At 42.3% G+C, this 142362-nt stretch overlaps 10 protein-coding genes across 19 annotated transcripts; 4 read left to right on the top strand and 6 right to left on the bottom strand.

Annotated features, from left to right (window-relative positions):
- Nucleotides 1-21302: 21302 nt before the first annotated feature.
- On the bottom strand, nt 21303-27646 carry LOC142937689 (zinc transporter ZIP12-like). Its single transcript, XM_076080737.1, has 11 exons — nt 27413-27646; nt 26492-26815; nt 26202-26409; nt 25432-25583; nt 25110-25281; nt 24617-24789; nt 24344-24499; nt 22804-22876; nt 22509-22667; nt 22220-22407; nt 21303-21431 (listed from the first exon to the last, which is right to left on the bottom strand). The coding sequence occupies exons 1-11, from the start codon at nt 27644-27646 to the stop codon at nt 21303-21305; spliced, it is 1968 nt and encodes a 655-aa protein (XP_075936852.1).
- Nucleotides 27647-30239: 2593 nt separating this feature from the next.
- mrc1a (mannose receptor, C type 1a) lies at nt 30240-41381 on the bottom strand. The gene is given in 31 exon segments (XM_076080515.1): nt 30240-30472; nt 30562-30594; nt 30676-30834; nt 31275-31391; nt 31471-31623; nt 31720-31885; nt 31994-32226; nt 32386-32491; nt 32727-32899; nt 33009-33117; nt 33308-33447; nt 33561-33661; nt 33830-33894; nt 33992-34155; nt 34653-34691; nt 34817-34961; nt 35058-35136; nt 35274-35389; nt 35476-35675; nt 36222-36370; nt 36675-36790; nt 36882-36998; nt 37078-37235; nt 38021-38203; nt 38290-38430; nt 38593-38706; nt 38800-38955; nt 39435-39608; nt 40631-41032; nt 41130-41226; nt 41229-41381. Coding segments are annotated over 31 exon segments (4371 nt in total). The 5' UTR covers nt 41262-41381.
- A 2199-nt stretch (nt 41382-43580) lies between these two features.
- LOC142937303 (transmembrane protein 236) lies at nt 43581-46313 on the bottom strand. The gene is made up of 4 exons (XM_076080150.1): nt 45935-46313; nt 45697-45769; nt 44835-44958; nt 43581-44278 (listed from the first exon to the last, which is right to left on the bottom strand). The coding sequence occupies exons 1-4, from the start codon at nt 46204-46206 to the stop codon at nt 43581-43583; spliced, it is 1167 nt and encodes a 388-aa protein (XP_075936265.1). The 5' UTR covers nt 46207-46313.
- Nucleotides 46314-47301: 988 nt separating this feature from the next.
- On the top strand, nt 47302-53680 carry hacd1 (3-hydroxyacyl-CoA dehydratase 1). Its single transcript, XM_076080661.1, has 7 exons — nt 47302-47420; nt 49256-49373; nt 49465-49483; nt 49600-49688; nt 50055-50176; nt 51669-51847; nt 52612-53680. The coding sequence occupies exons 1-7, from the start codon at nt 47302-47304 to the stop codon at nt 52692-52694; spliced, it is 729 nt and encodes a 242-aa protein (XP_075936776.1). The 3' UTR covers nt 52695-53680.
- Nucleotides 53681-54906: 1226 nt separating this feature from the next.
- On the bottom strand, nt 54907-82470 carry LOC142937786 (collectin-12-like). The gene is given in 11 exon segments (XM_076080874.1): nt 54907-54926; nt 55022-55167; nt 55776-55885; nt 56015-56151; nt 56258-56749; nt 56923-57966; nt 58062-58148; nt 61993-62115; nt 81394-81444; nt 82394-82436; nt 82438-82470. Coding segments are annotated over 11 exon segments (2286 nt in total).
- Nucleotides 82471-86379: 3909 nt separating this feature from the next.
- Nucleotides 86380-89417, top strand: LOC142937419 (clusterin-like protein 1). Its single transcript, XM_076080328.1, has 7 exons — nt 86380-86470; nt 86562-86710; nt 87051-87221; nt 87323-87779; nt 88289-88417; nt 88675-88889; nt 89205-89417. The coding sequence occupies exons 1-7, from the start codon at nt 86380-86382 to the stop codon at nt 89415-89417; spliced, it is 1425 nt and encodes a 474-aa protein (XP_075936443.1).
- A 913-nt stretch (nt 89418-90330) lies between these two features.
- On the top strand, nt 90331-94052 carry tyms (thymidylate synthetase). 5 transcript variants are annotated; one of them, XM_076080330.1, is made up of 8 exons: nt 90331-90458; nt 90993-91208; nt 91777-91850; nt 92070-92244; nt 92541-92642; nt 92720-92895; nt 92981-93052; nt 93133-94052. In XM_076080330.1, exons 1-8 carry the CDS (start codon nt 90350-90352, stop codon nt 93268-93270), a joined length of 1062 nt encoding a protein of 353 aa, XP_075936445.1. In that variant the 5' UTR covers nt 90331-90349; the 3' UTR covers nt 93271-94052. The 5 variants fall into 5 exon arrangements, with proteins under 5 accessions (XP_075936445.1, XP_075936444.1, XP_075936446.1 ...); XM_076080329.1 differs by having other exon boundaries at nt 92720-93052; XM_076080331.1 differs by having other exon boundaries at nt 90331-90498; nt 92720-93052.
- Nucleotides 92504-99164, bottom strand: enosf1 (enolase superfamily member 1). Of its 4 annotated transcripts, none has more exons than XM_076080324.1 (15): nt 99013-99164; nt 98822-98924; nt 97304-97419; nt 96502-96639; nt 96390-96416; nt 96231-96303; nt 96101-96139; nt 95824-95906; nt 95612-95734; nt 95398-95532; nt 94718-94759; nt 94509-94638; nt 94331-94430; nt 94160-94241; nt 92504-93741 (listed from the first exon to the last, which is right to left on the bottom strand). In XM_076080324.1, the coding sequence occupies exons 1-15, from the start codon at nt 99091-99093 to the stop codon at nt 93652-93654; spliced, it is 1362 nt and encodes a 453-aa protein (XP_075936439.1). In that variant the 5' UTR covers nt 99094-99164; the 3' UTR covers nt 92504-93651. The 4 variants fall into 4 exon arrangements, with proteins under 4 accessions (XP_075936439.1, XP_075936440.1, XP_075936441.1 ...); XM_076080325.1 differs by having other exon boundaries at nt 96502-96588; XM_076080326.1 differs by lacking the exon at nt 98822-98924 and having other exon boundaries at nt 99013-99141.
- Nucleotides 99165-99254: 90 nt separating this feature from the next.
- LOC142937417 (tyrosine-protein kinase Yes) lies at nt 99255-117453 on the bottom strand. The gene is made up of 12 exons (XM_076080323.1): nt 117041-117453; nt 109323-109630; nt 107413-107512; nt 106740-106838; nt 105958-106061; nt 105135-105284; nt 104477-104632; nt 103829-104008; nt 103140-103216; nt 102774-102927; nt 101707-101838; nt 99255-100941 (listed from the first exon to the last, which is right to left on the bottom strand). Exons 2-12 carry the CDS (start codon nt 109615-109617, stop codon nt 100733-100735), a joined length of 1656 nt encoding a protein of 551 aa, XP_075936438.1. The 5' UTR covers nt 109618-109630; nt 117041-117453; the 3' UTR covers nt 99255-100732.
- A 5231-nt stretch (nt 117454-122684) lies between these two features.
- adcyap1a (adenylate cyclase activating polypeptide 1a) lies at nt 122685-127419 on the top strand. Of its 3 annotated transcripts, XM_076080483.1 has the most exons (6): nt 122685-122782; nt 123302-123436; nt 124068-124172; nt 124935-125069; nt 125616-125736; nt 127098-127419. In XM_076080483.1, the coding sequence occupies exons 1-6, from the start codon at nt 122685-122687 to the stop codon at nt 127104-127106; spliced, it is 603 nt and encodes a 200-aa protein (XP_075936598.1). In that variant the 3' UTR covers nt 127107-127419. The 3 variants fall into 3 exon arrangements, with proteins under 3 accessions (XP_075936598.1, XP_075936596.1, XP_075936599.1); XM_076080481.1 differs by lacking the exon at nt 127098-127419 and having other exon boundaries at nt 125616-125814; XM_076080484.1 differs by lacking the exons at nt 124068-124172; nt 125616-125736; nt 127098-127419 and having other exon boundaries at nt 124935-125118.
- Nucleotides 127420-142362: the final 14943 nt, after the last annotated feature.

Here is a 142362-nt window from a genome sequence, read left to right as displayed (position 1 = left end):
ACACGTGAAGGCCAATGTTGAAGTCGGAGAAAGCTGGAAAAGTTGATATTTCTTTCCTAAAACTTACAGAGGCTACTTATATGCTTTGGGGAATCTGTGTTGTTTTTTTACTTGATTTAATCATCTGTTTGTAATCTGAGCTTTTCTGTACTTTGTCACGCATGCGAGTCTCTGTTGTGACCCACTGGCTAGCTAATACGACCTCTGCGCTTATACGACCAATATCCCCGATAACGCCGTCCCGACACACGGCATCGTGCTGAAAGCGTAATGCTTTTTTACATTTCCGGCCCTCAGCTGATACAACTCTATGAGCAAAAAGCATCATCAGTATGTTGTTCATCAAGGAACCTGACACACTACAACAACGTGAAAGGGCCAACTAATACGTTATGTCACCAGACATTAAGTTACTTTAAGGTACTCAACTTTCCAGCTCTGTGTGTGTGCAGGAATGATCAGGTTCATCGTGATGGAGCACGAGCTGGGCTGCACAGAGTAGCAGCGACACATATGCGGCATATGGGTGGGTTGAGCAAAAGTGGAGCAGTGTTTCCCTCCGGAGGAAAACACATATGTACATCTCTATTTATGCACACGTGCACACGTAGAATATACTGGACAAAGATACAAAAATGATCGCAGTGTCGAACATGAATGCCCGTTTAGGAGAGCACAGCATATGGTGTATATGGAGGAGAATTAAGCCTCGGGTTTATCACACCATGACTGTGTCACTTGCACCTGACGTACAGTAACACCACCAAGAGAGATTACATAACAAAGAGGCTGAGCTGAGGTAATACAACTGCAGGATCAAGAGAGAGAGAGAAAATGTTTTTAAAAGGTCCACAGAGAGATAGAAGGTAGATTCTCCATCACATCCTCTCCTCCCCACCCCCACCCCCCTTTTTTCCCCCTCCAAGTAGCTGATTTCATCCTCGCAAAGCCACTCTCACTCTAATCTCCCCTGATCCGTCTGCACTGGCAAAGAATCAGATGGCAAACTCACACGCGTTAAAGGAAACCTAGGATAACATGACAGAAAATAACAGTCTACCTATTGTTATTAAGAGTGTAAACAATCAAATATGCATTTTCTTGCAGATTCAGCCTTCAGTTTGTCTACAATTTTAACTCTACATCAGTTGCATTCCTTGTAACTCGGCAGAGTTGGCAGACTGATAACCAGATTTCATAAAGTGGGCATGTAGTAGCTTGTAGTTATGTAATAGCTAAATCTCTAAGCCTCTCTTTGGAATGGCCACTGGGCACAGGAGCATCAAAAACCAATGGCTATATGCTGTAATGGTCTCTACATAATCTGTTAAACCAGAAAATCGTATCAATAGCGATGCGAAAATGTTACATCGCTTTCAGTAGTTTTGAAAAGGAGCACGGCGTAGATAGAAAGAGCCTCCGCATACAGAAGGAGTGAGTAGTTCATGAGTAGAAGAGAAAAACTCCACCAACACACCTCACTTACCCAGGAGACATTCTTATTCTTGGCTTGTTTGATCATGGCAACGAGAGCAGGCCCCGTAACTCGGAGAGAGGAGGCCCCCTCCTCAGCAGATTGCAGCCCCGCGGCCTGTTGTGTGGGCAGGTCCGAGCGGGATCAGGGGTGACGGCCGGGGGCACGTCGCGCTCAGCCATAGGTCATCATCTGCCCTGCAAACCTGCCAACCCAAAACGCCTGCTCTGACTGAACCCGGCATCTGTCAGCGGGGATCTGACCTCACTTCACGCGGAAGACAAACCGATGACAAAGTTTTCTTCACTGGGCAAAAAAAGAAAAAAAAAAAGTCAAGATCACACAAGAATCATCCGGCAAAGTCAGAGAGTCTCTTCCTCCCGACGGCACACAGTGACCTGATGGACTGATTATGTATTCACGCCGAGTATGAATATGAAACATCCCAGCAGGTTTAACCCCGCCCTGCTGAGCCTCAGCGCACGCCCAATCGCGGAGCAGATCTTTGTGGCCGGCTCCCGGGGGGGTGAGCTTATAGAAGCATTAGGGTGAACATACTGACTCTCTGTAGGAGAGGACGGGGCTCTCCGCTGACTGGCAGTGTCACTGACACCTGACGCAAAACAAACAGGAAGTAGCAGAGGGGAAACTTCATGTAATTGACCTCGTCTTCACCTTCTGTAGGTGCCTCCTTCACTTATTATCCTCCCCCCTTTTCCGTTTCATCTGTTCTCCCTTTCCTTCCTCGGCACGCTTCCCTCTCTTTCTCCATCTCCCTCTCAGGGGTACGTGTCCTCGCCCGGCTGGCACCTGTTGTCATGACCTCTTTGCTAAGAGACAAGTGCCGTGACGGATGAAAGATGCTCGGTGAAAGACGGATTCCCTCTCTCCCTCTTTCTCTTTCTCTCATCTCTTCAGTGGTGGCATTGCTTTCTGACCCAAAATTAAATCTACCCTCTTACTCACTTTTGTCTCATCTTCCTCTCTCTGACAGCAGCAGCTCCTCTGTGTCAGCTCCACACTGGTGCCCGTCTGTTCGCACGAGTCGATCCGGATTACTTGTCAAAGATCAGCGGAGGGTTTGTGAGGCTATCCTTGCCGATTTGAGTGGCTGCACTTAAGTGGGATTGAACCACGGAGAAGAAACAGATCTCCAGATCAGCGGTGGTGTGGAAAACACTACAGACATAAACAAGCAGCACAACCTGTGCTTTCACTTGGAATATGAAGGTGCCAGTACGTCAAACCAACAGCCAGCAGCACAAACGACCAACAACGGGGCTGATATTTATAGTAGTTGGTCATTTTCAAACACATAAATACATAATAACTTTACTTGGAACTGCAACTAACTTATTTTCTTGATTCATCGTTTGATCATTTAGTCTGTGAAATGTCGAAAAGCTTTGGAAAATTAGCATTTATAATTTGTCAAAAGCCACAGAAATGTCTTCAATTTGCTTATTTAGTCTCTTTAACGGTCCCGACAGTTAAATATGAGAAAGAAAAACTGCGAATCGTCACATTTAAGAAGCTGGAACTTTGTGTCCTTTCTGCTTGAAAAAGGACTAAAACTATTAATTGTTAAATTTGTACTCGTATATTGCAACCTATAATTCAATCATTGACGACAATGCCACAAATATTAAGCTATTAATATCTTAAGGATCCAGGAGTTCTAAAGCGAGACTTTACACGGCGCCTGATCCATTTTTCGAACGTCTGCCACTCTAATTAATTGTCTCTCGTATCCATATGGGCTGGCAGCCTTCCTCTGGTGCACAAGGTTGTCTGCATCTCTCCGCTGTTAATTGGCCTCAAACAACATCTGCTCTTGTTTTAAGCGATGCTCGGTTTGGCCTGGCTGCCCCCCGTCTGAGGTGCCGTTTTCTTTTCTTTTTTTTGCCCACAGCTCCTTCAGCTCTCTAATGGTCGCATGATTGTCCATTTTGTCTGCAGATTCTTTACCTTCTGTAAGTCGTTACTGGAGACACAGTGGAAAATAAAGATGTGAAAGTACTATATAAAGCAGTCATGGTGTCCAATTGAACCTTAAAATAAACCTTGTCTTATATATCGCAGCAAATAGAAACAGCTCCACCGACAGCAGAGAATCTACTACCGACATATTTCTTCCTAAAGCCATGTGTCGCAGTGTAACGTAACGCTAATAAATGGAATTACTGAATAGATTGTGCCAGAAACTGCAAGCCTCACAGAAATGGATGATGGCACTCCAGGCCTCAAAGCAGCTGCTTTCCACTGATAGCAGTGAAGCAGCCAATATGACGTGTCGGAATAAAATTAACATTCACTGCAGGGAGTAAATTACTTCGCATGTATGGGTCTCATGCGGCAGGTTTTGAAACTTTTCCTACATTTAAGAAAATATACACACACGCATGTACACTACAAAATGTAAATAATTATAAATAATGGGCAACAAAAGCTGGTACAGCCAAGACAAAGCCAACCCAATAAGGCTCATTATTTTTCATTTTCACTGATATTGGACCGCTGATGGTTCAGGCACAGACAGCAAACGATGGAAGAGAAAGAGGGAGAGGGTATGCAATGCAGCAAAGGTCTCTAACTTATATCAAACTGGGTATGTTGCGGATATGTGATATGCATTTTAACAATACAACTACCAAGACGCCCCAAATAAAGGATTTTCAAGCAGTCATACCAGCAGAAAGCCCACCTGTAGAGAATATATTGATTCATCGTTGCATTAACATAATGCAGTATATTTTGTACGGAGTGAAAATCATCTTTTCCCCCCATGAAAGTGAGGCTTTTAAAACAGATTCAGCAAACTCTGTCACTGACATCAGTGTTTCCAGGCTGCAGTGAAGCTATACTCTACATATGCCCTCACAGATATATATATATATATATATATACATCACACTTTCCAGTGCCATAGCGAGCTGATGGATTATGCAAAAGCAATAAAAAAATCCACCTAAATCCGAGACATTCCTCGGGGCCTCTGTGGCCAATTAGCTGCTCAGTTTCAGGGCATTTCCATATTCTCTCGAAAAGTGAAAGAACGCACAACTGCTGCCAAGGAAACCTTGCTCCAGTCTGCGCTGCGCTGGCCCGACACTCCTCTCCGGGCGTGCATCCCAGAGGCTGGAAAACTGGGAATTCCAGGTCACACTTTCACCATGGGAGATTAGCTCACCACCAACATACGAAGCTCAGTATTTTCTGGGAATAATTATAGAGTTTTGTGTAATCAGTATGTGCCATTTTTCGTTCTTTATGGGGTAGTTTTAGCGCCCCCAGCAGGTCAAAGTTTACACTCATCGAATGAAATATATTTATATACACAAATAATTTGGCTGATTCTAGTTATCCATTTTTCTGTCTTTTTTATTTATTTTGAATGTAAATATAATGCTTTTATTTGCCTTCAGTATGTAAAGCACTTTGAATTGCTTTTAGGGAATTATTAAAAAGCCAATGATAATTAAATACATATTTATAAGCCATCTGCAAATTATTATTGATCGTAGGAACTGTACTGTACTGCATCCTGCGCCACATACTTCAAACATAAACTTTTCTGTGCATTTTATTGGTCTCTCTGCTAAGTTCAGAGATAGAAGTGGCTACCACTGCTGCATCATGGCAAGCAGGTAAGTCTGGAGAACAAACGGGGGAATGCAGTAGGGCCTGCTGTCTTCAATTAGCCGAGTTTCCGTGGGGAGGGTCTGGGACCGGCCACTCAGTCTGTCAGACGGAGTCCCATCCGGCCGGGTCTTCGTGCTCCACATTCCAGCCTGAGCAGGAATTACGTTCTGCCCCATTTCAGACGTAAAACGGCGGTTTGGTGCTCCATATTGGAAACATGTGAGAAGAGGAGCGTCATAGAAAGAGCTGCGTCTCACGGCAGATGAGGTCCTCTCAAGGTCAGCACTGGCTATGGTTGCTGGACCGTGAGGCAAAATCTCTGGTTTTAACAGAACTCGTTCATTTTGCATGCTTAGTTTGAGCGCAGTAATTAAAAACACAAACACATGTTGCCAGTTATACTCCAGCACACTGAATGGTTTGTTTTCATGCAAACACCTTACACACGAGGCTTAGACTGTCCGATGCGCAGTATCAACAGCTGGTCCTATACACTAATCCACTCAGTCATATTAAAGCTTACTCGGTATATATTGATTGAGCACAATGCAGCCTGCAAAACCAGATCGTGTTACCAAACTACGGTAGTCGGCACAGGTCCACTAGACGTTTTACTTCTCTGAGATAAAGCTGGCGCATTTCAGAAGCTGGACCCTTCAAAAGGTCCACATTTCTAGACAGAATACGTCATAATGGGCGCAAAAGTCTTGGTCCATTTACAAAGGGTGCTAAAAAGAAAAACAGCCTTCTTTTGGCAGAATTATTATAGTTACACAACCGGTGTATCAGTTGCAGCCCTGAGTATCACAACAGTTGCTCATTCGAACAGTCAGGGGATCCTTGTTAACTCAGGAAACTTTACATGTTGTTTTTCAGCTGGTGTTTGTGACCAGGTAGCAAATGTGTATATTAGGGCTAAAAACAATCAATTAGACAACTCACAGAAAAATATTTGGCAACTATTACATGCAATTTGTATATATACAAATGCAATTTCGTCAGCTGATTTTTAAACTTCTGTAGATCGACTAATTCTTTGAGCTCTGCAGTAGCTGTATTTCATACAAACGTTACTAACGTTTAAGCCGTAAAACAACATAATTATGTCACATTATAGGAGTCTTCACACTATCAAAAGCACACAGACCTTTCTGTACGGACACATGACCTGTTTTAGTCAACCGAAGGCAGATGTGGCTCACTGAGCTCAGAACATTTTGTCCAATGAGCTTCTGTCTTGGATCTGAGGATCATTTCTGAAAATAGACTTTAAAAAAAATTACACCTCATGAAAACTTTATTTCTGAGCCTTGAGGGCGTTCTGCATGGAAATGGTATATTTATGTATCATGAGTGTGTGTGTGTGTGTGTGAGTGTAAAAGTGTAACATGGCCATCTAGTGGTAAAACTAATTTAGGGAAGACCGTCTGAAACTGCAGTACTGGAAAATTGTGTGGATGAGATAAAAAAAACAAATCCATAAATCTTTGCATTGTTCTATTGGTGAACAGTGTAATAGAGACGCTAGAAATCAGAAAATAAGCCTCTTCCTTTTTTTGCTATACACAAGGGAGTCTACAGAAACCACTGCTTAAATGACATTATAAAAAAAAGCACGGATCATCGAATTTCCCATCTCAAGTCATACTTTTTAGAAACCCACATTTTCGTCTGACTGCATTTCATTACAGTGGTCTTATCCTCATAGTACACAGCTTTTAATGCCAGCCACTAAAACACAAAGGACACATGAAATAAACCAGCAAAGCCCAGTAAAGTGGAGCTGTCAACCGAGCATGTGCCTGCAGTGTGAACCCTCTGTATTCAATAACATTACAACCTCGGCGGTGTCCCGGAATAAATATGAAATAAAAGATTCATCGTGTCTGGCGGCAGGAACGGAGCTCTGCAGAAAACTGTCAGGCCGGCGCGGCTGAAATATTTCTGCTAAATCCTGCAGCATTCAGCATTGGGTTCAGGATAGAGATCTAGCAGAGAGCAGTGATCAACATTGAGGGGGGAGAGCTGGCAAGCGTCCACTGATCCATTCAGTCTGGTGCTTTGAAGCAACACTGGCATTTTCAGTGAAGTTATGCATTAAGTGAAACACCGGCACAAATCAATTATTCATACAGCAAAACCCATCGGGAAACAGTCACAATCAAGCACATTTAATCACATCGGTCTCCACATGCCGGCGATTGTCGGCTTCATCGGCTTCTCTTAATCTCTCTCACGCACGCTCTCTCCTCTAACCCTCGTGATGAAATCGGCATCAGAGCCTCGAACTCACATATGGAAGCTGTGCTCTCCGGCGATGGCCCAGCCCACAGCACGGCATGAAGGGGACCAGGGCGGGGAGGAGCGGACGGCCGTCTCACAGACTCCCTGTCAGGCAGCGGCATCCGCTCAGCCTCGGTCCATGCCGGCTCACTCGGCCCCACTGGTGGTTGCAGACCACCAAAAGACGCAGAGGAGACAATGAGGGCAGAGGAGATCCTTTACGGAGGAGTGAGCAGAGGGAGCAGAGGACTGACGTCTCCACACCAGCCCCCTACTTCTGTCCACCCACCCCCCACGTGTACGGCCCCCGACTCAGAAACTCTCAGGATTCATAAAGTTGGATTCCAATGCTCCCCCCCCTCCTCCTCCTCTTCATCTTCGACCCATCTCCGGACTGTTGCGGCAGAGTGTCTACGAGCTCGCAGTGAGATGCAGGTCTGAGCCGAGTGTTTACCCCACCCCTAAATCTGTAACCGCTCCAGCAGATCCTCTGGGCTGCCAAATCCTCTGCAGTGCTGCTGTGCTGTGTGGCAGAGAGGTACAGTTGCAGGCTGGCACGCTGGCACGCTCAACTGCTGGTGGATTTAGACACACTCATCATCACACACACAAGTTCCTTCTCAGCATGTGAAGGAGGTGGAGTTCTGAGTGTCCTTGACTGGCCGCTGTCCCTTGCTTCCTAATGGAAGATGTCGCCTCTAAACTCTCTGCCTCCTTTCATCCAAGGTTCAGTCGGCTTTAAAAGCTTGACACACACACACACACACACACACACACACACACACACACACACACACACACGCACACACACGCACACACACGCACACACACGCACACACACACACACACACACACACACACACACTGGCTTTCCTCTTCACATATTGCCTCCCTTTTTCTTCCTCAGATTTTATTGCCTCATCACTCTCCTCAATTTTTTGCTGAAGAAGAGACTGCACTGTGCTTCATGTCACAGAGAAAATCTGCCTGTGATGCAGAGGGGAAGTATTCGCTGGCACGGTTAAGTCATGCCGAGCGTGAGCGCCGGGCTGGCGTGATCGCTGCTTCCCGTCACACACCTCCGCTCCCACTCTTGCCCTTCCCCACTGCGTTGAGGTGATTGAGTCCAGACTGACAGGCAGCCTTACTGCTGCGTCGCAACTGCTGTGTCAGCTATAGAAGTGCACATAATCTGCCGCTCTGCCTCAGCGTTCGAGAAAAGACACATGTGGCGGGGAGCTGCAGAGGTGATATTCATATACACAGCGTGACTGTGGACGTGTTTTTGAATCTTATCTCGCAACAAGGGCACACAGCATGAGTGATGGACTGAATTGCAATGATTTAAATATGCCCTTTGGCTTTGAAATGTCTTGCAAATGATTAATCAATTTGAGACGTTTGTGAATGCTAGGAATACTAAGATAATAGCAGACATCTCTTGAAATTAAAGGGGTTTGTGATAGACGGTTATCAGCAGTTATTACAGTAAAGCACAGTTGTTATTAAAGGGTTTACTGAAAATGTAAAGTAGTACATTTCATACGGTATTGGAAATAAATGACTCTTGAGATATTAAGATCATTAGGGTTGGTAATCTTCTTCAAAATCATCAGATGAAGAGTCTAAAGCTTGTCTCATCTGCTGCAGCACACACTCAGTGTTGTTCCTCTGTATGAGGTGCCACACAGTGGATGTAGTTTGGCATCAGGAAAATAACAACATGATTTCTGCTGTCGGACAGAGCTGCATCGAGATAAAAACAAACTCAACTATCAGTCTTCACATCGGTCTTGGTGAATACACCAAGCGGATGCACCTTATGGAAGCAAAATACCTGATCATATTGAACTTTTTAATAAATAAAGAAGGCAATGTAAGATTTGAAGGCAGCTAACTTTAGCTACAATTTGGTTCTGGTGGTTTCCTTAAAATTAATTAACTAGGCCAAGAGTCAAATGAATGTCTAATTATTTGAATGTTCAAGTTTAATTTCTAAATCTTAAAGGGGAACTCCACCGATTAGACAAATCAAAGTCTGTTAACAGCTGTTTTGTTGTACGACTTCATATGTGACAATAGTTGTATATTCTGTTTTGTGCCTGCACAAAATGAGATAAATGGCCTTAAGTGATGTCGCTTGAGTCAGTGTTGGTTGCAGCTGAAGCAAGTTTGAAAAAAATAATAATACCAGACCTCTGTAGCTCGTCTCTTTAAGAAAAGGGACAAGTTAATGTTAGTTTAAGTTCGAAATAACTTTTGCTTCTAAAAAGGGATATTTAGACATTTTGAGAAATAGGTATTGTCTTTCTTTCCTGAACCTGTCTTGTCTTTGTATTCACATAACTGCCCTCAGGCGTTTGTATCACCTGCTCCGGTCTGACAGACACTCTGCCCAACATAAATCTGGCACCGCCTTTCATCAACATCGAAGCTTCTTTAGTTCACTGCCGATAATTCACCGGCTGACACGTGTCGGCAGTGATGGAGAGGCATCATTATAAACAGAGGGATGTGCGACGGGAATCCTATCTATCAGGTCATTTGTCAGAGCATGTCTCCCTTTGAGAAGTCATCACTCAGCTGTTGCAGAACAATACTACTACCAACTAAAATACTCTTTCATTAACTTAGATGCACCTTTAAAATGAATTTACTTAAAGAAAACACATCCCTTTTTGCCATCACATCAGATTATGACGTAAACAAAACCATTATTCACAAGCAGATAGAAACCCGCTGTGATGAAGCCAGTCATTCAACAAAGAAAGACAATGACATATACTGTCTATTGTTCTCCTAAGTCTCCATCACTACCCAGAGGACAGTCTCAATCAATCACAGAGGCAGCAGACACCCGATGACGAGCGCAAACCTGCAAGGCGTGAGAATGAGCTAATTAAATGCATCCATCTTATGACTACATTTTAAAAATGCAGTATTGTGAATAACTTAAGAAGGTTTACTTTCCCATACACCGTTTAGGATGTGGTGTGCCATTTGTATTTAATGCATATCTATCGCTAATCGGCAAATATTCTGATAATTGACTAATTGTTAAAGTAATTTTCAAAGCGAAAATGCCACAAATGACCACTTTCCAGCTTCTAAACGTTCTTTGTCTTGGTAATAAACGTAAAATCTTAGATTTTTTGGACTGTTGGCTGGACAAAACAAGCAATTTGAAGACGTCACCTAAGACTTTAAAAAATTGTGACCTAATTGTGACGACCTAAAAATGAATCAAGGAAACAACAGACAGAATAACCAATAACAATATTCAGTTGTAGCCTTATTGATCTCCAGCAGCACTCTTGTGCATTTGATAGCACGGCTTTCAAACTCCAATCACTACTAAAATATGAGTGATAATCTCTAAATAATATATCAAAAGGTGTGAGAATGATCAGCAGCGCTTCTCTGCTCAGTGGTTTAAAAAAGCTCGTTAACATTCTGCATCTATCTTTATAACCTAATAAATGTCCGATGTAGTACTTTAATGGAAATGTATTTAAATGGTAGACTTTGAAGACTTTGAAGACAGCAGCAGGAAGCATTGAACTTGTCCACTAGGGGGGTAGTTAGTACCTCTACATCGTGCCAAATTAATTTAGCCACACAGCAGGGTGGGGCGAGAGTGGAGGCTGAACAACTTGGATTCAGGTCACTGCGAACGTGAGGCATCCACTGCTGAAGTGACTAAGCACAACATTTGCCCTTTTTATGTATTTTTTACATCTTTTTCACATTTGCTTGTTACTCACAATATATATATATATATTTTTTAAACATGTATTAACTTCCTAGGTGGGTTTTAATGTGAAATCTTAGGGACAAATGCCAGAAGTTATAGCTGCTTTACCGTGACCAGGAAATTTAGAGCACAAATACAGATTTTAATACACTGATAATGTAACATATATCAAATTGAATACCGACACTTATTCATTTTGCCACTAGATGGCGGCCTGGTGCTTCTATGAAGTCTGATTGAGCAGCAGTGGTTTCAACATTTACAGTATTTTAACCCCCGTCCATCATTAATGCAGTTTGATGCCAGAAAAACACATACGGCTCTCCAGAAATATCTTGGAAAACTACGACATATGTTGCTCAAAATTCAGGAAAAAGGTCTGCGGGGTTGACGTTACAGCTTCCCCATACCACTACAGTATGGCCCTGGTATCTGTCACTTAAGAAGTCAAGGGTTGCCAGATCTGATAAGTATCAGAGGAGTTTCCTGCCCTCACCACGCCCTCTCAGGCAGCCTTCCATCACCACATGTAATTTCTCCAGCCTGAACGTACAGACGGAGCAGACGCAGAGGGTCGAACTGCAACAATATGACTGTTATATATATATATATATGGAGGTGGAGGCGATCCAGAGCCTGGTGCAACCATTTACATAAACAGTGTGAGTGTGGGAAGCAGGAGGAGGTTAATTATGACATAACACTCTGCGAGTTATGCAAATCGCAGTTTGAACTGCTGTTTAAAAGATCCTCATTGTTACTGTTTATTTTTTCTAATGCAGTAAAAGTCTTATTCAAGTTGTCCTCCCCTGAGCCCCAAAACATCTTTTTTGACAGGAGCTTTGATATCAAATCGGTTCAGGCATTTTTTTTTAACCTGCTTTTCTTTGTTTCCTTCAAAATGTATGCTTTTCTTTACGGGATGCCTGTCAGTTACATAAATGATTTCAGGACTTTGGTGAACACTTTTGAAGCCGGGTGTCTACAACCACATTTTAAATCGAACATCTCCACAAGAGCCAGAGGGCAAACTGACATCCTCAAAAGGGAGCTCATCAGTCTCTCAGCCACGAAGAAGAAGAAAAGAAAAAGTTGATCAAACAATCATTATTAGAGATCCCACTTTTTGGAACAGCCTGACAGAATATATTATGCTTGCAGAGCCCGTGTCTTTTTTTAAATCCACTACTGAGGCCAAGCTTTGGTAGACTTGCTTTCAAGCAAGTCCCCCCCCCCCCCCCCTCTGTGTTCAATTCCGTTGTTTGCTCTTTGTTTCTCACTCTCTATGAAGCACTTTGTAAACTGTGTTTTAGCGAAGCGCTATTTAAAGAAACTGTATTATTATTCAGGGTCATGGGGGGCTGGATCGTTTCCCAGGATGCATTAGGCACAAGGCAGACTCTCCGAACACACTGCCAGTCTACAGATGAACTATCGCTCACATTTACAGATATGGACAGTGTTGTGCACAAGCTGACCCTAACCCTAGTTCAACCACTCATATCTGTCTCATATCTCTCATATCTGAAGCGTATCTCCCCAAAAAAAGTGAGACTTTTCCTTTTATTAATAAGCATGAGGAGGACCAACAGGTGTCAGCTTTCATTTGCTGGATGCTGAAACATCTGGTTTTCTGCCTCACGAGAAATGGGTTGACGTAAACGTCTGGACTGTAAAAGGAGATCCAGGCAGAGTGCTAAAACAATGATCTAGAGTACATGATCCTAATCTTGGTACTACTTATTAGCATCTGTAGCCCCTCGGCATGTGCGCATTCTGCGCACACAGAATGTTGTGAGACCTTCCTTTGCTTGCACTGCAGAACGAATCCACACAGAAAATAAAAGCAAAACATCCACCTGATGTTGAAGTTTTGCTGACAAATCGAAGACAGTTCTGCCCTTCTTCCTTCTCAATGGAGAGCTGAGCTCCAGTTCAAAGCTGACCTCGCTACTCCCACGGCTGAGCAGTTTGGTTCTGGCCTGGACCTCCACCCTTCCCAGCCTCCTCCATACTCCCCCGGGCATCGGGCCACGACCACAGGGAACGTCTCTCATCCTTCCTCTCTCAACCTACTCTCCGTCTGCCCTCTGCCCTCAGCAGCATGAGTAATTCTGTCTTTTAGGAGCCGTTTATATGCACTTACAGGAGAGACGGTTTTTTATGACGCTCGGATCGATCACACAGTGACCTTGACGGGCATTAGCGGTTCTTATGACGCCTACAGGAGTGCACAGGACTATGAAGCACAACAACAACAGGTCAGACATTTGGGAGGGCAAACGATAACAATCAAAATCTTAAATCCAGTCATGCAAACATTCTTTAGAAAACAGCAGCTTCTAATGTTGACTGTGAGGAAGGAAACGATAAAACAAAGAGAAACGAGACCCAACCGAGGGCTTGATGAATAGGCAGTGAGATTACCACACACAGATTAGTTTCATACCTTCCCTTAGTTTAGCCATCTAAATATTATGTCCTCATTCTTCTGTGAAAAGTGAAAATAATCACAGGCAGTATGATTGAGCGTGAGTGTGAGGGGAAAAACGGTGAGATTAAAACTGCTGTTATGATAACGCAAATGAAAAACAGTATTTACGTTGTTATCCAAACAGAGGAGACGTTACTGGAAGGTCTGCTATTCCTGGGGCCCTCTTGCGGCAGATATCTAAAAGCGGGTATTTGTGCTCGGCATGCGAGGGCCTCGCTGACCCTGAAACACATTACTCCTCCACTCTTCACCACATCCCTCTACTGTCTCTTGCTTTAATGGCCTACCATTTCTGTCGGATGTGGTGTTGCAGTGCAGAATGACGCTCAGCCTAATTGAGTTTATCTGCGATGACTCAGGGTGGAAGGGGAACTCCTCATTTGGGGACGGGACTGTGGGAATGGGCATGAGCTCCCACGGAGTGGCGGTCAATTTTTTTTTTTTTTCTTTTTTTTTTTAAAATCAGACAACTTCTCACCAAGCAGCTCCTGCTGAGCTGATGATGAGCAGCTCATTCAGAAGTTCTCCGAAGCCTTTTGAGACGAAGCAGACAGCAGGCCAGGAGGCTCTGATCTCCTCCAGGGTCCCGTTGCTCGAGGCGATGTACGCCTCCTCCAAAAAAGGCAGAAACATTTAAGACAGGGGCGCGCATCCTTAACCCGGCCCGTCCTGTCCCCTTGCAGGTCTGCTTAACAAATACCAGACACGTCGAGTGTGTACCTCGCAGGGTCTGCTTTATAACAGCCCGCTGTGTCACTGCTGAGGATGCAGCACGGAGGAGAGGCCTCCACTTAACATACTGTACCCAACAGTGTTTACAGAGGGCTTTCACTGCAATGCACATCCCATCGCTGATGGATGATGATGACTGAAGCCGGGCTCTTATGCCAGTTTGCGTTTACCGTCAAGGATTAACACACACTCGGGCATGTTGCATTCCTGAAGGAAGCAACTGTATCCAGGAAGTGCTATTGTTCATTATGTTGTTCTTGTATGGTGCAGAGAGTGATCAGATACCATTGGGCCTTGTCAAAAACAGAATTTTTAGAGAGAGAGAGAGAGAGGCTAGAGAGACAGATAGGGAAGATTCCCGTCCGGATTCGACCGAGGGCTTGCGGGTAACCCCTAAGCCACGTCTGCAACCCAAAGTTTAAACGTTTCTTACCTGGCGAACAAGGCTGTTGGTTGTGGTGTCGGAGGAGGTGCTGCCATCTGAACCTTTAAATCGGCCTTTTCTTCGTGCTCCTTTTCCTTGAGACTGCAGAGAGCCAAAAAATGAAAGAGGGAAATTGTGAAAGAAGAGGTCCATGTCCTTTCCAGCGTATCTTAATATATTGTTTTCATGCCAATATGTAGATTAAAACTGTGTTTTGTGGCTGTTAGAGTTCCTCCTGTCAATACTGGTCTCCAAGAGATGTTTTTCTGACACTCATAAGAGAGATAATGGTCAAAAATATATATTTTAGTACAGCTGAAACTAATCTGAGGCTTCAGCAGTCTTAGCCAGAAAAACCAAGTGTGTCTTCCAACTAGGACTGCAACTAACAGTTTACTTTCATTATCAATTAAATAGTTTGGTCTGTCCAAGGTGACGTCTTCAGATGTCTTGTCTGACCAGCAGTCCAAAACCCAAATACATTCAGTTTACAACGAAAACAGAGAACAAGAGGATATTTCGCAATTTTTTGCAAATTAATTGACAACTACAGTATTTCGATAAAGTCATTTTTCAGCAGAAATGCCATGAAATATGGTTGATGCATCTAGAGTCTGATGATTCTATGGGTATCTTTAATATCATGGTAAACTGAATATCTTTGGGTTGTGGACTGTTTGTTGGACAAAATATATTTGATAACACCAGCGAGGATTCTGGGAAAAATGTGATGGCCGTTGTGCAGTCTAAACAGTGAAACTATTTATCAGTAACCCAATAGTAATGCGTTGCATGCGAGTGAAGCCGTCCTCTTGTTGTAAAGAGCCTCACTGTTAGTTCAATTAGCTAAGTACGGCTTTCAGTGTTTTATTTGAAGTGCAACATTATGACAGGTATCATAGAAACAATGGTAATTATGTGGGTGGTCTTTAATATGCAAGCTGATATGATGAGGGTCTGGAAAACGAATGCACTCAGCTCGAGTGTTCATACAGCGCCTGTTGCTAGTGGCAACTGAAAAACAGAAATTCATTTCAAATCCGCCTTTTATTCCAGCCCGTTCCCCCCCGAGGCATGTTAATAACGCATATGAAAGAGATATTCTGAGGATATTATAGGAGCCCATCATGAAACACAGTTTGAGATGCAAAGAACGTCTGGAGAAACAGGATGAGATTCAATTAACCGCAATAAGCCAAATACATGATACACGATGCACGTTGAATAACGTACTTTACTGTATGAGAAAGAGCTCTGTAATATGTTTACCTGAAGCTGTACTTAGTTACATTTACTCAAGTATCATTTTTAAGCACTTTAACTTTTATATTTCATGCTAGTTTATTATTCTACTCTACAACAATATTGGGGAAATATTGCTCTTTTTACCCCACTATCTTTATCGGACCGCTACAGTTACCGATAAAGGTTTTTCATTCAAAACCAGTTATTGAAATATGATATTATGTTCCAATTGAAACCACCCAACACTATATTTGTTGAAATTAGATTTACTTGAGCAGCTACAACATTAAAACGCTGCATACATATCAATAAATGAGTACTTTTGATGTTAGTAAACTTTGCTGACAGGTAGGACACTTGTAAAGATGTATTTTTACATTGTGGTAATCACTACTTTTATATAAGTAAATTATGCAAATACTTCTACCACCGCACCAAAAATATTTGTATCTAGAGATGTAAAAAGTAGAGAAAAAACAAATAAAATGTTAAAACGTTCCTTGTGTTTAAAGTACTAAGATTAAAACGCTACCTGACACCAACCTGTCTTACACCGGCAGCAGTTTCGACGACATTTTTGAATTAAAATCAATCGTTAGAATAAAAAAACAACAACGAGGTGATGTCCTCGGGGCTCACTAACGTTACGTAATTAAAACTTAATTTGAGCAAGCAGCCACCAATGGGAGCGAGGAGGTGGAGAAGTGGACAGGTGAGCTTAAGTTGACCTGCTTCTCTCGCATGCTGAGCTGACTGTGACTGTGACACGTCATTTAAAGGACAAACTTGTCATTTAACATTTGAATTAACTTACTTGTGACATCGGGTGTTCCAGCGAGTCCATGTGTTTGTCCAGAGGTGCTGCTGCTGCTCTTGTTTTGGGAGTATTATTGACGACCATCACACCATTTGATTAAACATTCAACAAAACCTCTCGGTGGGGACAGGTGCAGCAGCGGTGTCCAAAAATGAAAAGTCAACGGCATTTCTCTTTTTTTTTTATCAGTTTGAACGAGAAGACAACGAGGCGCCGCTGCAGCTGAACTGAGCCACCGCCAATCTTCCAAGTTTGGAGACAGGAGGGTTTAAAGGAGGGGCTTGTGCGGAAGAGGGTTTGAGAGAAGCTGTTTTTTCCTCTAGTTCAGATGCTGATGATTTGAATTGTCGGATATTATAGCCTTCAGCACCACAGAGCCTCCTTCATCAGCGCCCTCCTACTGTGCTGAACCCACACTGGCTGCTCCACGCGCCCTCATCCAACGCCAACACCTCTGCCTTCTCTCAGCACTGAAAGGGTGAATAACAGCTTGCAAGCTGAGAATCAGAAACAAATAAATAAAGATGCACAGTTGTTGTTTTTTTACATTAGAGGCACAAAAAAAAAGTGGAGGATATTATTCCCTCTAACACATTTGTTAGAAATAATATATACATGGAAATAGTCATACAGCCAATAACAAAGAGTACATACAAGTAGGTGAGAAAACGATAAAAAGCATCAATAAACAGCAACATGCATGGTCTGTATACAAGTCAAATTATTTCTATAGATTGTAAACAGGAATGTAATTGTCTGCATATTGAATGATTCACAGTTAGGCTACATTATATCCCATATTATACATTAAGTAGGTACATATTCACAGTATATATACATGGCTATTTGCAGTATATACAAAACTAGATTTATATTTGACAATGATGATGGTTTGTTTATGTTAAAAAAAACTGTTAAAAATGTATTATTTATAGCATTTTTTGCCACTTAAAGGAAGATTTTGAGGCTCAAAGCCAGGCTGTTGCCAAATTGTTATTATTAGCTGTGACTGATTGTAGGCTTTGAATTTAAATGACACTGAAGTCAAGGTAGTTTTAGTGAAAACTGTTCTGGGTGAAAAGGAAAGCTTAACGTTGACAACGAGAAGGCAGATCATTGGTGAGAGGAAGGCAGAAGAACATGAATGCTGGAACTTGCTAAGAGTTTTTCGCTGTATGCAAACTGGGACACTTACATTATAAATAGATGAATTAAGGTAGTGAATTCAATTTTGAATTTATTATTTCGTCTATGAAATGTAAAAAAACAAAATATCAGAATCCAAAGCCTTGTTTTATCGGACCAGTAGTCAAAAACCCAATATGCAATTGATATAAAACAGACACAAGCAGCAGATCTTCACATTTGAACAGCTGCAACCAAAGAAATATTTCCCCTTTTTTGCTTGATCAAGCAAGTGTAACAATTAATAAATCACCATTAATCAGCTCATTGTTTCAGCTCTAGATTTAAGTGCTACATTTACAATAGATTTGTATATAAGAAGACATTTACTAAGACAGTACTATGTGTACCTGTTCAGGTGAGTTCCTCACAGAAGTGAACTACTACTTAGAGCCTCTCTGTCATTCGGTTTAATGGAACAGATGTTGTGATGCACATCCCTGTATAAAGTGGCAAATCCACTGAAATGAGACTATTTACACTAAATACTACTGCACCCCTTCTTCAGACAACTTTCTACCACAGACGGCGCTAAAGTTTTGTTATTTATTATTGCCCTCTAGTGGTTTCATGTACGTTTGCATTTTAAAGGGGCACTCCACTGATTTTACTCATCAAAGTCAGACTGCTGGTCATCGTTATTGTACTACTCAGCCTGTGGAAAGAGGTGTATGATGTCTTCTGCGGCACCAGTCTGAAAAATAAACCCCGATGATGTCATACTGTAGTGATGTCATCAGGGTTATCTCGGCGTGGGATTGGAGGAAAATCTTTAACAGAAAGCTGGCGTTACAAATTCCGTGGAGTTTGAAAGATGTGTGTGTTTACTCGGTGCAGAGGGTCAAATGAAATATACTATTGGGTTGCATTATGGGAAATGTAGGATCAAGTGTTTTGGGGACCCAGGATGTCTCAGTCTCGACAGCGGTGATTTTGATTATTTAAAAAAAAAACATATCTCTCTTTTGCAAGTTTCCCCACTTTATGAAAGCACCCTACTAAATTAATGTAGCACCTCTTTAAACAAGCAGTTTTCAGTCGAACTAATTAAGAAACTTTTTAGATTTAAAAAATACTCAAAATGCCACACTATAAGTTGATCCCAGCTGTTTTTGTGTGATAACAATAACAGGTGCAAAATATGATTTCAGCCAGATCCTTTCTAATCAAAGGGAAAACATTTTCATATTTCCTTTTTCTTTGTCTCTCTCTTGGCATTTCCCATCGTTTCTGTGTGTTCTGCTGCCCCGATGACCCCGGAGCTGAACTCCTCTTCTGACAGGTCTCTGATGAGCATGTGAGGATACTCAGCGCTCACACCAACACGGTCCAGATAAAGAGCCCTTCCTTCCTCCATCCCGGCAGCAGTTGCCTTGAAAAGATGCACACATGCCAAAAGAATGCCTCTTTGGTGCAAAGGAGCAGATTCTCACACACACACACACACACACACACACACACACACACACACACACACACATACGCGTGCACACACACATACCAGTAGGCCTGAAGCTTTCCTGGAAATGCCAAAGGGGTTGGCATTTCCAAAATAACAGCAAAATTGCTAGAATAAGAGAAAATGCAACAGACTTCCTGCTATTGTTTGAACATTACTCGGGAAGTCACAATAAATGGTGTCAGCTTTTTTCTGATGCGATAGTCAAATAATCTCATGATACTGTCAACACAACTGACTTTGCACTTTGATAGTAAGCTTGGAATGGCAAATTAACATAATCGCCATGCAAATTGTGAGATGAGACTAATCCCCAACACAAATAAGAAAATGGCTCGACAGCTGTTTGTTTAAATTTGTACAGAAATATGTTGACGCTGAGAGCACCAGAATTTAATCACAGCAAGCTGATTAAAAAACAGCAAAAATCTTCTCTTAAACCCACTCGTTCTTTCAATATCACAAATCCAATTTGATGTACAAATAAGTTGATTTGCTGTGTTTAATTTATCTCATTGTACTGATGCATCCGTCATGTTCTCTTTATCCTCCACCTCCTCCTGCAGGCCCACTCTGGCCGCTAAAGAGCGTGTGCGCTGTGTGGGCCGGATCGCTCCGGAGTTTTTTGTCTTGAACAGCGAGCATTAGTCATCCAGGTTGGTGGATGAAGAGAACAAGTAGCTCAGGTGGGTGGAAGTGCCCTCATATTGGATCACAGAGAGGCCTCACAAACAAAGAACAATGCCTCTGAGACGAGAAGCTCAAAGAGAGCAACGTTTCTCTGAACAGGAATTCAAAAATAAATGTATTTCAGGGCAGCTTATCCCTAACAAAGAGGGGTTAGTCGATTCTTTGCACATAATATGAGAGTTTCTCATCAAGCCAATCGGGTTTTGCATAAAAATTGTATTCGTGTAATTTTCTAATCATTTCTATAGCAATGTAGGAAGTTTCCGGGAAAGCACTATATAGTATATTGGTACATATATGAATGAAAATATGGATTTCCTCAGCATAAATGATTACTTTGCAAGATGTGAATTTATAGGCACAAAGGGTCCAATGAAAGACAAACCTAAACTCTGGATATCCTTTTAAGATGTGTCTTTTGTGAGTCTCTAGGCGGTGGAAGGCCAATACTAAATCACCACGTGTCGATTTAATCAGAATTTATTGATTAACACTTGTCTCCATTTTCCTTATTATTCGTCAAAGTTTCACAGTTCTTTCAAGAAACCTCTTGGCAAATATACTCGGAAATTATGCAGAAATGATGAGCCTGTAAAATAAAGCGTTCATTATATATCCTGAGACACGGCACAAAATCCTGGTCATGGACTCGATGTCTTTTTAACTAGACTTTTCCCAATTCGTATGAAGACACTGATGTCAAATACATGCAAACCAAAACAAGTACATTTACAATACTTTATATTTTGCTTGTGAGGAATGACTTTGATTTGATTCTCTGAGGCAACGTACGTATTTGACAGAACAACAGATGTGCACAATTGTACCTGAATCTGCCAAATATGGTCATTATTAGAGTTTAAACGATTTAGTGTCCAGATACCTAACATACAAAAATAAATCATCAAGTATAAAAAAAAAAAGAGGATTCATACAGCTAACGTACATTTACCATCCAGTGCTGAGACTACAACATCATGAAATACTCACTCGTTGACCAATAATGACTTGTTATAACATCCGGGTTGCGCACACGAGTCAACATTTGTTTTGACTCAACCCTCTGCGAAGAGATTTGCGTCACGACTCCATTAAAACGCCATTTAGAATTTGAGTTCATGTTCAAAGAGCGCGAGGAGCAGAAGACAGGCCCAACCCATCAACAGGCCGAGGTTCTGCAGGAGAAACATGAGGCACGGTCTGTCGGTCTTCACCCGACTCATCTCTGGAAGCTGAAAGAAAGACAGAAATGAAGAGTAAAACTAAAATAATAACAGTTTTGATAGATATATTTGATAGAAAGAGGATTGTTTCTTTAAAGAAGAGGCTGGCATTGTTCTATACTTTTGTTATTGTCAAGGAATCCCATGCAAAGACCAAAACCATGATACGGTAGTTTGTCTTTTTACAATAAAGAAACATGTTAAATAGCAGTAAAATGTGTTTTTGTTGGTGACTGTTATCAGCTGCACATTAGTACACATGCTCTAGTGCAGAGTAAGCATACCAGATATTGACATATTTGATTGGCTCTCGTTATTAAAAGTCAAACCACTGCAGGACAGACACTTTTCTGAAATCTGGCTTTTATCCAATGGCTGTGAAGAATGCAGGGAGGGCTGTCAATCAAACTGCGCACAAGTGGGTCAAGCGCAAGTTAAACTGTCAGTGTCTTTGCAAACAGGGGAAATTGCGAGTCACCTCAAAGTCACAAGCTAAGCAGATTTAGGTATGATGGAAACTACAAAGAACAGGAAATGCAGCTAAAACAAAGACTGAGGGAAAGTACTTTTAACATGAAGCGATACATGTGGGTCTAAACAAGAAGGCAAAGAAGAAGAAACATTATAGCCTATATTCAGCATTGGTGACACTCTTTGTCCCACATTTAGTTTGTTGGGATGGTATAAACTTTATCAGATAATTAATTGTTTATTTTGGTCTTTTTTTAATGGGATTTGTTGACAATAACTGAAATTTGGAGTATCACCAGCCTTATCCTTTAATAAGGCTCCTTTACCATTTCGACCAGTGACAAATAGAGGAAAATCCCAGCAGTAACGGCAAAGATCCACCGCTGCACTTCCATGTCTGAGGAAACAAACAGTCCGATGTAGAGTCCCATGAAGGCCGTCAGAGCGCTGAGAAAGTTCATCAGCACAGCAGTCTTCACGGAGAGTCCAGAGCTCAACAACACTGCAAAGTCCCCTTTGAGACAGAAAGCAGACAAAGAAAAAGAGTCAAGCAAAGTGTTTCCTGGCCAAAATATAACAAAAGTGCTCCCAAAGTGAGGAACCGTGACCTCTCACCCATCTCGTGCGGGATCTCGTGGCACAGGATGGCCACGGTGGTCGCCATGCCGGTCTCGGCCGAGGAAGAGAAGGCCGCCCCGACTACCAGGCCGTCAGCAAAGTTATGAAGGCTGTCTCCCACGATTACCATCATGGCCAGCAGAGGAACGCCTTGTACTGGGAACACAAAAGGGAGTCTGTGATCGCTGAGGCTCATCCTCAGACCGTGACAAACGCTCTGTCATGCCAGGCGACTAATTACAAAGTGCATCACATTCATCTGTGTTGTGCAGCTCAAGTTGAAGGACCTTACTCTGACGTGAAGGTCTCCTAGTGTCAACGTGTTCAGGAGACGCTTCTATACACTCCAAGTCATCCACTGGTCCCTGCAGGATACAGATAATTATTCACAGCAATACTCTCTTTTTTAACCTTTGATTCCAATTAGAGAAATCAAGACTGGTTCGCAAAGAGACAAATTCACCCATACAGGATACTTTTATGTAACAAAGATGGTTGGTGACCCATCTTTGTGTCGAGTTTTCAAGTGTGCATTCAACACGGTGCATGAAGAGCTTTCTGAATGATTCAATACTTCTCATTCTCCAACATCCTACATGCCCTGTTCCTTCACTCCCTCCCACACTACTCTTCGTTGCCTGTTATATAAAAGCAGTGCAGGAAAATTGATTCAAGTGAATTTCAGTCTGTGTTTTGAATTTCAACATGGATTCAATGGATTCATGTTATCCTACGTGTGTTTTACGACTGTTTTATGCTGCTCATGTGTGCAGACTAAACGTTGTGCTGTGACTGAAAGGTTGGTCTCCTATCGACAGTGTCCTCTAGCTAATCTCCACTGTTTATAACAAGTGCATTAGTGCTTCCTTGATGCTTAACTGGAGGAGTAGCGTGGGAGTAAAGAAAATATATTGACTTTAATAACTCCGCAGTGGCACAGCAGAGTAAACACAACATGTAACCATTGTATTTGGGTTGCTGCTGCCACAGCTGCTTCTTGTTTTTTTGGGAGTGAAGGACAGTTTTGTTGCACAAATGGATAACAGTTATGTTCCCTATGATTTTATTTAAAAAAATGTTGTATTATATATACGGTATATACAGTATGTATATACATATATACCAGATACGGTACGCCAACTGCCAGTGACATGCTCTGCACCTGGGCTCAAAATGTTTGAAATTTCACGAAAACAAGTTAGAAAGCAGGCAGAGAATTTGGAAAAGACGGCTAATTGCAACAGATAAATGGTTGAAACATCCTGCTTCTGCCATTCACACTGACAGTAGTGTAGTGTGACAGCAAACTTGATCAAACCAAAGAACAGTGCTCTATCTAAACTTGTGACACAGCACTGGCTTAATCATCTACAATTGCAAGATAACTGTAACAATATAACACCTTACATCTCAGTATTTTTGTTTTTCTCGGCACTTGGCATGAGGCACCATTTTAATATCTTGCTGTTTAACTTCCAATAACCTTGTCATGTTCCCTGCATCTCCTCTAACAAGCACATAACAGGGATGATGACGGGAATCAGGTTTTCCTGCCAAGAACAATGTTTCTGGGTAGTGATGAGACTCACCAGCTGTATGGTGGAGATGGACTTGCCCCTCTGTGACTGGCCATTGCAGTTGAGCTCTAAGGGAAGGTCACCATGACTCTGCAGACAAAAGAAAGACCACGAGACCACTGTTGCTCAACCAATCAGCTCTGCACAAACTTGCTTGTTCATGGAAAACTAAAAGTTCTACCTCTGGCTCGATAAACAAAATCAGCCCCTTCGCCTTCATTAAATTGATAAGGGCTGCAAAAACAAAACGCTTACATGGCCATGAGAAGGAACGAAGAAGGATAAGATTCTTTCAATGAGGAAAAAGCCGTAGATCCCTGCGATTATGCCCAGAATCCTCCACAGATACTCTTTATCGTCCGCAAAGTGTTCGTCATCGTGACTGTGAGTGTCATCGTGGAGGCCAAGGATCTCCAAAGGAGACAGGAAGGAAAACAATTGGACTTTTACTCCACAGTCAACAGAGAGTTTTTTATGGCGCTTGACTCACAGTTACAGAGGGTGATGCAGTGGCTCTGTGTTCTATACCTGCGGTATGAGGTGCAGGAGTGCATCTCCTGAGAGGGTTCCCACTGCCAAGCCCACAAACAGCTGCAGGATGAGTGTGTAGGTTTCCTGGCAGGAGTTGAAGAAGATCAGGCAGATACCGAGCATGGATCCCACCGTGATGAGCAGGACGGCCGCCGTGCTGTAGCCGTACTCTGCAGGGAGCAGAGACACAGTTTTTCCCTGTCCAGATATTAAGATTAAAAATGCTGGCTGATCATATCACAACATGAAATAAAAGAAAACACCACTCTGAAGATCCGTCTTACAAGGACAATATTTGTTGTCTTTTCGTATAGCTGTTATTGAGGAGGACCCTTCGCTTATCGCATGTGTGCATCTGTGAGTGAGTGAGTGTGCACCTCTGTGTCTGTCCATGGCTAATCTCCCATTCGACCTTTAGGGGCAGCTAAGTGATAACACAGCTGAGTGCCTCTCCGACCCCCCCCCCCCCTATATAGGTAAAATCTCTTACTCTCAAGAGCAGTGGGCAGAGATCCTCTTCCTTTCTGCTCTGCAGACTCGCAGGCATTGCCTAGCAACTGCTGAATGATGGCAGGGCACATTTGTCTGAAGTGCTCCTTGGAAATTGGCAAATGAGGATTCAGAGCAAAAATATCCAACAGCTGATTGGCTGAATAACAGACCTGATTAGATTCAAAAGAAGAGACACATTTGTGGATGAGTAGGAGGCTCATTAAATCAAGCCTCACAGTAACTGCATGCAGGTTACAGCAATGCTATCATGCTTCTTGTGATTCTCTGTGCAGGAAATCAATCATTTGCCTCAGCCTCACCTGTGCCCAGTCCCTGCTTATTCCACCAGTTTCATGGTTGCAACCATCCGGCGGAGGCCCGGCCCCTTTCTGTGAACTCCGCCTCTTCCTGTTGTGAGAGTGTGACGCTGCTTCCCGTCCTACTCCCAGCTGATGAAGCAACTCCTCTAAATCTGAGCAGAGACATCACTGCATCATGATACTGTGCACCAGGCGAGATTCAGCAGAATTATTCAGTGTCTTTATGGGACAAAATGGCACTTTATGCAGATGAGATAGAATAATAGAGCTAAAGAAAACCTAACAGTGACACAGATGACTGGTCATTAACCGTTGCATCCAGTATTAAAGTTCATGAACCCACAGAGAATGATCACCTGACAGCTTCTTTTCGCTCATTTTGTGGTTTTTGCAGCAGGCAGCTATTTTTTGAGTGAAAAAGCTCTGATTAACCGACTTAATTGTCAGGTGGCCAGAATTTGACTTGACTCCAAATAAATACCAATGTTGCTCCGTACCTGTTGGATGTTCAATTGCTGGCTAAATGTTTGACAGTGTTGTGTTTATAGCTTGCTCCAGCTGCCCCAAGTGGCAGAAAATTCAGTTATTGTAAGTTTAAATAACACATAGAATGAGAATAAGATCAAATTGCAGCAGTTTTTATGTAGCTGCGATTAAGGAGGAATCTCCTCATACCAGCAGAGGACAACATGATCAATACCTTAGATAAAAAAAAAAAGCAAATGTCAGTTTGAATGTGCATAGCAAGCCAACTGTGCTCTTGAACTTACCTATTGTCTGCAGGTCACTTGTGCAATTTAGGGATTGAAAGATGTAGTCGGTAAAGAAAGCCGGAGACGGGAGGTTCCTTCGTCTAAAACAGTGGCCCTGCAGGATATGGGTGATGATGGCAGCAGCCAGTTTGGGCACAGAGGAAACACCAGCACCTGGATTTTCTTGTACGTTAACCTCCTCAAGGAGGTGAGCGGCATCAATACACTGTGGAATCAAAGGTTACATCATCATATCCGGAGGTGCACCTGTCGACACGGGATAGATTTGTCAGATAAAAATTCCTTACTTGCAAATCAGATAAGGCGTCTTGATTGGAGGAGTCGTAGTGCTGGTTGATGAGCTGCAGAATACTTTCTGTTTCTCTGGATGACAGGAACAGGTTGTCCTCAGCCGGGTGCAGATTGGTCAGGGCCAAAAGGTAGAACTGATAGTTCCCAAATGAAGAGGAGGACGAGGACGAGGAAAGGGAGGCGGCATTTGACACACACAGGTCTTGCAAGTTAATTATGTAGTACAGCAGAACAGTGGAGATCCGGTGGTAGTCCCCCTCAGTGAGGTATGCCTTCCCATCATCCTCCAGCACAGAGAGAGCTATGTCTGGTGTCAGGCACTGTAACAAGAACAGAAGGAAAGAAGAAAAAATACAGGTTTTAAGGATGGAAAGTCACAGAAAGGTCATGTGAGTGTTGATTGAGATGCGAGTGAGCTTAGAAGAGGCGTCCGCTTGATAAACGGCCTATTTTCTTCTGCATACACTGCACTCTGCTTCCCAGATAAATGCTAGCTTTGTGCTACTGTTTGTGCCCAATTAGACCCACACACAAAAATACAGAAGGCTATAAGAGCAAAGCACTATTATTTGTCTGAGGAAGCAGACTGTTCAGCAAGAAATTACAAAAAGTAGAACGTTTCTCTCAAAACCTCACTTTCAAGGCTCGACACGCACATAATCCTATTGTCAGCCCGCCTGCACAAACATGTGAAGTGCCTCTAAATCCAGTTTATTATGTCAAACTGAGGGATGTCTAAAGCCACTCAGCATGAATGCCCCATAGAGTTCAAGGACTTAAGCCTCCACATTCACTCACATTCCAGCCATAACAACCATGTTTCTTGGAACCGGCAGGCAGGAGTGGGATGAACACATAATAAGCACTCAGCATGTGGATGTAACAGTTGTTGTACGGTAACAAGAAGACAGATTTACCTTGCCACAGACATCCTGAGAGGTGCCAGTCCGCTCTGCACAGTGCACATCCTGGAGGAGCTTGGTGATCAGGATACCCGTGTGGTTCTTTTGGAGCTGTGGCTTCTCGTCGGTACCCGGGGGCAGATCCAAGGCCCTGAGAGCCTCCTGCAGGTACCCCAGCTCCTGACCTCTTACCTCCAGCTGACAAAGAAGCAGCAGCAGCAAAGTGGGAGCACTGCCCCTGAAGTGCATGTTCCTACCGGGGCTGTCCGACTCCCTTAAGCTCCCAAGACTGGCTCAGGACTTGAGATGATGAACACAAACAAGTGGCTTGAGAGAGAAATTTGAATCAAGGTGAACGAGAGGAGGGATCTGAAAGCTGTGAGAGGCGTTAATAATAGGCCCGCCTGATTTGGTGGAGGACAGGAGGGCTCGATGGGCTCCTTTCAGCTGAACCAGCCCCTTACAGTGCCGATCGGTCAGCCAAAGCCTGGGCCCCTCAGTCCACAACAAAGGGATTAGTGCAGGCAAGTGAGAGAGCTCAGGGGCATGGAGGGGGAGACTGTGGAGAAAAGTGTATCGAGGAAAACATTGAGCAAAGGAAAAGCTATTATTAACACAAAGTAACGACGTAAAGATCCACATCTGAAAACAACGTTCCCCACTGAAGGTCACTGGAAATGCTGCACCCATGAAAGTCTGAATGTTTTTTAAAACGTTAAAATACTGAACCAGTTTTCATATTCAGCAGCATCAATAGTTAAGGAAGATAACTAACACACAGGTGACGTTCAAATCAAATGGGGTTTTTTTATATTCAAATACTAAATGTGGTTTTATTGGCATGAAAGTTTCAAGAACAATGTTGCCAAAGCACCAAAATACAAGTTGTACAAATATTTAGACAGTATACACATACCAGTAATATGAACATTAACACAACATTTTGTTTTCATTCTCTATGATCTCTGAGTCATCTAAGATCAAACATGCAGAGCTTTCTCGCAAAGCACCTTCCAACATCCTCCCACGCTGTGCACCCTGCAGGTCACACCGACCGAGCAATAAGAGGACTAAAGCTACAGTTACACCTGAGGTAGAATAGATGAAAACGCTTACCAGATGATCCGTTCTCCCCTCTGCTCCTCTCTGCTGCTGTAACTAGGTTTGTCTTCCTCCGCCGACGGGATAAACCGAAGACCCAGAGCTCGTTTGGGGAGAATTCTTGGGCATTGGTGCTGCAAATAAAACCCTCTTATGAGAAGTGAGAGTTGAGTAAATCTCCCGAGGATTAGCTGCGACTGCCTCAGAGGGCTGCAGTTTCCATGGAGAACGCTGCCTCATGTTCAACATTAGGTGATGGGGGGGGGGCAGCTGCTGGTAGGGGGGACTGAATGAAGGACGCCTGACAGAGTAAAACTTAGAGCATTTTAAAGTGAGCATGAATCATTTATAATTTCAAACACAAATCACTTAAAAAGAAAAGAGATTTACAGCTGGAACACTTGGTAGTTTGCTCTAAACTGGGTTAATTATCTTGTACAAAATAACCTTTACACATTTATATTTTCAAAATCATGCATTTTTGGCCATTTTAAATGAGCTTTTACATTTGGCTGACATTTAATAATCTGATCAAACGCCTCACTTTTACCAACAGGAGTTATCTAAATAACCTACAATCATCTGGTATGTATATCAGCAGTAAGGAGACACAAAACCACAGCAAAATACAAACAAGGAAACGTCATTCTTGTGCAGTTTGCAATCAAAAGTGTATACTGCTGTACTGTAGTTGCCTTTATGGAGAAGGGATCTTGTGTGTGAAAAAAGAAACACTGATACTCTGATCCTGTCACATAAGTTTCACCAAACAATAACAATTTCTCAACATTTCCACATAATTGTTGGCAGAAGAAGGCAGGAAGCAAGCATCCCCATCCCACTGTTACCCCTGTAATCATCTCAATAAAGGTGATCCGTCACTTAAATCCAGACTGAAATATCTCAACAACTATTGGATGGATTGCCATAAAATAAAGTTGTACAGAGATTCGTGTTCCTCAGAGGATGAAGCCCACTGACTTTGGCGATCCCCTGACTTTCCATCCAGCACTGCAAAGAGGTTGACTTTTTGGGCTTTAAGCAAAAACTCTCAACAACTATTGGACGCATTGCCATGAAATTTGGTTTACAATATTCATCAAAATATCTTTTTTAAATAAACACTCAGTATTAGTCACTTTTTAAAGTCTTGATGCATTTTATCGCAGCTCTGCAAATCGTGGTTGAAATTTGTTGGCCTGATTTTCAGAAGAAAAAAGTGCGAAAAAAGACAAAAATTAAATTTTGTTTTTTAATTTGTTTTATTGAGCATCTATTTACAAGTTGTCAGGCATAAATAGACTGATGAGCAGCCCACAGAGAATAATAACAAGCATCCCAGTTGAGAAAAATCTGATAATTGTACTAATAAAACATCTTCACCTGTCATGATTCCTAACTGGTGTTTGGTCTTCAAATGCTCTTGATTATCTTGATTGGTAAAAATAAAAAATAAACTATACACATTTAACAAATCACATAATCATGTAATATTTGTTATGGATCATTCACATATTATCTTGTTCCTATAGTTCACTAAGTGCAATGCCAGTGCTTGTATGAATTATTATAAAATAATTACGAATCATTATCCTTGATCCAGAACTCTTTAAATGGAAAACATATTACAGGGTTTGGTTGAGATCCAGTTACTAAACAGTTAGTAAAGTGAACCAAAATTAAGAATGAAACCATAATCATTCATCCTCATAGTGCTGATTACCACTGAGCTCATGTCTTCCTATGCTTGTTCATTCTCCTCTATGTTGGCCACCAGACCCTTGGTGTCTACAAGGGCTCGGATGGGATTGTTGAAGTATAACTTGTTGTCAAAGGTGCTTTCTCCCAGGACGGGGATGGGTATCCGTTTACGGAAGAGGAGGAAGGCACCGAGTCCAACTACGGCGATTACAACGAGCACTACAGCGACAGTGATGCCAGCAGACCCGTGAGAAGCTTCTTTAACGACTTGGGCTGGGGAGGCAAAACATACAGAAGTATTAACAGTGACACAACTGCAGTTTGAAAGATTATATTTGAAATATGATGGTCAAATAACTTACCAACAGATGGTGGCTTTTCTGTAGGTCTAATAACTGAAAAAAGAGGATAAATGCTCAATGTAAGTGACTGATGGGTCAAATTAAAACTATTGTACAACAGTTGATTAAATTTACCTTTGGCTGTTTTGCAGATGTAAGACTTGTATCTGCTGCAGCTGTTTGTGCTCCACTGTCCACTTTCAGAGTTGATGTCCACACACAAATCTGACTTTGGCATCCCTGTTTTCCAGTTGACGTAGTCCACAACATTGTTATCGATCCACATCCACTCACCTGAAACAGGGAAGCTCGTTTACAGTAAACTTCAGCTCATGTGCCTCTTGTCACTTAGTCACAGAGCTAAGCACCCAATTTTCCAACAATATTCATTCCGCTGTACAATAGAAAAGATTTTCAACCCATTTGCTTGGTTGCCACTCTACAGTATTTCCTAACCCAAAAGAAACATGCTTGAAAAAATTTACTTTATCAAAAAGAAGTGTGATTGTATTGAAGTCTATGAGAAAATGACTCTACTTCTCAGTTGATTTGTTACCTCAGTAAACATTATAAACATGAGTTTATGATCTCAATCTCTAGTTTCAAGTCTTCCTCAATACAGCATGATGTTCGTTTAGTAGATCATGATCCCATTTGGAGTAAAATAGACGATAAAGCAGGCTATGCTTTTGGGCGGGGCTACCTTGAAAAAAGGAATTGCAAGACAAGCTCACCTTCATGAGTCTTGTAGAGGCCGATCCAGAAGGACTTGGCACCGTCCTGCAGAAGCTCCAGGTTCTGTTGTATGAACAGACTCTCCTGAGGGTCCTCAATACTCACCAGAGAGGCACCTGATGAACAATAGCACACTGTCAAAATTGCATACACATACAACTTGTAATTTATTAGAAAACATTCTTCATAACGTACGCATTTTCAGACATTCAACTGAAGCATGGGCCCAGTTGTTCACCACTGAGCTCATGAAGGAATAACAATGGCCTCTGAAAGGTATCCAGGTTTTCTGTTTCTTTGGTTCTGGACAGTTGCCGGGGAGTTGTGGGGGCTCAGTGGGTGCTACGACTGAAAAAGAGACGGGACAATGCATTGCTAGGCGTGCCTAGTGTTTGGTAATGTACAGTATATAGTGCAGGAGAACCAACAGAGGGATTGTCTGACCTGGTGACCTCTTGCAAAGGGAATAGTAGGTGTTGCTACATGGTGCAGTCTTCCATGTTTTGTCCACATCCATATACACACAAGCATAGTTGTTTTTAGGCTCATTTGTGCCCCATTTGGTATAAAACAGCAGCCAGTTATCGACCCACTTGAACCGCCCACCAGTCTGTGAAAAAAACAAAAAACAACTTGCATTTAAGTTGAAACAGAGCCAAAATCCTGTTTGACATCCTGTTTGAACTAGTGGTAAACAGCAAGAGGTAGAGCCTTTTACCTCATTGCTGTTGAGGCCGATCCACACAGGCTCATTGTACTTGGAAATCTGCAAGTTGACGTATGCCTGGGTGACGGGGTTCAGGATACTGGTCAGATCTGCATCGTCTGCTTGGCACTGCCTCCTCGCCTCGTCCCATTTCATCTTCTGGGCCACCAGTTTGTAGGAGTCATTGCCAAGCTTATAGAAAGCCTTTGGTAACACAGTTGTGGCTGGGACTGCAATCTGAGAATCTTTGTAAACAGGAAACATCATGAAAAGAAAAAACATCAAGCTGAAACCCAAAACTCTAAATTGATGTTGTGCCCAGTTTGCATTTACAGAATTACGTTTGATAATGAACTATATCACTGTAACTCATGTTGGTGTGGCTTTGCTCACATTTTACTCACCAGTGTTTCTTTTGCAGATGAAGCCATGTTTTGAGTGACAGTCTTCCACCTTCCATAATCCTGTCATTTTGGAGTTTATTCCTACCATGATCACACAGTCAAACGTCTGTCAGGCAAAAAAACATACATCAGTTAGACATTTTAAATGTCTGAAGTCAGGATATACAAGGTTCTTTTGTGACGGTGACAGGCTGTCTAGCGATAGAAGTACATTTTCACGTGTCTTTCATGCTTTTTTCACACTTCTTTGCAACTAATCTACAAGAATATGACCATCACATTGTTGAGATGGACAGTTGGGCAGATACAGTTTTGAATACAGGAGCTGAAGTTGAAATAACCTCATCATTAAATGAATAACGTCCATCAGGCATGGATACTGGATGCCCTTTTGCCCAGTTGGTGTATGAAATGGCTTTGCCATCCGTCCACACAAAGCGCATCTCCCAGTTGACGTCGTTCATGCCGATCCAGAAGTTGTCATTGTATCTCAGCATCTGCATTGTCAGGAATGCTATAAAGGAAGACACAATTCATCTTTAACTCCCTTAAAATTGTGGGTTGATTACGTCCCTGCACAATGAAATGTAACCTTAACAGACAAACACAAAGAAAACGCTCACCTTGCTCTCTCTCCTTCGTGATAGAAACCAGATTTCCTCCATGGTTTATGCAGTGCTTCCTGGCATCCTGCCAGTTCTTATTGTCAACCCCCACAACTATTTTGTAGCACTGTGTAAACAAGATTTGCACTGTGTGTTAGAATAACACGGAAAGGGACAGTAGGCAACCAGTGTGAAACACATTTTACCAGAACAGATTTAAGCACATCTGAGAGTTTAAATCGAATCCTAAAAGTAGGAGTAGGAGATTCAGCATTGTATTGGAGTAATCCGTGTCGTATGCAGTTATATATCATTACCTTTCCTTGGAAAGCGAGCCACTCTGGTGCACATCCTCCCTTAGGAATAGTGGTTGGGGCCATTGTTGCATTGATAAAATTATTGCTTCTTTTGCAAATGGAAGGTAGCTCCATACCACAGTTAATGTCATTCCAGTGCCCTATATGTGCAGAGTTTATAGAGAACAATGAATAAATAATTAAAAGAAATTCATTATTAAGTCGGACTAGCTTTTATTTCTGAAACCACCACAGTATGGAGTGTTAGACTCACCCATGGCCCTGTATAAAGACACACAGTTTTCATCATTATTAGAAAAGTTGGGCTCATTATGTTCCCATGAAGTGTATGTTACAGGTGTCCCATCCACCCAGCTGAAAATGGAGAGGAGACAACGAACAAGACGTCACTAATAAGAAAAAACTCAACATCTTTGCTTATGTTTTGTATCAAATTTCAGACGAGACTTCGACGAATGGTTAACGGGAAGTACCCAGCACACCGACAGTGGTAGTGTGCCTAAACAATGTGGTGTGATTTACCTGAATGATTTATCCAAATTCACGGTCATGCCGATGAAGTATTGTGCTTCATTGCCCTTTACTATCTGTTGGAACATCACAGTGAGAGAAACATTACATTAACGTTAAATCAAAAACAATTGTTACATTGGGGGGGGGGGGGGAGTATTAAGAATTTCTTGCCAGTTTCCAGAGGAACTTCCTCTCACTCTCTCCCGTGATGACCGCAAGATCACCAAAGCTCTTTTTGCAGACAGCTCTAGCAGATTCCATGTCTAGAGTGTCCTTGTTGATGAAATAATGTGTGTCATTGTATAGAAGCCAGCCATCTTCGGTGGTGTTGTACACTGTAAAGAGAACAAAACTGTTATCAGATGTCTTTCAGATACAGTATCAGGGATCGATGGAAAACAAGAGTCTACAGCCATGCTGGCAGTTCTGTGAGACACGGCGGTGCTTTGAGCTAAATGCTAATACAAAGTTGAATGTGTATTATGTTCACCAACATGTTTTAATTAGCACTAAACACAAAGTACAGCTGAGGCTGATAAGACTATCATAAATTTACAAGTATTTAGTCATAAAGTAATTTATGAGACGCATTTTTAGATATTCCACTAAATGCCAAAAATGTCAGGAGATCACCGTCGTCGTAAGGCTTTATACTTATGAAAAGATTAATGTTTGAACAAAATTTCATAGCAATTTGCTTCGTAGTTGAAATATTTTACTCTGGACCAAAGTGGTGGACCGACAGACTGACATCGTCATCCGTTAAGCACCTAGCATGACTAAAAAGAGAATTGGTGAAACAGAAAGAAATGAAGCCACTGCTGAAATGTACCTGTTTCAACCGTGACAGGCTCAGGTTTGGGAGTCACACCTGAAAGTACAAGAAACATGAGGTCTTAACGATGAGCAAAGCACTACTCAACCACCACATATCTTACTTAAAAACAAATGTCTCTGTGTGAACTGCAGCTCCATGATGAGACCGGTTGGTGTTACCTTTGCCCATCTGGCATATCCAGTCCTTGTAGTCCTCACAGTGCACATCATTCCAGTGCCGTCCGTAGTAAAAGTGGACTTCTGCACAGTGTTCGTTGTCATTGTGGTTGTTTGGTTCCCCATAGCCCCAGTTCTCAAAGCCGAACTAGGTCACAGTTTTGGGGAAATACACATAATTAGGGCCAGGGTTGCGAATAACAGTGAGCAAAGCCTTTTGTGACAACAATGAGGTGCTACATACAGGTGACCCATCGGACCATCCAAAACCTGCATTGGTACCAAGGCTGAGGCCAATCCAGGCTGGATCAGTGGAATGAAACCTTTATGACAGCAGAGAAAAACAGCACTGATCACTTGAATGGTTGAGTAGCATAATACTAATTCTGACATACACGTTTACGCAATCTACATATACAATATATATATATATATATTTATATACACAAAGGTAACGTACGGAGCGTTGTTCAGGTCCTGCATATTGTGTATGCTCATCAGGTCCCCTCCAATGGCCCTGCAGAAATCCCGCGCTTCAGGCCAGTTCTTCTTCTCGGGCTTAGATTTCTTGTAAAGCTTTTTAATGAGTGAAAAAGATACGTTGAGTTTTGTGTTCTTAAAATTGCACCATGTTCCCAGATTAGTTGAGTTAGTCCTCCTACTTTGTAGCAGACGCTCCTCTTGGCGGCGGGGGTCCACCCGGACTCGCAGCTCAAGGCCGGGGTGGTGGGCGGGACTGTTGTCACATGTACACCCTCTGCTGGTTTCTTACAGATGTACTTCTCCTTGTCGCTGCAGCTGACAACATCCCATAATCCAGCGACAACCCCAGTGGTCATGGCAACGCATCCCTGCTTTCTGTCTTTTATTAAACACGCCAAAAGAAACGGGGAAAAATATCGATAAACTGAGCTCAAAGGTGTGACGATTACGATCAATTATTACGATTAAGGAAGGTGTTATGGAGTAAATAATGAGATCCAGAGCCAGTATTCTGTGAGGCTGTATGTTGTGCTTTGAGTTTAGCATGCTAACGTTTGCTAATTATCTTTAAACTAAAACTGCGGTGGTAAAGGACATCAGTTTTGTTGGTATTTAGTCATAAACCAAAGTATTTGATGAATTCATCACCTCATGATGACGCTGGATAAAAGATTGAGGAACCACCGAAGTTATGACAAGTCTTCCTGAGGGGAACATAAATGTCTGTACAAAATAGTTGATTCAGTCTGAACCCAAATTGATCTTCATAGAGTCATGCCTTTAGCATAGTTAAAACTAAAACCTGTAAAAGATTACATTAACCTTCCCATCCAGTCAAAATGTAAGCACATACAACCTGTTGCATCAGACACAATTCCAATGGTTAGGAAGCACAGATACACAGCTGAAGAGAGGTGTGCTGTACCTGGCATGCCCACATTGAAATGAGTGAACGTGACTTTTCTTCTGGTGGTCCACTTGAAAGTGTTAATGTCGACTGTGTTGGATAAACCGGTCCAGAAATACTTCTCTGGCCTCAAACCCACCAAACTGACCAAGAAGGCATTCTCATATCTGCATGAAAACAATATGAAAGCAGAAAGGTAAGCAATGAAATCTTTTCAAAATAAAGCCTGAGATTTTTTAGGATTAAGTGGAAACTAATCTTCACTTTTAGCAAAGTTTAAAACACAGACAAACTATTCCTAGCTTTAACATATGTTCAAAATTGGACTTATTACAGCATTCAACTCTTGTTATAAGACTTAAGCTAATCAAACTCAATGAAATACTTTAAAAACAGGTGTGTCAGATAATTTTGATCACTACAATATGGGGCAAAAGTTTACATGAACGCGACATAAATAAGAAAATATACCTATCAGCCACATCCACCACGTAAGCACCAGCCTCTGAGCATGTCCGCTTTGCCTCATCAAAGGTTTTTGTCTCAGATCCAATGTTGTAACAATAAGAACCAAATCTGATTGAGCCCTTGTGATGATAAAAAAACAACATAGTGAGACTAAATCTGATAAAAGCTTTGTTGTACGATCATTATATTGAATGAAATAACATCACTCACAAGCTTGCAGCCCGGGTTGGCTTCCTCTTGGGCGCCTTCAGCTGGTCTAGTGGAGGCCTTCTTCTTACAGATGTATCCGTACGTCTTCTCACACATGTGGTCAGCCCACCTCGCGTCCTGTATGGGCCACAATCAGCAGATGAGAACAACACCGCTCACGTCGATCACTCCATTCATCACCTTTTGCATTTGTTACCTTTCCTCTGATGACAACGCAGTCTTCCTGCAAGTTGGTGGCATGAGATGGCTCATTGGTCTGCCACTGGGTGAAGGTAACGTGGGAGTGGTCGGACCATTCAAACAGCATCTGGTTCTTGAGATCATTCAAGCCAATCCAGAGCACATCTGTCGGCACTGACGGGTTTAAATGCACGTGTAGATGTTAATGTGGTACCATTTTTCACATTTGATTTCTTCTGTGTTTAGTGTTTTTGTTCTTTAGATTAATAGCTTCATATTTTGGGGAATGCGATTATTCATTTTCTTACAGAGAGTTAGATCGAGATTGAAGAGGATCGATAGCACTAACATTTCTGTACGCTAAATATGAAGCTGCGGACAATTAGCTTAGCTTAGCTTAGCTTAGCACAAAGACTGAGAAACAGAGGGAAACAGCTAGCTTGGCTAACAAAATCCACCTATCAGCACCCCTAAAGCTCACAAACAAACAAAGTAAATTTTATTAGTTTAATCGCTAACCAAAATAAAGTGTGAAAGCGTCACGGCTGGTGTTGTGCCACACTATTTCCTGTCCCGGAGCAGTGACTTCTTGGAGTCTTGGTTGAACAAAAAAGGATATAACGTGTTACTTAATGAGCTTTAGAGGTGCTTGTAGGTGGATTTTGCTATCTTTGAACCGAGTCAGACGAGCTGCTTCCAGTCTTTATGCTACGTTAAGCTAATTAGCTGCTGGCTGTTTACCCTCACATGTACTAAGCAGATATGACACTAGTATCAATCGTCTCTTGGTGAGACAGCAAATTACTGTATTCCCCAAAATGTTGAACTAATCCTTTAAAATGAAAAGGTTCTCTATTATCAAAGCTTTCCAAAAGCATTACTTTTAGCATACTGTAGGTGATTGTTGTAAAAACTCAACAAATCACTGGAGGAAAAAAACAGACTTATTGCACACTTACAGTATCCAGACTGAGATAGGACGAAGCTCTGCTCTTCTATATTGTGTATGCTGGCCAAATCTCCTCCCTCTTTGTGGCACGCAGCCAAAGCATCCTTCCACATCTTTTTGTTCCTCTGCAGGTAGTAACAGTTACCTGCATACGGAATCCAGTGACTGGGGCAGAAGCTGGGCTGGTCTTTGTCTGTGGAGAGAGACCAAAAGAGGTGAGAACACATTCGGACTCACTCTAATAACAAGCCAGATCATTTGTGAATTATGCTATTTTACTTGGTGGTGGCGGCAGACTGGTGGAGTTTCCTTTGCGACAAATGTAACCAAGTTTCTTGGTGCAGACGCTGCTCTCCCATTTTGAGGCTTTTGCAGCATTTAGGGTGGCACAGGTGAGTCCGGGCTCTGACGAGGGATGACCTAATGGAAACATTGACCCAGGCTTTTAATGTCAAAATTCAGAAGAGCATTGCAACATGTATATAAATGTAATAATTGAAGAAGCTTAGTGTTGTTATCATGCAGCTGGTCACATACATACAATAACGTCCTGCTCCTGTCACAGTGCATGTCTTTACATACCTGGAGCCCAGTTTAAATATCTGAACGGGTTTCCGTTGCTCCACTGCCATCCACTCTCAAAATCCAAGCTGTTCAGTCCAATCCACAGAGATGTTCCCAAAGTATTTGTCAACCCTGCGTCAACCCAAACATTATAATGTATTTTTTTTAATCAAAGGTCAACCATATAACATTGTAGTATGAGTAACTGATAGGTTGATTTCGTACCTGAAATGTACGACTGCTCGTGTAGCTCTACGATGCTGAGGAGGTCGGCTCCCTGCTGCTGGCAGCTCTTCCTGGCCTGATGCCAGGTCAACACTGACTGTGCGTTCCTCTGATACTTAACTCCTGTGACCGGGTCAGTGTCCCAACCTGAGGATGCTGCATTATGGTCGAGAGAGACACAAATGATCAAACTGAGGGAAAACGATTTACTTCATGAGGTAAAAGTAGCGTTATCTGTTGACCTGAATGGATTTTAAGGACAATGAGTAGATGATAGAGAAACATCTTCGACGCCCCTGTGCTGTGCTGTGTTTCATGAAAAAATACAATAGCAAAAGTGAGATCGCTTTCTTTTTCTGCCCCTTTTCCTTCCCCAGTTTAAGAGCAGCGGCAGGGGAACGATGGGCATGAGAGAAGAGGAAAACAACTCATGAGAGGAAGTGGCAGTGTTGTTCTGCTGGGGGAGAGGAGGGGGTCAGAAACCAGACCTGTCAGCACTGACCTCTTCAATGATAGCACTTAGAGGAATTACAGACCAACAAGATAATTCTGCATGGATCGATTAACAGAATTCTTCATATAATTGTGCAACACAATCTCTCCGAGAGCTGTTGATTATCGTGGATGTTTCTTACCTGCACTGGGACAAAAGCCCCATTTCTTGGCTATGTCGTAGTCTCTCTCTGTCGCACACCACAGCTCTCCATCTGAGCGACCCTCCTTAGTGCATTCAGCGTACCACTTCTCCTGGAACTTAAATGGGAACTGACAGGGGCCTCCAAAGGCATTGCCCCCTATCGTGAAAACCTCTGAGGAGACACAGATCGTGAAGTTAAAGACAATCAAAACGCAAGCAAAGCCTGCAAATCAGCAACCTACTAGATATGCACGGCCAAAAGTGTGTGGACACTTGACCATTACACTGAAATATGATTGTTGACCGTGGGCTTTTTCATGCTGCCATAACAGTGACTCTTTGGGAAGGCTTTCCCTAAGACTTAGGAACCTGTCTGCAGGGTTTTGCACACGTTCAGCCACAGAAGCATTAGCGAGGTCGTACACTGATGTTGGGCGAGAAGGCCTAGTTCAAGCTCTTTCAAGATTCAGGCCAGTCAAGTTCTTCAAAAATAATCTAAGAGAAGAGTCTGTTTATGGATCTGCTTCAAGCACAAGGGTGGTGACATGTTGAAGAAGGGCCTCCCTCACACTATCATCTACCATTGTATACAAAGTAGATGAGGTGCAGCAAAGACAGACGTGGTAGTCCGCAATACCTTTGGCTTTCTGCTAGTTTATCATTTACACCGCTGCATTTTAACATATTGCATCTTCTGGCAGATAACTATGTTCAGACTAATAGAGTGTACAGTTTTCCACAACTAAGCGAAATTAGCATCAGGACCGCAACCTGCTTTTTTAATAAATTGGGGTTTGATGTGATTATTTGGTCTTTTTTGAGCAGAATAAAATATATTACAAGTCAAACGGAATCTCAGATCAATCAACTTTGATTTGATCTTAACAAAAAGCGTTGTCAAAAAGAGTTGTTAGTAAGTCCATCACTTAAACAGGCATTTCTTTACATGTAGTTTACAGCCATTGATTACGTGGTCTAAAAATCCTAATTTGCTGAATGTAATATTGCTTGTAAAAAGTTTATTTTTGTCTTTACTTGAAAAATGAAGTATCTGACAATCTCAAGCGTGGGAAGAAAAACCATTCAGCAGGACTTTCTGAACACCCTTCCAACATTTATCAATATTAGACTCTACAATTTACACTATTGGGGCTTTGTCTTTGTTAAAATCGATTGTGTCTCCACAATTCCTACCTTGAAAACCCTTTGAGCAAAGGTCACCCTTGGTGCCAAATATCCTCCAGCGACTCCAGAGCCCTGATCCTTTGTAGATCATTATGCTCCTCTCATTGCGGTTGCCCCAGTTCAGGTGCAGGTCCTGGTCTTTTAGGCCAAAGAGGGTCTCATTCTTGCACTGCCAATGTTGGAGTTCACTGTTCTCGTCACATTCAAAGAGGAGCACCTTCACCCAGTCTTTAATCTCTGTGGCCCCCAGACAGAGCTTGAGGGACAGGCTGAGGACGCGCGACTCGGAGGCCCAACGAAACTGCTGCTCTTTGGCATGAGGGTCACAGATGGCCACCGTCATGGACGTGGCGCTCTCCACCTTCATGCACTTGTTGTGGTTCTCGTTGAAGATCAGGAAGGAGCCACTGTCTGGAGCAGAACATGACAGCATCAACAAATATACTTACAATCCGATCACTCTCGTAAATTTCACTCACAGCAGACAAAATGTGTCAGGGGTACGTACCTATGTCTGCAGTAATGCAGAGGACCTGCAGGAGACAGAGGACCACGGCAACATTTGAACAGGGTAACATTATCCTCAGTGTGTAGTTTGCACTCAGTGGTGGATGTGATCGTAGGAGAGTTTTCCAGTCATGAGAGAAGTGGTCTGGTGTGTGCTAAGGTGTGTGACATGGAGCAACAGTGACACAGAGACATGGTGCTTTCCCCCCCTAATCACAGTGATGGGTATCCTGTCACATGGGGAGCTAAGGTTGGTCAAACGACAGCAATTTCCATGAGCTTCCACAGAGTTTGTTTTGGTAGAGAAAAAAAGGAAGACAGGAAGTGGGAGTCAAGCAATCACAGCTCACTATCTAGCGGCTGAAAGTCACCGCTGTTACTTCAAGAGAACTCACAGTGTCAAGGTGGGATAGTGTTTCTATTTTTAATAAATCAAAGGCAAGAGAGGAACCGGGTGATGAATTTTGGGAATTCATTTATCCAAGCAGGCTTTTAATACATTGCCTTTATCTCAGATTTGTGTTTGATTATAAATAGCCTTTCAGTCTGTATTAAATGTGTGCCAGAGAGCAGATGTCACTCAACAAGACTGGCTTTGAAGAAGTGTCAGAAGCGGGAAGATTAACATCCGATCACCAATGTGACAGTTACACAATTTACTGAGCCAGAGCAAATGAGGATTCAATGAGGTTTGCAGCACTTTGCTGATGTGAGGGTTTTTCGTGGGATAGTAGCCCCCGGGAGGTCCGCGGGGGGAGTGCAGTGATGATACAAGTCAGTAGAAAGAGAGGACAGGAGGAAATCCTGCTTCCTATTGGGGGAAGTGAGCGGAGATCTGACCACGTTGGCCTCATACTGTCTGCAGGGATGCCCAATGGTGCAGACAAATACCTGTGAAATACCTGTCCTTTGTATGGACACAAAGCTTTATCCAACACTACAAGTTGTGCAGTGTATTCTAATAAACTGACACCTACTAATGACATAGTGTAAAAGTTTTACAAAAATCAACAACTGACCATGTAAATCAGGGTTTGTTAGCCTTCTAGCTCACTAATGATTGTAGAAAAGAGAACTTGTTAATAATGCACACCAATATCAAACAAAGGAGATGAGCTGTAGCTTACAGAAGACAAAATGCTGAGTGTTGGGTGGTAAGGCTGCAGAATTAGCAGAAATGATTGATCAGTCAAAATGTTAATCACACAAGATTGAATATAAGTGGGTTCAGGTGAATGAATTCAATCTTCTTACAATAGACATAGCACAAGAGTCAGTAAGAGAAATGTCACTTGATTTAAATATTGTCTGGCATACAAGAAATCAATACAATAGAGATACAATATACCACCACGAGATCTTGTGATCATAACGAGCCACTGGTCTGCTGAGCAGTTGGAGCCAAAACAGCTGACGTTAAAATTTCTCAAAAGGATTGTGTTTTTTTCATGGATACCAGATGAATGCCTCCCTTTAGAAAAACAATGCTGAAGTTTTGTCAGTTCAGCCCCGTGTTACAAGAAGTGGACTACAAATCAGTCCTCGGTTGCACCGGAATCTTTCAACTGCGGGCAGAGAGCCAAATAATGAGAAGTTCAAAGTCGTTTGACTAAACGTACAATTAAATGCAAACAGCCCAGAAATGAGTATCGTTTTTCACCTCATGTTTGTGATTGATTGCATTCTTTTGTTTGCGCCATTTAAACAAGAATTCAGACAAATGTTTGTATTTTTTAAATAGCATGGGATTGTACAGGTGTGTCTTCTAGCTGTCAGTGCTCTTGTGCTCTGGACCATGTAGGAAGACATGTGAGGAGACATTTTTGCAGACTAATGACAGGAAACCAGTTCTATTGAAGAGTGATTGTAAAGAAATGGGATAATTTCCAGCGTTAAAGTTTTGAATGGTGGTCAAAAACATTCTGCATACATGATAAATCACACTCCTGAAACTTAAAACATATATTTGAATGATTTTCTTTATTAATCTTACCAAAATATATGTATCAATGATACAAACTCACACTTTGTTTTTCTACCGTGAATATAACTTAGCAAAGAAAAACCTAATATAAACAACATGGATTTATGCTTTTACATATTCACTGCACTTTATGATGGTAGAAAAAAAATCTGATATAAAATCTCAAATGACATTACATGTACATTCCCAAAGTGCCATGCATGGTGAGGGGTAGACAAATTTAACATAAAGGTAAATAATACATAACACAACACATAATGTCCTTGATGGGAGAACATTGCCTAAGAGCTCCCTTTTGGCCTGTGAAAAGTACCATCATACCATCATGCATTCTGCGTCGCAATTTCATACTTTGGTTTGGTGCAACCGCCTCCTGAATCCTCCTGGCATCCGTCGGTTCCTGATTGAACCTCTTGCTCCTGCTATCTGTTTTAATGTTGAAACATGTCTTTGCTTGACGTGCAGGTCTCAAAAGAACATCCTCTCTGTGTTGAAGACACTCAGCCTGGTGATGAAGTTGAAATAGATGAAGGCCAGGCAGACCAGCAGGTTCTTCATCAGGTAGAGGACGGGTGTGACGAAGCCGAAGAACCCAACGAGGCCCACGCGCACAAAGAAGAAGGGGAAGTCCTGCAACGCCACCCCGAGTGAGGAAAGCAGGGGGCTGTGGGGCATGACCACCACACGCAGGCAAGACAGGAAGCTGAAGATGTAGATGGGGAACACCCAGCCCGAGTAGTAGACAACGGGATGTCCTGCCACCCTCACCATCTCCACTGTATCCATCCAGAACATGAAGCTGTCCACAAACACTTCCGCTCGGGCGTCGCTGGCACACAGGAACCTCAGTGGACCCGTGTAGGCGTACGGAGACATGCGGCACGCCGTGGTGCTCGCCGATCGGGAGCTCAGGCCAGAGATGCTAAACGGCCTCCCGGGGTTACCCGGTATCCCCGGGACCGTCCCGTTGGTCTCCGAGCGAGGCCCCGGTCCGTTCTGGTTCCTGTCGTTGGGCTGGTTTGCCGGCATAGGAGTTAGCCCAGCTTGCCCGGGCACAGCTGGCCCGGGCACAGCTGGCCCGGGCACAGCTGGAGTGACAGGCGTCACCTGTTCCACATGTGTGAGGACAGTGGAGGGGATGTCAGCATCCCTCTCCATGTCATTCGCTGGGGAGAGAAAAGTAAAAGATTATACAGAGCAAAGATGAAATCTGCATTTGCTTATGTTGCTCTTCTTCATGTGGTGTTGGAGCTTTTTTAATTAACCAAACATGACAAGAAATAAATATTCAGCAGGATTTTATTTTAAATATTGTTTGGCGAACGAGAAATCTGTATAATAGAGATACAATATACCACCAATAGAGCTTATGATAATAATGCAGCCACTGAGGTGCTGAGCAGTTGGAGCCAAAACTTCCTGAGACAGCTGACGTTACAAATTCTAAAAAGGATTGAGTTTTTCCAAGGAATGCCAGATGAACAACGTCAATGCCTTTAGAAAAACAATGCTGTAGTTTTGTCAGCTCAGCACTGTGTTACAAGAAGTGGACTACAATTGTCCTGCTCACTTCCTCAGTTGCACTCATATCTTTCAACTGCGGGCACAGAGCCGAAGAATGAGACGTTAAAAGTGTTCTGGATGAATTATACAAAATAACTGTTCAGGACCTAAAGCACCTGTTGAGTGATTTGCGTAACGTGTTCAGAGAGCGGCGCTCACCCTGGCCGGTCAGTCTGCAGTGGCGTATCCTCTCCACAACGTCAATGCAGATGAGAGAGAAGAGGACTAGTGACACAGGGAGCTCCGTGAACGTATCGTGTTTCATGTTGTTATTTATCTGAACCTGGGCAAACAGCCAGAAAATCATTAGTTGAAACATACTGGAGCATTTAACTTAATTACTTACTAAATTCAATATGGAACGCATTCATTTACCTCAACAATAAAAGGACCTTTGCACCAATAATTTACATCTACATGTCTGATCTCTAGTTCTGGGTTTGTGGGCTAAAAATCTCTTGCAGCGCTGGCATTAGGCTGAGTCAGGACTTCATACCAACAGGACACAGAACAAAGCAGACAAGCTGGTCATCTTAGCAGAATTTATGGCTCTTATGTAAAAGACACCAGATAAGCAAGAGCCAAAAGGTCAGCTTGGGCTCTGCAAAAAGGGCCACATAAAACAACAAATAGGACCTGGGCTGCAGCCAGCCAGGAAGTGAAAATGTGCCTCATGGACAGATGATTTGACAAGGACCGCTTGGACAGGAAGAGGGACCAAGCTGCTTATCAGTAGCTCCTTATCCATATTCATCCCCCGAGAACCAAAAGGTTCCTCACAAATCATCACCTTTATTTCACTCACAGATACCTCATCCTGGGATTCCACTCACCCACAACATTTCATATCAATATTTTTCCAAAGGTAAAGTTGTGGCGAGTATTTTTTTTAAGTTTCAAGAAGCTTCTTTGTATGGCAGACACAATCATCCAAAAATAACTACAAAGGGATCAACAATAGCAGTCTGACAGGGGTCAAAGTTCCTGATTAGAGTACAGATGAACTGATGTGATGTTGTACCTCAGAGCTGGCGATGAGAAAGGCAAAGCAGGGTAATGTTGAAAGGATCACATATACGAGGGCCACAGGCCTCCTGATACAAAGACAAAGGAAGGTAAAGAAAGTAAGGAAGGAACATAAAGGGCAGCTTAGTGCAGTCCAGACCAGCCTCAGATGAAACCGCTGGTCAGGTCTCAGTCAGCTGCTGACCATTCACTCTGAGGCCCCTGACATCAGGACAAAGGCGGGAGAAACTCACCACTTCTTCCTCCCAATGAGAAACTTCTTCTTCATGAAGACCATATACTTCATGGGCACCCAGACCAGCAGGGCGGTGGAGGTGACGTAGGCGATAGAGGAGGCCACGATCAACCAGTAGGCCGTGCTGCCGTCTCCGGGGGGCTGCGCCGACGTCTTGACCTTCGCTACGATGACGGCGAACCTCTGCATGACGATGAAGAGTGGCACGCACAGGCCCGCAAACTGCAGCACCTCGCACAGGGCGAACTTCAGCGTCCTCCCCGAGCCCATGCTGCGGAGCTCAAAAAAAGAAAAAGAAGGGAGGGAGAAGGGGGCTGTTGTCGCAGTGAGGCGACCCCTGTCCCTCTGAGGGCTGGTCAGGCCTCGGACCGGCGCATTGTCTGCCTCCACTAGCATTTTCCACACACCACGGCCGTGGCTCTCTGCTCACCCAACTGCTTACACTGCACTAGGCATTGTGTGCCTTCGGTGTGATGGGGATGTGGCTGGCCCTTTACTCTCTTTATACACGGGGTAAAAACAAAAGGTTGTCTACCTCTGCACCCTGAGGGACATGCTTGTCCTACAGACATCTGGGATGATTTAGTCCTGAAAGTGATGCTTCAAAGATTATGAAGCTAAAATCCAGTTTTATTAATCAGCCACACATGACCTATATTATTCAGAGCATCTAAAATACATGTAGCCTTGCATTAGTTGTACCCTATATTCTGCATTTTCCAAAACCAGCAAGTGGTGGACTTGATAACACCCAGAGAAAAAGCAACATCCAAGGCACTTGTGGCTCTTCTCATGTTTAAACATTGCCATCTAGTGGCAAAATGTGATAACTACAAAGAGTCACATGTAACAAATACTAAAAACATATCAGTGTTTTCTTAATACACTGCTTCAACAAATCAATTTTCAGCAAATTCAGGTAAATTGATTAGAATAAGACTTAATGCGTCCTGAAACAGCTGGACATTGTGCAGACCTCAGACACCTGAACCTTTAATTAAGGAAATGGATCAGGATTAGGTAATCTGCACTATGATTAGTTTACACACATTAACGCAGGATGTATCACAAGTTACTGTTGCTCACTTTTAACAAATGTAATAAACTAGTATACTTAAGCAATTAGGCTTAATAGCATTTCCAATACTACACTTTTACCTGTAAGAGCAGCCTATTTCTACACTATAATAACAGTCCCTGGCCCACCGGCAGGCCACGCACTTGTTTGCAGCACTAGTCCCGCGAGAGAGAGAGAGAAGGGGGGGGGGGGGGGGGGGGCAGGGATGGATGACCCTGCTGCTCCCCTCCCTCCCTCCCTACCAGCCCCAGCTGTCAGCTCTCTCCCTTGACTCCCCCCCCGGCACCATGGCGTCCAGCGAGGATGACGGCACGGTTGAGGAGAAGGAAAACAACAACAAGAGGAGAACAAAAAGCGCCCTCGCTACCGCATGGCTGACTTTCTACAACATCGCCATGACCGCCGGGTACGTGCGTTATATTCCGCCTATTAATAAGAAAACCCTATAAATTAGCCGCTCCCTAAAAAACTGTACGCGCGTGTTGCTGTTTATAGGACTGTGCGAGCCCAAAGTGCCTGTTCAGCTCGCTCAATTTAGCGGCTCGTGACAGTTGGGGGGAACTTGAGTGAACAATTTGGTATTTGAAAAATATATAGAAATATAAGTGTTGGGCTATTTGTGTGAGTGTTGGAAAATGAACGAATCGTGTTGGGTTAAAGTGACAGGCTCGCGCTGCAGCCGTGTCCAAATAGGGCTGACTGCATGGGGGTGTCAGCGTCGAGGCCCACAGCGCGCCCGACAGTTGCAGTGATAAGTATAGCCGGAGCGCGCTGACACTGGAGCTCAGGTCTGGGACAGTGAAGTGCTCAATGGGCAGATTTTCTTTTTTAAATAATAACAACATAACATTTGTGAATAGCAGACAGAGCGCGTTGTTTTATAAACTGTCCAGATGTGAATCAATACTCATGTCACTTATCAATAGGTCAATACAACAGCTGGCACTCACCAGATCAATGACACGCCTCCAGTTTGCAGTGGAAGAAGTACTGTACTTACTTACCACAGTCTAGAAATACTGTGTTGCAAGTAAAAGTCCTCAAAATATCACTTACAGTATCTAAAAGTATCAGGGAAATGTACGAACGTGAGCTAAGATGATACTTTATTTATACTTTATCATCAGTAGAAGTACAAACAAGTACAATAAATAAGTAAATCGCAAAAAACAACAAAAGCTATGAATACAATACGATCGGAGTGAGTGGTTGGGTACAGATTATTGCACATATGACGTAATATGAAGTGCATATATTGCACAGAGTATTTATATTGCACATACATACATTGATACTGATGTTGCACATGAATGAATGAATGAATGAGTAATTGGGAGCAGTGTTGGTTGTGCAGTCTGATAGTATAAGTATACTGAAGTATTAAAAGTTAAAGCACTCAATGCAGGGACGTGACCCAGTTATGCTATTATATATTAATAGATTATTATTACTCGTGCATTAATGTAAAAACTGGATTTTACTGTTGTTACTGTCTGCTTTGTAAAGGACTGCATCTTATGATCATAGTCACTATCATCATCAGCGGTTCTTGTACAAACTGTTGGGTAGTTTGATTTATAATAAAGAATCATGTTTTATAGGCTGTTAGTTTGTTTTGTGTACAAAACTGATGAACGTGTTATGAAATCTTTTCAGCCGCCGTTCTCTTGACCAAAGTACTATAATAGAAACATTCTGTCTGAGTGTCTAAATGTCATGTTTTATCAAGTCAGTCGTCAACTGTAAATATCTATTGTCACTGTGGGGACACTACAAGTTCAGCGCCGCTGTAACTGTGCATAACCTGCACTCACACCATGAGGAAGCACAGGAGCAGCCAGGTTAAAATGTCCTGAAAGCTGCACAGAACACCTGGTTTCTCCTGGTCTTAAGTGTCCTAACTGAAGCTATAATATACTCATGTGTGGGAGTCTGATTCGGATTGTTTTGATTAAGACGGAGGCAGAAAATGGAGAGAAAAGTGCTTGTAACGGGAGCTGTGAGAAGATGCAGTATAGCTTCAGGTTTTAGTTTCAAATAAATGAGCATTTGCCGTGTCAGAAAACACAGTGAGCACAAGTACACGCAGAGCTGAATAACAGGATGTTTATGTTCTTTCATATTCTCTCTTATCAATGCTGGGATACAGGAAACTATGGACAAACTCTTACACCAACCGTCTCACACTAAGTGGTGCCATTATGTTCCCTAATGGTCTTTTGTTGCTTTTTGTTTCTGCAGGTGGCTGGTTTTGGCGATGGCAATGATGCGCTTCTACATCCAGAAAGGCACACGCAAGGGTCTGTACAGAAGTATAGCAAGAACGCTCAAGTTTTTCCAGACCTTCGCGTTAGTCGAGGTAAGAATATGAGTGGAATAGCGTTTGCCGTCACTTGCATGGCTGTGACAGTTCAGAGAAATAACTGATATTTATGTATCTCGTCTTGCAGGTGGCACATTGCGCCTTCGGTATGTGATGATTTTTGTTCACGACTGATGTTATAATGGAAACAAATTTACATTTGCGTGCCGACATCTTTGCAGCTGTAAACTTATTTCTTCTTCTCTCTCCTGCTGCGCTGCAGGGATTGTGAGGACTTCTGTGATTGTTACCGGGGTGCAAGTGTGTTCACGGATTTTCATGGTTTGGTTCATCACCAACAGCATCAGACAGGTGACGAAGGGGTTTTATTGAGTCATACAGACCACGGAAGAGGAGCATCATTTTACTGTTGTTTTCTTTACTGTCTGTGTGACGGACGTGCAAAAGAATTATTATATAATATAATTGTATACCCACACATACAGCGTACATATTTATAACATTCTGTATACATTTTATTGGGACAATTGGGCCTTCTTTTCTGTCTCTATTTTATGCATATGCTGCATAAAAAACAGCAAGAACCCCCGTCCTTTATTATAGTTTTATTTCTTTTGTATTTAACATAATTGCTTCTCTACATTTGCACCTGTCAGCTTTTGACTCAAGTTACTTCCTCTTTCCTCTGCATACTTGCCTGTATCTGTTTAAATGAAGATCCAGAATGAAGAAAGCGTAATCCTATTCCTGGTTGTGTGGACGATGACAGAGATTACCAGATATTCCTACTACACATTCAACCTGCTCCACCACCTGCCGTACTTCATCAAATGGGCCAGGTTGAGATGGCCGGAATGAGCTTGAACTGTCATTACAGTGTCAGACATTGTTGTCTAAGCATGCCGGTCACTGATCTGGCTATTTCCACCCTCTGGCATGCTCCCTTTAAACCAGCTTTACATCAGGAAGTAGTGCAGCCGCGTGTGTGTGTGTGTGTTAAGTATCGCCTGGCTCACACAGAGAGGTGAAGCATGTGTGTGTTTGTTAATTAGCACCTCGTTAGCCATTGTCTTGTTAATGAAGGGTGAACTAACTGCTAACATTGTGCTCTGACAGCACTGGTGATCCAAAACAAACATTACAGAAGACTTTCAATCATTTTAGGGCTTATGTTTGATCAATTATTGAAAAAAGTATTTTCTGTAACGTGCTGTAAATAAATTCTCACAGGGACAGCTAATCCAAAGCTTTAATTATCAACACAGAAAATGTTTAATTGAAACCGCTGTCATGATTATCAGTGATGACGATCGCCAGATTTCTCAGCTCTGGAGTGACATAACGCCGGCCTACTACTGTATGGAGAGCTCTGGTGACGTGGCAGCAGCCTCTCTGCTACAGTAGCTCCGCTGAAATCAGAGTCGTTGGCAGGAACGTCAGCTGTACACATTGATAGCTGTCCAACACGCAGGCTCGGCATCTCACAGCCAAGAGAGCTCACTTCAGAAAATAGTGACGTTTGGGTATCAGTACGAGGTGAGATGTCTCTGCAGACAGAAGGTTCGCCAGAAGAATGAGATTTGTTGTGTCTCATATGATTGTCAGTTTTTTTGCCAGTTACTCTTTTGTTTTGGGTTTTGATTCTTGTGTGTTGGATGCCACTCTCACCCCCCCCCCCCCGCCGCCCTTCACAGCTTTTCTTTAAAGCATGGAGGAGACGCCAGGCCCCCGGACAGCGGCTCATGTTCAGCTGCTCATGTTTTTATGACCATCTGTTTTGGTCATGGAATGTTCGCCCAACATTTCTCTCACATCCGCCGAGACGCTCCCCCGAGCCTTTGCTGTGGTCTCCACTAAACTCAAAGCCCTGAGTCATGGCATATACCGTACTACAGAGGGATGCGGGCTGTGTCACACTTATGTGAAGTGACAGGCAGTTGTAGCAGAAAGCCAAGAAGATGACAGTCTGTTAATGAAGCGCAGCTGTATTCTGAAGTAGATGCTTTTAAGTAAAGCCAACTTCCGCTGAATAATTCCTACCTTTTGATGTTTGTAATTATTGCAATGAAGCACTGGTTTTCATCCGATCATGTGGCCTGCATACCGAGGAATCAAGAGCATAACCCTTCTAATCAACCATTTAGTGCACCGACAGCTGTCAAAAGGCACAAATTGCATTGAAATTAATGAAATTTACAGGTTGCATTTGTTAGTTTTAGTGTAGATTGTGTGTTTAGACATCTATGCATGTGAGTGTTTTAACATCCACAGACTTAAACTGCACGAGTGTTTGTTGCAGGTGTGTGACCTCGTACATCCTTTCCCTCCCAGATACAACCTCTTCATCGTCTTGTACCCCCTGGGAGTCGCCGGAGAACTGCTGACCATTTACGCTGCCCTGCCGTTCGTACGCAGATCTGGAATGTACTCCATGAGGCTCCCCAACAAGTATAACGTGTCGTTCGACTACTACTACTGCCTCATCGTCTTCATGTTGTCCTACATCCCACGTAAGGAGCATTTCTACTCCCACACTGCACGTTATGGTAAAACATGTAAAGGAGGATGACCCCCGGACACCTGTGCATCTTCTGCTCCATGAGACTTCAGAGATAGCTCCTCAAGGTGACAACAAGACTCCAGGAAGTCACTGCGAGGCGAACCATCTTCTGGCTTTTGCTTTACATTCAACCTACAGACATGAGAGTGGTATAAATCTTCTTAATCCACTCTTGGCAAGGAAACAAAATAAGCGTATTTCCCAAAACATCAAACTATTCCTTTGAGCGTTTGAGACCTGCAGCCACCTTTGTTTTTTTTGTGATATAAAGCAGCAGATAATTCAACATCTGAAAATGTATTTGGGAATAACTAACTGATGTTAAAATGCTACGTATAGCATCTTTGTGCCAAGTAAAATTGTTATAAGGGGTGGAAATCGAAGCGTTCCATCTAATACAGCACAACATTAGTGCCGACAATACTGCTTTTAAGAAGCTGCTTTTCATTGAGAATCTAGTCAGGAGTGTTTGTTTTTTTGCTGTTATTCTAACAGGTCTGCCTCCATAATTAAGTTAACTTCAAAATGTGACGTTCATAATTATTTATTCTAACGGAGCCTTTTAATATCTTAGGATGAATGATTGACTGTTTTGGATTATCAAAGTGATTACAGGCCAATTGGAGATGAAGAACCAGAGTAGACTTTTCCTGCCTGTGACATACAGAACAGTAATGAGAAAAGTATTGACTGATCCGGTTTATTCTCCCCCAGTGTTTCCTCAGCTCTTCTTCCACATGCTGCGGCAGAGGAGAAGGGTGCTTCACGGCGAGGTCATAGTGGAGAAGGACGACTAGACAAGCCACCACCTCATGCCTCCGTTTGAGCCAACCTGCCTCCACCGTCACCGTCCCCTCCCCCCCCACACTTCATCTCCATCCTCATCTTTAGCACCATCGGCCGTTACATTCTTCATCGCACGGGACCGCACAGATGACGACCTGTCTGACGAGAGTGACAATCAGGAAGAAAGGAGCTCACCAGTACTGATAATAATAGCTGATCCTAAGTCTTCACAGGATTAATTCCTATCTGAATGGTAATATTGGAAACATGTTTACAGTCCCAGTGTCGCCGGAGCTTGAGACAGAAGCCTGACGTTGAGTCCTTTATTCGCTTAACTTCGCACCCTGTTGCACTGATAAAACATGAGCCCCAGCAGAGTCACACCACCTGTCTGAAGGAGTGAAGGGAAAACCAGAGGCTTCCAGGGAAATGTGAAATGAAACACGGGAGGAAGATTGAAAGTTGCGTCTCCTGAGTTGTCCAAACTTCATCCCCTCCAACCGACCCAATTGGCAGTTGTATTCATTTTTTTTTTAAAAAGTGTATTCCACCAAAAGATATTTTATACAGAACAAGGTTTAAAAAGAGAAAATATTCATAGTTCTATCATACCTCAACAATAAATCTACATTTAGACAATATGCTGCTTTTGTGTACGTTTGTAAATGATGAAATGTGAAATGAGCGGATAATAGTAAGCATATTTCTTAAAGATAATTTATTCACATAACTGTGTCACTTAGAGCAAGCACAGCTCAAAATGAACACGTTGTCTGCTTGGCTCCTGCATTCTTCTATGTTGCTTTGATGTTTACTATGTCAAATTAATTTACAAGAGTGCATCTTAAACAGATTTGAGTCTTCAAAGAGTAGCAGCTTATCGAGAGGCGGTCGTAGATGAGACTTCAATTCAGATTTTTTTGTGAGCACTCGCAGTCTTCAGTCACTGTTGTGTTTGTTTTTTAACATAAAGAATCTCATGTGCGTGTTGATAGAAAGGTAGTTAGGTCCCCTCCTACTAAAGGTGCTATTGTAAGATCACTTCAATCTTCTGTGCAGCTGGAGGAGAGACTGTGTTTGGAGTTGACCTAAAGCAGAAAACAGGATGTGAAATGATTGAGAGGAAATGTTGCATAGCTCATGGTTATTGAAGAAAATCAACATTTTGCTATAATCTGGGTTAGAGAGAAAAGAAAAAAAACAATTAAAGTAAATGTCATAAAAATCTCTGGAAAAATTATTTTTCAAGAAGAAAACAATAAAAATGTGAAAATACCTTTTTGTGCAAAATCAATAAACTAAATTCTACAATACCGTGGAGCGTTTTGTGATGACCTTCACACTCCTCTCATACCAGGTTTGTTTATCTGGATCTGCATCAAAATGTAGAAATAAGATGACGAATACAAACATCTTCTGGGTTTTTACATATTTATTTGTGAGTGTTTCCTTCATCTTTGTTGAAACTCAAGTGTTTTTCTCAACAGGAAACAGTACCTGAGTGCAGAAAATGGCACATTTTATATTTGTAGGTAGGATGCACAGATTTATATCCATAAACACATGTACGTCTGTGTACGTAAAAGTCATGTACGTAAAAGTGAAAAATAAATCTCATAATCACAAAATACTGCATCGTTACGTTAGAGTATTAAACTGTAAACGTGCAGTCTTGAACTAAAACTCAAGCTGATCGTGACTTTTTTCCGCATTTATGTGTAAATATTTGCTTCTACTCATATAAATGGAAATACTATATAGACATTCATGAGGTGAGATAACAGGTTCCTCAAAGATAGCATATCAGCGACATTTCATGTTTTTTTGCGCATCATTTTGCACCTTTTTCATTTTAAGACAACTACATGTTATGAAAAGCACTACGGTAAGTCCACTCGGCTTCATACAATTTATAATTTCCTACAAAACTTGCATAATGAAAATATACATTCAGATATTCAGTTGCATGTGGAATACAGTTTTATAAAATATGTATTGCACTTGCTGGTGATGTTGGACTGGGTTCACTTTGGAGGAGAAAGGCATCTCCTCAGCATCGGACAGATGTTCGCTGCTGCAGCCCCGGGCTCATTTCAAAATTGTCCCTTTTGCTCTTTCCGTACGGACTCTCCATGTGCAGTGCCGGTGGACCGGTGCCACATGGGGGGGGGGGGGGGGGGGGGAAGTCTAGCTGCTCACTGCAAGCTCCTTCTCAAGACATCGCTACGATCCAGGCAATCTCACTGCAGAGAAACAGACAGAATGACATTAGGACGCCTGTGAGGAGATCAGCACTCATTACATTTGGGGATGAAAAAGAAGACAACAACAGACGTACATGTCTCCATTTCCTTCTCACAGATGTAGCTTATGAGATCTTCACAGAAGAAATCGTTCCACAAGCCTTCATGGATGAGTCCCGCACAGTCTTCTCCCATTTCGTGCCCGTGGCCCCAGTCGTCAGGCTGCCCGGGCTTCCACTTCCTGCAGGCAAACAACAGGGGGCGACCACACATTACATTTACAGGTTCTCCTCTAAGAGTCTGGTGGAAAGAGAATAAACTGCAGCGAGAGTTGAAGTTGAATCATCTGATTTAAATCTGTAATTTAGACCACAAGTGGAATATTTAATGATAAAGAGGCTTTCTTACCATATTGCCGTGTTCTGATTTTATTCAATGCTGGTTTGATGGTTTTGATCCTTATTGTATGTTTACCCTTTATTTGTAATGTTGTAAGCATTAATGTTATTGTGGTTGTATTATGTTTTTTACTTCTGTTGCAAGAGAGGGAACTGCTCTGATTGGACCACCCTAAATAAATAAAGGTTTATTAGATGTTAAAGTATATTTTTTGTTTGAATGGGCCGCAGGAATAGAGGATTGGAGGTTTGCATGATTTCAAAACAATCAGAAAATATCAGACAGTTGATATTTTGTCAAGACTGCGTGTTTTTTTTTTGGTGTTTCATGTAAGTGAAAACCTGCTGCTTGTTATTATTACTGGAAAGCAGTATTTTGAACATTATCCAGCAGGAACAGCACCTACTTTCATTCAAGGTAAGGCGTTCCCTATGAACAATTAATACTGACGTGAAAGCGGGTTCGGTGCCGTCCAGCCAACGCCAGACGTTCTCCTCCTCCCTGTCGGTCAGACCCATCCAGAAGTAGCCCTTTCCAAAGGTCTGCTTCTTCAGCCATTTCTGAGATCACATGAGGACGAGAAAAAGTCACAACTGAGAAGTTACCTCACACGTGACCGAGCAAAAGACGACCGTCCCTTCCAGTACACAATGATTTTAGTGCTAAAGATAACACTCATAATTAGTCACCAGTTCCTCCATATCGTTGATGATCAACAGCGAGGCAGACGTTGAGTCACAGGTTGCCTTTGAGTCGTCAAAACTGTGCAGGTCTTTGGAGAAAAAGTAGCACTTGTCTCTGTAGTTGACCCACTCCACAGGGCATCCTGTAAAAGAATCAAATCTACCATATTATTATCAATGGTGCTAGATTATACAATTGGTATACTGCAACAGAAACGTTAAAACTAGTGATAAGACTTAAAGTCGTACCTGGGGCCCAAAGAGTCGGAGGTGCTGCCTCATCCTGCAGAGACACAGGGCCAAGAGGAAGTCCTGGAGCCTGGATCCCTGGTTGTCCCGGTGATCCTGCTGGCCCCGGGGGCCCCACTGGTCCCGGCAGTCCCCTTGGCCCCTGCTCACCAGCTGGCCCCATTGCGCCTCTGATACCCGGTTGGCCCTGTGCCCCCTGAGGACCAGACTGTCCATCTCTTCCAGGCAGACCGGCAGTACCTGGCTCTCCTTTAGCCCCAGAAGGTCCGGCCCTTCCTCCTGATCCTCGGGAGCCCTTAGATCCGGGGCTGCCAGGTACGCCAGGCAGTCCTTTTATCCCTGGCAAACCTTGTGGTCCTGGGAAACCCTGCTCTCCTCTGGATCCTCGTATCCCTGGACCACCCTTTTCCCCTTTCTCTCCCTTCTGACCAGGCTGACCAGATAGTCCCTGAGGTCCTTTGTCCCCTCTTGACCCTCTTGGACCAGGGGGACCTAAAAAATAAGATTTACTGTCAGCAAGTGAAATGAACGTTTTAAGTATTTGTTTTCTTCAAAAGAATAGTCACACATTGATGACAAAAAAAATGCTTCTTTGCTTTCTTTCTGAAAAGATTGATAGCACAGCTACAGCTAGTAGCTAACGCTAGCAGCCATACATCCCTTACCCTTTAAAATAGTGAAGTTGGTTATTAGCTGCGAGTGCTTGGTGTCCACCAGCTTCATCTCCTCCATGACAATAGAGAGGCTGGTGACCTCCTTGTCCACACGTGCTGCCAGCTCGTCCTGCTGGGACCTCAGACCTGCTGCATCTGTCCTCACGTCGGTCACACTGCTGTTGAGGTTCACCAAGAAGTCAGAGTGGCGGCCGACGGTCTGGGAACAAGTGCGCAAGTCGTTCAGGTTGAGGTTGATGGCCCCCAGGAGCTGCGTGGTGAAGCTGATGTTGCCGGTCACCCGGTCCATGCTCTGCTCAGACTCATCCAGCCGCACCTCAAGCTCGTCAAACTTGTCAGACATGAGGTGGTCGAAGTCCCTCTGCTCGTCCAAGATCTCCCTCAGGCGCTGGTCGTGGGCATCAGTCAGGCTGCTGGTGTTCTGGAGCTGGTTGGCCACGAGAGCAAGCTGTGATCCCACCTCCTCCAGGCTGTCGTTGTTGGCTTTTGCAAGAGTTGAGGCATTACTGGCCACTACCTGCAGGTTTTCTACCTTACTACGAAGCCATTCAGTGTCGGACCGCGTCTGTCGGGCCATCTGCTCGAGGCTCTGAAAGTCATTGCGCATTTTCTGGATGGCCTGACTGGTGTCATCCACCGAGCGCTGCAGAACGGTGATGAGGCCTCTCTGCTGGGCCTGGGTGAAGTTGAGGCTGCTGATGCTGAGCAGCGCCTGGTCCTGCAGTTTCACCTGCTGCTGGATTTCTTTCTGCAGCCAGGCCGTGTCCTCCTGCAGACCCCCAATCATGCTGCCGTAAGACTGCAGGGTGCCATTTACAGAGTGTAAGCTGGCTGTGTTGCTTTCCAGCTGTCCCTGAACGGAGCCCTGGCTGTTCTGAATGTCTAAGCCAACGTTCTGCAGCTGAGTCAGCTTCACTTGATCGCTGTGGATGCGTTCCTCCACCGCAGACAGCTGCCTCTGGAGAGTCCAGATGTTGTTCTTGAAAGTCTCGATCTCTGTGGTGGTATTCTCCGACTTCTCGCCTGCTTGATCATCTGACGGCGGAGATTTGCACAATAAATTACTAAAAACTTTCAGCCTCTCACTGTAGCTTTTACTACAATTTAAGCCCAGACACTTGGCCACTTACCGAGCTTTTTCAAATCAGTCTCAACAGCAATTATCTTTCCTCCATAGTTTGCAATACCTTCAGACACGCTGTCAACTCTTTGCACCACTGGAAGAAAAAGAGGACAGGTAGGACAAAGGTTAGTGTCATAGCCTCATCACAGGCTCCGTGCTTTATTAAGAGACCAGAGTTGCCTGCAACCACAGACATCATATATAAAAGGGATCAGAGAGGAAACCACTGACTATAAGAGATGTGTCTACATGTCTTGTAGACAATAATGCTGGACTCGATTAATGTAATCTCTTGGGTTAGGCCAGATTTAGAGTGTGGCAGGGAGACGTAGAGATGGAATTTTGGAGTTGGAGCGCAACTCACTTTTGAGTGAGAGACAGAAAAAGGTAGGCAGTGCGAAAGAGACAGAAGGAGGCAGGAAGAAACATTGATTCAGCAGAGATGGAGTGGGTGGTCAATGATAGACACCGAAGACAGAGGTGCATGGGAAGACATTGGCGAGGGCCCTAGGGGACAGGAAGTCACCTAGGGGGGGTTCTTCAGTAAACAGGCGGATCAAAGACAGCCCAGAGGAGACAGACGCTGTGGCAGGGAGGCTCTTCACGCCCCCACAGGCGACACCAGCGTTCATTTCCTCTGGAATGTGTCTGGGATTCCAGGGAGTCAGCCCACTTCCACCACCAGCCTCGCCAGGGGGACACATCCTCTAACTGGGAACTGCATGGACTCCTCTGCTGGGAAGCTGCATCCGAAATGTTTGCTCCCCAATAGTTAAGACAACAATTCAGTCCCAAGGCTTTCAATAGCAGAGACAAGATGGGCTGGTTCAAATCCATCCATCCCTCCAAATAGGGACACAGGTAAAGCCTTTTTTCATGGTCCGATTAGCACTAATAATGCCCTTAAATATGTGACATAACAGCCACTAGTTCATATCCCATGTATATTAAACTTAAAGCAAAACTTGGACATTTATTTGCTTTCTTGCTGAGAGTTAGACGAGAAGATTGATACGACTCTCATGTCTGCCTGTTGAGTATGAAGCTACCACCAGCCTCTGGTTAGCTTAGCATAGAGACTGGGAACAGGGGGACACAACTTGCCGGCAAAGTTGGCCTACCAGCACCTCTAAAGCTCAGTCAAGTTTTAGCACATTTGTTTTCTTCCAAAGTGAAAAAACGACACATTATGGTTTTACAGTGCTGATAGGCTCGCTGTTTACCTCTGTTTTCAGTATTTACGCTATGCTAAGCTAACTGTTTTCTGTTTTATTTACCATAAAGATATGAGACTTATTAACATACAGTATTAATCATAAATAAATCTCTGCAAGAAAGCAGATAAGCATAATTTTCAAAATAACAAAGTTTCCTTTAGATTTAAGACTTCAAAATAAAATAATGATTTGGTCTCCAGACTGTAAGTAGAAAATATATTTTACTGTTGTGATAAAATTGACTCGTGTGTAATAGACATTGAGAATCTGCAAATAGGAAAATCAATGTCCAACCAAGATCGTCAAAGCTGTTTTATTGTTCCCTTTCTTTTCCTTCTTCGACATCCTAAAAACGCAACTTAAGTTTTCTCAAGGAACAAATAAATCAAACAAAAATTATAAAAAAATATCCTCGGATTACCAAATTATTTTTAGTTATGAGAGAAAATGGACAGGAAATGTTCCACACATCAAACTACATGGGACACATTTCCAGACACAGAACGTATACAGTTCAGCATCGCAGAGCACAAAAGACACTTTGACTTCACGTCCACAGACTGAAGCATAAGCTACACTGGCACATTGCTTCTTTCACAACACTCGCATGTGCACGAGGCTGGAAACTGAAACTAAAACAAGCAGACTCCCACATACAGACATTTCTGGGCCTTTTCCACATGTTCTGTTCGTGTACTGGCCCCCAGGGAGCCTCATTGCATCACACTGTGGCAAATCTAACCATAAAACGGGTCTACAGAGGAAAGCCTTATTTCTTTAGGTTGTTAAAAACAGCTTTTTGTATCCAGTTTGAACTCTTTCCAGCTCTTGTGTGTGTGGTTCCTAAAACCTTACTTTGCTCCCTTATGTATATAAAGTCAGGAATAGTAAAAATAGGTATGAAGCGACTGAATTGTAAACTCCATACTTTTGACACATAAACCTACGGCTTTCATCTTATGGTTTTTCAAGAAAATATCAGTGATGTGCTAAAAGATAAATAAATAACTTTGTTCATCTAGGTAGCTTTCAATGATTAACTGTGTTCAAAGCAGATCTTACTATACGTGTATCTTAGAGTCTGGATAGTAAACACTAGGGACTCATTTCATTTGTTGAGAAGGAAATGTTCAGTGGGAGAATGCCCTGAATCACAGATGCTAGCAGAGCAGCAGCTAGCCTGGAGGTGATGTGAGGACTCCACTAGGCGACCTGACAGACCGTCAGTGTAATGGCACCACAAGCAGGAAACAACAAATATGTCTCCCAGTGAGGTGCGGTGTGTTTACATCTGGTTTTACTTTTGTGATAAAACCATTCAAGTGTTTAACTGTGACGTGCTAAAGCATAGCGTAGCAGTAGCACAGTTAGAGTCACAAAGTAAGAAAGTGACTCTAATGTCTAGTAGTTACACGAGCGTGCTAACATTAGCCACCATAAGCTACTTGTAATACCCCACCAAGAAAGGCTGTAGCAATAAAAACTACATTTAAAACCAGTTGTTGTTTGAGAATAAAAAGAACTTTACGCAGGGAGTTAGGTAAAATGCGCAGGGGATGTCCTCCTCCAGTGTCTGTTCTTACTGCCTCTGAAGAAAATGAATGGGACTCAAATCCTCCAGAGTCCAGAGAATGACCTCATATTGCTTTTGGTCTTGTCAATCAACACAGCTGGCTGTGGGGAGAGAAGACAGAGGTCACCCAATCCCCGCCAAACCTCCTGTTAAACTGCATCAAAACAAAAGGGTCACAACCAGGACGTTTTTGTGGGTCAGTGCTGGAGGACAGAGGGAAGCACACATGTTAAGTGCATATAGAGCACTCTGGGTCTCACTACATAACCATCTGGAGCTGGGAGTGCGTTTAGCGTGAGCTGTGGTTCCCTTGACAGAGCGGTGCTTCGGTGCCAGTAAAAACCCAATTTCAATGGGTTCTGCTGGAGTTGCGCTGAGTTCACTCGCCGCTCATCTGGGATCAATTGGGCCCGCATGAAAAACATGCACCATGGAACAAGTAGGACCGACTGAGCTCAGAGAGCAATGCAGAGTAAGTTGTTAATGCACTTCAAGACACACAGATAACCCCTGAACATGTTCACTTTTACAAAACCAAAATAAGGAGGAGTCACACGCAGTCGCATATTGGAGCGTTTAGCTCAATTATATCAGGAACATTCAGAGTTCAGTTCTCGGAAAGAAATTTAGTTTCCCTCCAGACAGAGCCAGGCTAGCTGATTCCCTCTGCTTTCAGTCTTTATGCTAAGCTACGCTAACCAGCTGCTGGCTACAGCTTCATGTTTAACACAGAGTTCATGAGAGTGGTATTGATGTTTTTCATCTGTCACTTGGAAACACTGCAAGTGTATTTCACAAAATGTCAAACTATTATCTAACCTCTTTAAACTGTTATCTATTGCCTTTACATAATGACAAAGTTGGTCATGCAGAAGGCCGCTCTGGTGATGATGATGACCTCTTTCTCTTACACACAAACAACACACTCTACTCATACCCTCATCAAACAGCAATGCTTTTATTTCTTGGCAGCACAGAGAGAAACCAAATGATATGTTTGGACGTCCGCAAATCATTTTAGAAAACAAATTGCGTCGTCGAAGTGATGTTTGGAAATGTTTGTCATCCAGTAATTCTGCCCATTAGGTCGCAGTGACGTAAGAAGAGCGTAGTGTAGTAGTGTGGCGTAGTTTACCCGGCCGACTTACCTTTGTATCCAAGCGCAGCGACGGCGATGGTGAGGAGAGTACACAGCACGTAGAGCAGAGCTATGGAGGTCTTCAGCGCCCATTCATTCTTACACTTGGTGCACTGGGTGCCCTCCTGGATCCCTGTGCGAAAAAAAGAAAGACCACATGATTCAAAACAATTTTTTGTTTCTGGAGCAAAAAGGTCTAAAAAGGACATGTGGGTAGAAGTTAGTGTTAGCTAGGGACTCTGCATGTCCAGGAGTCCCACATCTGGACAAACAGCCCTGGAGTCCACATTAAAGAGTCCAGCAGTTCCCTGAGGGCCCGGGTGGTGAAGGGGCAGGGGACACAAAAACAATCCCCCCCACTGATTCGTTTACACTCAGCGACATGCTTATTTTCCTGAACTCAGCGTTCACTCGGCAAACTTCCTCTTTTCCAGTCGATGTCTCTCTGGTGTGCACAAAGATTAAGACTTAGCCGAGTTTTACACAAGAAGCACGGAAAGTAAATCCTTTTGTGCGACATTAAATTCAGCCTCTCTGTGAATCCTTTCTAGTCCTCTTCTTGCAGCTTCAGTTGACTTAGAAGTCAAACTAAAAAGGCCTCAGCTGGTGGGGACACTTGTGGAATAATAGGATAACTTTTCATGACAGATGAGTGGCGAGATCCACAGCGCTGACGGGAACACAGCTGCATTTCATTTTCTATTCAGGAAGTGTGTGTGTGTGTGGGGAAGGGTTCGGGGGGATCTGGTTTTCATGCACCTGGAATGAAACTCGCTTCACATTCACAATATGAAGGAATAACTCTTATTAAACATGGCAGCATGAAAAGTGCAAATACATGACTATCGCCATCTGAAAGCCAGTCAATCACATGACCATTATTCATCAACCTGTAAAGAGCCAAGACCATTCAGCGCCAACGACTTCACCGCACATCTAGTTTAATACATGAGGCAATACTTCAATAAATTAAATTTGCAGCGCTGATTGGCTCCTCGGGGTCTCGATGGGAGTCGAGATGCCAAAGTTATAAACTTGACTCGTTCTTATGGGTGTGAAGGGATTGTTAATGATCAGCGAGAGTTAGACCTCAGTTAAACACCAAGTCCAGCTGGAAGGGAGGTCTCCTCAGCGCCCGGCCAACCTGAGAGAACATGAGATTTACGGTAAAAGGCACGGGCAAGTCCACTTAAAGGGGCTGTGAATTTAATCCGTCCATGGTTTTGATTCTTGGCCAACTCATATGACACCAACGCCAAAATACCAACCTACTCTACTTCTTCTGCCAAAAGGTGCTGCCCTGTGCTTCAAACTTTGTCAAACTTTTATATTGTTTGAAGCAGATACAATGGTATATACATCAGCCGATAAGTAACAAGAAATTGCAGTGCAGAATTCAGATTATCAGATTGCATAATGGACATCTGATATTTAATATTAAAGTATTGGTTATAAGCATCTTTGAACTGAGTATTTTAAGAAAGGGCTTTAATGAAATGCTTCCACAGTTTTGACTCTTTGCAAAAACAGATGACACCGCCGCGTCTCAAGCCAATTAACTGTCCTTCGTCAATTTTTTTGCATCTTTACATAAACTAAATCAACGATTCTGACTTTTGTCGACTTCTTGCCAAAATCTTCACATCTTCGAAGCAAGACTTATGTGGGAACAAAAACAGGTTTAAAAAAAGATATGGAGAGAAAAAGAGGAAATGCTAGAAGACAATACAAACTGTTGCTCTCTGCTTATTATATATTGTACCACACACCTGAGAGTGACCTCATCTTTTAGAGCCCCAAAACATGGCTGATGATCTAAATCATGTAAAGGGCCTCAATAGGCTCCTTAAAACGTATTTATAAGTTTATATGCCTATAAGACAATAGTGTTTTAAAAGCACAGCTCCAGTTGTGGGTGTGGAGCCAGTTACTAAGCACAAAGCGGCTAACACAGCTGTGTAAGAGCAGTTACCAAAGTCTTCCCTCGCCACCGGTTTAACTGTAAGCAAAGAAGTGCACTCTGGGAATACGGCCACGACACAATTGCATTTCGTAATCATTCATAACTGCCGACATGTTTGAAGTGTCAGCTCATGCGTGCTTCCACAATAAAGCAAGTATATCAGTTCATCAGTTCACAATAATCAAAGCGCTGCTGCCCAAAATTAGCTGTTCCAATCCAAACAGGCCGACAGTGTTTACAAATCTGCAGCGCTGAAATGATACCAAAACACTTTGTTAGGGTATAAACTATTACACAGGCAAAAAGGCTTTACCACTCCAGTGCACACTGGCTGATGATCTTCCGATGCTCCGCGGATAAGTGGAGAATTTAGCGTTGGCTCTCAAATATGGAGGACACCTGGCACAACACGACACACATGGCCGACAACACAACAACAAAGGGGATTTCAATTTCACAGCTCTCCTCCGTGAGCACACAGACGTCAGATGGAGCAGCTGTATTCTCTTCACCCCCCCTCCGAGTGGCGACACACCACTGGGCTGTCGAAGGCTTTATCGGGGGTTGTGACCTGCTTGCTTTTCATTTCCCAGTGGGTCACTTCCTGGATGAGGAGGACAAATAAGGAGAAGAGACGGATGCTTGGCCGGACTGCTGTGGGAAGCTTTAGGATAATATTGGTGTTCATCTGTGTTTCCTGTCTATTTCACATTGTTATTTTACATATACATGTACAGCATAAGTGAAGATATCGGGGCTTGTTTTTGGCCTTTTAAGAAGCTGTTTGCCATTCATTTATTGTATGACTTATTGTATTGACTGGTTTGTTTTGAGTGAGTTAATATCAGTACATGATGTTTAAGACTGGGCAACAATACTAGTAACTGATACTGGATTTTTGATATTATGTTTATTAAAAACATAAACACGTAACATAAGGAAACTATAGGTAAGGATCCCTCAGAATGATTTTACAGTTGAAAAGTCAAGTTTTCTTCTCAATTGTTACCTGTAACAATATATCTGCAATAAGCACAATGGATAAAGTTGAATTAGAAACGGCTTGATTAAGATCATTTGAATCAGAGTAGGAATCAGACCAACCATTTGACACCAGCTTTTAGTACCAAAACATAATTGAAATTCAAAAAGCCTTAGTTATGCTAGATGCTGCCACATATCTACAGGAAGAGAAACAAGATATTCAGGTCTACTGGGCGAAATTGGGTTGAAAAGTATCTGTTTAGGTTATTTGTTTTAACAGCATTTAAATGACTATGTTTCAATGTGAAGCAGGTCCAAATTACAAGTTGAGAGGTAATCATTGAGATTCTGTTATATGTAACTATAGACGTCTCAAATGCTCACCTTACAACCACATTTAGCTCAGTTTTAATGTTGTGTCTGCTAACCTGCAAATTATCAAAACCATGTTTACATGGGACGCGGCTCTGTAAATTATATAGGTCACATTCATGTCCTCTTACTCAGTTGTTTTTGTTAGCAGGAATTTCAACCTGGTTTCGACAGTTTGCATAAAAAAAAACTGAATCCAAGACTTGTGGTATGTTAAGTGTTAATCCTTCCTCTTTGTCTCGCTATAATTGTGAATAATTTTGTGTATCTTACTTGTTTGTGTATCTTACAGTATGTACCTACTGTGTAAAATAATTTCCTCCTTGAGGAAAAATAACAATAATAAACAATCTATATGGCATCGCTCCACATTTACATCCACTGTACACATGACAAAAGTCCAGATGGATATGAGACCGTCAGGATCAACGTCTTTCACACATTCTCAAATATCTGTTACACTAACGGGGCCCAGATGCACACATGGATCAAATATCTTGAGGTCTGTAGCACATGAAGTTTGGCTCCACGTGGAGTCATGTGATGAAGTTAAAAAAAGAAGCGTCTAGCTTGACATACTTTATTATTAAATATTCAAAATTAGGAGGAAGAGAACTTGAAGCAGACTGTGGAAAAACAGGAGTGAACAGTGAACTCCTTGTTCACGGTTTAACATCAGAGACTCGGTTTCCTTTAGTTTGGCTGCTCATCATTAAATCAGATTCTGATTCGTCATCTTTCCCCTTCGCCTGCGCAGTCAGACACAGTCAGATCTGACCGACCACGACCACAAGAACAACCATCGTCCAGGATGCTCAGACCACAAGCTGACAACAACACTTTTACTGCTCATAGCGAAACAAAACTGATACTCCAAAGACAAAGCGCCTTTTCCAAAATAACACACAAAATAACTCAAATGTGAATGTCATTGTGTGTTTTGGCCGGATAAAGTGCCCCCATTGTCCCTGCAAAAACGTCTATGTTGAAGTAATATTTGGATTGTGTCCACCTTGATAATTGAGTGTCTCCAAGTCCGTGTCTTTCACCAGCGTAATTTCCTGAAACAAAGGATTACCCAAATATCATAATTTTCATCCTTCCATTTGCCCAAGACATGCCAAAAATGATTTCCACGGCCGATGCGTGGCCCCGCTCATTAAAAGACAATGTTTATTTACCGTAAATATCAGAAGGGACGCTATAGTAACGGATGAGAACACAAAGCTGTGAGCTGAGGTCACCCAAACTGTGATTTGGATTTAACACACACTCAACCCCTTTCCAGGAACCAGAGAGCAGATTACTGCAAGAGGGCAATCATCGAATTATACCTGGCATCAAAGGCAACAAGAGGAGTTCAAGACAAACTGCAGCAGTGGAAGAAGTCCTCTAAGCTTTAAGTGAAAGTACATTTGAACTGTTACAAGTAAGAAGTCCTGTGTTTACACAGTACTATACTTACTATACTAATACTCATTGTGAAGAAGGAGAGGGGACTTTGTATCCTCAGTTTTCACTATTTCTGGGGAGTGAAGCAAGATAGAAAGAAAGATTGAAAGAAAGAAAGAAAATGAGGAACAGAAGAAAAGTTAGGACACAAGTAAAGAAAAAAAAGAAAGGCAGAAAGGAAGGAGAGAGTCAAGTTTGAGAGAAAAAAGAAAAAGGATAAAAGAAAGGGACAGAAAAAAACGAACTGATTGAAGAGGGTAATTCATCCAACCCCCTCGACCCGCTCCACATGTGACTTTGTTGCTCTGTAATAACTCACAGTACTTCTTTCTTTGCTCTGAGTGGTCAAGATTTATAATTACCACAATAATAACAATAATTACACTTCATTACATCTCAAAGACCGTGGATGGCTGTTGTCCATCAGATGCTCCAACAGTATCTCTGTTCAATCATTGAATGCCAAAATTGTAGTTGTTTCCAATTTTTTTTTTGGGGGAAATATCAGTCATCTGTCCTTCATTACTCAAACAAAAATAAGTTTCCGTTTCACAAAATCTGTGATCTAAGCCAAGATGTTTTACAGTCAGGAGGGAGATGGTGGCTCAATGAATGAGTCATACACCGCTCAGCTTTCTCAATGGCATGATGAGGTGACCTGCACTGAATCATGTGTGTGTGTGTGTGTGAACGGCTGTACTGCTGCATGACTTTCAGTGTTAGTGGACATAAATCAGTGACTTCGAAAAACGACTTTACATTTCTCTTACTGAAAAATGTAGAAAGCATTAGAAGTACACTTGTTATGTTCATTTGTAGCCAAAAAGAAGGAGATCGAGGTGATTTCCCGGCAAAGAAATTGTGAAACATAGACCTAGAAATGAAAATGACATCACAAACAGCTCTTTTTTCCTCTAAAGGAACATGTAGAGAGAGGACACGCTGAACACGACCCACAGCCAATGCACAAAGGTCTCTCGCAGCGGAGGTCCTGGCCTAATAACTGACTGTTTAACATCTTGGAGAACACACTCCGTCCTACAGGATGCCCACTGAGCTCACTTCGAGGCCGTACCTGCCAATGACGCCATCAAGAGGAAGTGCAGAATTGGGGCCAAAGGGTTCTGAGTTCATGGGATGGCTTTGGGGCCCCGCAAGGAAACCGACACCATCCCGGCTCCATGTGTGGCCTGATTCAGGCTCCATCTCTTTTATTACATGTGATGGAAACCATACGCCTCCATCACGTGAGACAAGCGGGCGTGATGCTCACGACTGCGAGTGTGGGGAGGGGAGTGAAGACAGGCAGGACAAGGCCAACACCGGATGACTTGAGAGAAAAAAACAACTAAATGTGAGAAAGTATAACGGGAGAGTGGGAGCGCAAAAATGATTTAAAAGATCTGAGAGGTGGAGAAAAAGCATTGACGGATTAATTGTAAAAGACAGTAACCTCTGTCACATCGTCCGCAGTGAGCCAAGAACCTCTCAGGGACTGTGAGATGGGCCAGATCATCCACGAGAAAATGAAAAGGAGAGGAGGAAAAAAAAGAATATCTCCGACTGAGCTTCACGTCCAACAAAAGGCATTGTCAAATTATGAGGCAACCAATATTGCAGCATCCAGCAGCTCTCCTGGCTCCGACTGTCTGCCGCCTCGCTGTGGGGAGCGGGGCAGAATCATTTATTTTCTTTTATCCAGTGACAGGTTTATGAGGTTCCATTGGACGCGTATTAAAAAAAGGAACGAGGCAAGAAGTAGAAAACACAGGTTTGTTTTAATACAGAGTTGCATTTCGGCTTCCTGAGAACATAAACACCTACATGAGCCAGCCTCCACTTAAGGTTCAAGTTTGACTGATGCAGGAAATGTCACCTTTTGTAGTGTAAATAAAGTTGCTGACCAAACAAGATGTCTGCACTGATGTTGCAGAAAGAGACAAGCTTGTAAAGAGCAGTGCAACACTTATTTCATGCCCCTGGAAAATAGATACAGGATATGTTTAAAGCTGTATCAGTTGATTGTTTTTGGCCACTTGGGAGCAGCTGAAAAAACCCTACAGTACCGCCTTAAAAAGTTGTTATGGTGAATGTGTTACAGTTGCTTATTTACACAACCAATAGACATTCAAATATATTTGGAGTCACGTCCAAAATGTACCTTTGACTATTAGCTTTGTTTTGGTCTCCACCCACTCCTGACAGAAATATTTTGCTCTTTGGCTGCTAAGCGCTCCACTATGTTCACCAGCTAGTTGCTCACTTTGTCTGTCTGCCGTCCGGTGATGGACTTAGTGTTCAGTGATTTATCAAAGCTGGAAACGAGGTTGAGCTAAAAGACCCTAAATCTCCCTGTAGAGCTGATGGGAATCAGGTGATTCTGTAACTACTGGTCATTTCCTAGAGGGTCATTTGATCATTATAAAATGTCCTTCCTAGTTTTAATTGGCAAATGTAGAAGACCACGGGTGTTTCTTTCTTGCCAGAGAGCCAAATCCTGAGAGAAAAATGAAATACGAAAAGTTTGCTTGGTTTAGATTCTTCGTTTTGTTCGCTTTCTTGAACAGAAATAATCTCCAGTGGTCTTTCAGCTTTTGCAAATATAACTCAAAAGACACAGAGAGCCGACCAAACCTCCCACTCCTCATCCTCCCATAATGACGTCTCACCAACTGATAGTAAAGGTAGAGAAATGATTTTCAGATGAGCACGCAGCATCCTCCAGCCCTGCAGCCCTGCCTCCCCTCCCACGAGCCCCGGAGGCCCCGCTCAGCTCTGCACAGACTCAGCGATCGCTGCAGTTACACAAACAGGTCCGTCTTTCCAGAAAACTACATCAACAATGGAGTGGGGAAAGGGAATGGACTTACTCAGCTCAGGGATTTGGGGCCCAACGGAGCGACTTAGGTATTAGTTACAGAGAAAAACATCAGAGCGTAAGCACCTCAAATCGTTGCAGCTCTCTATGAAGTGTGTGTGTGTTTCTTTTTTTATCTCCGTGTGTGTGGCCCACTGGTTAACGACCATCACATTAGCATCCAGAATTTGATAGCCTGCCTACGCTGAACTTTGAAGGAAACACAACACCATCAGCAAAAAGAAGAAGTGAGGTTCAAAGTGAGAATGCAGGAGAGCAGGACAAGAAAAACAAAAGAAACGTTTTATCCGATGAAAAACAGGATTCAAAGGCTGTTTGTCTTCAGTCAGCTGCCATTCTGCTGGAAGAACTGAGCACAAAGTGCAGCACTGAATTTGGATCTTATTCCCTTTCAAACAACATTGCAGCACAAGAAAATCTGAGAATGTGTAAATCTCTTTCAGTCGGTATTTTCAACATCAAAGTCGAGTCTCAGCTGCAGGGATAGGGATCTGAGTTTGTGTGCGAAACCTCATCTGAACGACGTCTAGATCTCCCGCCGGTTGCTTCAGGTGCCAGTCAAAATGTGAAAAACCACCACAAAGACCGCCAGTGCTGACAGAGCACTTGCGAGAACTTCAAAGAAAAACAAACAGCTAAATATCGCCAGTTGGAGAAAACCAGAAATAACGTGACATTTTCCCTCCGATGAGCAGCTGTAACAATAAACCCCCCAAAAGGTATTTGAGACATTAAAATAGACCCTTTTCTGTCTAGTTTGCAAGCTGTTTTCAAAATGTTTTATCTGCCTGTTGGTGCACGGGAAACAGCATCCTAGTTGTGGTAAAGAAGGTGGTGTTTACTGTATACTCCTGCATGCAAAATGACGCCGACATATGAAGGTTTGAGGTCATTCCCCTTAAAGAGGAGATACATTACCGATAATGGCCACTAGAGGCATGTTCCAAGACAACTCTGATTGCAGTAAAATGACTAAGGAAAAAAACAAAACATTCAGCTCAACAAAATACAGGTAGTCGATTTTTTTTAACATGAAGTTGGAATTTAGTCTAATGTGTTTTCTTTTTAAATATTTAAAAAAATCTTCAAGATAAGTGTGTTTCACAGGTGTCTCAACTGGATGAATAAACAAAAAGACAGCAGCAGACGGATCCTGATGTTTTGTCTCCACTTCACAATGTTCTTTAAACATCTAAAACTAAAAAATATCCAGCAGAGGAAAAGCCAATTCTAGTTCATTCAGTCTAACGTCAGACTCCATGTCCTAACAGAGTTTGAACAGTTCCTGGTCTGCTGAGCTGCTGCCAGATAAAACCAGGAAGGCTTTAAAGAGCTCTGCAGATTTTTGGGATACTTGACAGAAAGCCGGTTGGGGAAAATCTGAATGGAACAGTTCTTTTACAGGCCATGCCCACGTCAGCCAAACTCATCACCGTGTTGGCCACATCCATCACTGACTCTGCCACATGGACAAAGGACATGGTCTACACCGAAACACCTCTTGTGTTCTTTGAATATGTTTCTCCTCCAACAGATCTGCCGTGGCCTGACGCCTTCCCTCCGACCCGGTGGTTTCTGCTCTGGTGTCGCTTGTGGGTAATGTCAGTACATTATGGTCGTCGTAGAGGACGCCGCTCTGTGATTTTCAGGGTTGCTGGTAATAAGAAGCTCTCTCATTTAACAGTGGGAGAACACGGAGGGCTGTAAAACACGACTGTGGTGTGTGTTGTCAGGTGGTTAGCCTTAAAGAAGCTTAGAATTAATTCAGTAACAGATGAAGTGAAAATGTATGCAAAGTTGGAAAATATGGTTATACAATTTTGAAGTTGAGCTTTTTTTTACTTTAATAATTACTGGTCAATAATGATAGTGTTAAAAATAATGATAAGCCTGTAGTTGTCTGTAGTCGTCTGTAGTTGTCTGTAGCAGACTGTGTCTGTAGCAGACTGAAGTTGACTGTAGTTGTCTGTAGTCGTCTGTAGTTGTCTGTAGCAGACTGTGTCTGTAGCAGACTGTAGTTGTCTGAAGTTGTCTGAAGTTGTCTGTAGCAGACTGTGTCTGTAGCAGACTGAAGTTGACTGTAGTTGTCTGTAGTCGTCTGTAGTTGTCTGTAGCAGACTGTGTCTGTAGCAGACTGTAGTTGTCTGAAGTTGTCTGAAGTTGTCTGTAGCAGACTGTGTCTGTAGCAGACTGTAGTTGTCTGAAGTTGTCTGAAGTTGTCTGTAGCAGACTTTGGATATCTGTCAAAGACTGTGGCTTATTTATGTTACCTAGAGAACAGCGAGCTAGAATTTCAATTGAATTACCTGTTTTGGTTTTGTTTACCTTCTGTCTGCAATAATCAAGTTGACCTGTTATGAGAAGACTGAATTAAGACGCCAATGCTTTACTGTCTTCATTTCCTGCACCCACGCCTCCAAAGCTCCAAGAGAACAGCTCCCGACCTCTCAAGACATCACACCAAAGCTTTTTATTTTCTGTATAGTTTAAAGTGGGAGGGGCTACTCCATGCACCATGGCGCCAATACATAATTACATGTTCTCATTGACGATGTCAAAGTTTGTTTATCTTTTTAATCTGCTTGAAATTCTCCTGGTTGAATCATCAGTACAAAAATAAACTGTGTTGGATAAAAACTACAGCGAGATGTTTTAGGAAATTAGTGAGCCGTGTATAAAGAATGAAGGTGATTCTTAAACTGTATAACTTCATACAGTGTCTGTAAAACAGTATTTAATACAAAATGTAAGTGGAGAAGGATATTTTGCATTGCTCATGAAGTGGAAACTTTAGAATGGAAACCGCAATATTATGATCTCTTGTATGAATTGTTCAACACAACAACTGAAATTCGAGGGTGAGAGCAAACCGCTCGCAGAATGTTCAATTACAAAATTATACACTTTTCCTCCAAAGTCAGCAAGACCAAATACAAAAACAGGTCTCAAAGACTGATGGGATGCTCCCTGACGTGGGTTACAATGGAAATGCCTTCTGTTATGCGGCATCATGAGTGTTGGAGTTCCTTCTGGGTGGCCTGCAACATCTGCGGCCGGCTGCGGGGGCGTGGCCTGTCAGTCTGAATGACAACAAGCCATCTTCTCCTGCCGCTGGTTCAGGAAGAAGAGGAAGTCTCTCTGCCATAATCTGTTCAGACACACACGCTCCAGACATGAGGGTGACACGCTCTTCTACCTCAGAGCAGCCTGACGATGAAGCATCAGGAGGAGCTTTCTGACATCTGGGTCGTGAATCACACCACTTACTGAAAGCAGTAATCAACACCAGACATTACTCGACACAACTGTTTGTTTAGGTAGAAGAAGTGCTGAGAGGGGAAACTCTTCTCTGAACGGTTGAAGAATCTGAGCTGCGCAGGCGTCATCGGGGAGCAAAAGATTACTTTATAACTCCAAACAACAAGATCTGACTACCAAAATGTAGTTTGTACATTAGGCCTGATGGCAAGAACTTTCCTTCAATGGCCATCTTCACTATTGTTTTTAACCTTTTCAACCAAAGCCTCCTCAGATCCCTAAAACATTTTCTCCACTTGACATTTTTCTCATCAGTTATATCTGCAAACACTTCCTTGCCCTTCCATACAAGATGGAAGCACTGAAGATATGGAGTCACTGAATACAGATTAATGTGAACGTGAACTTTACACAAACTCTGCATGTTCAGAGTCGCTTTAACTCAAAGTAGAGCACCCAAATTCAACGAGCAACAACAACATAAATGTACCGTATCGTATCCCTTTTTAGTTTGCTAATCAAATATATGCATGCACGATAACAAATGCCGTGCACTCTGTAAGGTACCAGAGAATGAATTCAGTGGATTCCCTCTGTCTGCAGTCTCAAACACACATGGAAAATGTGATAGTCATTATGGATCTGACAGAGTTTTGAAGCAGTTCCTCACATGTTCCTCTCCGCTTCAACTCCTTTTTGCAAACCAGGAAGCTGTAGGTTGATCTTGGCAACGTTCACGGTAATTTTTCCCCCCCTTTTCATTAATGTTTTGGACCGTGAATAACAGAGTTAGGAGGTTTTAATACTTATACTATAAGAGGAGGAATAACAATCCCCAAATTCGTTGTTAAAGTGTGCCTGTGTGTTCTGCTGCCGGAGGTGTTGGAGAACTTTCAGTGTTCATGGACACATGAGACTCACAAAAGTTATCGGTTTGTATTGCAAAAGTGTGACGTGTGTTACATTAAGGCTGAACACACACACACACCGGAGGGAATACAAATGTAACATCGAATGTAGAAGCATGATCCCTGCAGAACAAAGAACTGCAGCTCGCCAAAATCGTCCTCTCATGGGAGGCGTTAAAGGAATGCAGGTGTCTTGGAGCGCCGTCTCTGCACTCTGCCATTCTTTTATTTAACTACTAAATCAATGACTCAGACCCCCTTGTTTGAACACCCCCTTAAAGGCTCCTAAAGAGGGGCCTTACTGAACTCCAGAAACCCTCCCCTGACATCCGCATGTGGGTCACGTCAAGGACACTATACGGGACTTTGCTGCTTTTCCTCTAAAAGGTGAGTCACAAAAGTCACGGACACTCGGGATGATCACAGGCCATATTGAAAATAGCAGCTAAATACCAGCACATGTGTTGCCCTGGGAAAAAAAAACATCGCCGATCGACTCTTCATATCTAGCGCCCGGAGTCATGTTACCGCTGTTTTATTCAGCCTAATGAGGGCATAACGGAGAGGAGGGGGTGGAAAGTTTGGACAAAAGTTTACAGGAACTGAACTGTTAAAAATCCTCCATTGTGCTGTAGTCTCTCTACAGTGTTCAGTGTTGAAACATTTATTTAGATCATTTACTTAAACTGATTTTTTTACACATCAAAGTTAATGAAGCAACTATTCTAAAGTCTGACAAAGTGACTCAAGTGACATTTGGGTATCACAGTTTAGGATTTTGAATACAAATACATTCCAGCCTGGGGGTGTCGATTTGCATTATGGGAAGTAGAAGCTACATTAGGGACTAGAAGTCAGAATATCTCAGCCATTGATGCTCCAATTCATCATCAACGAACTATGTTTTTAACTCGTCCAGATCACATACAGAGCAGAACATACACTCACAAGAAAAAACAGAAAATATACATATATGTATACGTGTATATGTACTCAATTACAAGTAGCTCAAACTTATACTTGAGGACAGCATGTGTGTCATTTTCCACCACTGCTTTTGTCATCCTAGGCTGCACCATCGTAATCTCAAAGAAAAAGGAAAAGTGTGTGTTCACAGAACTCCCCTGTGATCGGCTGCCATTCTTCACGGTCAGACAGTTCTGTGGGATTCCAGATTGAAAGGATTGAAATACAACAGAGATAAGACCGCGTCTAAATGTCTGCGAGCGTGAGTAATGACGTCTGAAAACACCGCAGTGCTAAACTAATGATTTTTTTTATTGTATATGTGAGTGCACATGTTCTTGTGTCAGAAAGGTGTGTAGTTTGTGCTTCAGATAAACAGTTCCAGCTGGATCTTATACCGTTACAGCTCCCTCCTCTTTTCTTTATCTACCGCCATCACACGCACACTCGTACCCTTATCTCCTCACAAAGAGCTCCTCTCATGCGCCTCCAAACCCATCCATCCACTTCCTGCTCTTCTCTTACAACCGGCTGCGTCTCCTCCACCCTCTCTCTCCCACTTCCTTTTCACGCCCCTTCCCATCTCCTGGGATAAAATACCCTCTCGCCCAGCGGCCCCTGCCCTTTTAGCTCATTCAGCATTTCAGTCTTATCTCTCCTCCCGTCTGTCCGGTGGTGTGATATTCTCCCAAAACCAGGGACGAGGAAATCCCTCGTCCCTGGTCTGCACATCATCCTTTTTGTTTACACCCAGGGGATTCGGGTTTATCAGCCTGCTCCAAAATCTCAGGGTGAACTTTCCTCTCCCTGCCCAGAGAAATAAGACTTAAGCCTGACATGTGAAACTGAGACGTGGAGCTGGTTTCTGTAAACCACTGGCTGAGATCTGACTTTATTTTTTTAATCATATAATACTTCATTGTTTCTGGATGTCTGCTTGGGAAATATAATTTGACTGCCTACAATTTTCCTGTCTCTCACTCACACAAACGCTTACATTTAATTCACTTTTAGCCACCACTATAATTTCTCCATTTTCTTCTTAAGTGCTTTAACGTGTCTTAAGCTCCCCACATCTTCTATAATCTTAAAAACCTTGTGGGTGAATGTTTCTGAGACAAATCAATCAAAAAAATGTGCAGCAGACATTTTGACTCTCCAGGATCATCATCAGAGCCAAACAGAGCAACAGCACACAGTCCTGTTTATACTGAATGGGCATAATGAGTCAACAAGCAACAGGTGTGGGGCCTTAACCACAAATAATCCACCACAGGTGTTAAAGAGGCACAATACCTTTTGATAGGAGGAAAACATGTAGAAAGAGTATATGTGCTTGAAAATGCTTAAAAATGAATTTACGGCCTTGAAATCACTTGAAATCATTCTAAAAAATAGCACTAAAAAAGCCACTCAAAGAGAAACCCTGTGTTTTACAGTTGGTGTGCCCCTTTTTTAGCAGCTGACTTCAGTAAGTGTTTTCTCACCTACGTCTACTCTCTACAACAGGTGTTCAACCCGCTGCAGGTCAAGTATATGTCTACGTCTGGAGCTCCTTTCAGCACAAAAAGCCACTACGAAGCACTCAAACTAAACGTAAACCAGCAATGACTGATTTTTCTGTTACACTTGGGGGCAGCAGAAACAAGCTGCAAACACCATGTTGACATATTATTATTAAGTCGTTATGGTAAGTTGCATCTATCCAGAAGACATGAGGAACACAGGCCTTCAGCTGAGTCGTGTTTGAGTCCTTCTGAAAAATGGAGCCGAAACTGAGCCAAGCTGACGAGAGGCACAGTAAAAAAAAAAAAAAAAAAAGACAAGTAACACATGTGCTCACACACAGACATGTTTGCGAAGGCATGCTGACTGTGAACTCTTAAGGCCAAAGGAACATTTTGAAGAAGGCTTTGTACCAAAAACCACAGCTCAATTCTGTAAAAAAGGCCAAGAAACCACAGCAAAGTGCATCGAAATCCTCATCAAACATTCTGACAAACACGCTGCCAAGTATCGAATGACAGTATATGTATTGAATGTGTCAGGGTCTGACCAAAGCTGGCTAGTAGTGTTAACACAACCATGTTTGAGTCCATGTTAACCAGGATGGATGAGGTGGTAGGTGAGGTGTCATTACGGCTCAAGCTGATGGTGGTTTGTGAAGCGATGCTCTTTGCCAGAGAAACCCGCCGGACCGAACCGAGCCCCGGCTGTGCTGACACAGCTGGTTCCAGGCACAGACACCCCCAACGCCGCGCTCGGCTCCAGGAATCTTTCCGGGCCTCGCTGGAGAAACCATAACAAGTGCAGGAAATAGATTAGTGCACTCTGGGTTCCACGCCGGCCGCAAACCTCCCGAGCCCGGTCTCTCCAAAACCCACATGTGTGTGGGAACAGGAGACACAGCAGCAGAGGGAGTAAGACCCCCATCCAGACATCGGTGCAGGTCCCAGGAGGACCTGCTGCATGGAGCAATCAAGCGTCCATTATTTAATGACTGGCCCTGACTCCTACCTACAGACCAGCATTACTCGAGTAGAAATCAGTACAGTAATGCCATCCAGCAATGCACGACCATTTATGTAGAATATGGTGTCACTTAACTGTAAACTCACTGATTTGTGAAAAATGTATACTTTGATATTCTGACAGTTATTTATTACCGATATGTGAGGTTCAGAGCATTACATCTTTTCACAGGGACTCTTGCAATTTACTCTCTGTTCTGCTGATTTTGCCTCAATCTGTCTTGTGTGTCTGAGGTTTTTCTTCTTTTACAGAATACCCTCTGGGGAAAACTCACTTTGCCACAGTGTTCTCCATTAACATCTCCTCGGAAAGCCAATCTAATGGTTTCAAGGTGTGACAGGTGTTTGTGACTGCTACAACAAAAGTTAAGATATAACGTAGGCCTCGCTACACTCATGTTTGACTTGCTTGCTAACTTGCTATCCTCGCTAAAAACAAACGGTTGGGATGAAAAGTTTGCTTTACTTTCAGAAAGAAACACAAGTGCTCTTTGTAGTTAGTGAACCAATATATTGTACATATAGAATATACATTATTTTAACCTTGAGAAACCTAATTATCCTGGTCACGAAAAACTCTACCAATGTCCCGAACATTGCTACTAGCATTTTGCTAACATACATGTATTATTGCTGGTTATTATCCCTGATTTTCATAGTGCACGTGCCTGAACTTGTTGCATTTAATATTTAAAGTTATAAACATGTAGAGATTAAACAACGAATTCTGATAAGAGCAAAATAAAGCGAACACAAAATGGCTTGAGGTTGTGTTTTAATCGTGTTAACTGACTGCAAACCATGCCACATCTTTTGTGGAGCAGTTTAAAGTTCGGGTCAATAAGATTATGTGACACAGCTAGCTAGTGTAATAACTTTGAATGCAGCACCTATAATTGTATTTTTATTCTTTAACAAAGAAGGGACCCAAACTTTAGAGTTCCCAGGTTTTTGTAACCAGAGGATTTCTGGTTTGACTCAGGCCAAGGGCCGACTGCTGACTGCCATTGACCAATGATTATACCAGCTCTAAGGGGGCTGCGAGGGTTCAGCCAAAGCTCAGGTAGTTTTCTATTTTATTCTGAAGGCCTTCTTATGTCAACCCCCCGCTGACAAATAAATATATTTAAAGCTCGAGCACTGTGGAAGCAATTCCGGCCTGGCTTCAACTTGGCAGGGAGAGAGATGGGATTACCAGATGAATTCACTCTGTGCATGTACTGGTGTGTGTGTGTGTGTGTGTGTGTGTGTGTGTGTGTGTTTGTGTGTGGGTGTGTGTGTGTTGTGCAACTTCACTTGTATACAAACTAGTGGAAAAATGTGTGTCTTTGTGTGTATTTGTGTAAATATACATGATGTATGCATGCCTTCTGGATGACGTTTGGTTTGTGTAAGATAGAGAAACAGAAACAGTTCACTTTGTTTAAAATCTGTGTGTGTGTGTGTGTGTGTGTGTGTGTTTGTTTCCTCATTGGGCTCTTTCTGACCTACGGAAAGCTGAAAAACATCCAAAAGTACTTTTGAGGATATTTCAACATTGTCACAAAGTGTTACTTGTACTCATGTGTTGATTTTACACATTGTACTTTCTGATGCAGAAAGACTGGAGGCAAGCCTACGTTTGTTGGTGTGGATGAAGAAACTGAATGAAATCCGTGTCAAATCCTAGAATTCAAGGGACTGGAGGAGAGTTTTGTAAAGACCTTTCATCAGAGGCATTTCATTGCTCCTTTATCTTTCCTAAAGCACTTTTATAAGGAAAACTTGAAGCACACAAGCCAACATCCCTCAATCATTCTAGCTGAAAGGACCACAGCGCTTTTGCATGCTTTAGCCAATTAACTACAAACCATGTATGTTTTACAATACTGGAGTCCATTTTCCAAAGTACATCAGTTTTAAGACGAAGAGGCTTCACAATGTGGAATATATATCCATGTTTTCAAACTGCAGGGTGATTTTCATTGCGTATCGGAATTGGTGGAAGTCAACGGCTTCCAGGAATATTTTCTGGCCGCTTTAGAAAACAGTCAGCTGTGATAGCAAAGTGTGTGAAATGTGTATCTATATGCTAAGAAAAACAGAAGCTAAATCCTACTCTCACTTTTAACTTTATTCAAATGATGTTGTATGTTCGAGATGTCCACCTCTTAGAACCAGCTTTAGTGTTCTCAGTGGGGACTTTGTAACAGTTTTGACACATCACAACAATTCAAACACCACAACATGCAGAGAGGAAAGAACTGCTTGTGTCCCCTGCGTACTGAGATGATAGTGCTAATAGAGGAAGAATGAGGGCCTGTGATGGTCTGACTCTGCATGAATGCAGCTCGATTGCACAACAAAGCCTCCAGAGTGGTGAGACCGACTCTCGGAGTCGGCCCCTCCAAACAGCTGCCGTGTCCCTCAGATGGCCAACAGGCAGAGTTCAGCAGCTCTCTCTTCCTATGCTCCTCCGAATGTCAAGAGTTCATTTGAATAAAGTTAAAAGTGAGAGCGGGATTTGGCTCCCTGCCCCCGCAGCTCTCTAATCTGATCCATGAGCGGCACTCGCACGCGCTCACAGAGAAAGACAAACAGGATGCTTCCACTCGGGTAACTCGGATAAAAGACATTGTGTTTTAAACACAGTTTGAAGTGCTCTCAGCCGGTGCTGTAGTCCACCGCCTCACATCCAAGCTCGTGGACCTCGGGCCGAACTCTGTGTGAATGAGTCAAACTGCAGCAACACCCTGACTACAGAGACACAGAGGCTCCTGATCCAGAATCAATGTTGAATCAACAGAACAGTGATGGAGACCCCCGACGTCTCTGAGGAAAGTACTAATGATGTGTTTGAGTGTGTGCGTGACATAGCGTTTGCCCTTTGCTGCCAGTTTTTTTCTTCTTCAAACCAAAAGCATGAATGCATGCACTTGATGGCAAACATATGGCTCACAAAACCATAACAGCAGCGAGTGGAGGAGCAGAGAAACGGACGGACGGACCCTCTCTACATGAAAGTAGCTGTGCTTGATAATTATTAATGCAGCATCATGTGTGACAAATTTTGCATTTATGAAATAAAATGCGAAATAACAATGCAAATTGTGTGAACGTACGAAGAAGAAAAAGGGAAGAACATAATGAACCATATTGGATGTCACGAGCTAGAAATGCAAATTGCAATGAGTGTTTTTGCCAAAATTACAAAAATACATACTTTTCCACTTTACAGGAAGCATTAATGGAAACTATTTGTTACAGTGAGGTGTGTGTGTGTGGATTACTCAGCGTAAAGTGGGGACTTTTTTTGGAAAGACATGTTGCTGTTTTATTGTATTGGAGGCAAAAATGTCAATGACAGACATCCCAAAACCTGAAAAAACACTGGTTGCATGGCTTGATACCACTTGAGGTACGTGTTTGTAATTTGGGTGAACTGACCATTTAAGCTTTTCATCCTTATCATTCTGGTCTTGTCTGGTTCACTACCAGCACACAAGTCCAATGTGAAAACGTCTGAAAATGGGGCCCGACTTCATCCTTTACGCTACACACAACCCACATGGTGCACGTGAATGAGCACACTTGCACACAAACCAAATGCATGTGAACTCTGCTTGCACCACAACAGAAAGAGACATGTTTCCAGTTTGAGTATTGTCAGATTTTTTTGAGGTACTTGCGGCATGATTGTGTGAGACAACGTGTTGAAGTGACTCAATTTAAGCGAACGAAAGGGAGAAGAGAGTTTCTGAAACGTCTTGATCTGGTGAGCTCTGTCAGCGGTCGTCGGTTCTGTGGTGAGGTGGACCTCACAGGCTGTCGGCCACATTTATGTTCAACCCAAAACCGTGCAGGACCATTAGCGACCAAGCTAAGTATCAGGACTGTTGAGGCTCTGGCAGCCTGCTGTCTGTCCTGACATGAAACATATTTTGTGTTAATTAGCAGATTCAAGGTAAGTAACAGTAGGAAAGAGGAAAAAGCCCAAACACTACAGCGGCTTTAATTCACAGTATTTTATTCTGAAAACCATAAAATGTTTTTATGATAAGAGCTCCAAGTGTGTCGGCTTTTCTCTCTTCCACCTTAAGAAAAAGGACTTTTCACTCACCGAACCTCTTGTATCCAAAAGACTGTACTTCCTCCTCGTCTGCAAAGTCGTCTGTATGACATAATCAGAAACATGACATAAGTAGGTCATATGCACACTACTCAGAGTACACTGTGTCTAAAGCAATTGGTGGGACTCTACAATCAAAATAAAACAGAAAGAAACGCTGCAGGGCAGCGGCACAGAGCCAAGAATTCAACATGTTATCCTCGAGTACAAACATCTCAGTTTGGCATGTGGAGGCGGTCGACAGCGCATTAGGTCGGAGATAGAGGAGTATCATCTTTTGTCTGTCTGTGTGTGTGTGTGTGTGTGTGTGTGTGTGTGTGTGTGTGTGTTTGTGTGTGTGTGTGTGTGTGTCTGTGTGTGTATGTGAAGATAGGAGGTCCAGAGAACTGTAAAAGCCACAGGCTGCGGTTTCTCTGGGTTGTTGACAGTAAACTCTAATTACACTCTGCTGCACTACACTGAAGACTGGAGCAGAGCAGAGAGAACATCACCGGTAATGGTAAACAGATGGGATCCAGAGGGGAGACAAGGGTTGAGCTGAGTGTGTGTTTGTTGGTGGGGGGTCAGAGGGGGTACGAGTGGTATTTCACCTCAGTTTCTCCGGGTGAAATGAATATTGTTGTTATCGATGCCACAAATACATTACTGTTAAGAGGTGGAGTGACAGCATAAATACAGCAGTTAATCAAGTTTGGTCATCACCACTCAAGCGGGATATTTTCTTCAGGATAATAAAGTTTTCTTGTTTCTCAAATATTAAATATTCAACAAGTAAAAGAAAACGTGGTTTGGTCTTTTATATCTTTCAATTAAATGTGACTGTGTGGTGTAAGACGAAAAAAAAAAATCTAAGTGTTTCACAACTTTCTGCACCGCAGTACCGTAATGTCATCCAGATGTGAATCACGCACCACAAAGAAATACGCACCGAAATCTGGAAAGAGTGTAATCTTTTAAAATAAATATCAGCTGCACGTGAAGGACAACATACCTTTCATGGCGTTTTCTAAATCGTTGAGGGTTGTAGAAGAGATGAGGACCCCTGTCACTTTCTACGCATCTCAGCATCCAGTGCAATGGTGCAAACTTGATCCACGACACGCACGAATAAAATAAATAATAAAACTATAAGTTTGTCTTCATGTCTTCAGTTTAAAATCCCATCGTCTCTGTTCTCTTGCTCGCTTAGTTTCAGGGGAGTTTTAGCAGGAGTGATGTGATGTTAGCGGAGCCTGAAGGAGGAAGACGGGCAGTCTTTTTTACTACCAGTGTAAAGTTACAGAGAAAAACTACATGCACTTCCGGTGTTGCTTTCAGAATTAAATCACATTGTTGCGTAAAACTGTGTATAAAAATGAACTTTTACTTTTACAACCTAATAATTCATATCCAATGTAACACTAAATATTTGGCTTTTATCTGGATTCTCCCAAGCACACACTCTGAACTAAAGGTAGAATTTGACATTTTGGGAAATAGTCGGGCATATCGTTAACCCTCTGTTGAAAATATATTGTTTTTATACTAATTGAACAAGTAAAACATAATGTGTTAGGTTAACTATAACCTACCTTGTCACATGTCGTAAATGGGCCCACAGAAGACATGTTGGGCTGTCGAACAGCAACCACAAACAACATGGCTACGGCAATACTGATAGAAACACACCCCAACAGAAACGCCTCTGACAATTACCCACACAATTACTTTATCAAAGTGCCATTAATGTGTTTTTAGAGTCCGTCAGAAGCATACAGTCCTTTAGCTATATCAAACAATAAAGACGTTTCTGACCCCCAAAACAAAGGCCGACCTTAACAACTCTTATTTTGAAGGCTGAGCCTCATTTCCGGTGCTGTCCTATCTACATCATCACCAGCTTCATTCGGCCACAACCACTGTCTCACTCTAGGTTTTTGAAGTCATCCCAGGGACGGTCCCGTCCTCCCCTGCTGAGCTTCCCCCTGTCGGCATAGAGGAGGTGCGGACAGACCCCGGGACGTCGTGCAGCGTTGCAGTAATCCAGCCGGAGATGAGATTAAGTTACTGGGGGGTTGATGGCAATCACGTCCCCGGGTAAAAAATCTGGTACCCATTAAAGATAATTTCAAAGGTTTTGAGGAGGTCGAGGGACACCGAAACGGCGACATTTCAGTGCAGTTCCTGTGTTTTTTTTTTTACATATTCACATCTCGTTTCCTGTTAGGATGAAAAATCACTTTCATATTCAAATGATATTCCTTCAGGGCCATTTGGCCTCTCCGTGGTTCTCAGTGATATGTTACTCATGTGGTTTGGGGTATTTTATCAACTGATTTATCATAATAACTTCACATTCCTAGTTATACTACTGCAAAATGTTCATATTTTCAAGTCATATTCTATTACAGTTAAATCATTTTAGCGCAGGCAACTTTTTAAGGGAAATTGCTAGAAATAAGTCTGTATTCTCAAACAAAGACAAATAGCGTCATTAAAATCAAGAAAAATCACAAAATAAAATACTTGGATTAAGTTGATTTCATAAATGAAGTTTCCCTACTACTTTGATTGATGAAAACAACATTGTAGATGACGTAGATTTTGGCATTTTAGTGCTAAATTATCTGTTTCAGGCTTAATCATTTTACAGTGTGCGTACTGTTATCTTCCTTTTAATGTCTGTTTCATAGGAAACAAGACCGATTTGCTTTGCTGTGATACACAATAACTTTCTTAACTTTCTCATTAGATGATATAGATCTTTTAATTTGTTTACTTTTGCTACAACAATGATTTCTGTTGCATAAAATGGTCCCAAACGGCAGCCAATACTTGACCACAATCTATCAAAATTAGACTGTAAGGTTCCCCAGCGGCCGTTTCCCCTTTTGACTCCTCCCAGGTGCAGTGATCATTCCAACAGTTCCTGTCTCCATAATCTCTCCAAGCCTGCAGATGCAGATCACTGATCAAAGGCAGAAAACAGCTGCATCAGACTTCAAAGAAATTAAACAGACCCACTCTTGTGTCTGCAGGTTATAGTGTCACACTGATGTGGCCCCGATGTTAATCTCTTTTACACTCGCTCAGTTCAAACCAAGTGATTTACAGGAAAAAGATACAGATAACACCAACCGTGCCAGCTATAAAATCATCAGAGCTTTAAAAAACATAACACAGACATCCAACCCAGATCTGTTTAGCTACTTTCTTTGGATAACACATCCTTCAAACAGGCTCAGTAATAGCTGGAGTTTGACCCGGTCCACCACAGCTTAGACTCCAGACTCGCCTGAGATGATAAAGCGACTAATTACTTGCTTTCCTAAAGGCTTCAAAACTGTTATTTTACTGTCGGCTATAATTGGAGCAGCAGGCTGGTATTAGGGCCCAGATAGGGATCGTGGCATGCTGATAAAAAGCAGCTGAGGGTCAGGTATCTTGCAGCCTCGCTCCTGCTGGTCCTCATTCAGAGGTTGGGACCTCATTTGCCGGGTCAAGGCTTTTTTAGCAGTGGGCTCAGATTAACAGAGAGCTGAGAAAGCACACAGGAATTCCACATTCACCACGCTGCTGCCCTGTTTAGATACAACGTAAGAACAACTCGGATTGTCTTGTGTGCAGCAGGAGAGAGTCGCTGGTGCTACAGGCCTGAAAGACAGGAAGCAAGATGACTTTTCCTCATGCAGTGCCGACACAGTATGATGGATGCTCTCGAATTTAAATATACAGCATGTGGTGCAGCATGTGTTTTTGTATTAGCATGCATATTTGCACATGTACATGCAGTCCTTCTCCTCCTCTTGTTGCCCCGTTAAGGCAAGAGCATGCCAGTGTGTGCCAGGTCTCTGCAGGAAGCTCAGGCTTACTGTCAGTGTGACGGAAGCTAGAGCAGAACTTTTTACCTGAGGAGGGCTTGTGGAGCATGTCGGGACACAATTAAGTGGGATATACCTGCAAACAATTGAGCAAGTAGTGTTTAGAGTGTTTTAAACTGATCTGCAGTTATGCTGCGCAGCACAAGGCTTAATTATGCCAACTCACTAATAGGATCTGTGCTGGTGAGCAGATCCATAAAAATAGAACAATCCTTTGAGGTCACCCTCATCTCTCCAACAGCACAACCTGCTGCTTTTGTTCTGGAGTCTGGTGTTTTCCTCACAACATTTACAAAGGTAATTATTTAGCTAGTTATTTAGTTTTTGTTCTGATCACAATGATTCCTTCTGTAACGGTGCACTTGGAGAAGGTATTTCTTCACAGGCAGCATCAAATGCAATAGTCATTTTCCATGAAGATGGATTTTAGGACTCATGCATGGACAGTGGGATACAACACATGCAACACATGCAACCTGAGAGATACAAACAGTAAAGCTTTGTGTTGTCAGGGAAAGGTAATGAAAATAATTAGCTTCAGCATTGAAAAGATCCACAATATGACATATTTATGTTGTGTGGGCACTGCCAGTTTGATTCATATTATTATTATTTTGTTTATATCTTTTCATTTTGTTGATTGACACATGTACACAGAGATTTAATGCAAAGTATAACAGCACTGTTGCTGAATGCCCACCTTTGCAAGTGCTAGAAGAGTCCTCTATCGTATTTACTAAGGAATGAATAAATAGTTATTTGAGCTCTTAATCTTGTGAATTCATAATAATAAATAGAATGTCAGTGTATTATTGTTATTATCCTTGTTATGTAAGGTGATTATATATGACAGTTGTCTGCAGGAGCATCATCTTTATCTGGCTTTACGCTGATGTGATATGTCATGCTAATGAGTTCACTCTGGGATGATAAATGGCTCTTTGTGTTGTTTTAACATTTAAATGGCCTCTGCATTAAAATGCTTGAGAACTGGCACCACCTTGTGGCAGGTTCCATGGCCGGTACATGACACGTCTATATGAAGAGCTGGTACTGTGTGGCGCTCCACAGCAGAATAATGAGTAACTTCTTTACTTTTTACAGAGCTCAAGACAGGATGAGGAGGCTGCTTGTTCAAATCCTTTGCATCACCGAAGTCCTGCTCTGTGCGGCCGACTCTCCTCTGCTGAGCGAGGACACGGTGAAAAGTGAGACGTTCAATAACAGAAAAAACACTGAGATGTACTTCTTCTTACCAGTATTGGTTGATTACAGTATGTTCCATTGATGTGTGTGTAGAGCTGTCTGCAGCAGGAGAGCAGTGCGTGGATGAGGAAATAAAGCGGGTGTTACTCGGAGTGAAGCATGTGAAGGAAACGATGGAGAAAAAAGAGGAGAGCCACCGACATCTCATGGAGGCCCTGAGACACAGCAGGGACAAGAAGAAGGTATGAACTGTGTTTCTGCCACAGTGTGTAGTTGAGCAGTTACACGCCAGTCTTTGTGATTTATTCTGAAGCTCATGACATATTTTCTGCCTCATTAAGGCAAAGCCACACAAAGCCTCACAGAGAAACCTCAAAGCAGACAGTGAAGAATGAATGTGGGAGTGGGGCTGGTTTAGGGAGTCGGGGTGTAGCTTTACCGCAGTCAGGATAAATGAACTGTCTGTAGATTTAACATCATTTCAAAAATAAAAGGCTTTCTGCCAACCACATCATATACACTCTGGCTTATTAAGATGTAATGTATCCGTGACAGCATTTTCTCTTTTTGGGGTTTCTTCAGGGGGCGATGCAGCTGGTCCGGGAAACAGAGCAGAAACTAGAGGAGGCTGAGCAGCAGTGTCAATATTTAACCAAATCCTCCTTTGAAGAATGTCAGCCATGTCTTGAAGATACTTGCAAGGCCTTCTACACGTCTACATGTCGCCGCGGCTTTGCCTCCTTCTCATTCAAGGTTATAACGGTCTCAGACATTCAAAATGATAAGAGTTGAGACTGATTTGTTTCAGGCTCCAGCTGTGATGGTTCCTCTATAGGCTACATTTCTCTCCGCAGGTGGAGGAGTTTTTCAGGAGAATGGCCGTCCAGCTGGAGGCCGAGGAGCATGTTTACAATCAAAACGAGGAGAGCGTGGGTCACACCGACTCACCCGAGAACCAGCTCCCAGAGGACGGTGCAGATCTGGAGCTTCTGCAGGCCGACGCGTCGTTCGGCCGGCTGCTGTCGAACACCAGCCTCCTGTACGACCGCAGCACCGCGCTGGTGAAAAGGATGCAACAGGTGTTCGGGCATTCCTTCCTGGCGGCCTTCACCGCAGAGGTCCGACCCAGCCCGCTGTCTTCCATGCAGGGCAGCTCCGGCGCTGGCTTCTTCGGGACGTTGGGTCTGGATCACATCCTCGAGTCGGTGTCTGACTTCGGGAGGAATGTGCTGGATGAACTGAGCTCCACAGTGGCCGACGTATTTGAGGAGATACAAGAAGCAGAGATGTACTTTCAGCAACCAAGCACAGGTATCTGATGCCAATCGAAGTAAAACATTTGTATTTACACTACAGACCATTTTTAAAGTTTTAAACATTCAAAATGTGTCCTGTTTATTTCCTGTTGCAGTGCAAGAAACTCATAAAAAAAGTGTATTGTTGTGTTGTTGTTGTCAAAATGTATTTGATTGTTATAAAGCATCTCAATAACTTGACTGTTAATGATATTTAATAATCTCCAGGAGTGTTAACGTCAGCCAGCTCTCTCTCTATAATGTTTCCTATTATTGTCAAGAGGTTGCATCTTATATGCCTCTATGAATCTGGACCTACGTGCTACATTTTAAATGGCGTCACGATGACATAATGACCTTTCCTTTTAAAGATTCCTTGTTGCTAAGTATGTGAATGACATCTGACAGGAAGTAAACATGGACCCAAACTGTTGATTAGCAATGCAGTTCAATTGACACGGCCTATGTATAAAATACTAATATATCCAATGTTGACATCTGTTAGTGTATGTTTATCTACAAAAGGTACAGCAGACCTGTCTGCTGTGGGACAGCCACAGAGCAGACATCTGTGCAGACGACTGCGCAGACAAGCATCAGAGTGCTGGCAGCTCCAAAGTTTGTGTGAGACGTGTGAAGATTATCTGTTAAAAGGTAAATAATGGGCACAAAGAACATGTTTTATTTAGTGAGCACTATTGGTTTCATATCTATTTAGCAGTCACACAGAACAGATTTGCACGAATGTTCCTGTCTTGACCTTAAATGCAAATTATGGTCTTTCATACATTGCAGAGTTCATCTTAATCTTTTTACAACTATTCTTTCAACTGGGGGGGAATAATAGGCATTATGAGTGAAAACATTTAGCAGGATGGTAATATTTTTCATGTGCTCATTTGTACTCACAGAGTGTCCCGGCATCCAGCAGTTACACTCTGAGACGGAGGAGATGCACATGCTGCTCAACGCCTCCCGTCAGCAGTACGACGACAGGCTGCAGCTGGTCCAGAGACACACAGCGGACACGCAGAGATGGCTCGGGGACATGGAGGACAAGTACGGCTGGGTCGGCCGGCTGTCCAATAGCACCGTGGGCCCACGCGGCACCTTCAGTGTGATCACAGTACGTCTGCAGTAATGTTTGTCTCTGTCTCATAGTAGGTCATTTGGGATGTTATGAGGGTTGCTAAGTGCCAAATGTGCTTTACTACTTGTGTTATTTACAGTTAATCCTACATGTGGTTTAATTCTGTCATAGATAATTGACTTGATCCCTAAAATGAATCAACACAGTTTAAATTAAAGCTCCAAAGCCAAAGTATATAAAATAGCCTACAATGTGTATGATTATTTTGGCTGGCAGGAATCTTGTTAGTTATTATTTTATTATTGTATTTTTGCCATCACTGATGCAGTTCCACTTATTCTTGTTTTTCAGGTGACTGCACAGCAGCAGCAGCTGAAGACCATGAGACCTAAAGCTGAGAGCAGTGTGGTTGTAACCTTACTGGACTCAGGCCCAGTAACCGTCTCCGTCCCCTCAGAGCTGGAGGTGGACGACCCCGTTTTTATCCTGTATGTAGCTCAGGAGGCTCTGGCACTCCATAAACAGCAGATAAGAGGTATTGATCCCTGCAGTGTTGTGGCTTAGTTAATTATCTGGCTCCTAGCTTCAGCTGGCAGAGCTCCAACTTCAATTTGAGTAAAATGAAATGTGATAATTTGAAACTGCCAACTTCACACCATGACAAATCCCATGTGCATTTCTTCAAATGCAATCTTCTCCTGAAAGCCACAATGCAAATGATATTATATGTTATAATCTAAAATGATGAGGTAACTAAGAAACGATCATAAATTGAATCCTTCATTGACTTTCTATTAAAAGATTAAATGCACCACCCATGTGCAATGCAGCATTGTTATTTGTAGCCATGGAAATATTTAAGCTTTTGTCGATCTTTAAAAACTGTTTTATGTTTTGTTTTTTCTACTTGAATTGAGTAAAGTTCAGATGCTGAATAAAGAGTCCAGTTCTTGGACTCTTTAACGATTAAGCATATCTTTGTAAAACTTGAACATGCACAGCTTTTATTCTTTGTATTCATGTGTTCATTCTTAGGGTTTAAAATGTTTATGCAATCAATGTATGTGCGCTGTGCTTGAGCCATTCTTTTGTTTTTGTCACAAGTCATCCAAATAAAAGGAATCGTTCACGTAATGACTTTTTCCATCAAAATTTAAAATATAATATCTGCATATCATTCTTCAGTTTTTGGAACAATCTGTATTTATGGTAGGGCAACATACTTGAATTAAATTTCAAAGGAGTTTATATTTATTAGTATTTATAAGTAGTCCCTTATCTCGTATCAGTAACTATAGTTTTATTATTATTTTCTGATTCACTTTTGGTAGTCATGGTGCAAGAAAGTACTGATAAGAATGTTTTATGTTTCCTGTTTTTGTTTTTTTGTTGTGAAAATAACAAGTGTAAAAAGCAGGGTGCGCTTTTCTTCTGTACTCTCGCGAGATTTCGTATCATAACGGAAGCAGTCCTCGAAATCACGCAGGTTGAAGGAAATGTGGCAGAAGCAATGGGAAGAAGACAGGAAAGGACGATGGTTTTTACCGAGTTCAGAGGAAAGTGGGAGAAATGAGATGTGCAGGAAGGAACAGGAGAGAGGAAACGGTAATACCAAGGCTTAGATTTGGACATACAGGCCTAAACGGTATGTTTAAAAAATAGGTAAACATGAAACAGGGAAATGTGACTATTGTGAGCAAGAGGAAACAATAGAGCATGTAATTGTACAATATCAGAAATATGAGCAGGAAAGAGGGCAGCTGATTGGAGATCTGGGCAAGATGAAGGTACGGTTGGATATAGTGGATATTCTGCAAAATAACTCAAAAAGTGAGTTATCAAGTATTATTTCAATATCTTAGATTAATTAATATTATTACGAAAATATGAGCTCGTTGTTTTGTTTTGTTTCTTTTTTCTTTTCCTTTTCAATTTAATTTAGTATATAAGTATCCTATTAGACATCCTGATCCACACTCCATACCAGTTGGTGGCGGTAATGCACTAATTCATTGTTTGCCAACCGCCAATAAATCTCAAAAAAGAAAAAGAAAGAAAGAAATCACGCGGGGAAAACACTTCTTTCTGTCAAATCGTGCAAGCTACTCTTTTGTTTACTAAAAATGCCCACCACTTCAGAAATACACACCGCAGACGGCTGTACAGTGGAGGAGGAGGAGGAGAAGAATAATTCTGCAGCGGCGGAAGAGAAGAAGAACGTCGGTGTTTTCTGCGATGAACGCGGGTACCTGGATCAGATCGAGTACATCATGCAGCACGGCCGCAGGAAGGGGGACCGAACCGGGACCGGAGTCGTGTCTATGTTCGGTGCTCAGGCCAGATACAGTCTGAGAGGTGTGTTAGTTATCTTTGGTGTTAAATGTCATTACTGTACATGCAATAAACGTAAACTGCAAAAGAAACTCAAAGCAAAGTAAATTATGCAGAATGTACCATTTCAATGTAATACATACACTAATAAAAAATAACATGTTTACATGTGGTTTAAACAGTCAATAGTGCATCCTTTATTATGAAGTGAAAATCTTAATCTGCAAAGTAACTAATAAATATAACTGTCAAATATTTGGAGTGGAGTAAGAGGTACAAATATCTTTGCATTTTAGTGGCGTGGCAGTTTAAAATATTTAAGTAAAACTTTAGTTCATGCAAAGAGATGTTTGTGGTGTCAGCAGTACATAGTTTAAATACAAGGGAGCACTGACAGGTTTATTTACATTACAAATATTTACCAAATGTGATTTTTGTAATTGTCTTATGTAAATAGTGCTGATTTTTTTTATATACGCACACGTAATCAGTGCTGGCCTCAAAGATCCAGCATGTTTGGCTATTAAATGTACTTTGTTACTTTCCACCACTTGCAAATGTTAAATAACCTTTTTCCTGGTTTTACTCGTAGATCAGTTCCCCTTGCTGACGACCAAGAGAGTGTTTTGGAGAGGCATTCTTGAAGAACTGCTGTGGTTTGTTAAGGTGAGAATGACACAAGATCGACCCATTTCTTTTCAACTCAACCAAATTATTTTGCAAAAACAACATTTTCTTACTTTCCTCTAGTGATTTATAGCCATGCAGGTAGTTTTGGGAAAGAGCTGACCCTTTAAGTACACTTGCAGCATTTCTGTCTACCTTATTTGTGTCAAAAAAAGCTCTGAATTGGGCTCTGATGTTTCTTCTCTTGTGTGGTCACAGGGATCAACAAATGCCAAGGAGCTCTCAGAGAAAGGGGTGAAGATTTGGGAAGCCAACGGGTCACGTGACTTCCTGGACAACCTCGGGTTCACGGATCGAGAGGAAGGCGACCTGGGACCCGTGTATGGTTTCCAGTGGAGGCACTTCGGCGCCGAGTACACAAACATGCATGCAGGTGAAGTTACAGTAGAGCTACACGCATATATATATATATATATATATATATATATATCTCAAATATAATATGATGTAAGTACATTTGAAGCTGCAGTTAGCTTAGCTTAGAGTAACTTACTCCTTTTAAACTTCACTAGATAACACATAGTATGTGATTTGTTGGATTATTTATTCCTTTAAATATATCATATTTCGAAGGCATATTACACAGATGCAGCTTCACACACTTACCAGAATACTGTGCCTCTGCTCTTAAATGATCCTTTTTTTTTGTTTTATTAATTCCTTCCACAGATTACACAGGACAAGGTGTTGACCAGCTGCAGAAGGTCATTGACACCCTCAACAAGAACCCAGAGGACAGGCGGATCATCATGTGCGCTTGGAACCCTAAAGGTCCGGCACGTGCAAAATCTAAATCTACTTGAACTAATCCTAAACTATCATTTTAATTTGAACGTCTTCTCCTGCAGACCTGCCCCTCATGGCGCTGCCCCCCTGCCACGCCTTGTGTCAGTTCTACGTGTGTGACGGCGAGCTGTCGTGTCAGCTGTACCAGCGCTCGGGCGACATGGGCCTCGGGGTGCCTTTCAATATCGCCAGCTATGCACTTCTTATCTACATGATCGCACACATCACGGGACTCAAGGTAAAAGCACTTTTGTCCAAAAACAACCTCATTTTAAGTGTGTTGTTGTGTGCTCAACATACTTTATTTTTTACTGTCCCTGCAGCCGGGCGACTTCATTCACACACTGGGAGACGCTCACATCTACATCAACCACATGGAGCCTCTCAAAGTGCAGGTGGGTCAGTTAAAGACGGCTTTCCGTCTCCCTGCTCTCGGCCTGCTCTCTGACTTACTCGTCTTGTCTAAATTTCGCAGCTTCAGAGGGAGATCCGGCCCTTCCCCAAGCTGAAGATCCTGAGGAAAGTGGAGAGCATCGATGATTTCCGCACAGAAGACTTTGAGATCTGCGACTACAACCCTCATCCCACCATTAAGATGCAGATGGCTGTGTAAAGATCCAACTTAGATTAGAAAATGTGAAACACGTTGCTTATATTTTGTCATTCATTCACATTTTAAAAGTTCAGTTCATCCAAATCACAAAAAAGGTTAAGTGGTTTCATTTCCTTCTGATTTTGGTGAACTGGCACTTAAAACCACACAAAGTATTTTCTTCTATAACTAAGTGTAAAAATGCCAGTTAGTTGTGAAATTTTCCTTTTTTCTGGATTTGTACAGAATTGTTGACCCAAAGGAGCCGAGCAGCAACACACACAGGTCTGAATACAACAGTTCCTGCTACACTTGCAGTGTTATTAGGTTATTATTACATATTCACTCCACTTTGCCAAGTCTGATTATAAGACTAAAAAGGAGCCTTCTGTAAAATGTTTATTAGTTTGTCTTCAGCTTCCAAACATCTCCTTCAGGGTACTGGTGTCTCTGCACTGATGATTCCAGCATCTCACAAGAGTAGCCTGGATCCTGAGAACAATGAGCACAGCGTACTCAAACAAGTGCACTTCTGAAATACGTGCATTTCCTTTTTCCTGCTACTTTTGTTTTCACTCCATCACATTTATTTGATACCTTAAAGTTACTTTTCAGATTATACAAAATGTAATTAATAAATGTGTTGTTATAGTTGAAAATAAGACTTTATTGATCTCTTGGTGAAATTCACAAGCCACCCGGCGGTATATAGAGTGAAACATATGTTCCACCTTTACTAGCTGCAACAATAAAATGTACATAGTCGTGCATCAATAATTGTAATTCAATAAAATCAAATACATATTCTGAAATCAGCCAATCTGCATATATCATACTTTACCTTTTGGTATTGCAAGTATATTTTATATTCATTTTGTACGTCATCGTTTCCATCGGTCCTTCGTCTTACCTTGGGAGGCATGTAGTGGGCGTCATGAATCACCACAGGACTGGTGAAGTGTTCATGCAGGTGATCCACATATTCACACATTCTGGCAAGTAAAAAAAGGAAAATTGCTGAAAATAATTTGCTAATCTGTTTCAGTCACGAGCTCTTAACAGAAACAAATCCTGCTCTTACCGGTTGCTGAGACTCGCAGACACACCGATGTAGTCGAACAGAATCAGATGCTGGACGAGCTCACAGAGACCGACTCCTCCAGCGTGAGGACAAACGGGCACTAAGAGAAGAGACAGTAGTATTTGTATTGTAGCCATGTTTTTCATACAGATATCACACTTTGAATATGCTAATTTACCCCGGAACTTGTGGGCCATCAGCAGCACAGCCAGGTTCTCGTTGACGCTGCCCAGCCGACAGCTGTCTATCTGGACAAACTGCAGGGCCGAGGCCTGGAGGAACTGCTTGAACATCACCCTGTTGTGACACTGGAGAGGAAACGGTAACTCAACAAATGTCAATTCATCAGCCAGTGATACGTATGCTCGAACAAACATGAGGTCTGACCTGCTCCCCTGATGCCACTCCAATCCCGAGTGGAGCCAAAGCCTGCAACAACGAAGTCAAACATCTTTTATCAGTCGTCAACAGTGGACGGATTACTGAACAGATGCCCAGAGGCAAAGAAACACAAAACAACCACAAATAGACATAAAACTTAGAAGCAACAATACCACAAAGAGACAAACAACGACCACAAAGAGACAAACAACGACTTGCATTTTGTCTTTCCTTCCATCTGGTTGTCTTGCTTCTATGTTGAAGGGGTGAGGGGCTTTAATAACGGTTTATAGACATTTTAATAGTTGCAGTCACTTATTTATTGTATTTAAGTTGTAAAAATGTATCTTTTGTTTCTATTCTATTATCATTTTAAATATATATTTTTTTATTTCATGCTGTCTTCCTACCATTACTATTATTATAGCTTTGAATTCTATTTTATTACATTTTATCATTTTATTGTCTGGCACGCATTGGTTTTAAGTTGTTACATTTTATATATTTTAATTTATTTATTTTTGTGCTTTATCTGTTGTTTTCTCGGTCCACACTTGTTCTGCACTAACCTCTATAAAATGTGCTCTATAAATACAGTTTGATTGATTGATTTTAAGTGTCTGTGCACAGAGGTCCAATTGTCTCTTTCATGTCTTCCAACATGGAAAATCTAACTTCTTTCTCACCTTGGAGATAGCAGCGTGACCCAGGATGTCATCTGGAGACGTGGGCTCCTCGATCCAAAGAGGTTTGAACTCGGCCAGGCTGGACACCCAGCTGATGGCCTCGGCTACGTCCCACCTCTGGTTGGCATCGATCATCTTAACACAACAACACTTTAGCACACTGTCATTTCTTAATATAAATACGATGTTGAGGGGGGGGAAACAACAACCATACCAAAGTGTTATCGGGCCCAATCATTTGCCTTATGAGGCGGCACCTGCGTATATCGTCCTCTAGATCAGCACCGACTTTCACCTTGAATTTGGTCCAACCGCTTTTAAGTGCATCTGTGCAGAGCTTCAGAAACACACAACTGTCACGCTTATTTGAAAACGTTTTTTTTTTTTTTTCCCCAACCTGAGAAACTACATTCGTAGCACTGAGACCTGTTTGAGCAGCTGGTCTGAGTACCCGAGCCACGCGCAGGAGGTGGTGTAGGCAGGATAACCCTCTTCCAGCATGTGGTCCTCTGGGAGGAGACAGAAGCAGTCCACTCAGTGTAATAAACACTCCAGGAGAAGTGTCTTTTAATCGAGCAATAGTGGAGTGCAGGGGGCTATTATGCACTCCTAAAAGCACTCCTGTTAGTTTCTAAAGAGGCAATTTCGTTCCGCAAAATCCCATTCAGCCATGTAATTAATGACTCTGTTTTTGTGTGCTCACCTCTCCGCTGCTTGCCCTCCTGTGCTTTCATCAGTATGTCTGAATGAGAAAAGAGAAGCATGAAGAGTGTTGATTTGACTCCACTGCATTCAGGTAAAAGAGAGTTTTCTTTCCATTAAACCAGTCTCACCTACAGCCTCCTCCTCTGTAAGTGCATCAGTGATGTATCTGAAGTCGATGCAGGAAACAATCTGCTTGGGATCCTGAATTGAGACGCATGAGACACGATATTTCCCAACGTGGTCACATCCTGGCCATAAATCAGACATCTACATTTCCCGTGACTCACCATGTCAACAAGCAGCTTCCACAGCGGCTGCAAGGAAAAAGACGACAACGGATCATGAGTCATGAAGTGTCGAGCTTGTAATCTAATAACGCCTGAGCAAACAGTTCCCCACCTTGCCCTCTGCCCTCGCCCACAGGTCCCACACAGCATTCAGGACTCCGGCTACGGCCAGGTGGATCACTCCTTTCTCTGGGCCGAGCTGGATCAGACGACAGTTTAAAAACATGAAGCACTGGAAGAGAACGCTTATCTGGAGCGTGCATCAAAAATGGGTTCAAAGAAAAGAGACAGAATGTGAAAAAATAACACCAGAATTAAGACCTGATGGAAATAAAGACAGTAAAAAAAGTGTGCGATCATTAACCAAGACTTAGAGACCTTTTGCACACATTATAAATTGCTTTACTTTTCTTTTTGCTTTGTATCCAAATAACCTCCGCCAGGTGTTTTTGGCTACATCCACCTGATACTATACGTTTTTGAAAAACCTGGTTTCAAGAGCGCTCTTTTACTCACGTTTAGTAACTTTTATTTGCCTCTTCCCATCAGTCTTAATCAGGACTTTGAGACCTTCAAAAACTAGAAGGTTTCAATTTTATATTGAAACAAGGATTCATGTGATCTAGGTAAGTGTCATGAATCAGACCGATGCCACGTATCTTATTAGAGTAAGAATAAATGGATTAAAAAAGGTATCTATGACAAGATGAGAGGATGTGAATCGCTCTCTCCCATGTTGTACAGCAAGGTGCTGTAAGCAAGATGGATAACGCTGTAAAAGCCACGAGGTAGGAAAAGAAAGCTCAAGTTATTCTACAAAGAACAGTTGCATATTAAATATGATAAAGTGTTGGTGTCAGTGTTATCTGTGTCCTTTGACACTATATTTTCAACACTCGCTTGGCTGTTCTCACCCATCTCATCTGGCCGTCGCTGGTCAGCAGGCGGTAAAATCCCCGGAAGTCGCTCACAATCTCCTGCAGGGATTTCCCAACAACCAGAGCAGCCACAGCCTCCACAGCACAAACCACTGCAGGTCACAATCACAACAAGTCAGCCTCTGAAAGACATCCGCACCTCACACGTACCACATGCTGTATATTGTACTAGCCTTTGAACAGATGCACATGAAACCGGTCGCATCGTGTTTAATATACTGTACATTACCACAAGATGGCGATGTAAGGTTCAACTTTGCATCTTATCATTACAGTATAGTCTTGAGAAAATAAATGCTGCCTTCAAGTACAGTGAAAAAAATGGAAGTATATGAGTATGAGCATGATAAATCAAAGTGGAGACCTTCGGACTAAACTTCACATTTTATTCACAGTTTGGAAATCTACAGCGTGTTAGTTAACTTTAGGCTCTTTTGTTATTTTTCTTCCACCGTACTGTTTTAGAGTTTTGCCACATACAACAAAACACAATGTTGGGAAGCTTATTTTGTGGCCTATCAGTTGATGGTAGTGTAATCCAGTCTGAATTGTTATTGGTAGCTAACGCTACTAACGCAAAGTGTGTCTGCTCTCCTGGGGACGATTGGGACAGTATTGTTTATACTTCCTACCTTGTTACAAAACGCAGACAAAAACAAGAAAGAGCCTTTTCCTTTTCCGAATTGAATAGCATGTTTACTCAAATGGCAGATGAAGACTCCGCAGAGCCAAGAACAAAGTGTCCTAACCTAAGTGGAATTCTGGGAGAATGCAGTCATTTATTGTTTGGCTTGGGCTCTAAAGAAAGTAATACATTGTGAGCAGACAAGTGCATCTGTTCAAGAATCAACTTATTTTCATTACTGACCCTGTTCTCCTATAGGCCTATGATGATCAAAGCCTATTAATAACAGTAGCATTTTCGAATTTCATATAATCAGCTGATGTATGGCCTAAATTATTTCACTCAACAACCTTTTGGTTCAATTCACAAATTGGAATGGAAGTTGCATTTACGCTCGAGGAAGGGGAAAATTCGGAGCTTGTTAGGAGCACCTGAACGCGGAAGTGACTTTGTTTGTATGCGTTATGCAAGTTATTCGTGGAGCGACATCGTTTCCATTAGTGCATGTACATATTGGAACGGACTGAGTGACATATAATGTTAACCTGTTATGTTAGGTGTTATTGTGTTTACAGAAAAGTTGTTCTAAGATGTTATCTGATATTTGTTGTTGCATTTACGGAGGTCAGTGAAGGCCTCACGCCTTGTGGGATGTTGTTGTTTTGTGGGGGTAATGGGGAGAGTTCGTCTATGACCGGAATCAGATGGTTAAGGATGTGAGACAACGTTAACGGTGTTGACTGTTTGTTTGGCGCAGCCTACGGCCCACAGTAGCCTGTGTACTGTCCGCAAATAAAGGACCACAAGTAATATAACGTCTCGTAGCTTTCCTGACCACGGGTCGCTACAATATTATGTAGAGATCTTACCGATCTCCGTGCCCTTCCCCAGAGTAAACGTGAAGCCGAAGCCCTTCAGCCCGCAGTCCGTGTCGATCACCACATACGCGACCGAGTAATCCGGGTCGGTGTGCTGCAGAGCAGGACATTACAGTGGAGAGAGGTCTCTGTGAATGGAAGCAACAAACATGCACACACACAGTGCAGGCACACTTCCTTACCATCGCATCGGAGCCGTGTTGCTCCAAAGACGTCGGGAATCTCACATCCTGGACTGTCAAACCAGTAATTTTGTGCAACATTGTTGAACTTGTTTTGTGATTCAGAGGCACCGTTTGGAGAACTTTCTTCTGAAGTGACCTGCAGTAGTTGAGCCCACCCACCTCAGTCTGTCATTGGTTGAAACATGACCCACTTGAAACACAGACACAATCATAACATTTCATTTATAATAATACAAAACTAGACTTCGTAAAATCACGTCTTTATTGTACACATTCCTCAGATGAGACTGCACCCGTTACCTCCCTCCCAAATATATTTTGCAATCTTCTCCATTTTTTATTAATAATCTTTAAAAAATGACGATTTTGTAATATACAAAGCCCTTCTTTACAAGCTCAGCCGTACAATTAGTGTTCTTCCCATCATAATGCTATCCCCTATGAGTCAAAGGGAGCGAAATGCAAATATAAGATGTAAAAACAAAACTGTCATCATTGCTGTACAAGTAGTTTCTGCAGAGCCACTTCAGATACATGAACATGAAAGAGTCCCAAGTGCTTCAGTCAGTCACACGGCAGACAATTAAACGGTTGTTTCCCGTTTATTTGGTGGCTTTGTTCATGATTTCCACTTTTTAGAAAGAGCTCGTAAAATCGCCTTGTTTCCGTGAAGCGTCATTCTGGCTCAGCGAGAAGCCGCAAGTCCTCGAGTTCCATCGCTGTTTAACTCACTGACACATTACCCACGCTGTCTTTATGTAAGCACGTCTCTGTAGCGATCGCAGTGAGATTATACAACCTCGGCGGTGAGGGACAGAAAGAATTATGGCATTGTTATAAAAAAAATTAAAAAAGTCTGAGCAGAGATTTCTAGATGATGATTGACAGTCAGGAAAGTCTTCAAATAGAAGCTATAAAACCATGTGATATGAATAAAATGTGATAAAGATTTGTGATAACAAAGGAATATAGAACAATAAAAACAAAAATAGTCAAAATGCATTTTAAGACATTAGGAAGGCATTAAAGACCATGTCACAGTCTCATTGTAGTCACTGATTTGTAACACATAAGATATTGCACTGCAGCTGATGAAGTGTAGCTTAAGTTAAACTGTGTGGGATTTACTTTTAAATAATTACTGTCAAGTGGACTGTGACAACGACCACCAGTCCCCTGATAGCTTCTCCCTGTTAGTTTAATATATTATCTCTGTTAATAATTCATTGTTCTGATGCATTATTCACCAATTTACCACAAAAGAATACAATTTGGAGGATAAGTGGAGTGCGAGCTCTCCACATTAAACCGCATGTTTTTCTATTGCGAAGCATTATCACAGCTTATTTATACAGCAACAGACTGCGTTCATGAGAAAGAACCAAACACGTAGTGTATTTAGCATGACTGTAATTCATTTGCTTCTTTCTACCACAGTCATTAATGGACATTGTGAAAAAAATCCACATTGAAAATCAAACATTACACACAGGTAAGACTTGTACCATCAATGAAAACAAAACAAGTATCAAAGTCAAATGAAATGATGGCGGATGCTGAAAGCAAAAAAAAAATAAAAAATCAAGAATGGGTAGAGCAAGTAGTGGTTTATGCGACTGGTTAGTTTGGTTTCCAGTCGACTTTTCGTAGAGATAATTAAGAGCTCGTGTCTTCAAGCAAGTGTCCTCCGAGGCGTAGGGATACGGGTCCAGGCAGGCTATAGGTTCTCTCCGGGCTGGTACTGTGGCTCTGTGGCGGTGAAATAGTCCTCCAGGAAGGACTGGAGGTACTCGAACGTGGGCCTCTCGTCCGGGTCCTTCTTCCAGCAGAGCTTCATCATCTCGTGCAGGGAGTCGGGGCAGCCCTGGGGGCAGGGCATGCGGTAGCCTCGCTCCACCTGCTCCAGTACCTCCCGGTTCACCATGCCTGAGGGGGACGCAGGAGACAGGAAGGACCGTCAGAGCTGTTAAGTTTAGGTTTCAGGAGATTCTTTTTTTAAATGACCCATTTTTTTGTGTGTGCGTGTATAACATGTTAAAAATGGCCATTATAATTTATTAGAGCGGATCAGATATACAATAAGAGAAATGAGGTTCAAAGCAACAAATATTTGGCTTTTTTTCTTGATAAATGATGCAAAAATGTAAAACAATAGATCCACATTTTGAGCTAGCTGTAGCTTAATATTTAGCTTCCAGACATCAGAGCGTATTGATCTTCTCATCTAACTTTCAGCAAAGTTTTTTTTTTTTTTAAATATTAATGATAATTTATTAATTGTTTTAGCGCTCCATCTAATAGAAAGGGGAGCCGTGTGAAGGTGGTGCAGAACACTGCAGGCACTGCTCCCCAGGGCAGTGTCAGTCTGGCAGATGGTTATAAACAAGAGTGGTGTTCAATCTCCTGATCGCCCTCCACCAGATGGCCTCATCTAATCTCAAACGTGTGTGTGTGTGTGTGTAATGATATCAGTGTGTGTGTGTGTGTGTGTGTTCCTCCTGCAGAGGCATAAACAACCAACGCAGACAATGTCAGCCGGCTTCACTGCATCCTCAGACATTAAGAAGCACGCCAGCTTGACGTCTAACTGACAGACTGAAAGCTGACAACTCCAGCCGTGAATCACCGCCCTCTTCTTCACACCCAGAGTGTGTTTATGAGTGTGTGTGTGTGTGTGTCACTGTCACTTACCTGGGTAGGGCACTCTGCCTTTGGTGACGAGCTCAGTGAGTAAGATCCCGAAGGACCAGACGTCTGATTTGATGGTGAAGCGGCCATACAGGGCAGCCTCTGGGGCCGTCCATTTAATTGGGAATTTGGCCCCTGTAATGTAAATGGAGAGGAGAGGGGTGAGGGGATTCCACTAGAGGGCGCATGCCTCCATGTCTGGCTTTATTTCCAGTGAATCACAATGACCATAATGACCTACAATCTGCCTTTCTCACAGCAGACATTTTGACTTGTCATGGTAGGAAAAGCACATGTTTAAAACACCACAATAGCTCTGTCCCATTTCAGTGTCCCTGTGAGAGTGAATGTGGACAAGCATGCACAACACCCGGAACCTGAAACCAAAGCATAACAACACATCATTTTTGGTTGTGCAGCTTGTAAATACACCTCAGAGAAAAGTCTCTTGAATCATTTTGAGGTTTAAGGGATAAGAATGATTATAAAGGACATTATTATGGATCCTGTGTTTAAAGGGTTGGTTCACCCAAATTAAAACCCTGGAGTGGATTTCCGTGTGTCCAAGCATGACATTATGTTCTTTGGCAGTGTTTATTTGTCATTATAAAGGCAATAAATCAGTAATGGAAAATAAAAGTACAGAACAACCACCTTTATATAAAAACCCATCATATTTTCTCTCTATAAATTACGTTAATGCCATTAATCAACGTGTCTTTTCAGAAAAGTTCAAAGTGTGTTCACATACATGCACACTAACAGCAGCAGAGCCCCCAAAACCTGGACAAATAAAACCAAAACTATCCACACCACGACGGGTAGGGTAGTCATTTGGGTGAACGAGCCCTTTTACGAAGCAGACGTTGCAGTGAGATGAAGCGAAGTGAAAAGCGCAACTAATCAGAGGGAACAGGAGCATCTGCTTTTCCACCATTATCCTAATTCACCATGAGAGGAGACAACAGGGAGTCGTCCTCGTTGTGAGGTCACCGCTCTACCCTGACACCTCGTTCACCTGTGACTCAGACAGGTTAGGTTGTGAGTTTACGTGTAGTAGGCCCGCCTACCTTGCCTCGCCGTGTACTCGTTGTCCTCTATCAACCTGGCCAGGCCAAAGTCGGCGATCTTGCACACCAGGTTGTCGGCCACGAGAATGTTGGCAGCGCGCAGGTCCCTGTGGATGTAGTTCATCCTCTCGATGAAAGCCATGCCGTCAGCGATCTGGAAAAACAAAAAAAACATTTGACAGCATCTCCTGACGGCGGCTTCAGTAAATCATTTTTAGCTCACGCTCAGAACACCAAGCCCCTCTGTCAGACACAAAGAGGAAGAAAATAATGAAAGAACAAAAGACATGTTCACCTGAGGCTTAAAATAGAAACTAGACACAAATTCTGTACTGGAGGAACAAAAAACATAAAGCTTTGTCTCACCTGTGCAGCCATGTCCACCAACAAGGGGAGCTTTAGGAATTTGCCGTCACCCTCTTTGAGGAAGTCGAGGAAGCTTCCTATAAAAGCAGCGACAGCGAGAGGTCGTAAATGCAGAGCAGCCATGATATACTGTAGGAGCAATAAAAGGGCCACTACACCAGCTGCATACCAACGTTCTGCTATATATGAGATGCTAAATATTTCAATTTAGCCCTCGATCCTTACTGAAATGAAACTGAATCTCAAAATAAGCACACATGCACACACAGAGTTAACATTTACACACACACACACACACACACACACACACACACACACACACACATAAATCGAATTACTCATAAAAGCCACAAAAAATAAAAGGCATGGCAGCTGATGCTTTGAAAACCTCCCACAAATCCACTGCAGTTTTCAATTAAACATTCCCAGTTTCAGGCCTCAGGGAACCACGAGGGACTCTCAAGGACTTTCAATCTGTGCATCGCATTAATTAAAACCTCCATAAAATTTACATTTTTCCTTTAAGGAAATCACCATATATCATACATCCCTGGAAAAGCCCTGCAAGATCAATTTAGTGCCTGACAAATCTACAGGCTAAGATGTGGCTTTCATAACAGGACGCAGCTTTTTTTCCAAGGTTGTCAAAATGAAAGGTTTTCGGGTATGTCTCAGGTGTCCGCGTGTACCTTTGGCCATGTACTCTGTGACGATGTAAATGGGCTCTTCAGACACCACGGCGTAAAGAGGCACCAGCTTGTCGTGCCTGAGCTTCTTCATGATCTGCGCCTCTTGGAGGAAGGCCTCAGGCGACATGGTGCCCGGCTTCAGCGTCTTTATGGCCACCTTAGTGGTGCCGTTCCATGTGCCTGCAGAGACAAAGATAGGGAGAGGAACGCCCACAGGCCGCAGGGTTAATGAGTGCTGTTAATGGGCTGGGAGCAAGACAATATCATTAATTAGGTCTTGAAAATTGCTCAGACATGTGCTGTCATGCACGCACTCCTCGCAGAAGTATGCCTGGGATGAGCGGATACGAGGCCGGCGGTTTCGAAAAATGGTACAAATAATTTTGTCTTGAGCTGAGTGAGACGATCTCTGGAGATAAAGAGAACACAACAAACAGAGGAAGGGACTGCAGGAAGTGGATAATTCTGGACAAAAATAGACAATAAATATAAGCAGAGTGTTTGTGTGTGTTCGACGACACAGATCCGGGCTGATTCTGAACAGTATTTCCCCATCGAGAAGATTGCGACTGAATACTAAACAAATGCTTGACGCCAGAGAGCATTTTCTGAACATGTTCCTGCGTGTCTCGTGTGTGTTGCTCTTACCAATCCAGACCTCTCCAAAGCAGCCCTGGCCCAGTTTGAGCTCCAGTCGCAAGGACTCCCGGGGGATCTCCCAGGCATCTTTAGCAAGCCCCTGGGTCTGCGGCTTGACTGTGGGGCAAACCGAGGTCAGCCTGTGGCAAAGCCCGTCGGCATGCTCTGTGACGAGGGGCGAGACGCAGAGATCGAAACGTTGCATTACACCCGGCAGTGACACAAACACACACGCACACGTATCAGTCCTCGAAACCAGCGAGATACAGCGGTTTTGAAGACGAAGATGTTTTTATGCATCATTCATTCCTTTTGATGTGGATGAATTCATGCTCCTGTACTAACTGTGATGAAATATGGATGAGATACACCAAAAACCCGCTGCAGAGTCAAACTGAAATGAAGCGGGATGACAGAGATTTAACCTCAACGACGAGGCTCAAAATCCTAACTGCTCCATCAATTGTTATTAAAATTAAAGACTATTCATCTCTGAGGGCCTGCTGCAGGTGGCACAGAAAGCTGCATGGTGGCACAAAGCAGCAGGTGTGACAGAGAGTAATTTGCAGGTGCGGTGGTGACAGACTGATGATGACTGATGAATGAGAGATGACAGGAAAAAGAAGAAAAAAAAGAGCGTGAGAGGGAAGCATTGCAAACTGCATACCTGTGTAGTGTTTGACAACCTTCTGTAACGTGTCAAACTGTGCTCGGGTAGTGATGTAGTATCCCCCGCTGTCAAGCTTGCGGATCTTGTAGTGCTTGACGTTGTCTCCTTTGGCTTCATCCCAGTCTCGTATGGAGAGAGAGTAAGCACCTGGAGGAGACGAGGGACATGTTCTTCATCCATCGCAAACAAAAAGCGTCAAAGATCGGACTGTAGAGCACACGAATCCTCATCAACTTTACAGGTGTAAAGGCGAGAAACAAACTGAGAGCAGAGGATCAGCAGACTGCACTCATAGCTCCTAAATGAAGCGAATGTATTTGTCAGGCACTGATAAAAGACGAGAGCATATTAGCATTTAGTTCAAAGGCTCGCAGAGCCGCTAGCGGGTCTGTTAGACTGTTCCACTGTATTCTGTTTCTTTTATCTCCTTCTTTCTTCCTACAACTTTTACTACTTCTCTAATTCTTGGAAAGCTTCCGTCTTGAAAAGTGCTCCATGAATACATTTTGTCTGATGTTGCTGCGGAGAAGAAGCCAGTTAGGGAGAATGTATTATCAGGTTCCCATCGACACAGTTTGCTTCACACCAAAATGCTCAGTGGGAGTTGTAGTGAACTTCTTTCCTCACATTTTGTACACAGTTTTAACCTTTGAATTATTAATCAAAGAACCAAACGTCTTCTGATGCAGCTGCTCATCTTACGTACTGATGATTAAACCGGGACAGTTTTTTTTGTGTCCATACGAGCCTTTAAGTTCTCCAACTTCTAGCAGCATCGTCCACACTGCTACGACCATACTTATAAAGACGCGATCATCACCTTTAGTGGTTTCACTTTCTCGCACTAGGAAGGTTCCTCGATGGTTTCCTGGATTCAGCAGCAACCTCTCAGCATCTTTGCGTCCCATCTTACCAAAGTACCACCTGTGAAGAGGAAGCATGTACATTAAAAACTCTAAAAAACTCAAAACTTTAAAGGTCACATATCACGCTCATTTTTCACATTCATATTCGTATCTTTGGTTTCTACTAGAACATATTTACATGCTTCAATGTTCCAAAAACACATTATTTTTCTCACACCGTCTGATTGAATATACTTGTATTCACTCTCTGTCTGAAACGCTCCGTTTTAGAGCGTGTCTCTTTAAAAAAGCCCAGTCTGCTCTGATTAGGCTTGTGAGATAAAACAGGGTGCAACAGTAGTTCTCAAGTAGTAGGTGGAGATACTCAGATGGTGGCATATTCTAAAGAGCCCGCATGTGACATAGGAAGGGAAGCAAAATCTGATTGGCTTGCTGAATCACATGTTTTTCATCTAAAAACTGACAGGGGTTGTATTATTTCACAGTTTGGGGTTTGGTAGGCACTCCAAATACCCCAAAAGTATGTGCATTGAAAAAGGGGACTTTTTCATGCTATGTCCCTTTTTAAATGGTGACTGATAAGCTAAAAATCCCATTGTGAAGCTTCATCCCGGTGGTGAAGCTGTTAATATTTGGACTGTCTTGTTAGCCACGTGAGATGGGATCATGCTAGTGTTATTAGTCTCCTGGTGCAGACTCCGTACATGGAGGACTAGAGGCTATAACAAGGCCTTACTCTTCAGCCTGGATGGAGTCAGCAGGGGCCACGTAATTGCTCGGGATGTAGCCGTTTCTCCCCGTGTTGATGGAGCGAGCCTCCCACCAGTCTCCCTCTCTGCAGGAGGACAATGACACAGAAGACATAAGACAAATGACTCGTCCATTCAACAGTCAACCAAGGCCTGGTACCATATCCTGCTATGACTGATACACTGGATGGAAACCGGTTAATAGCGGTTAATGGTTAATAATTCACGCATCAGCTTTTCATGAAATGATCCTCCCTTTAGCTACTATGGTGGCTTATGGGAAATGGTTTGAAGGCACATAGCTGTTTTAGCAATTTGTTCTGCATTCATTTAAACCCCCGGATTCTTTGAAATGTGCGGTAGGACTGAAAAACATTGTCACAATGGGAATTCAATGAGACTAATCTACTTTACATGACAATGCTGTAACCTCGGGCGACAATTCTGCCCCAGCATGAATTAAATAAAAGATCCACAGCACTGTGCAGAAAGCCAGCATCAGGAAAACAAGTCGCAATCAAATGCATTCATGAACACAGGTACAACAAGGAACAGGTGCAGCTCAGGATCACTGCTCGGAAGAGAGTCATCTCGTAATCACTGGAAACAGATCTGAGTAAAAGCCCCACGGACCGAGAGAGAAACTGGGAAGATGCTTACGTGTTGTTGATGATCTGGAAGCGGTCTCCTTTTTTAAAGGAAAGATCGTCAGATGTTCTAGCTTCATAGTCGTACAAGGCCACAAAGAAGGTAACGCCACCTAAAAAAAGCACAAAAACAGATGCATTTGTGATGAATAACTAGCTTGTGAACACATAACAGCAGAGGGCATTACGACGCTGAAGACTAGAGGGACTGCATCAGGAAACGATTTAATTTGTGTGTGTGTGACTGTTTAAATGGCCTATTAAGGTGGATAAAACTGTCTCGCCAAGGTCTGAGAGCTGTATTGATTTTCTATGGTTTATAATTCTGTAGTATGAGTATTTCCCCTGCATGGAACCACGAATGTGACTAGACTCAAGCCAAAGGAAAGTCAATGCATTAAACCAGTTTTTAATAGCTTTGTCTCCCTTACAGTCATAATTTACATCCATATATACATAGATATGTATATATGGATGTAGATTATAACATATTAACATGTTATTATCATGTTGTATGTTCTACAAGTCATAGTTCTGTAAATGATGGTAAAAGTCAACTCATCTTTCCGTCCCCTAGCAGCATCCTGTAAAACATCTTGCCGGCTGTACAGCCACGCCCTCAGACAGATATTCATATATACCTACCACCGACAACAATGCTGTCAACAGTAATCTCATTATCCCAAGCCATGGCAGTGCCACCTTCGCACTGCCATGGCTCTGAGAGCCAGATAATCCAACATGGAGGAGGATTACAACCTAAATCCCACAGAAACAGGAGGGTTCAATCTCATCTCTTTGCTCTCAGGATCGCTGGAAGCTGCTCAGACACATTAAGGGTGATCACAGATGATAAGAGGACCTGTGTTGACTGTAACAAGGAAAAGCTAGTTAAAATAACAATGGCTGGGGCATTAGCCGTGACCCCGACGTGCCGGATCAGCCACTGATCACGTTAAGCTCGGTGTTAAGTGTTTTTTTTTTGCATGTTTTAGCCCATTTACTGTAATACACAATCATGTACACTGCTGACCATTCTCCTCAGCTTAGTGCGTTTTGTACTTAAATCACTATTAACATCGGGCATCATGTAACATTCTCTTAAATGTCTTCATTTTTTTTCTCTAAACAAAAAATGAAGAGAAGCTTTGTCCAGATAAGCCAAAGAATAACCCTCAAAATCTGCTCTTAACAGGTGTGCTGAATGATGAAAACCACTTAATGTGTTGCACCGTGTGCTCTGGCACACGCCCAAGAATTGGAGCGATGGCACTAAAAAAAAAAAGCTGTAAGAAGAAGAAATGAAGCAGTAGTGAAATGAAGGTATACTGTTAAGTAAACCTATACAAAGTAAACATTGGAGTTTCCGTATTGGGATCCATGGACCAATTGTATTTCTTCATCCCATGAATTTGAAAATGCAAAACTCGAAATATACATATAATAATCTAAATTTAATTATACCATATTCAAGTTGTTGAGAAATTTCTCTCAAAACCAAAAATGTCAACCTCACGGTGGCAATATTAAAGATATTTGGGATCACCAAAGGCAGTTGGATTAATTTCCTTTGCGCTAGCAAATCTCCATCTCTGTAAGCATGACTGAAACATGACGGATTACACATCTGCAGCGAGTCAAGTCTCTACAACTTGATTTAAATACGAATTTAAAATCAATATGGTATTAAAAATTAGATACCATACGGTATTATGGAAACACTCCAGCAGAAAGCTGATTGGAGGAAAGATTACGAGTGGCTGCCTGGAAGATAAGAAGAAACTAAAGCCCAATGGTACGCTTCAAAATAAATGTGGTCAGCATTAAAGCCAGAAAATAACACCAGTATGATATTAAAAGGGTACTGTGCTCCATGAAGACCATCATCAGCATTGTAACATCTTACACTAAAACACTACTCACTTGAGACGGCACCAGAGAACGAGTTGGACACAGGACCGGAGAAGGACGATGACGCTCCTCCAAAGGGAGTCATGGCAGACGGGCCGCCGAACGGCGTGAGGGTGTGGTTGAAGTTTGCCGCCCCAGAGCCCGATGAAGAGGAGGGAGGTTGGTTCTGCGGCAGCTGGGTGGGATCCGGTCCGTAGTGACCCACGTGAGGCGTGGTTATGGTGGAGTTGGGGTCTGACGCCGTGGAGTTCTCTGGCCGGTACTTCATCGTAGGACCTTTGTCCTCTTTGCTCTTAACGCAGCCCATCGTCTCGTCCTGCCTGGACAGACACGACACAAAGCCGTCACTTTAATGCCAGCAGATTAAAGAATACAGCATCAAATCCATCGGTGATGATACATGAAAAAAGGTGAAGGGGGCCAAGGAAGGTGCAGGATTAACGACTGCAACATAAGGCCTGTAGACGCATGCACATCCGATATGAAACAAAAATCGAATGACCTGATATTTTCAAGTGAATCATTTTGTTGTTGCGACCCACTAAGACTATAAGCCATGTGGTAACTGGGACATATGGGTAAATAGTAAATCCGCTTTGAACCATACACGACTCTAACGTGTAGATTCAGTTGAGCATGCATGCTTTGAGGTATGACAACGGCAAAACGGATGGATAGAAAGATGATTATCATTTCATATTGTGATCTAATACATGTCATGGCTGTTCCTTAAAGAGATCCCTTAATGTTTACAGACAAATGACGGATTAAAACCGTTCTAAAGCCGTTCTGCCTTGAAATGGAGAAAAATGAGAACTCTTCACAGGGCGCTCCGCCCATGTGCGCATTACTAAAGATGCCTACCGCACAGAGAGCCAGAGGCCCAAGGGTTCAGGGGTCACTGGGCCAGAGCAGTTTGACGTTAATAGTTAGAGCGTGAATGAAATAACATGCAAAATGACTACAAATAGAATCAAAACTACCACAAATGGACACAAAACAACTACAAAGGATGCATAGCAACTACAAAGAGAAGCAAAATAACCAGAAACTGAATCAAAATGACCACAAAGGGATGCAAAACAACTACAAAGAGACTCAGAACGACCAGAAAGACTCTAAGTGACCACAAAGAGACTAAAAAGAACTAAAAGATGCAAAAGTGACGCAAAGACACTCAAAACAACTAACTAAAGACACTAACAGCGACCGTGTCTGAGTCGATATTGTGTCTCTGAGTCTGAGAATTCTTGTTCACCTGCAAAATGTTACATAAACAGTCTGGGTGTCTCGTATGTAGGAGTGGTGGGGGTCTTTAACATGTCTGAACCCAGAAACACAATGTCTCATAAGGATTCAAAACATCGGTGTGTCTCCATTTGCGTGGTTGTCATTCCTCCTGCTAACACAATTTGGACGGAGTTGCACCGAGGCATTCTTTTGTGAGGTGAGGGATGTGGAGACAATCAGACATGCTCGGAAAGAAGTCCAAGCTCGGGGGGAGATCAGAGCGTTTGCGTCCTCCAAGAACAACAGCTGCTGGAGGAGTTGGACTTTAATTGGCGCTGACACATTACAAGACAGTTAAACAATAGAGGACTGAAGCGAAGCAGGAGCTTTTATTCAGTGATGAGGAGTATGAAAGCAGACTGAACAAACACAGTGCTACTGAGCAGCAATGTGGCACAGTTGCTGACAAGAGTGACGAGATTACAGATTCAAATGCATCGGTGAAACAGAGGAGGCTCTTCAGAAGACACCTTTCACTGATTTTGGAACAGTGGCCTTGATTTCGGGGAGGTGGGAGGGATTTTTTTTCCTCATCGGCGCATCCGAGAGTTCATCGAGTTCTCCGGCTGAACTGCCAAGAAAATCAACAGAATGGGTAGAAACCATAGAAACCTTCCAAAGACTCGGAGCACTTTGCTCAAATAAAACCGTACAACCGTTTAAATTGCAGGTTGCAGCTCTGAGCACTGGCAGACCTCTACAAAAACATTTTACGAGCGGCCCGTCACTGAAGACGTGTCTGAAGCAGATTTCCAAAAAAATGTCTTCAAAGGACCAATAAATCTAATCTCGGATGTTAGATCTCGAGCCAGCATGTTGAGAGTGTTGGCATGGGGGGGAAAAAGACGTTTCCAACCTTTTCCTTTAACGTAGAGACAAAACCAGTGTCACGGAAACACAGCGGAGGGCTTCACTCACTGGCTGATAGTCAAGTATGGCGGGCTGTTGTTTCATCGGCACACAGACGAGAGCCTGACTCGTTGGGTCGGCAGTGAATTTAGCACGCTATAAAACACTGGACAGCGTCCCAGGATTTAAATGTGAGTTGTCTCTTCCAAAATTGAGACATCAGCCGTTTACATAGAAGTGACATGACTCGTCCCAAATTAGCATTAATGCATAAAAACTGAGCTGAACTAATTGAGCCTTTGAAAGAATAATTAACAACATAAAAAAACACCATATTAGCATAGTATCATTTGTATTCATACTGTATAAGAAGCTTGGTTATTAATTATGTTTTTTTTCTTAACTGCATTGTCGGCCTGCACGCTGCTTACAGTGAATGCAAATCCTCATCTCTCATTTCCTGTCATCCCTTTACTGTCAAACTATCTCATACAAATTTAAAAAATCAATACTTTTAGTCACTACTGCTAATACTACTACAGTACAATAACACTGGTTTATGACCAAATATCTGCGGAACTTGTGTTTAGTGCTAATTGGCTAATGTTAGCATGCTAAGACGCTAAACTAAGACGGTGAACCTGGTCAATATTACTAGCTAAATATCAGCAGGCTAGCATACTGATGTTGGCATTCAGTTAAAATGGCCACTGTGCCGAAGCTGTTGTCTTTTATTATTTAAAAACACTTTGTTCTTTGGCTTCTTGTCAAAGAAAGTAAGCTGTTACAGAGACAAACAGGAAATAGAAGTGTTAGCAGTAACCCTTGTGAGGATTTATACAGTAAGATTTAGACTCTTCACAGGAAGTAAGAGAGAAAGTGCTTTATGCTTTACATTCAGGGTTTTAAGCAGCGTTACAAACACACAGAATTCCATCACGTTGCAGCAGAAGAGCGCTTCAGAGCGCCTCAGTCAGCAGACAGGGTGTGTACATACAGTCATATGATGTTTCCACCATCTTTACCAAGAGAGCTGAACTCAAACTGCACCATACTACACAGAAGCAATTAATTCTTCAGGGAAAATGTCTTTTAAAATATGGTAAATCTACACATTTTATGCACAATCTCCACCGACTCCAGGGAGATAAGTAGAGCTCGGCAAAGCGACAGAATAACTCGGATACAATTCCCATTAGTGGCTGTGTGGGCATAAAGACAATGATTTAGTATCGGAGAGGAAGTGACAGGGGGAACAGCAGGTTGGTGGTATGAGGGAGGGGGCAACCAGGCACACAGTGCCAGCTATACCAGCTTGAACTAGGAGGATTATGAGGATGGAGGATTTACTCTAAGAGGATAATAGCAGAAAAAAAAAGAAAAAAGAGGAGTGACCACCAGGGCCTGGAGCTGAAACAGTGCCGAGCCCAGACACCACCTGCACACGGTCATTTTGGTGGTGGCAGTGAGATGGGTAGACTCTCTACGAGGAGCTTTATCTACACTTCAGATTACCAAAGTGAGACTCCAAGGAGGAGGTAAAAAACGATGCAACAATTAGTGTCGGGTGGCATCGAAGGCCGCGAAGAGCAAGATGTCTCAATGAAAGGTGTCTGGAAAAGATTGCACCTCATCTTAAATAAATAATCCAAAAAACTGTGCAGCCAGACTGGATCTTAAATGTCAAACCTCACTGACTTTAACATCCAAGTCTGTTCACTTTAAACTCAAGCACATTCCTGAACAGCGGAGCCATGAAACCACATGGAAAAGCGGCCTTGCTGCTAATAATAGCAACTTATTCTTATTGCTGACAACATCCCGTTAGCCCCGGGATGAAAACATGACCTACAACAGCACACAAACACCAGAGGACTCCCAGTTGCACCAGTTAGGAGCCACACAATACCAATGAGGGAGGAAGGTGAAAACACGTAGGATCCTTCCTCTATCTGATGGGAAAGTCATGGCGCTATTAGAGTCCTGAGAGACAGAAAATAAAGACAAAGTGAGCTTTTCATTCAGCTTAAAGCGCTGTGATCTGGTACAGACTGAAATGATCCGCTAAAGGCTAAACATGTCTCTTTCTTTAGCCAGCATGAGGTCTTAAAAACAAAGATGTGTATTCTTATATTCAGTGCTAGCAGAGAACTCTTCTTTAGTGGGAACTACGGAAAATGAAAAAGAAATTATACTCTGGAGACTCAAACCCAAAGATGTTCAGTTTTCTATCATTTATGACAAAAGAAAAGCATCAAATTCTCACATTTGAGAGGCTGAAGACATGAAATATTTGTCAGTTTTGCTTCAATCTTTTTTACTAAAACAGTTATTCGACTATCAAAATAATAGTTTTCTGTCACCTGACTAGTCGACTACATGTTGGACTCTTCTTGTTATGTATTAACAAAGCTTCCAGCACAGCAAATATAAGCGAACACATTTCTTGCAAGAGGCCGAGCAACACGTCAAAAAGTTTGTATAATAAACATAAACAACTAAACGTCTTAGCTGACGAACAACATGGGAATATTCTCATAATTAAGACCTGCACTCTCCTTATCAACAACCTGCTTTTGGTTTGCTCTCCCCCGCTCCGACCACAGAGGGAGAATTCCACACAGGCTTCACAAAACGCTGATAAGACAGAGGAGAGCTCCGTGTTGTCTCTGGCACACTCGAAGCCAGAACGATGAAGACGTTTGGGTGCTGGCAGCGGTCATGGTTCAGAGACAAAGTTCAGCTGAGTAAGCCGACTGCAGGAGGGCCGGGCGATCCACAAAGAGATGCCTATAGCTTTAAGATACTTTACTGAAGTTCAGATTGGTTGATTAATCGCGTACTTGCTATCTGACTGAAAAGACACATTTTAAATCTTTTGCATATCATGAATTATAAATGAACTAACTTTAAGAACTTTAGAAACTTTGATTCTAAACTGCATGTAGGTTATTTCAGCATCTTATTTTACTGAAACAAGCTCCACTCTTCTGGGGTTTAGGTTTTTCTAGACTGATGAAGTCAACATTTGGCCAGAAGTCTGAAGTCTGAAGCGTCTGAAGGAGTTCAGTCTGAGTGAAACCCGGCCCAGCTTCCCGACAGACAGCTGTTAGCGGCTGCAGACGGGGACGGTCTCTGGAGCTTTACTGGGCTTCAGATCTGCAACAGATGCTGCCTCACTACCACCTACCACATTCCTCTGCTGCCAAAGGCTTTAAACTGGGTCTGGAGAAAAGTCATGTGATGTTACGGATGTGAATGGGACGTCTATGGAGAGACATCAGTACGTGACTTCAGAGTGCCTGTTTTATCTTGTCTTTAGCACCAATACTTCAGTCTTGAGTGAAAAGCTGGAAATTGAAGTTAATATTATCACTTTCTTTTAACTTAACTTGACAAATCAGAACACAAGTCCTCCTAGAAAATCTTTTTGTGTTGCTCATGTGAGTTATTGTGCTGCCAGAGGAACAGACATCACAACATTCTCTAGAATAAACAGGCCTCATGGGAATACCTGAATACTGGCACCTGAGTCTGGGCTAAGTGTGAGCTATTTTGGGAATCTCAGTGTGTGTCTACAAATGTGTCGGCACAAAACAGGGCCGAGTGTTTGAAGTGTCAACATCTAATAGAGTGACCACGTGATGGCCTGGATTGGGCTGTTTTTTTTCCTGTGGAGAAACGTATCCAAACCCACCACTTCGCATACCGAATGCCGACTGATCATTTTAAGATTTTTGCTGTTTTTCAATCAAAGTTTAGTCTCTTGAAGCAATGCTGCCTGTTGTAAAATATATTTTCTATGCTTTTTCTTATTTGGTGTTACTTTTTCCCCTATAATAACTTGTAATAAAAGATACATCCTAATGTGGGTACATGATATTCTCTTTTTTTTTGTAAAAGGTCATTTTCTTACCTTTGTGAATTTTTGAAATGTTCATCTTTAAGTACCTTTTTGTACTTTGTATATACAGTATGTAGCCGTGATATTATATCGCTGCAAATGTTAAATATACAATGTACTCTCTTACTAATATTTGATTGACTATTTGCAACAGGCGTGGCATGCCTCATGTGCATTATGGGTATGTAAGATGGCGACTCTCTCTGTGCTTGGTGCTGGAAATGTTAGACAGCAAATAAAAATCCTGCAGATCTGTCAGTTTTTCATTCTGTTTCGATCAAAGTTGCACATCTTAATGAGGCGAGATCTCACAGATGTTGGGCTGCGGGAACATTTAGTCTGTAACTCTGTAGCCGAAAAAGACAGAAAATCTGAATTTGTGATGAAAAAGCAGCCACAGATTAAATGCACCGTCCTCACACACCAGCTTGGTGTCAGCTTGATACTGACCTTATTAAGCTGTTCAGGCAATTACGTAACATCTATTTTTTCAATATCATTTTAAAAGTCAGTGTTTATATCAGCCACCACGTGTTACGTTAAATAAAAATGATATCGATGGGTTCCACACAGTGAGGTGCACTGATTTTACTGCCACATTTAAATAAGACACACATTTGCACTGCTACTGTTGAGCGATATAAACAGAAATAAAAAACTTCCTTGGGTGGAAGAACTTTTGCAGAATGGGTCAACAAAGTCATTCATTGTCTAAAGAATGGTGCCACATTGTAATAACATATATCTTAGACATGGCGGTATCTCCCTTTAACTTCCTTCACTCCTCAAGTTCACCAGCCCTTATATGGAGTCAATACAAGCAATGATTCAGTCACGGATGTGCAGAGCTGTTCAGGATGTGCTGCGTCCTTTACATGACATGCTGAGGTAATGAGGACACTCCCTCTGTCCCTGAACTCCAAGTGGAGGTGGAAAAGTAGAAGTAGAAGAAAGCAACAGCACAAACTGAAGACACAGACAAACTGTGACTCGGCTGTTCGATCAGGAAGTTTGAATTCACACCAAAGAGGGCCCTGAACCTCCTCTCCCTCCTCAACCTGCTACTGATTTTACAATAATCTGACTCAGCACGAGTCAAAGATTGGGTTGAATATCTGAAATGATGAGGTGGCACTATTGCTTCTCTTGTGTCTGGCTTTAAATGAATACAATAAGTGGAACACAGCTTTAAAACAGGACAACATTTCTGTGTGAGGGTTAATAGAAACAGACAGATAACATCAGTTAAATCGTTTGTACTCACTTGACTTTAATTTATAATCTTGTGTTTTACTACGATATAAATGAAACCATATATTATGAAATATTGAACATGTTTAACTGTTATTATAGGTTTTAAAGGCAAAGGTATGCTGACCTTGTCCTACTTTAAAGAATGCTTTCCGATGTGGTTTCAGTAATAATCCTGCGGGACTTTACGCACATGCTGTATCTTCACTGATATTTTAACCCATTTAAACATGATGTAATAATTAATGCATAACTCTGGGATTGCTTGGGAGAATTACATGCATGCTACAACCTATACCGACAGGTTTGTATGCGTATTATCATAAGACAGTTTCATTCCTTTGTTGATGACAGGTCAGACAGGCGAGCAGCTGCGTTTCGGCCCATCCTCATCTAATCCTGCTCACAAAGACCACTTTAATTTGGGGATTTTTACCTTCTCAAATCCGCGTTCTCCTTCTTGATTCCTCCTTTTATTTCCTTCCCCTCCGATCCGGGTAATAAAAGAAAAAAAAATCTGAGTTATTCCAACAGGGACCGAACCGCCTTCATCCTCAGCCTGCAGGATATTTTATCCTGCTGGATCAAATAAAAAAAAACTGTGAACAGATTTGACGCTGAAGTTAAATCAGTGGAGCGCGAGAGTCATTGAGGACGGAGGAGACAGTCATTGTCCTCGCAGAGGATTAATCCAGCAAAAAAAAAAAAAGTGAGATCCTGAAGTGTCCCAGCTCCTCGTAGCCTCTACTTCCTACTACTGAACTTACATCAACCCCCACCACACAACAACATGGCGGACCCTGTCTGCGGGACTGGGAGAGCCGCACACAGCTGGAGAGAACCGTCCGGTACAGCTGATCTGAGAACAGCTGAGGAGACGAGACGACCACACTAAAGAGGAGGGCTGGAGGCGGGTGGGGGGGGGGGGGGGGGGGGGCCGGCTGAATAGAGAAATTATAAAGAGATCATCATGTGAGAGGAGCAGAGGAGAGCGGACCTGCAGACTGGAGGAGGGTGGTTTCATGGAGAGAAAAGGGTGGACTCAAAGCGTCCTCTGTGTGCGCACCGTTTTCAGTCACAAGTCTAGAGCTCTAGCTCCCCCTGCTGGCTGCACCGCTGCTACTGCAGCTGCACATCTGCAGCTCGGGGAAATCGGAAGCAGCTTGATTAGCCAAGTAGGGGACACCGGGGGCAACCGTAATCATTTATAATTTCCATGTCATTACTAAAAACCAGAGCCGTTTAATGAGAGTCACGTCATCTCAGTTCACTCCAACGGACCTTCTTCTTTATAGCAATTAAAAAATCCTGTTGTCTTGAGGCCATTTTATCAAACGTGTAATTAGAGGGATACCGGCTTCTAAATGAGAGTTGAATATTAATATTAAATATATATTATGAGCTAAATATAAGATTGAGGTGTGTGAATAGAGTGGATGTCGGTGATGGAATGAGCACTTCAATTGTGGGGTATACCAGCCATTATAATAAAGTTAACGATACACAACAATAAGGAAGAGTGATATTTTTGTGACACATCTATTGATATGGAATTAGGGTGCATATTAGAAAATGCTAAACAAAACCCTAACATAGGGTTTGATTATTGTAGGCTTCTGTTAACTATTACCTGTCTAGATGTTGCAACTCAGCTGATTTTTGATTGATTGATGGATATCTGAGGGTTAAACTGGAGGACCTCGTGAGATTGAAAACACAAGGTGATGCAGGAGCAGAGTGCTGAGTTAACATTAGTGAGATTTAAAACATAATAAGGCGTGTTTCAAATAAGACAAGAATAAGGAAACATGCTAATTGTCATTATTTATTTTTATTTTTATTTTTTACTTACTTTTACTTGCGATAAACTCAAGGATTAATGTTGTTAAGAACAGTCCCCTACTTTGTCAGCTAAATAAAGTATTTAAAGATCCATAGAAACATTATTATGACAAAGCTGAAAACAAATCTGTTTTTATTAACTCATGAAAACATGATTTTACGGAGATACATGTTTTTTAAAGGAACATTTATTTACAGTGATAAATAAATAAATAAATAAAAGTAAAAAAAGAGGGAACAAATAATGCGATGGTAAATCTCTGACAGAATAAAACAGATAATAGATTAAAATAATTTACACACTTTGCATTTCTTTCCCACATGTCCAATTCACATCTTAATCTCTTTCATTCACCTCAGCACTTCTGGTGATACACACACACACACACACACACACACACACACACACACACACACACGCACCCTACAAATTTTATTTAAAAATCCACTCTCTGTCAAGACCTCTCGTTATAAAAGCTAGGTGGTAAAATACTTGAATCATGAGCCTCAATAAAACTCTTTAAACACGACATGTCAACACCAGTAGGCACTATAAAAAGCTAACAGTACTTAAATTAGAATGAGTCATATGTTCTTATTTGGTGATCTAAAGCTCACACACACAGACAGACACACACACACACACACACACACACACACACACACACACACACACACACACGCGCGCGCCGTCTGCTGTTTGCAGACCGATGTGTACAAATGGGAGCATATTTTCTTTTAACAAGGAGACATTCTTCAAATTTACCGTATATTGATTTTAGCATTTATTAGATTGTGTATCAGTTTCATGACACTTTTATCAACACTTGCAATCAATATAATACAAGTGCGGCAAGAAAAGCAACACGCATTAATACAGGAGATTAAAATGCTCAGTGCAGCACGTTTATTAATATTCCACTATGATTCTTACACCTGTGTGGTGTGGCGAGTCAAGCGTCAGGTGAACACTGGATCAATATTCTTATCTACTCGATGTTCTCAGCTCTGTACATGTAATTAGATGATGAAGAAGTGATATCCTGGATGCATCAGCTCAAATATTGATTATAAAACATGATGAGGCAGAGTAATCAGCATTTTACTGTGATTACTGACTCAACACAATTAGACAGCCTTAATTATATTATGATTGTCTTGTGCTGATCTGAATGAATTTCCTAGCAAACTTATTACAGGGTCCAAAAGGCAAGGTGACACACACACACACACACACACACACACACACACACACACACACACACACACACACACACACACACACACACACACACACGTACAGTATTTGCCATTATAAACAAACATGAAAGTGTTATTTAGACTTTATCTATCTACCCATTGAAAGCTTTTATGGTCCTACAGTATATCCTAATTATAGTTCCCACTTTCCTAATAAATTAACTCAACTAATCCGGTGATGTTTGCTCTCTTTATATGTCCGTTTTAAATTGTTATGTCTCATATAGATCCTGTATATTGTGTAAGATTGTATCGTGTCTACCTGGAGGACATTAAAAACCTTGATACTCTTCAGTGCACTTTCTTCTCTCAGCCACTTGGATGCAGTGCTCTCTCAGAGTGAAGCAAGGGCTCCAGATCGTATCCCCTGCATTAAGGATTCAAAGTGCTTCTTTGCATTACAGCAACAAACGTCAGAGCCAGACGAGGATCGACCGGGTCTGAATCACCCACTAAAGATTCAACACATGATCCTGATACCGGTGTGGACCGAGCTGAGTCGGTGGGGATTAATACTGAAGATACGAGAGCCTGCAAATGAAAATTAAACACAACAGTTATTAAAGTAAAGTAAAGTAAGTAAAGTAACCAAACACATTTCATGTTACATTTCAGAGGGAACTATACTTTTTACTTCACGACGTTTATTTGACAGCTGTTGTTGCTTTTCAGATTGATATTTTACACAAAACTATTTGGTGATCAGACTCTGGCTGCGGCCCCTCGTCATGTTTCAGTCTGTGAGTTCATCAAAGAGTGATGTTCCCTCTAAACTTCTCAGATGGCTACATTTAGATCACTGTTTTAGGCCCAAAGAGGTCAAATTATACATTATTTCACAAAAAAAGCCTCAAATAAAGTCTCCAAAATGAGTGTACATTTGTGTGGCAGAATTGAAGATTTTTCCTCTTTTCTTCATCATCATCGTCATCACCATCATCTCATAACCTCTCAGATTTGATCTTGTGGCCTTTTGGAGGGGTCTGATCCCTAAGTACTTCTAACCACTGGACTAAACTATTTAAATGTGCATAAAATTATAGAATAAACAATCTATGTGATAAAACATCACATACAACAGATCTTATCCTGCCGACTGAGTCCTTTAACTTTTGGTACATTTTACAGATTATAATGGAGTTTGAATGCAGATCTTTTACTTGTAATGGAGCATGTGTACATTGTTGTATTAGTTATTTTAGTTTCAGATTCTCTAACTGAGTTATAATGGATAATGAGGATAATTAAATATATAAATATACTAATAGCTTTATGTCATCGTCCACTGGAATCGCATTAGTGTTATCGTGGAGGAAGATTGTTGATATTTGGACTCAACAACCAAACAAATGCCCCCCTCCAGATGTACTGTCTCTCTAGCCTTCACTGTCTTCCTCTCTATAAATCAATGGCCTTTTACCGGTCCTGTGCCCGAGCATGCGGCTGATTGGCTGTGATAGTGTTTTTGGCGGTTGGAGCCACTTTGTTTGCTTCCCTTATTAACTTATTATTCCACGCAGCCTGATGGCTGTCTGTTACAGTATAATAAGTATAATAACATAAGTAATTCGCTGAATTTGAAAAAGTGTATTGGATTACAATCACTGACTGCACCTTTAAGTGTGAACCCTGATCTTAAAGGGACAGTTAACCCCAAAATCAAAAATACATATTTTTGTCCTTATTGTAGTTCTATTTATCAGTGTAACTTGTTTTGGTGTGAGTTGGCAGTAGAGATGTCTGCTTCTCTCCAGTACAATAAGACTAAATGAGTCTGGGTTTATGGTGCTCTAAGTTTAAAAAAATACATCTGAGAATCTCAACAGCGATGTCTCTTTCCCAAAATCATGACCTGGTTACTTGGAGTGAATGTGCAGGCACTTTGAGGCAAACTGTCCATTTAATAGAGTTACAGAGGTGAATAATGGGGGGAAATAAAATAATAAACACATACTGATGGATGGATGGATGAAGTCAGCGGCCTCAGAGACGCCGCGTAGTCAGAGAAACGTTTTGCACAAGAGAAGCAGTGAGTCACATTTCAGCACCGGATAGTGTCACAAGACAATAGCTAATGTTTAATATTTAAATATCATTAATAGTTCCTTTACTGACAACCTCTGTTGTATCTGGTTGTGTAACTGAGTCTGGCCTCTGAAACGTGGAACGTCAGACATAAACTTTTTGTAAAAAGAGAAGCTCCCTCTGGTCCCAACCAAGCCTCACGTGATCCTGTAGGAGTGACGTCAAATGTTTGGCATTAATACCCTGTTTAATTGATTATGTTTGAATCCAGGCTCCATTTCCTTTTTTTTATGACTTGGCTCGGGGTCTTTCATTGACGCGGAAGAACGATGCAGTCCAATGGGACGGTGGTGGTGATGTGGGGGGGGGGGGGGGGGGGGGGGAGGATGACGCAGCCACCCACCTCAAACCCCCACCCCTCCCCCACCCCAACCTACGTGACAAGTGAAAAAGGCATGTCTTTCGGATTCATGAATAAAAAACCAAGGGAAGTTAAGTTCACAGGACGCAGGGAAGTTCTCCGCAGATAAATGTTTGGCGCTCTCCATGACCGAGTACACGTAGACATCCCCAAGAACTGAGCAGCGGGCGCACTCGGAACAAACACAAGGAGACCGAAGAGGCGCTTCACTGAGGGACGAGAGGAGAGGAAGGGAGAGAGAGAGAGAGAGAGAGAGAGAAAGAGACTGAGATAGAGATTCTATCTCACTCTCCCAGTTGAGGTCTTCAGCTGATCGCTCACAACTGGTAAGCAGAGGCACTTTTCGGGTGCGTTTACGCAGCGTAAAGTAGCGAGCGTTTGGAGAACAGTCAGGTGTGGCTGCTTTTTGTTTTGCTTTTAGAAACTCACAGGTGTGGTGTGAAAGTAAGCATCAAAGAATTCATCGCATGAGTTTGATTGTGCACCTGTTCACTCACTCACTGTTTTTTTGTTGTTCTTTTGCAGCAGGACAATGTCTAGTAAAGCGACTTTAGCCTTACTCATCTATGGAATCTTAATGCATTACAGCGTCTACTGCTCACCTGTGGGGCTAAGCTTTCCCAGTGTTAGGTACGTACACTCTTAACTTTTCATTTAAGTGTCTCTTTTCAGATGTCGATTACTGTATATTGTTTGAGCTTGGCCAGGGGAACATAGTTGCGCTAAGCAGCAGGGTGCAGACCACATCTGCCTAACAGCGGTGTCTGTGGCCATAATAGCCTATTGGATTACTGGATAACATCATCAGACAGCCGATCCATTGTGCTGCTCACACGGCGGTAAAAGGCTACTGAGGCAGTGAAGTAGTGTCTCAATGTGTCCTGCCGCCATTAATCGATACTTGTATCTGGTAAGATAATTAATAGAAAACGTTTTTGGTCGAAACAAAGCGTTAGAGGTCAGATTTTGGGTCTTTTTTTTAAAATTGCAGACCAATAAAATAATTGTTTTGTTAATGTAAACTGTGGCATTTCCGGTGGATAACTACATAGAATGCTTATTTTTTTAAATTATAAAACACAAAAAGTATCTAAACGACTTTATAAAACAGAGCTGCGCATTGGGAAAAAACGTGTCTCATCTTTTTAGACTCGACAGTGAGGTTTACGACGAGGATGGGAACTCGTTATCGTCCCTGGATTACGACAGAGACCAAATGGATGTGAGAAGCGCTCCGTCTGCCGCTGACGACGTCTTCACTTTGTATTACCCGCCGGAGAAAAGGTGACTATATCACCCTTGTTTGGTCCCGATGCTGGAGACATCCGTGTTGAACGTCCCATAAGTCTTATTTTTGTCCACGTATCCTGTGCGTTTTGTGTGAATCAGTGTAACGTATCGTCGAAATGTTGTCAGTAACTTTCAACACAGTGACTGTTATTTATTATTTCGAGACATGCAATTCATCAAAAAAAAGTCTTGTTAGTCTGTTTTCACTGAAGGGGAGCTTAGTCGATTAAAAGCATGCTTTCTTTTAAAAAGGATAAAAAAAATTCAAACTGCAAGAGAAGGGAGGAACACGATGAAATCTGGCTGCATAAGAAAGTTTTGAAAATCAGCTGCAAAACTTCTTAATGAGTCTTTAAAAATTTAGTTTTCTTAAAATAAGTGTTGAATCAAGGCAAAATATTCTGGGCAGATCAATTTCAGAAAACGCCTAAAAAAGACACAAGGGCAATAATTTAAAAGCTTCCTGTATTTATCACAAGAACATCGAGCACGAGGCCCAAATATCACACCATAATCGACGTGTTAAGATGGGTATTTATCTTTTTACAGTGCAGCTACTTGAAATTGTTGCCTCTCTTGCGCTGGGTGTGTGGTGATTTTACTGTGTGGCTATCTATCATCCCAGAACGGAAAGGCATGCAGACGGCATGTTTAATAAAGCCTACAGGAAAGCGCTGGGTCAGTTATCAGCAAGGAAATATCTGCATTCTCTGATGGCAAAACGTGTAGGGTAAGAACATCTTCTTGGTTGTCACCTCTTCTTTTTTTTTAACACTGTTTTCTGTCTTCTGTGTTTCTGTTCATTTGGACTGATCCTTTAATTGCTCATGATCCACGCTGTTACACGTGCTGTACGTATGTCTGTGGTCCTGTTATCTCCCAGCATGCAGCTAGAGAGTCCTCTGCATCAGCCTCTTATTAATGCTATATAAGAGCACAGACGGGCGCTTGATTGATTTGGGAAGTGTGGTTTTCTGAGCCCGCTGCTGTGTCATAAAGGCGCAGAGGGAAGAATGAATCCGCTCAGGTTTAAATTTATTTCAATATGAATAATTGATAGGATGAAATCCCAGTGGCTCCCGATGGAAGGGGGGGGGGGGGGGCAATTAGTGAATCCTTATGAGCAGGCCTATCACACCTTAATGCAGGTTGTCCTGGGATGGGCTATAAATAAAAACAAAGAAATCTCCTACATTAAAACCATTTTGCAACGTTTCCATGCAAAATCTTTGACAATGCATGTATAATCTACGTGTTGAAATCAGATTATTTCCCCAAAATTAAGGACACAGATTGTGTCTCTGCACAGCTCTGCAGGCTGACTTGTTTTGGACAAAATGGAAATGTGATTATCTATTAATTTCTCCTCTAAAATGATGACACAGAGATGATTTTTCACAGCACCACATGCTGTACATACAGGGGGAGGGAGGGTCATGTGACTGTAAATGCTTCAGTGTGATGATAGTGAACCCTCTTGTCTCTCACACAGCGTGGGGAAAATGCTGGACGACAGCTCCGAGCCTCTGTCCAAGCGTCACTCAGACGGGATCTTCACGGACAGCTACAGCCGCTACCGAAAGCAAATGGCGGTCAAGAAATACCTGGCAGCAGTCCTTGGGAAAAGGTATAGACAGAGAATTAGAAACAAAGGACGCCGGCTGGCATATTTGTAGCATCCTCCCCCCTCCCCTCCTGAAAAAAAACCAAACAAAAAAAACAAAAAACTTAAGTGTGTGCAGCCCCACATGAAGTCATTTTGAGATCTGAACAATCAGTGGATCGCTTTTGTGTTCTTAAACATGTATTTATGTATGAAGTAAGCCATTAAAATGAATATTTTGATAATAATATTGCTTTTTATTTTGTACTTAAAGCACTTGAGGACTCACATATCTACTTTGTGGACCAATTTTTGTTCATTCTAAAAAAAAAAAAAAAAAAAAAAATAGTCTCTATTTATGTATTCATTGATTTATTTTTCTTAGACCTATTTATTGAGGGGAGACAATTGTTCACATGACGATATGCTCCAAACAGCCCTGTGTCTTTTAAACGTTTAGTGAAGAGATATGATTGTGAGGAAAATAAATTGTTTAAAAGACAATCAATGTATTGAATGCTGCTTTTTGTAAAGTGACATTAAGAGTTTAGTTGTCTTTATTCACAACAGCCTTGAAGACATAGGTTTTCACCATATCCTACAAGACATAGACTTTGATGCCCTCCCGGACGGGGATGAGTTTGAGGCTTTTTTGGGAGACTGGCTGAAACAGTTCTCTCCCGAATTCCCGGTGAGTTTCAGGCTCTTTCCTGAGGCCGTAATCCTCGCAGGGGCGTCTCATGTCCCTCCCTCCTCCTCTCACCTTTAACCCTCAAACACTCTACGCTTCTTCTGCCTCATTTGTGCTCCTGTCTCTCTAGAGTCTCACACATCTTCAATCTTTGCTCAGACCGATATGTTATACATATCATTTTCTGATTGATTTGTCCTCTTTATGAATGAAAGTATGATATCATGATGATTATTATAGTAAATCTGGGTTAGACCAGATGAGAGCCCCGTTGGCTTTAAACACTTTCAAAATGCCAGTTATCCATTTTTTTAAATTTAAAATGGGAATCTTGAAAAAAGAAAAATCCCAAATCTGAGACGAGGACCAGAGTACTTTTGAGGTTCTTCTTCTGCAGTCGTTACAGAGTGAGCTCACACCTTTGACTCATGTACATCTTGTGTTTCTATCGACTGGTTTCTGCTGAAGGTTTTCTCATGTCTCTCTGCCCATATAATAAGTATCACTAACATCTAAAAGCACCATCAGGCAAATTAACAACAACAAAAAGCATTAAAAAAAGAAGAAATGATACTTGTTACATGGCGACTTATCCATCGATTTGTTCTTTGTGAGAGACATTCGAGGCAGATTGAACTCTTGTGTTTGAACCTTCTGGGTCTATTGTGCTTCCCTTTTCTGTCATGTGAACCAATGTAAAGAAAGACTACAGTAGATTGCATGATTAAAGTAATTGCACTAGCCACCGCATCTGTGCAGACGACTCCAACTAGATGGTTTTGCTTGCTTTCTGACTACTGCAAACATACATTCCTGTCATTTCTGGATGTTGTTTTGTGTCTTCTGTTCTTACATTTCTACACAAACTGTATGTTGAACTTTGAAGAATTATCTGAATGTACTTTACTGCTGGCAAGAGTCTCAATGTCATGCTTTGTCTTTTAGGCTCTGTTGCTAACTGATTTTGTAACCAAGTGTTGAACTGTTTATTAAGAAGTCGTGACTGAGACGTTTAAAGGGGGGTTAAACGGCTGCCATAATTCACATAGTTAGATCTAAAGAAGAGGAAGAATGAGATGCAAGTACACAAGAAGAAAACACAGACAAGAAAAGCAACGACGACCAGGAACATGCTGATTTTGAAAAGTTGAGGGATCAAAGTTTGTCAAATCTACAAGATAAGACTAAAAACGGACTGTAGACAAATCACACTCCGCCCGTCTGCACACTTCTTACCATATTTGTGAGGGAGGAATACATATTTTGCAGAAAAAGCGAGTTTCAAAACAGCAGAGTAAAAAAAAGTTCTTCGATCTGTGTTTACTGTATCAATCTTTCTTCAATTTTGCATTCTCCTCTAGGCTTTGTGACGCAGGAAGCAGTTTTCGGCTGTGGTGCCTTGCATCGACTTTAAAAATCGCCATGAATCACAGATGGCTATTTAGTGGCCCTACAATGCTGCACATCATCAGCTTACATTTCACCCTTTTGTTGTTGTTTTTTGTGTTGCACAGACGATTGATAGGATCTCTAGAAGCCTCCAGCTTTAGACGCCAAGCGTTGCCCGCTTGCACCGCTTTCTTTTGTTATTAGAGCACTAGACGTAAATTTTGTGTGAAAACAAGAGGGAAGGATCAGTTTCCCGCTCTCCATGAAACATTATATGTATGATAATGAAAGCGCCAATAGCCTTACTAAAATGAAATCATCTTCAAAGATATATATATATATATTTACTGTGTAGAAAGTGAACATTAGATTACTACTTCAAATGGCGATCTGCAAGGGTCAAGTCAATAAATGTTAAAAAAAAAAAAAAGTGTTGTAAGATTTGTATGAATAAATTTTTGTAAACAACAAAAATTCCGTCTAATCTTTGAAGCCAATATCACCATAACTCTGAAAGATAAGAGGATGAAAACGAGTAACAAAGCCCAAACTGACTATAGCGCTGTAATGGAGATGGACCCTCCCTCGACAGGTTCAACAAGTGTTACATAAGAAAGGAGAGATGAGAGAAATTAAGAGAAAAATCCGCTGGTGGGCAGCAGCACAGGGAAACGATTAGAAGTATGAAACATCAAAAGGGCCAGACACACCTTCAGATAAGACAAAGCAACATACTGCAGATTCAAAGCACACAAACACACACACACGCACACACACACACACACACACACCAACTAGGAAAAAAACGATCAAATTCATGCTGAAATAACAAAAATAAGACGTGTCAATCACTTCTCTCTCTCTTCATCAATGTGGGTTTTGTAGCTGTGTGGACGGTCAATAACTACAAGATGTTGCAGAATAAATAAGAAACAAAGGATAAGCTTGTGATCCAAATCCCCCCCCCCCCCCCCCTTTCGATGATGACTCAGAGGCTTTTGGCGGAGGAACGGTGACACCAGTTGGCTGGGTGTCTACCTCCCCTCGGGACAGCATGAGTAAGGAGACGTGGGAGGGATCGCCCCGTCCGCTCCACACACTGCCTCGCTGCACTTTACACCTCTCCGGGACTTCAGCGGTCGCCACCAAAGGCCTGCCGTACTGGTGGAACAGTTGGCCGCTCTCGACACTGGCACATTGACTTTGCTGCTAAAAACGTCGAAGCAAAAGAGCTAAAAACCATGCACAGAAATGAGGGAATGTATTCAGATGGGACTTTTTTATGTCTAATATCACCATCACTCTGGTGGTACAGCTGCTTTGGGAGAAGCCATCTTTTCCCCCCAGCACGCCTCCACATCACAAAGTAGAGCGAATGCAGTTTTATGACGTGGCTTCCTTGGTTATATAAACGTTTAAAGTTGTACGTTTTCGTATGGAGGGTTCCTAAAAGTTGCAGGCCGTGCTGCAGAAGCACTCTATTATTTTAGAGAACCATTTGTCAATTCATCAATCACTGGATTGGCTAAAAAGGTATCTGCAACTGTTATGATAATACAATAAGCAAAAATGAATATTTCCCAGTCATTGTACACTTCTGTGATAATAAAGATAATATTTTTTGGATTGGTTAATCCAAAAAATATTCAATAGATGAATCGATAACAAAAAATAATCACTAGTTGCGCTCTGACATTATTTGCACACAAAATGACACAATACATGACATAACGACATAACAAATGTCCCCTTTGTCTTGTATTTTTGCACACCACCTCATCTTTTCACCAGGTCTGGGTGTGTTTGTAAGCAGGTGGGGACTTCTTGCAGAGTGTGGCTTTAGCCTGTAAAGGGTTTCCCTTTACAATCCCTGTGGCGCAGCAGCACACCTGTTGAGATGCACGGATGCATAACATGAGCATGCATTAAGGCTTCAACAGTGAATACGTGGTATAAATTACTAAGCCAGTATAAGCCTGTGTGCACTTTTAATAGCTTGATATGTTAGCTAAAATTTTAGATATAAAATCTCTGTTCTATGGATTTGTTTCACTGCATTATCACAATTAATTAAAAGATAATCGCCGGTTCCCTGTTAGAAACCAAACATGAACTCATCGAGTTGGAGCAGGACTGACACAATGCTAAGCTAGCTAACTGCTGCTTATTATGCTGGAAAGCATTAGCCCCAAAGCCCACATGAAAGCTCCTATTGATTTTCATCTACAGGCAGGAGCAGGATGTTAAATGTACAAATTACATTCTATTATTAAAAGTGAAATAATGCTATAATAAAACATTGTCAGTCCAGTGTGCCTCCCTCCTGTTGAGACCCACGGGGGACTCCCACACTGTGGGTGCAGCAGGTGGCATTTAGAACACCACCACCCACCCTATATACGTAGCCCTCCACCTTGTTCCTTTCCTCCACAATAGAAATTACAGCTAATGACGTTAAATAGATCCCCCATATGTCATAATGCTTGATAATAAGTCCACAGAGCATTGCAGGCTTGTCTGTAATACCCAGCTCTGCAGACCTGAAATCTCTTTAAAGGGCTTCCATGACAATCGCTCGTGACTGCGTGTGGTCACACACCGTGATGTTTCGGCGTGGGATGTCAGACTGAACCGCCACACAAAGCCCGCCGTGTCTCTCCCCGCTCCCCAGTCCGCGTAATAACCCCCTCTCAGACATGATGGCAGGGCTTTGATTTTGCGGCCGTGGCCTCGGCTCTCAGAGGAGTGCAGAGAGAAGATGATCAATGGGAGTGATCTGATTCCTCCGGGCCCGTGTCAGACCCTTTCTTAACCCGGCTAACCCGATCGGCCAGTGTTGCCAGGCAACCAGTCCCAGGGGGTTAGGGTTGGGAGTGGGCGGGGCCCCGGAGGACTTCCTGGGCACCCAAAGACCCCGCTGGATGCATTTTACCCGAACGGTTTCAGTCTCAGCTATGTTGTTTTTTACTGGCTGATGCACTCGCAGAGAGGAAACATGTGATTCATAAAAGTGCACAGACATAAAGAGAGAGCAGCTGGGTGAGTCCGAACCAACGAGTGCTTGATTTTGAGGGCTATAGAGGTCAAAGTATCCAGTGTTTTACAAGAAGAATGCAACACGATGCTAGCTGCAGATTCATGTGGCTGTACTTAGACACAGAGGTGCTTTGAGCTAAATGATAACGTCTGCAACACGCTTTAGTGCCAATGCTAACATGCTGTTCAGCAGGTCTAATCTTTACCATGTTCACCATCTCAGTCCAGCGTGGTGCCATTGTTCGTTGGCAAACTTCAGCCTGACATACTGTCTCTCTTACACTCTTCAACTCGTACTCCACAACCCAAACTCCGAGCTGCAACCCAGGATCCCCCTCGCTCCTCTGGGCCCCCGTGTGAGTGACAGCTTTCTGGAGGGGGAATCCACATGAAACCCTTTCATCAGTGCCGCCTCCTGGGCCCTGCTTGACTGACTGCAGCATGGTGCAAAAGTTCAGCCATTACGGAAAAAGATACTGCTGCATTCACGTTGGTGTGTTGTTTAATATAATGTCAGACCTCTAGCAAAAGGTTCATTTGTTATGTGCGTGTAAACAGGGTCTGATGTGGTTTTGAGCAGTGCTTGTATTATATTGGTTGTATTGAAGCTGTGAGTCATCAATGATTATACCAATTTTAGTAATCTTTAAAGTCTGACCATATTCACAAGAGAAAAATACAGAAATCCTGTTCATATCAAGGTGAAAAAGTCTCGAAAACATTTGCAACTCTTTCAAGTTAGACTATGAAACTTTTGAAAGAAGATACTTTTCCTCTTACAATTAAATACTAACAAAACGCGCCAGTTTGTTGACTTCTGTCTTCTTTTTATTCTGCTACTGTTACACAAACTGTTCAACAAAAACATTTTTTATGTCCAATGCCAACTTATTCAATATAATTTCTTTTGAAATATCTTCAGAGGGCTAAGAAGAGATTGTGGTTGTGACATAAGGTATGATTAATGCTTAATATCATTTGTGTCCATATTATGGTTCCAATACTTTCAACTGAAGCTATTGGCAAAACTTTTTCCCAGTCTTCGATCGCTTTAAATTCGACCGTATCTAAACGACAACGTGACACTCTGGACTCAAACTGTGAGGCTGTAACTGTTGAATCACATTCTTCCTCTTACAAAAGTTAATTTCACGTCAACAAAAGAAGGCAACCTTGCTCAATTCAATACACTCTGCTGCCTAACGGACATTACTTTGTGAGTTTGCTGACTTTTTACCTGAGCTACCGTTAAATGCAACACACATTGCGTAACTCGCATCCATTGATACTTGCGGCACATGTAAGGTAGAGACAGAGGGAGTATAGTCAGCATATAGCAGAGACGCATCCTGTCAAAATGTAGGAATGCGGGTGTTTTGATCCGTGTCACATGCAAACAGCAAGTTGTCGTTTACTATAGACTGCTGCATGAATGAGTCCTAACCCCCGGAAATGACTCAACGGTTTTTGCACTTCAGGATGACTCGTCTTAAAGTCAATGTTTGTTTTTTAAATGGGTTTTTGGTGGTTAGATGCCTGAAATTAGGTCAATGGTTAACACAAGCGTAAGAGATTGTAACGTTCTGTTGTACAACAATGGCTCAATGAGACTACAAAACGTCATCACGCCAACTACTCCACCTTTACAGCCTCGTTATTTAAACTCACGCGATCCTGGTGTAGCTCCTTTATAGCCTAACTTTACCTTTTTATTTCTACTGATTCCATTTACGCTTCAAAAATCATAACAATGGGGTTCATTTGTGAAGATTTCCTACTGAACAAAACATGTAAATATCATGAACTTTTGAGCTTATTTTCTTCAGTAATCCAAAATCGAATGGAACAATCCCATTGGCGTTTGGTGGAGAGGAACCAGCGCGGTGCTAACTTTCGGGGTTGGCCTTCAAAAATCCGACATTTGTTGCCACACTACATACACTCGCTTTTTACTCATTAATTTACAGAATCAACAGTGAATGATTAAATAAAGGTTCAGCAGATTGTATCTGGCGTATGTTGGTAGTGGACAACATGACTAGTGGATATGTGGCTTTTGATAAAGAACAAGCAGCTGGTGATTTGTTTGCAGTAGTCTCAGTTACAGATGTGTGTGTGTGTGTGTGTGTGTGTGTGTGTGTGTGTGTGTGTGTGTGTGTGTGTTTTGTGTCTCTGCTCTGCAGGGAATAGAGAGAACTGACAGCAGTTCGCAGCATACCTTGTTAAGTGGTTGGAATTTTCCACTTTTTGTCCCACCTTTCTAAACGAGGCTGCCGAAAGCGCCTCGTTTTTATCATCAGCAGTAAGTCGGCTGAACACAGACCCATCTAAATAATGAATGAGTTTTATTTCCATATTCTTTTTAAACATGTTCATCTGCAGCACACACAGCCATCCCTTTTCTCATGTTCCTGCTCCGCCTTCCCCTCCCTCTGTGGACACCGTACAGCGCATAAGAGCCCAATTAGCATTCTCCTGGCTCAGACGTCATGGCAGTCCGGGTTCAGAGGCCAGAGGTACAGGAGCATGTACCTAGATTTGGACTGAACGCTATACTCATTATTGGGCTGTCAACTGACCCCTGATGTCATTTTCCTCACATCATTAGAGATACGCACTCGTGCACAGGCCAGCGCGCCATTAATATGTATCGAACTGACGTCACGCTATCGATCCGTCCATTAGCGCGACGTAGTACCTCATGAAATCATCACTGAGAAAGGACAGCGGCTGTAACTTAGCATGAAGAAGGTCACTTAGACTTTGGGTGATATGGCAGATATGTACACAATTAAGTCACCCACCTCTGCACATTACGGTATATGCTCTTTCCCACTGTTTTAGCAGGTCATAAAGAGAGAGAACGAGGCTATAAACTGTCTTGCTGTGGTAGTTTTCATATCTAGACGCTCATCATTCATCTGACACCAATGAGACGGTGGTAATAAATCAGTGCAGCTGCTTACTCTAAATCCTGCTAAAGATAGAGGCAGAGTTAATTCATCTCACTTGTGCTGCCATGAATATACCCGTCTTCTGTTGTTTGCAGGAGGTACATCACAAGCAGAGATAAATCATTTGCCACCTACCAGAATAGAGCATTCAGTCATCTCTTAAAAGAGCGCATCACACTTTTTTTTTTTAGCCGTATATACTTTCGTTCCTTTGCAAGCTACTGGAAACAACGACAAATAATTGTTTATTTCAGCCAACGTATTAAATAAGAAAATAATACAGGACAAAACAAATGTGTTGTTGTTATGTGGGAAAAGCTTTGGTTATGTACACATGCTGCCTTTACTGAGGCTAACATTTATTTGGCAACCTTCATAATAACAATAAAAAGCCAATTTACACGGCACAAACATGAACAGCAAAAGATAAGGTAGACAACTCGAGAGTGACAATATGACAGTCCCTCATGATAACAGTGATAAAAGAGACATTTTTTTTAACTATATCATACAAAAGTTACAGTAGGTCACCCATCGAAGCAGTACTACAAATATGCCTGCGTTAATTGACTCTTTTGGTCACTTGGTGCGCAGCGCAACAAGCTGTAAACATAACACAGACATGCTGTCACCTCGTAAAGATGTTCAAACTGTTAGCAAACAGTTGCTGACATGACAGTTTTTGTGTTTCTGACCACCTTACGAAGTCCAACCCTCACTCTCCTTTTAGCTTTGTTTTGGTCTCCTCCACCTCCTGATTGAAACACCCGTCTCTTTAGCTGCTAAATGCTCCACTATGTTCACCAGCTCCTCGCTAACATTGTCAATAAACATCTGCCTGCTGCTGCAGGAAACAACTCTTTCTTTTCTGAAATCTACTCTGATTCCACCAAGAGTCCATTCGTTCCTCTTACTCCACATCAATAGAGCAGATGCTCCGGGATGACATTTCAAGAAAGGCTCCTGTTGTTCATCTTCATTGGAGATTTCCTCCATCTGTCTTCCCAGTTGCCAAAGTGAGTGGCGGCCTAACAAGATTTCATGGATTCTTTTAACCCTTGTAAGCGGCCACCTTCGTAACAGCACACAGACAAACAGGTGATGAATAAGAAAGGTAATTAGATCTGACTCAAGCTCAAACATATTTCTAAATTGGCTGCGTCACCATCCAATAGAATGTGCTTTGTGGAAGAAATTAATTTCCTGTCATACATGATTAAACAGCTTGTTCTGAATATTATCCCGTTAAGCAAGTGAGTCACGGTCTTTGGTGTAAATTTCCACTATGCACATTTTCTTGTTTTCACGCCCCTGAAATACCAACATGCACTGGATATATTTAATGAGTCAGCAGGTTAATGACCAAAAATAGCAGCAGGTTTGTTCCTCTCAAGTTGGGGCTAATTTGCAACTTGACCGCTAATTAGCAACCAGCTAACCCCTTTTGTCAATTAATCATCACATTGATAACCTCTGGGTGCTTCATAAAAGCAGCTTTTTTTAGTCAGCCACGGACCTGAATGAGTGTGCCATCATTCATATCCTCCTCTGTCCGTTTCATATGTATCTTTAATATCTTCAGTTACTAAAATAGAGCCTCTATCTTTAGCGGTTCACGGTTCATCTTAGCAGACAGTGACTGCTCCTGAAATAAAGTCTCTTGTCTTCTCAGATTCCTCCTGAGGTAATGCTGCCGGGCGGAAGTGTTGATGAAGCAATTGGGGGGGGGGGGGGGGTGACTGAAAAGCATTGACATCATTTTGTAGCTGATAAATTATGCCAAAAATAAGATATCACAGATGTGATAGAAACACAGACAGCAGCTGCAGACTTTGGAAAAAAAGTTGTACTCCTGTTTATAAAATCTATGGTTTCCTTGAAGCTAAAAGTCTTGAAAAATGCATGACGCTCACTTATTTGTCCCCTGCACGCGCTGAAAAATCACCGCAGAGCAACAAACAACCCTTTATGTCAGAATCAGCACCATTACTGTCAGACTGGGAGCCGCAACTGCTAAGCTCTGAGCTTATTAAAAAAGACTGAGCACGTCCATATGCGCCGAGGCCCCTGAATCATTCAGTAAAGCCTTTTTCTTTAGTGTTTGGAAACATGCGGAGGGGCAACACCCTTGGGTGTCATCCTATGTACTTTCTGTTCTTCCTTATGTCCTGCTGTTCCATTCCAACCTATCTAACGATGCCATGTTTTTGTTTCGGCGGCATCATCGATTGCCTCGGCGACTTAGAGAGACTCACGAAAGAGTCGTTTCTTAGACAGACGATGTGACCTTGTGAAAGACGTGAAATAACTTATGTTGTGGAGATAAAGTGGTGATAATGTAGCATGTTTTTCATTCAGTGTCTTACTGAGGCGGCAACAGAGCTATAATTGCAACGCCTTTCCTCCAGTTTGGGTATTCGATAACTGCTGCAATCAGCTCTACATCTGTGTTTGACATATTGTCTGATATGAAGACACAGTATTGTGTTGTGTGCAGACTTCTTATTCATTATAAAACTGATGAAGACTTGATTAAAAAAGCAACCGTTGGCTGTGTGAGTGTGAAAAGGGTTCTCACTCGGCAAAAAAAAAGGTATTCTTAAAGGAGAAGCCACTTGAAAACTGAAGTTGATGGCTTAATAACTAATATAGCACACAAATAAGATGCACTTAAATACAATATGACAATGAGGTTCTTCCTCAGGCAGCTGGAGTACCATGAAATATGTCTTATTAATAAGAGGAGTATGAGATAGCAAACGTCACTCCATTTTCAAATCTCCCTTTAACGGAAGCTGTGTCACATTCAGTTCAAGTTCATGTTCCAGAACGTGACCCTGAGGTGTTCTTCCCATGATCCCAGAGGTGGGTGTGTTATTAATAGTGCTCATTATGGCCTGTGTGTTCTTGGGGAGACATTTTCATTCGTGCGACAAGATGGGCGCCTCTAGTGACGGTGAGGGCGCGGCGCCTTCACCTCGCCACCGAATTTCATCCGCTCAAACGAAAAATCTACGTGGAGGAGAAAAAGATCCCACGGCCAGCGTTTTAACACCAGCATGTCATTTTGACAGTTTAAATTACACTGCATTATAATGGTTCAAAAGGGAATAATGGAGAAGGCTGTAATACAAGTCTCAGTGAGCTCGGTGTAATTATGACAGAAACCTTTCTTCGTGCAGCACCAGGATGAGTGATTTCCTCCTCGCTCTCCTCTCTTTTTTTGTAGGCACGAGGACTTGCTCATTATTGGTCCATTCAATGCAAAGGGTGTTATATTGTCAAATGAGATTTGTCTCATCATTACAAGAAGTAATTGGTCCAAGCTCTTTCTGTAATTTACTCTCAGCCAGCAGCGCTACATTGCTTTATGGTGAATAATTGCTCCTGTCTGGCTCACTACTGTTACGGGTAACACGAGTGCGGAGCTCCTGCAGCTGAGAGGACAACGATGCACAATCGACAAGGCTCCAACGCTCATCTTTTCTAATCGGCCATGATGTCTTGTTTGGAGCTGAATCATTTTGTTGCTTGCAGAATTATGAGAAGACAAATAAATATTTGATGAAGTTCTGAAAGGATTTGTGCTTATTCTTCTGCCAGGATATTATCTCCCTAAGAAATTTGAATTTAAATGTTCACTCCTGGCAAGTTTGTGTCGATGAAACTCTTCAGACCACATCTTGGCCTTTTCGTGATAAACAACGAAGGTGAATGATTCCACAATCTCATTTAATGCCCATAACGTCCTCATAAAACAAGCTCACAGCACTATGGATAATGCAGGCGCACAGACGTTTAAATAATCCAGTACTGTGGTGCTTTTTCTCCCCACAGAGCCCACTTGAATCACCTCACTGTATACTGATGAACTGATGAGGTTCTTGCCAAAATAGGAAAATATTAAGAGCAGTTTTTCTCCGTCTCGTAGATCATCATTAATCACCATATCTGTACCCAAAAATAAAACGCCATTTTTCTTCCAGTTGATTGAAAACATAATTGTGACACCTTTCCAACAAAACGTAACACAATTGAGAATGCATTTTCATAGTTTTTTTGTGGGGGGGGGGGGGGGGGTTCTATTGTGTATCTTCTGCACCCAGTGTGCCTTGCTTTGTTATATACAGTATGTACCCCGGGACGTGTCCAAAATAAATCTTCCACATTGCTATGAACTAGCTCTTCTCTGAGCATGTAGCTCACTGTGACTGAGACTGCTGCTGCTGTCATTTCTAACCCTAGACACGCAAGTTTTCCCCATGACGAGAACACAGTGAACACAGTATATGCAGAGAAAATAGTCAAACAGAGGTTAAGACGTATACCAACACTAGATGTATCCAGTGCCGCACAAAAAAATGCTTTAATTGCCACAGGTTGTCCTTTAGCTGCATTTAATTTTCCTTCCTCATATGATTGAACTTCTTTTTGACAAATTTGTTCTCATCCATTTTGCACAAAGTAGAGCCGCGTTAGCGCCCGTGTCTAACATAGCTTCAGTCAACCACATAAGTGTTTCCTCTAAGTACGACACTTTTAGATGTGGGAGAATGTTTTAAAACATCAGCAATAAAACCTATTACATTGCTACCAATTGTAGGTTATCGAGGAGAGGAACTGACAAACAAGGTAATATCGAGCATTACCTGTGGAGCTGTATTTGTTGTGAATCGGAAAGTGACCATTAAAGTGTAAATTGTCCATTAATATCATGGGCCCCTTGAGGGTATCTGGGGTTATTCAAGTTTAGGAGTGTTACTCTTAGCAAATTATCCACCACCCAGTTTTCTCCCACTGGCGATGAAGTAGCGCCACTGACAGGCGAGCCCGAGAGGATGATCCAAACTTCAGCCACAGGAAGACAAGGTAAGTACAAAAGAGAAACCAGTTTGGGTAAACTCAGAACCTAATAATACAGAGAACAAACAGAATACCATGAGGTTGCAGCAATGATCCGGCGAAGAGTAGCTACACTGTTGATGTAGATGAGTTGATGGAAGGCAGCTGGGTTGACTGGTGAGGTGAATGAATCGCAATCAGGCTTGAAGTTGATGCCAATGCTTAGTATTCTGGCCCCATTCTGGCAAACGCTGAAATCATTAAATCAGGTTTTTCTGTGAAAATTATTCAGACAAAAATCCGTGCTTGGTGTGAAACGGCTTTAAAAGTGTTTCAATTTCTTTTAAAAAGCACGTCGAACACCAACGTGCCAAATATTATGCCTTATTTAATTGACTTACTGAGGTCCTTTCTGTATATATTAGAGCATATTTCTATTGAGCAGGACCCTCACCTCTCTACGGGCCACAGTAGAAATGGGCCCTCATGGTAAATTGATGGCTTCGGCTCCGATCAGAGTCCTTGAGAGCTCATTTCTGAGTTTGACAGCTGTGAGTGACAGTTTTTACAGGCTCCTTTGTGCCGAAAAAGTTATTTGCGCAACACAAACCACGGGGCAGCGGGCACTCGCTGGAGACGTGGCATTAAATGTCGAGAGAAGACACTGATCCTGTGCCTCATTCGTTTGTGTTTTTGTCGCATTTTTTAAATGCTCGAAGGTCTTTGATTCTTAGGAAGTCAAAGAATTAGCAACTAGCAGATTTGCTAATTGTCTAAATGTGACATCGATTTATGCTGCCGTGTTGTTCTCCAAGGTAATAAGTCTCTGCCTCTGATTTTCAAGATATTTAATTACAGTTACAGCTAATTGGGCAAAGATCTAGCCTTACTGTAGTAATGTTGAACAACTCCTGTAATTCTGGAAAGAGGTTAAATAATACATAATTGAGATTGTGAGCTATGTAGCAAAGACAAAATGATTAGATAACCGATGCTAGAATCATGTGTGTTGCATGTAGAAAATGCAGAGCTGCACATCTCATGTCTGTAAATCTCTGTGACACTTTTATGAACAACATATCACACGCTTCATGTGTTCTTGGTTGCCCTCCGGCGATGCCTTGATATCACTTACTCTATGGATCAGGTGCTCGTGGAGCCGGATGAGCTACGGTGCGTTCCCCTGATGGAGAGGTGAGTGTGTGAGGAGGGGGCATGGCAGGGAGAGGGGCTGGGTAATTTACTCATGTCCATTCATTATACCTTCATTAAAGTTTGAGGAGCGGACACATGCTCACTCTCTGATTTCTCCCGTCAATCACAGCAGTGACACGGCAGTCGGTTACACTCCCTCCTCCAATCAGATTCTCCGTTTCATCCACGCTGCTCTGTAGATGACGTAGATGCTGGTCTCATCTGTTTCATTCCTCGCCTCATTAAACTCATCATATTCCATATTTGCCCCATTTTTGGCTTGTTGCATGTGCGCTTTATAAGTGAACGTTCATTACTTCGCTGAGTAAATGTTATTGAGTATGTCTGACCCACTCCGTAACATAATCAGGTGAAGTATTTGTCAAGACGATTGAGAGCCACTGAGGTGTCACTGTTCAGTTCAGACAAATGGCACAAAATGAAATCAGACTGGCAGAATGGATCCTGAGTGTCTCTATAAAGGATGCTTCCTTGTTAGGTTCCTAGGTCCTAAAGAGGCAAAACGTCTTCAGAGGGCACACATTGGAACACTTGTGCAAAAGAAATGGAGGTGGTGTTTCTTTTGTTTTTTACTTTTAAGAACTAATAGTTTAGGAACTATTGGACAATTTAATGAGGAAGAGTCTTCAGAATACATCCTCTGGCGGCGATGAATGTTTGTACATAACTGAATGTTTGTTGAGTTATAGCAGACATCACTGTCCCCAGAGAACATTGACAGACAGAGATTAAACAACTAATGTGTACATGAAATAAAGAACAAAATGTCCACAATGGGGTACCTGAAGGATATCATGGTTTAACTTTGAAACAATAAAACCTTCAGTGACGGTTAATTATTCCCGTCCCAACATGAAGCTGAATAAACGTCCTCTGCCTGACAGATATCCCACTGGGTTACACTTTAAAGTTATACACTGATGGTGTGATATCCTGCCCCATCATACTGTTTTAGCAGGAAATGTGTCAAATTAAGGAAGCATGATGCGCTAAAAATATAATTTCATTGTGAGCTCAAAAGATAATGACGTAAGGCTGTTAAAAGTGGTTGTACAATAATAGTTAATACACAAACTAATGGCTCAAAAATGTCAAGTCAGCCTCCGACTCTCATCTTTGTGTCCTCCTGTTTGATGGATACTTATAGACTATGAAAGACTTCTCAGTTTTGTATGGTGTCAAACGAGAACCAGCTAATTACAAGTGAAGGTGCAATCTCAAATCGTGATCAGTCTTAAAACCAAGAGGGATCTGGGATCTCTTTTGTGTGTCTATTTGGCTATTATTGCTTCCACCGATGTCAGGAAGTGTTAAATATCTACAGCAACACAACACTAGGAACAATATTTTATTCATATTTTCCAACATTTTTCCCACATCATGTTATACATAATTCAATACAATAGTGCTGCTGAGGTCTGGAGGCCTTGAGGCCGAGCTGGTTGTCAGGCTGAGGAGGCGAGCGCTTGATTGGAATTAAGGCTCTGCTGGTGGAAGCCCCAGCAGTGACAACAACCCCAGGAGGCTAATTAGTCTTTGCCATTCAGCACATGGTCGGTCGACGTGAGTGGATACATTTCCCTCATTTGCTTTGACTTGCAGGTTTGCGTGAAAGAGCAAAAGGCAGCGTGAGAGGCAACATTTCCATACATTCAAATCAGTGCAACTAGATGGACATTCTTATTATTCTTATTACGCAGCCTTTGCTATCTGTTGGGGAAATAAATCCCTTGAACATCATAAGTATCGAGGAATTCATTAAATTAACAACCCCACAACTAAGGGCGCTTTCACAAGCCGTAGAGCGTTTGGCTTGTCCAAAACAGAGTGAAATTGATACTTTTGGTTAGTTTCCTTTTAAGTCTGGTTCAGTTTCACAGTGCTCAAATCACCTCTCACAAAAAATATCATGGTTGGGCTCAAAATAAGTAAAAGTGTAACAGGAAAACATGCCAGCCTCCTGGTTTCAAATGCTGTGTTTGTTTGATCCACTTCCCCTCCAGCCCATCATATTTAATACTTTACGTCACCTGCTCAGAGTGCAGCATATTCACACGAATGCGTTTACATTGCAGTCAGTACAGACTACATGGTGTACAAATGACACGCCAAAAAAGGAAGAAAGGCGCCCTTATTGCACGAAAAATAACGTACGAATTGTTGTGTCAGTCATACGCCATTGTTCATAGCGGGCTGAGACACAATAAGTGTTAACTGTGAGCTCCTGCAGTTTGTATTCATCTCTGTAGAATCAGCCTTCATGTACTGTACAATCTTTCACAATGTACATTTCAGAGCTGTTCAGCTTTGACCTGCTGGCATTTCCTGGAGGCAGAGCAGGACAGATCAGCTCTCCCTGCTGGGCAACAAGGATCTCACTGAGTCGTGTGTGTGTGTGTGTGTGTGTGTGTGTGTGTGTGTGTGTGTGTGTGTGTGTGTGTGTGTGTGTGACTGTAGTTTTCCCTCATTGTCACCAGTTTCCACCGAGCCTGTCTTCCTCAATCAGCTCACATGGAGTGGCTGAGATCATTAAATGCTTGGTAACTGCGAGAAACCCCCAGAGCCAAAGATCAGGACACAAACTGTGCGTACTGTAATGATGCTGCTTTACATGTCAAATCATAAAAGAGGAAGAAATTACAGATTTTCTCCAACCCTCATTTTACGATTTAACAATGCAAAGCCTCTCCTGGTGAATAACCTCACACCTCTAGGGGACCGCTGTGCAGCGATACACTCCTAATATAATAAAAACATGCCAAGCTGGTCTGAAAATTGGTATCTAAACAATATGATGCCTTCTTCTTCTGCACATGTGTATCGACTCTCACGAAAGAAAGGAGTCGGAGTCGTATATATGCGCTGTTACATTGCATGTGTTGTGCTTTCATGCTTCATACATTTTCAATTCAAGTTGTTTTCTTTTGCTATTTCATCCACTGTTGCCTTATTTCATCACAGAAAGTGTCAATAAATCTGTTAAGGCGGTTTCTTTCATAAAACCTTCATCATTTCATCATTTACTTCAAATGTCATCAAAAATGCTGTGAGACAGGATTGTGAGTTTAGACTGAGGTCCAGATTCCCAGAGGTGACATGACGAACGACAGTACGTTTTCTTATGTTGCATTTTGGAAACATCTATCCCTCTCGTTTTGTTTTATTTTGACATGAAAGAAGGACGTTAGTA

Source organism: Anarhichas minor, unplaced genomic scaffold (assembly GCF_050575085.1).
Source record: "Anarhichas minor isolate MPS153535 unplaced genomic scaffold, ASM5057508v1 ptg000074l, whole genome shotgun sequence".
Lineage (NCBI taxonomy): Eukaryota > Metazoa > Chordata > Actinopteri > Perciformes > Anarhichadidae > Anarhichas > Anarhichas minor.
Note: the sequence above shows the minus strand (reverse complement) of the source record. Positions and strands in the feature narration are given on the sequence as shown.

Excerpts from the sequence above, each read along its gene's own strand:
- LOC142937689 (XM_076080737.1), bottom strand. The coding sequence starts at position 27,646 with ATGCACTTCAGGGGCAGTGCTCCCACTTTGCTGCTGCTGCTTCTTTGT. Across the intron at positions 22,877-24,343 it reads TCGTTCCTTCTCATGGCCAT|GGACCAGTGGATGACTTGGA; the intron begins GTAAGCGTTTTG and ends TGTATCCTGCAG. Across the intron at positions 21,432-22,219 it reads ATTTGTCACTGGTCGAAATG|CTTCCAGAGATGAGTCGGGT; the intron begins GTAAAGGAGCCT and ends TCTTTCTTTCAG.
- LOC142937303 (XM_076080150.1), bottom strand. The coding sequence starts at position 46,206 with ATGGGCTCGGGGAGGACGCTGAAGTTCGCCCTGTGCGAGGTGCTGCAG. Across the intron at positions 44,959-45,696 it reads TTCTCATCGCCAGCTCTGAG|GTTCAGATAAATAACAACAT; the intron begins GTACAACATCAC and ends CTGTTTGCCCAG. Across the intron at positions 44,279-44,834 it reads CTGCAGACTGACCGGCCAGG|CGAATGACATGGAGAGGGAT; the intron begins GTGAGCGCCGCT and ends TTCTCTCCCCAG.
- hacd1 (XM_076080661.1), top strand. The coding sequence starts at position 47,302 with ATGGCGTCCAGCGAGGATGACGGCACGGTTGAGGAGAAGGAAAACAAC. Across the intron at positions 49,689-50,054 it reads TCACCAACAGCATCAGACAG|ATCCAGAATGAAGAAAGCGT; the intron begins GTGACGAAGGGG and ends GTTTAAATGAAG. Across the intron at positions 50,177-51,668 it reads TACTTCATCAAATGGGCCAG|ATACAACCTCTTCATCGTCT; the intron begins GTTGAGATGGCC and ends TTTCCCTCCCAG.
- LOC142937419 (XM_076080328.1), top strand. The coding sequence starts at position 86,380 with ATGAGGAGGCTGCTTGTTCAAATCCTTTGCATCACCGAAGTCCTGCTC. Across the intron at positions 87,780-88,288 it reads CTTTCAGCAACCAAGCACAG|GTACAGCAGACCTGTCTGCT; the intron begins GTATCTGATGCC and ends TATCTACAAAAG. Across the intron at positions 88,890-89,204 it reads GCACCTTCAGTGTGATCACA|GTGACTGCACAGCAGCAGCA; the intron begins GTACGTCTGCAG and ends CTTGTTTTTCAG.
- tyms (XM_076080329.1), top strand. The coding sequence starts at position 90,350 with ATGTGGCAGAAGCAATGGGAAGAAGACAGGAAAGGACGATGGTTTTTA. Across the intron at positions 91,209-91,776 it reads GGCCAGATACAGTCTGAGAG|ATCAGTTCCCCTTGCTGACG; the intron begins GTGTGTTAGTTA and ends TTTTACTCGTAG. Across the intron at positions 92,643-92,719 it reads GTGCGCTTGGAACCCTAAAG|ACCTGCCCCTCATGGCGCTG; the intron begins GTCCGGCACGTG and ends CTTCTCCTGCAG.
- enosf1 (XM_076080324.1), bottom strand. The coding sequence starts at position 99,093 with ATGTTGCACAAAATTACTGGTTTGACAGTCCAGGATGTGAGATTCCCG. Across the intron at positions 96,140-96,230 it reads TACAGAGGAGGAGGCTGTAG|ACATACTGATGAAAGCACAG; the intron begins GTGAGACTGGTT and ends TTTCTCATTCAG. Across the intron at positions 95,533-95,611 it reads TTGGGCCCGATAACACTTTG|ATGATCGATGCCAACCAGAG; the intron begins GTATGGTTGTTG and ends TGTTGTGTTAAG.
- LOC142937417 (XM_076080323.1), bottom strand. The coding sequence starts at position 109,617 with ATGGGCTGCGTTAAGAGCAAAGAGGACAAAGGTCCTACGATGAAGTAC. Across the intron at positions 104,009-104,476 it reads CTTTGGAGAGGTCTGGATTG|GCACATGGAACGGCACCACT; the intron begins GTAAGAGCAACA and ends TTGTCTCTGCAG. Across the intron at positions 100,942-101,706 it reads AGGCAGAGTGCCCTACCCAG|GCATGGTGAACCGGGAGGTA; the intron begins GTAAGTGACAGT and ends CGTCCCCCTCAG.
- adcyap1a (XM_076080481.1), top strand. The coding sequence starts at position 122,685 with ATGTCTAGTAAAGCGACTTTAGCCTTACTCATCTATGGAATCTTAATG. Across the intron at positions 123,437-124,067 it reads TATTACCCGCCGGAGAAAAG|AACGGAAAGGCATGCAGACG; the intron begins GTGACTATATCA and ends CTATCATCCCAG. Across the intron at positions 124,173-124,934 it reads CTGATGGCAAAACGTGTAGG|CGTGGGGAAAATGCTGGACG; the intron begins GTAAGAACATCT and ends TCTCTCACACAG.